The sequence below is a fragment of the Maniola jurtina genome, chromosome 25, assembly GCF_905333055.1.
Source record: "Maniola jurtina chromosome 25, ilManJurt1.1, whole genome shotgun sequence".
NCBI classification, from domain to species: domain Eukaryota; kingdom Metazoa; phylum Arthropoda; class Insecta; order Lepidoptera; family Nymphalidae; genus Maniola; species Maniola jurtina.
In genome coordinates, this window is record NC_060053.1 from 2,511,913 (window position 1) to 2,656,091 (window position 144,179).

The following is a 144,179-nucleotide window of genomic DNA, read 5'->3' on the forward strand; positions in this document are numbered from 1 at the left end:
AATTATACCCTGGATTAACACAGATTACTTTATCCCGAAAAATATATATTCCTACGGGATTAAAAAAAAACTATATGTATTTATAAACCTATACCGATAATAATATGATTGAGGACCTGGAGAGTGGTATAGGCCACTCTTTATCCCAGAAAATAAAAGAGTTCCCACGGGATTTTAAAAATCTGTATGAAAGATCGTATGAGTCTGTCATTTTTCAAGTTGTAAAATGAAGAAATAGGTAGGTAGAGCTACCGTGTTTCAGGATTTTTTCAAATTCCACATCAACGATTTTCAAAAATTCCAGCCGAGCGAAGCCGGGGTGAGTCATTAACCCCGCGACCCAAAAAGAGGGGTGTTATAAGTTTGACGTGTGTATCTGTGTATCTGTCTGTGGCATCGTAACTCCTAAACTAATGAGCCGATTTTAATTTTTTTTTTTTTGTTGAAAGGTGGGATCGAGAGTGTTCTAAGCTATAATCCAAGATAATCGGTTCAGCCGTTTGAAAGTTATCAGCTCTGTAACCTTCACTTGTCGGGGGTGTTAATTTTTTTAATTTACACTTGTTTAATTAACGTGATTGAAGGATAAACGAACAAACAAACTATCGCATAATATAATATTAGTAGCGGCGGGTAGTGAAGTTCAAACTCTTGTAAGCAAAAATATTTTGAAGACTTTTTACGAAGAAACCGGCTAACTTAGCTAAACTTATGAATAAATTTCTCGGTAATCCGTCAAAGTTAGCAGATGCGATAGTGCGGACAACCGCTTTAAAACTGCGCAACTTTGGAGATTTCCAACTTATAGTCTTTGCCTTCTTTGCGAAGTTTGGAATTGAGTTCAGATACCAGTTTTATTTCTTTTCTTTTTTATGTTTTTTACATCATATTACATACATTTAATGGTATATCAGATTGCTAATTTTTAGGATTCCGTACTCCAAAAGGAACAAGTGTAAATTAAAAATTTATAACACCCCCGACAAGTGAAGGTTACAGTAACTAGAAAAGACCGAAAAGACCTGATAACTTTCAAACGGCTGAACTGATTTTCTTGGACTATTCAGAGCCTACGATCTAAAGTATCGAGTTTTCCAAAACATCATTTTCAAATAAATATTATGTATTTAGGTAACGTCCATCGTGACAGCTTGACATTTGTCAATTGATATAATATTATGAACCTAACGGTTATCTAACCTTCTTTTCTACAAGAAAACTAGAAAAGAGCTGATAACTCTTAAACGGCTGAACCATTTTTTTTGGATTATAGCTAAGAACACTCTCGATCAAGCCACCTTTCAAACAAAAAAAAGTAAATTAAAATCGGTTCATTCGTTTAGGCGCTACGATGCCACAGACAGATACACAGATACACAGACACACCGATACACAGATAAACACGTCAAACTTATAACACCCCTCTTTTTGGGTCGGGGGTTAAAAAGGAACCCTCATAGGATCACTTCGTCGTATTTCTCTGTCTCCCTTTCCTGACTGTCAAGAAGAGGGAATCATAACCTATAAGGTATTTCGCGTCGACTTAAAATCCGGCAAATGGCAGATAGCAACGTAGCTATAAGTAGCTCAAAGGAAAAAAAATCGAAAACCGTCAATTTGTGGTTACATCCATTGGTTACATCACAGAAAAATGAACGTTTTATTTCTTGTACGAAGGTACGGAACCCTCCGTGTGCGAGTCCGACTCGTACTGACCGGATTTTTGTTCATTTCTGTCTTTCTGTCATTTAGATATAATTTCGATATAATTTATTACGATTACAAGTGTAAATTAAAAATTTTCAACACCCCCGACAAATCATTTTCAAATAAATAATTATGTATATCTAGGCAACGTCCATCTTGACAGCTTGACATTTGTCAATTGACACTTGAATATTATGAACCTAAGGGTTATCTAACCTTCTTTTCTACAAGAAAACTAGAAAATAGCTGATAACTTTTAAACGGCTGAACCAATTTTTTTGGATTATAGCTAAGAACACTCTCGATCAAGCCACCTTTCAAACAAAAAAAACTAAATTAAAATCGGTTCATTCGTTTAGGCGCTACGATGCCACAGACAGATACACAGATACACAGATACACAGATACACAGATACACACGTCAAACTTATAACACCCCTCTTTTTGGGTCGGGGGTTAAAAACAATTTTTTTCGGATTATACAACAATCTAATGTCTAAACTAATCGAACTAAGTCTAACAGAACAAAATAGTTGGAATATTTTGTGTTAGTAAAAGTTTTTACAGGCTCTTAATATATTCCGACGTATTCCCTAAAGTGGAAGACCCGAAAACTTATAATATTATTAAACAACAAAAACAAACAATAAATTATTTAACCCAAACGCAGTGGTATAATTAACATAACCTTTATGGGGCTTTTACGGCCATTGGTCGACCATTACATCTAATTAATTAATATTTTGCAGCATGGTAATGAGATAGGTATCATGCCATTTGTTTTAATAGAAACTATGTAGCAAAATTTAATTCTGAATATGAACTTTTGATAAACTTTGACCCCGATCGCCCTCCTAAGTACCTTATATAATACTAGCTGATGCCCGCGACTTCGTTCGCGTGGATGTAGTTTTTTGAAAATCCCGTGGGAACTCTTTGATTTTCCGGGATAAAAAGTAGCCTATGTGCTAATCCAGAGTATAATCTATCTCCATTCTAAATTTCAGCCCAATCTGTCCTGTAGTTCTTGCGTGAAATAGTAACAAACATACACACACACACACATACAAACTTTCCCCTTTATAATATTAGTGTGATTTGAATCCATCATAGATTGATCATAGTACGTAGATGATAGGTCACTAATAAACAGTCATGCACTATTGACTACACAGACCATTTTTATAAATAACTAAATGGGCTTGCGCTTGACTACAATCACTCCAAGCAGGAGATGATGCAGTCTAAGGCAGAGTGCGCCTACCCAGAAGATGCCTAATTCTTCTTATAAAGGTAGCAATATTATAGCTAGCGGGAAAAACGGAAGCCGTAAGGGCATTCCATATTGTAGCAGTGCGTATTAGAAACGAGGAAGCAAATCGCTTCGTACGGGTCCGTGGGATTTCGACTAAGTAGAGATGCAGACCTTGGCTATGCCTAGTGGAGGGATGAACTAGGTTGAATAGTTCCTTAGCACACTCTCCGTAATATCTTGTAAAACACCGACAGACAGGCAACTTTGCGCTGATGTTCCAAACTTTGAAGCTTAGTATACATCTATTACTAAATGTAGAAAAAAAATAGGTTTTAAATAATAATAATCGTATATGTATTTAATTAACAAAAACTTAAACATATTAGTATTATAAGTTGTATCAATAATCAAGAGCACAGAATAATGCAACGCCACGTTTGATCCAATGCGCCTGTGGCTTATGAGTGACCAGTTCTATGGTCATCACGTAGTTGGTGGAATGCCCAGTTGTGGACAATGTCCCAGCTCGAACTAAAGTCTTGTATGTCGGGCATTCGTAGAGGCCGGACGCCAGGCGATGGTTCTGTTCTGGCTTCATGTAGATTATCGCCATTTCTGTGAGAAAGAAGTGTAAATTAAAAATGTATAACACCCCCGACAAGTGAAGGTTACAGTAAGTAGAAAAGAGCTGATAACTTTCAAACGGCTGAACCGCTTTTCTTGGATTATAGCTAAAAACACTCTCGATCAAGCCACCTTTCAAACAAAAAAAAACTAAATTAAAATCGGTTCATTAGTTTAGGACCTACGATGCCACAGACAGATACACACGTCAAACTTATAACGGTCGGGGGTTAAGAATAGAAGTCATTAAATCACTACCCAAACATTATCACTACTCATCACTACCCATATTATAAATCCGAAAGTATGTTTGTTTGTTGGTTTATTGGTTTGCTGGTTTGTCCTTCAATCACGTCGCAACGGAGCAACGGATAGGCGAGATTTTTTTACATGGATATAATAATTATAGACCTGGACATTGACATAGGCTACTTATATCCCGGAAAATCAAAGAGTTGATACGGGATTTTTCCAAACCTAAATCCATGTGTATGAAGTTAGTATCATATAATTGTGGCAGTCTTACTGGCCCAGTGGTAAATGTGGTGTAAGATCTTGGGTTCAATCCATGGTAGTGGCAAGTTAAGAAATTAAAGTCGAAATTATTGCAGCATCTTGCTGAGGCAGAGCCCTTTTAGCTCACAGACACAACATAGTATAATAGTATTTTCTAGTTTTAAGATTAATTAATATTCAAGTTTAATTGTATTTTTATTTTTATTCTTGTTTTTTTGTTTTTGTGTGTGACTCTGTATATGAGCTAAATAAACCTTTATTTATTTATTTATTTATTTAAATTGTATCTGGTCTAATGATTTTAAGCTTATTTTGTCAAGAGCGAAACGCTAAAGAAGATGAAGAAGATGTTTGTAGATTTTGGATTTTCACAGGCTGTTAAAGTACTAGCCGATGCCCGCAACTTCGCCCGCGTGAATTTAGGTTTTTCGGTATCCCGAGGGGACTCTATGATTTTCCGGAATAAAAAGTAGCCTATGTGCTAATCCAGGATATTATCTATCTCCATTCCAAATTTCAGCCAAATCAGTCTTGTAGTTTTTGTGTGAAGGAGTAACAAACATACATTTAGACCCACACATACACATAAACTTTCGTCTTTATAATATTAGTGTTATGGGCACCGTTACGGTATTGTCACGACCACGTGGTATCGGCCGGAAGGCAACATGCGTTTCGCGTCGGATGCCAGGTTCGACTGAATTAGGTCAATGCAGTGGCCGCGCGCCGAGTTACATTATTTTCTATGCGCCTGCGCAGCCTATAGTGAGGGCGCATGGTCGACGCTTGCCGATATCGAAAAGATTGTCGATAAAATATATAAATTATGATTTAAAATGAAATATATGAGTGAATGTGATCTGAATGGAACGTGTGTGTAAAATAATATGTGTGATGTGGTGAAGGTCCCCATAGTGTGATGATGGTGATAATGATGATCATATTCATACCTGTGTGAAGCTCCTTAGGCCGACTCTCTTCAAGAGCCATTTCAGCGCTGTTCCATCGAGCGCCTTCCAAGAACAGGCCGCTCACACAGCACCCGTCATCTGGCTTCTTTTGCGGAGGAAGTTGGAGAGCCTATAAAAAATATATGAACTGACTAGCTGTGCCCGCGACTTCGTTCGCGTGGAATAGTGACCGCGCTTTATATAGCCATGGTCGCTTACTATAGGGCTTATAAGAAAGCTCAGAGTCACTCAGCTGGTGATGGAGAGAGCTATCCTACTTGGAGTTTCTCTGCGTGATCAAATCAATAATGAGGAGATCCGTAGGAGTACCAGAGTAATCGACATGGCTCAATGGGTTGCGAAACAGAAGTGGCAATGGACAGGGCATACAGTTTGAAAACCCATAGACGTTGGAGTCTGAAGGTGCTAGAATGGCCTTTGCACTGGAAAGCGCAGCGTTGGCAGTCTCCTTACTAGATGAACAAACAACATCAAACGAGTCACAGCGAGCCGCTGGATTCATCTGACACAAAATGTTTAGCCGTGGACTCAAGGTGTTGACGACGCTTTATTTAGGACAGTTAATAAAGTCCAATTAAGTCTAATCATTCGATAGGAGATGAGACTAGAAGAAGAAGAAGAAAAGGTAGATAAATGTACCTACCTCAAAAGCATACGACACAGTGTCGATGGCAATCACATGCTTCCTCGCATAGTTCTGCAGTGCGCCAGTCAGGAACGCTTGAGGGAAGTAGAAACCAGATATCCAGAACACCTTGGGAATGCCACCATCAGCCCAGCTCTGCATGAATTGGACTCGCATGCATAGGTCTTTGACCCATGCCGCTGTAAAACGTTATCAAATTAGGTGACTGACTGACTAATCTATCAACGCACAGTTCAAACTACTGGACGGATCAGGCTGAAAGGTATGCAGATAGCTATTATAGACGTAAACATCCATTAAGAAAGAATATTTGAAATTTCAACCCTTAAAAGGGTGAAAAAGTGGTTTGAAATTTGTGTAGTCTATAAATAACAGAATACTATCTTACTAAGAGGTTTGAGTGAATCTCTTACCAAGAGGTTTAAGCGAATATCTTACCAAGAGGTTTAAGCGAGGGGTATGCCCGTGCGCTCCACATAGTCGGCACAGCGTTGCGGGCCAGGCTGTTGGACATACTCTCCAATGCTTCTGACATTACCACCAGTCCTTTCAACGCTTTTTGAAGATCCCTAAACCAGAAATACAGAAGTTCTAAGAAACCATATTTTGCGAACTACATTAGTCATGAAATTTTTGGCAGATCTGAGAATTCCATAGCCTCTTTTTTCGTTAGAAAAGTTCGTCATGGATACCACCGACCACGGGGGAGCACAGTGGTTATATGGGACTAAAAACCTCACGAAGTTTCATCTCATCGCTGACGACGGAGCACAAGGGACCGACAACATCTCGTTACTCCGCCAGCGGATATCCGCCATAGCAGACCCACCACTGGGACACTATGTGCCCCCAAACACCACTAGAGGCATGCCGAAACCACAGCACACCAACCAACCCGAGGACCACACTATGAACGACGGACCGCCCCGTGTCCATCATCCGCAGGTCAGAAATCCACGGAATTAAAAGTGAGACTACTTATAGTCTAACACTAACAAGGAAGTTAGGTTTGCAGCAGGCTGATTGGTTTACGAAAATAATAAACGTACCTCAGAGAAGTGCTGATGACAGTCAGTAGTTTATTGTATCTGATCGCTTCCTGTATAAGCACGGTGTTCAGAGACTCCTTGTACGATACAGGATACCTGGTGAACCAACGTGAACAAGCGGGCATCATCTAGTCATCCTCGTCATCAGCCCAGTGGCGTAGCTAGCCGTGTGCGAAGTAGGCCCTCGCCCATGGTCTCGTACTTAAAAGGGCCTCGCGAAGCTCCTTTAAGTGCGATGCCCCCAGACTTTACCACAGATGAATCAATTCTATCCATTCTAATATTATAAATGCGAAAGTGTGTCTGTCTGTCTATCTATGTCTGTCTGTCGGTCTGTCTGATACATTTTCATGGCCCAACAGTGTAACCGATTCTAATGAAAGGTACAGGATTAGCTTATATCCCGGGGCGGACATAGGCTACTTTTATCCCGGAAAATCAAATAGTTCCCACGAGATCTACAAAAATATAAATACACGCGGAAGAAGTCGCGGGCATCAAGTCTCTAGTAATAATATATATGATTACTTTGGCTCAAAAAAGAACGTCAAACAAGCGTGTTTGTTTGGGGCCCCGCAAGAAGCCCCTCTTAAGTGACTGCGAGACCTTTGACATTCAAATTACATTATTTCTTTATTTTTCTTAATATAAAAAGTTTTAAGAAGACTAGAAGACTCCAGTAAAGCAAAAAACTAAAGAATATTACTTTTGTACAAAGTGACTAGAAGGGTTCCGGTTTTCATTTTGACGTAGGGAGCTCTAAAAATAAGTGGTGTAACAAGACTCACGTAGCGGCAATAAACTTTGTGTCCAACATTGGTGGTAGCACATTAAGAATATCCTTAGCAGCCAGTTCTGTCATCTCTTCAGCTGACAATCCTCCTTCACCGGTTACTTCCTTCGGTTGCAGGTTGCTTAGAATACCTGTTGTATAACATCGAGGTAATGGAATATAAACACGAACGGACAGACAGACGGACGGACAACAAAGTGATCCTATAAGGGTTCTATTTTTCCTTTTGAGGTATGGAATCCTAAAAAGATTCCGACAAATTGAGAACCTCCTCCTTTTTTTGAAGTCGGTTAAAAATGCGTCTGCGGTAAATTATTTTGACGATCCAAAAGTACTTGTAACAGTTTTCTTGAATAAAAATACATTTTATTCTATTCTGTGTTGACCATTTTATATTCTATTCTATTCTATTCTGGGTTGACCACGCATCACATTAAAAGCATCATAAAAGTATACAATGTATTACTAACTGATACATGTCCTTGTTTCCGACGTGGCGTAACTGATGTTAGCGTTGCCATGAAGTCCGAACAAAGATGGATCGTCATTGAGTGGCAGTGTGCGGATGTATTTTGTATAATCATCGATTGTTGACCAGGAAGGTTGCTACAATGTCAAACATTGTTATTATTTTGTTGGAACTTCTAATTTTATACTTAACTAGCTGATGCCCGCGACTTCGTTCGCGTGGATGTAGTTTTTTAAAAATCCCGTGGGAACTCTTTAATTTTCCGGGATAAAAAGTAGCCTATGTGCTAATCCAGAGTATAATCTATCTCCATTCTAAATTTCAGCCCAATCCGTCCAGTAGTTTTTGCGTGAAGGAGTAACAAACACACACACACACACACATACAAACTTTCGCCTTTATAATATTAGTGTGACTAGAATACGGTGAACGAAATGGCAGTTCCAAATGAGACATTTTGACGACCACCATGGCGCGCATTGGCAAGCGCTGTGGCCTGTGGTCTTATTAATGTGAAGTCCTGGGATTTTGATTTAGTTTTTATGTTTGAATTTTGAGACTCAAGAGTTATTTAATGAGTCTTAGTACCTTTTATTACTTACAAACAAACCTGTCTTTTTTTAATTCAGATGCAAGTTAGTCCTTGACTGCAATCTCACCTGTTGGTAAGTGATGATGCAGTCTGAGATTGAAGCGGGCTAACCTGGAAGGGGTATGGGCAGTTTTGACTAAACCCATACGGCATACCCCTTTGGTTTCTACACGGCATCATACCGGAACGCAAATGTTGAATTTCGGAGTTGTGTTGAATATTCACAAAAAAAAAATTGATAAATTCAAGAACTATGCAAAAAATATATTAATCTTTGCCTGGGATTTGAGGGGGGGGGGGGGGGGGGGTAGCCCCCATCACAAAAATGGTCTAAAACTGACAACCTTGACGGTAAGTCTTTTTTTAGATCAACATTTTAGGACTCAACATTTTGCAAATTCAACATTATGAGAATTCAACATTTTGAACCTGAATGAGATTGAAGCGGGCTAACCTGGAAGGGGTATGGCAGTTTTAACTAAACCCATACGGCATACCCCTTTGGTTGCTACACGGTATCATATCAGAACGCTAAATCGCTTGGCGGCATGGCTTTGCCGGTGGGGTGGTAACTAACGACAGAAGCATCCTACAAGACCAGACCAGTGAAATAAATGAGAAATCATAAATTCCAAACCCTGCCGGAAATCGAACCCGGGACCTCCTACGAATAAGACCACACCGCTTGCCACTGCGCCAGGTAGGTCGTCGAAATCAATGAATGCTGTCACAATAATATTATATTATTATAAAGGCCAGTGTGTATGTGTCTGTATGTTTGTTAATCCTTCACGCAAAAACCACTTGACGGATTTGGCTGAAATTTGGAATGAAGATAGATAATATCCTGGATTATCACATAGGCTACCTTTTATCCCGCAAAATCAAACAGTTCCCACGGAATCTTTAAAAACCTAAATCCACGTGGCCGAATTCGCGGGCATCAACTAGTAAATTAATAAATCCAATCACCTGCTTGTAAGCGCCGCTTTCGTCAAAGATGCAGCGATCATTGAGTACAGCAGTGGTGTAGTAGTCAGACAGTAGACACAGCAAGCAGCGTCGGTCCCAGTCGTCTGTCACACGACCACCGTAGTTGATGTGTCCCGCAGTATACGTCAGCATCTATACCGATATTGATAACATACATTAGGGACGAGGGAGGGACGTGTGGCCTAGTGACAACGCGTATCAATCAACGCTGACCCAAGTTGGTAACTGGATGGGCGACCGACTTTAGAGGTCCGAATTTGGTCTTTTTAGACTACAGGCCCATGTTCAAAAATGGATGGGTCATATGAGCCACCAGGTGACGTATACAGGACGATATAAGAGCATAAAATAATAAGATTCAGCACTATGCCGTCACTTGTAAGCTGTCCAACAGAGTGCTGGTGCGAATTCAAAAGTGCAGGTAGAGTGAGTACATTTTGGTCATATATTTTTGTACGGCATTTTTACCATCGATAGATCCATGAAAAATAATAAGAAAGCGCGCAGTGCCGTAAAAAAATGGTGCGCCACAAAGTCAGTAAATTTTTTGATTTTCTGATAATTTCCAGGATAAATTTGGTCATTTAATTCTGTACGGCATTAGTTACGGCATACGGTTACGGCATAGTGCTGAATCTTATTATTTTATGCTCTTATATCGTCCTGTATACGTCACCTGGTGGTTCATATGACCCATCCATTTTTGAACATGGGCCTGTAGTCTATTACGGACGACGGAGGGACGTGTGGCCTAGTGACAACGCGTATCAATCAACGCTGACCCAAGTTGGTAACTGGATGGGCGACCGACTTTAGAGGTCCGAATTTGGCCTTTTCGTTTCCTCTGTGCTTCGGAGAACACGCCGTCGGTCCCGGTTATTACCACTAACATCTGATAATAACTGTTGATTAACCTAAGAGTCGAAATCTCGTTGTCTTAGAGAGTTGTATTCGGAAGGATCTGGGAACCCACCGCATTACTATCCCAAGCGATCTCCCACAATTATAGGATAAATGGAAAAGGGTCATGAACCTCAGTAATGAGGAATAACGACTATAGAGTGAACATACATTAAAACTGCATTTATCGACAAAAATAAGTAGGTAAACACGTCATATCTTAGGCCACATCAGCACTTTCCATCAGGTGTGATTATGGGCAAGCGTTTGCCTATAGTGACGAAATAAAAAAAAGTGTTCATCGTGTCGAGAAGAATGAGAAGAACCTAATTAACCGACCTCAAAAAAAGGAGGAGGTTCTCAATTTGTCGGAATCTGTTTTTTTTAATGTATATTCCCTGATTAGTCAAAGACGCCTGGACCGATTTGAAAAAAAAATTTTTCGTTTGAAAGGGTATACTTTGCAAGTGGTCCCATATAAATTTGATGTAGATCTGATGAATATCTTCGGAGATGGAGAACAGAACTCCTCAATGGATAAGAGTAAATTGCTCGCCATCAGTGTCATAGCTTAGTAAACAGTAGGGTTTTAACTAGGCATAGCATATGGGGGCCACTAAAAATTGTGAAATAAAAAAGTTTCAAAAGAAAAATAAAACCGACTTCAAAAACCACAATCACTTAAATGTATGAATTCGAGCGAGCATAATAAAAGAAACTAGAAATCCAAGTGTTAAGCTCGTAATTTTTTTTTTTGTTAAATTTTTTTCGAAACATTATATTTGAATCAGAATCAATAATTAAAAGAAGCGTACGCCAAGGATCAACCGCTACGCCATTTTTTCCTTTGTTCTAATAAATAAATAATAAATAAAAATATAAATAAATAAAAATACAATGCTAATTTAAAAGGGTAATAATAAAGAAAATGGTGGATTCTAACCCTCAAAGGCACTTCAGTGTATTCGGTAAGGAACATGTGCAGCTGAGAGATACAAATACGGAGATCACCGTCAGTAAACTCGTAGGGTATGTTGAAGCCGAGTGGTCCAAACTTACGGCGTTCCAGAACCACGCCGTGGAATAGACAGAGAGAGAAAAGAAGCCACTGAAAAAATATTAGCATCATTTCAACCCATCGCTGGAGATGCTGTAGTTAAGAGGGGTCTCTCCGTCACTCACTCCATACAAACGTAGTTCCAATTTCATTTGAATATTAAGCAACCAAATTCCATGAAATTTTGCAGACATATTCTAGAAATTAATATCTGTGCCTGTGGTGCGTGGACTTTGGTTGCTTAATATTCAAATGAAATTGGAACTACGATTGTATGGAGTAGGTAAGTGACGGAGAGAGCCCTGTTAGTAAATCCACAACACAACAACTGACGTTACAACTGAGTCTGAACTCTCAACTGATCCCTTATGCCTCATACATACGTAACGATTTATCGTAGCGATTTCAGACTGTGCAGATAAATCGAACGTTCCTAGTGCCTCCACACGCCTCCGATATCGGCGTCGATCGGGCAGTTCTCCGTAGAAGCTCGCGCAAGATACATGTTAACAATGGAAGATTATGACGCACTTGCTATATTAGGCCTGGTTATGTGTTTAAAGAAAAAAAAGAAGCGGAGTCTATGGTGTAAAGACTGGCTCATGAAAAGGAAGCAATTTTCTAATACGAACTTGTTATGTGAGTTGAAATTCGCTCCGCAAGATTGGCATAACTATTTAAGGATGAATGAAGAGGCATATTTAAATCTGCTGGCTTTAGTTTCTCCACTAATAAAGAAACAAGACACTGTAATGAGAGAAGCTATAAGTCCTCATGAAAGATTAACTGCTACACTGCGATTTCTAGCTACAGGACGTTACTACCAATGTATGAAGTTTTCTACAATAATATCACCGCAAGCTCCACCACCGTCCACGCTCAAGCCGTCCACACGCAACGATAAAACTGTGCAAATGTAATCGACAACGATTTATCTGATAGAAATTGCAACTGCCACCGACGAACGATTATCGACAACGATTTTTCATACACACGATCGATAAAACTGCGCAAACTGGTCTGCATAGATTTATCGCTACGATAAATCGTTACGTATGTATGAGGCATTAGAGTGAAAAGGTTTTAGGCGACCACGCTGACCAAGTGCGAATTGGCAGACTTCACACAACACAACTTGTAGGTTTCTTACGATGTTTTCCTTCGCCGTCAAAGCAAGTGATATTTAATTGCTTAGAACGCATATAGCTCGAATGCCCGAAGCACCGGTCCCCGAATAAGAGGTCCCCGAATATAAGGGTAAAAGCATAATACTTGCATGTGTCCGGAAAAATATACTCATTTATGAAAAACTAGCTGATGCCCGCGACTTCGTTCGCGTGGATGTAGATTTTTTTAAATTCCCGTGGGAACACTTTGATTTTCCGGGATAAAAAGTAGCCTATGTGCTAATCCAGGGTATAATCTATCTCCATTCTAAATTTCAGCTCAATCCGTCCAGTAGTTTTTGCGTGAAGGAGTAACAAACATACACATACACACACACACACACACACACATACAAACTTTCTCTTTTATAATATTAGTGTGATATACACTTTTCACTAAGGCAAATTTTAGTTGGTGTATATCCGACGAGTTTTAAAACAGTCCAACAATCTTAATATTCAGGCATTCTAGATAGGTTGGAAATTATTCGAAAATACATCGACATGATTTGCGCAATCGAATAGGTAAAGAAATCATCGTGATAAAATTTCTGGAATTAGGGAACAAAAATAAAAAGTAAAGAAGGGTCCAACCAAAAAAAAATTCCGCACTTTATGCGGGTCCAACTGATATACTAGATATCTAGTTAAACAAATTGAAAAAGGTTGTTGTAAAACAGACCTTAAAGTTCGGAACTTTGCTGTCCGAAGAATTAAAGTAGTCCAAGAAATCTGGGACTTGATTCATGTATGCTTTTAGAAGATTTGCTTTGATACCTCTAGGAGGTTCCACTGTCATTTTGTAACCTGAAAAAATACTTACACGTACTAAAATTAAATAGCGTCAATAAAGAGTATCTAAACAAGTGTAAATTAAAAATTTATAACAGCCCCGACAAGTGGTTACAGTAACTAGAAAAGAGCTGATAACTTTCAAAGGGCTGAACCGATATCTTGGAATATAGCTAAGAGCTTCAAACAAAAAAAAACTAAATTAAAATCGGTTCATTAGTTTAGGAGCTACGATGCCACAGACAGATACACAGATACACACGTCAAACTTATAACACCCCTCTTGTTGGTTCGGGGGTTAAAAATCTAGCAAGATGGAGAAGCTATTTACAAAATTATGTCGTGTGATATTACCTAAGTATTACTTTGTTGTTAAACAAATCGTGATTCAATTTTGACTGCCCTGCCAAAAAACCGAAATAAAAAGTATTTCACATCTAAAAATGGTGCAATACTGCCACCATTTTGTTTTTTTTTTTTTTCAAAAAAATTGTAGCCAGTGTCACTCGGAATAGTCGGAATGATGAAAGGATTTTAACGATACTAACACCCTGTCTGTTCCGGCATTTAGAAGTTATAGTGGAATAAAGAAACACATAAACATACCTACCCACCTACCCCTTGAAATCATTACACTCCTGTTTTGGCCAGTCTTCTAATTTGAATAAAGTGAAATTATTTGTTATTTGTATACGAATACGAAAACGCTGTATGTTGAAGCTTGATTATGAAATTCTTAGGTATATTCAGTACTAGCTGATACCCGCGAATTCGTTCGCGTGGATGTAGGTTTTTTTAAAATTGCCGTGGGAACTCTTTGATTTTCCGGGATAAAAAGTAGCCTATGTGCTAATCCAGGGTATAATCTATCTCTATTCCGAATTTCAGCCAAATCCGTCCAGTAGTTTTTGCGTGAAGGAGTAACAAACATACACACACACATACAAACTTTCGCCTTTATAATATTAGTGTGATTGGAAAGGAACTGGCTGATGATAACAATGATGATGATGATGAAAATTATAATGGTAGCTTTGATTTTGAAGTGAAATATGTTATACCATTTTGCAATAAAGCAACTGGGAAAAATGGCGATGGTGTCGAGGTCAACCATAAACGGAAATCCTTGTGCACCGCTTCTGGTATAATTTGCTCTACATTTAACTCCAGCACGGGCATCCAGGATGGCGACAGATGACAATTCTGAGGAAAAATACGAAAACAGTCATTGAAGTGCCATCATCATCTCAAGCTATCCTAGCACACTATTGAGCATGGGTCTCCTCTCAGAATTCAATTCAATTCAATTCAAAATTAAACTTTAACAAGTACTTTTGAATCCTCAATAGCATCTACCACTGGTTTGGAACGCCTTTCCCACCGAGAAAAAACCAGCAAGAAACTCGGCGGTTGCTCTTTTCAAAGAATGAAAAGGCCATGATCCACCACGCTGGTCTAGTGCAGATTAAGAGACTTCACACACCTTTGAGAATATTATGAAGAACTCTCAGCCATGCATATTTCTGCGGTATTTTAATTTACTGTTAAAACAAGTGATATTGAATTTATTCTTTCTTTCTTTCTTTTCTCTGGGCTGGTTTCCGCACTTAAAATTTGAATTTCTTAAAACGAAGGTCCAGAAAGTTAGAGAATCTCGGGATCGTATTCTGGACCCCCTAAATGGGAGGCCAATGCTTTAACCACTAGGCTATCACCACTCATGCCTCTCATGGACGTAATTATTTAAAACAACTTTACATATTAGTACCTATGTAAATAAAATAATAAATGCGAAAAATATTCTAATAATGTTATCGTCACCTGGAAAAAGACCCAATTTCCAAAATCACAACCAACCCTCATCATAGCTTCAGCTATAGGCCCCTGACCTTGGCCTAGTGAAATACTTTCGAACCGTTTTCCCATTTTCATCTTATCGGCAAACTTTAATAGATCTAAAAGGATTGAATTAATATTGAGTCAATTTGCTAACTAATAATGATAAAAGAGAGAATTACTTATTAAAAAAAAAATTGGTAAATCAATAATAAATAAAATAAATAAATCAAAACACAAGTGAAGTTACAGTAAGTAGAAAAGACCGAAAAGACCTGATAACTTTCAAACGGCTGAACCGATTTTCTTGGACTATTCCGCGCCTACGATCCAAAGTATCAGAGTTTTCCAAAACATCATTTTCAAATAAATAAATATATTAATATATATATTGACATAATATTATGAACCTAATGGTTATGTAACCTTCTTTTCTACAAGAAAACTAGAAAAGAGCTGATAACTCTTAAACGGCTGCACCAATTTTTTTGGATTATAGCTAAGAACACTCTCGATCAAGCCACCTTTCAAACAAAAACAACTAAATTAAAATCGGTTCATTCGTTTAGGCGCTACGATGCCACAGACAGATACACAGATACACAGATACACAGATACACAGATACACAGACACACAGGTACACAGATACACAGATACACACGTCAAACTTATAACACCCCTCTTTTTGGGTCGGGGGTTAAAAATATATTGGTAAATCAATAACTAAGGTGATCACAAAGTAACCAATAAATCCAATTTAAGTACCTTCTAAATAATTATTAGAAAAGTAGAAGACAGAAAATACAACACCAAAATAAAATTTGTTATCAAATCGGTTAAGAATAAAATTAGCAGACAGCTGAAACACGAACGTTAAGACGGAAAATTAAAACATATTCTTATTTTTCATGTAAAAGTACAAGCAAATTGAACAGAATACAGAATAATACCTGCTGCAGGGTCAGTACCAGTGGAAAGTACAAATATGATAGGCGCTAAGGGGTCCGACTCGGCATATAGTGCAGCCAAGTCCGCCGGCTGTGGTTCCACGAACCTTGCTCCTAAACCTGTCACTACATAGTCCTGCAATCATAATACCATAGTTCACGACAGTTAGGGAACTCCTTACAAAATGTCGAAGCTTCAAGACGTCACTGGCAGGCGTCAAATGTTGCCTACAGACCTTCAGCTACATTTGACGCAAGGTAGGCTATGAAACGACTAGATTTCTTTGATTTCACGTCACCCATAGCCAATATGACAGATCGTCAATTCAGGATTAAACTGTGAGCTCCCTCAGTCAAGTTCACTCTGATAGTAATTTAACGATCGAAAATTCACAAGTTAAGATGTAACTTGCTCAAACAGAAGTTTCAAACACATTCTCCAGAGAATATTATTTTTAACTAGCTGATACCCGCGACTTTGTTCGCGTGGATGTAGGTTTTTAAAATTCCCGTGGGAACTCTTTGATTTTCCGGGATAAAAAGTAGCCTATGTGCTAATCCAGGGTATAATCTATCTCCATCCTAAATTTCAGCCCAATCCGTCCAGTAGTTTTTGCGTGAAGGAGTAACAAACATACACACACACACACACACACACACACACACACACACACACACACACACATACAAACTTTCTCCTTTATAATATTAAGTGTGATGACAAGTTAGCCTCTGTCTGCGATCTAATCTAGTGGTTAATGATGATGCAGTCAAAGATTGAAGCGAGCTAGCTAGGAAGTGGTAAAGCAGATTCGTGATCGGTTTCTAGTTTCTACATGGATGAGGACTGAGAACGGCCGAAGCTTTCCCTCAGGGAGCACCTGAATCAATTTAGACATTACATAAACTGCTGAAAATGCCCCAGCAAGGCAATACCTATATGACCATGACCCAATCATATTATAGGTTATAGGACCATAATACTTACCGTTGCACCAGAGAGGTTATTAAATATTTGAGTTACACACACACACATATTTGAGCACAAATACGTCTACAAATTAATCAGCTCAAATATTATTTACTTAATATCAAAAATTTTGATGCCATTTTTACCTGAAGTCCAGGAATAAGTTTATCTGGTCTCAGACACTTTAATACAAGTAGCTTCTGAAAAGCATCCAGTTGCGAATCCAATGGTTTCGGATATGGTAACCTGAAGTAATTGTTAATCTATACATAATACATATAATAAAATTGTAGAAAAGTGGTGTCTGTACAATGGAAATATATAAAGCAGGGGTTCTTATTATATCGATGCCGAACCCGAAATTGTAATTAATTTTTTTGTCTGTTTGTCTGTGTGTTTGTGCACGCTAATATCAGAAACGGCTTATTCGATTTAGATACGGTTTTCACTAATATATTGTAGTAAGCTTCACTTAATATTTAGTGTTTATTTCATGTCAATCGGTTCATAAATAAAAAAGTTGTGTCAATTTAAAGAATCACGGCGAACATTTTTAACGTACAGAGTACGTACTACACGCCTTGCGCCTGAGCGTCCGTGGCTATACATATAAAGCGCGCTGAGAGCTATTCCACGAGAACGAAGTCGCGGGCACAGCTAGTTTAATAATAAATATATCTACGAATTATTAGATAATAAGGACAATGAGGTTCGTGTAATCTAGTTCTAGCAAACTGTTGCAGATGCAAAATGCAAATTGATTGTGCTACGCAGCCAAATCGGTAACTGGGTGGGTGACCAAATCTAGTCTTTACTATCTCTCTGAGCCTCGGATAGCATGGTAAGCCGTAGGTTACGAGAATTATTACTATTCTATTCTACCTGTATTACTATTCTCTCTCATTAAACTCATTTGATATTCCACTCGATACAATAGCAAAAAAAATTTTTTGGAGACCCCCACTTTTTTGTACTATGGTGGAACCCACTTAAATACAAACCTACACACATACATAGATAGATAGACTCCTAAAATAATAAAGTAAAATCAATAAATCATAACCCTTCCTCTTGACTTTGCCGTAGTCGGGTAAAAAATACATACTTATGAGGGTTCCAAGCATCGTAGAACATCTTGAAGAACTTAGTCTGGTTCGGAAAGTCCATCACAAACTGGTGCATGGTTGGCAACGACGCGAGCTCCTGCATGTCTAACCACATTCGAGTGGAGATCCATTTGGGTTCAGGGTTCTCCAGTTCCTAGCAATAATGAAACTTGAAAAGTAGAGGCTAAATGAAGGCGGTAGAATCTTCTATAGAAGCAGGCGTTACTTTGCGGAAGTCCATGATAATACAAGGAACCAAAAGCTTAATTTGCTATAACCCGCTAAACCTCAATAGCTCAACGGTTGAGGAGCGGACTGAATTCCGAAAGGTCGGCGGTTCAAACCCCACCCGTTGCACTATTGCCGTACCTACTCCTGGTGCAAGCTTTACGCTTAATTGGAGGGGAAAGGATGTTTAGCATGGCTAATATTCTTTAAAAAAAAACCAGACAAATCTCTATAGTTTCAATATGCAGCATGCGATATGCACCGCCCGTCCCCCCCACCACCCAACAACTCTATTTGTGTGGTGCTGCGTGTTGGTGGCTGGCTTTTCCTGCATGTTCAGCAGTGGGAGGGCGGGCGGAAGCGTAATTTGCTAAAATACGCTGTCTGATTTAGCGGTTTACAGCAAACTAGAGAAAGCCCGCGACTTCGTCCGCGTGGATGTAGGTTTTTAAGGATCCCGTAGGAGCTGTTTAATTTTCCGCGATAAAAAGCTACCTATGTCAAAAACATGGACGCAAGCTACCTCAGTATTTTTCTTACAAATCGGTTAAGCGGATGGGTCTTTAGGAATCCCGTGGGAACTCTTTGATTTTCCGGAATAAAAAGTAGCCCATGTCCGTCTCCGGGATATAAGCTCTGTACCAAAAAACTCTGTACCCGTCAGAATCGGTTGAACTGTTGGTTAAGGTAGCAAACAGACAGACAGACACACTTTCGCATTTATAATATTAAGTATAGATGTTACATTAATATGCTCTATAAAAATGTATACCTCTTCAATCTTGCCTCCATTCAATAAGAAGTTAAACTCCTGAAACTTTATGACTCCTTTATCGAGTAAAATTCGAGCGCACAGCAGAAAAGCGAATAGAAGCTTGTGTCTTTCAAAGAGACTTCTGCACACGTTTTGGTACAGAAGAAACGTGAAATGGTCAATTATGGTTTCGACGCGCTCCAATATATCCTCTGCAATTAAGAACAAGAGAAAATTGAAAATGAAAATTGCGATGTTACTTTTGTGTCTTTCTTTTTGTGATGGTGTACAATAAAGATTAATAAACTAAATTAAAAACAAGTCTTCGGTACATTCTGCAAATGAAAATGGTTCTGCGTTTACGGAAATAGAAAATATATATACATAGTTTGAATGAAAAACCGGTCAAAGGTCAGTCGGACTTGCACTTGGAGGATTCCGTACCATTGTACAAGGACTTTTTTTTTGTGATGTAATGGTTTATTAAATTAACGGCTTCTGGAGTTTTTCCTTTAATGGTGCTATAAAAAATTGCTACTGCTTTCATGATTCTTGGTCTACGAGAGTGCCTTATAGGTTTTGATTCCCTTGATGGGTCTTGACAGACATGACAGACAGACAGACGGATAACGTAATGATCCTATAAGGGTTCCTTTATTTTCTAGATAAACGGAACACTAAAAAGTGATAAATTGTAGTCATTAAAATATTTCTCAAGCACTTTTATTTATTTATTAACTAGGTAAAGCCCGCGACTTCGTTCGCGTGGATTTAGGATTTTAAGAATCCCGTGGGAACTCTTAGATTTTCCGGGATGCAAGCTATCTCTGTACCAAACATCAAAATCGGTTAAATGGATGGGCCGTGAAAGGCTAGCAGACAGACAGACGGACAGACACAGTTTCGCATTTATAATATTGATTTGGACTAGCGCTTGGCTGCAATCAAATCTGCTGACAAGTGACAAGTGATGATGCAGCCAAAGAATATAATTACCATTTGGTTCAGTCTCCGACATGCTTCTCACGAACAACTTGACAAACCATTCCAACGAGTATTGATACATGGGGTCCACGGTGGCCATGCCGGACAGACAGAAGAATAATATCTGACCGCGATTAGCGACTGGCACGTAACCCTGACGCGCTTCGTCTATCTCCGCTGATGTACGCTCTATGTCTTCTACTTTTATCTGAAAGATTCTTGGGGTTTTAAATTATCTTTGATATATTATTAGGATTTCTTCATAATCTATATCTATACTAATATTATAAAGAGGAAACCTTTGTATTTTTGTATTTTTGTATGTTTGTATTGAATAGGCTCAAAAACTACTGGACCGATTTGAAAATTTCTTTTACCATTACTTAGAGGGATTCTTCCGAATCCGTATAGGCTATATTTTATCCAGGAAAATAGATAGGATTTTTCGTGGTAGTGAAAATTGTGGAGTAAGGCGTCGAAAAAACTGCCGTATGTTAACGATTCTCGCGATCGCTGCCTAAATGGTTAGAGATGTATGGTTGACTTCTATAGAAAAGTTGTAGAACTCAATAATGCCTACAAAAAAGTCCGCGATAGTATAAACCAAACATTTATATTTTAGCCATTATAACCACTTTTCCATTAGTTTTACGATAAATTATAACTTTGATTTGCACCCGTGCGAAGCCGGGGCGGGCCGCTAGTATTGAATAATTTGGTATACTGAATTGATTTTGTAGAGTTTATTACTATCAATGAGATTGCCTATTCTACCGATATCTCGTTAGGAAAGACATTCCAGATCAATAGTAAATTATTTTTATGATTAAAACTTATAAAAGTTTATTTGAATAAAAAACTTTTAATCAATTTATTATTTTGTTGTCTCATTCGTCACATTCTGCTTATTTGTGATCTCAGTAGATAATGAGGAAAGTTAGTGGGTGTATTGAAAGAAAAGATCCATAAGCATGGTGCTAGAATGCTTAAAATCATTTGTTGTTGCATTGTCGAAGTTACGTCATAGACGAAATCTGAGCTATTACAATAATTCAGTAAATGTTTTCCAAGCTAACCTAGCTGGGACCTAACCCGTAATCTCTACGTATTCATAACTAACGTACCTCCTGTACTTAGCTTCTTCTAGCTGCAGAAGTCTTCAAATCTATACTAATAAATAAAATTGGAGTGTCTGTCTGTAATTTCGAAATAACTACCTCATATTAAGCTCATATGGTTATTTGAACGATACCATAACTGAATCACACGTTTTTAAAATTTTTGTCTGTCTGTCTGTCTGTCTGTCTGTCTGTCTGTCTGTTTGAAAAGGCTAATCTTTGGAACGGCTGAACCGATTTTGACGGGACTTTCACAGGCAAGTAGAGGATTGACCAGGGCGTAAAATAGGCTACTTTTTTAACCGACTTTTAAAAAGGGAGTTGTGTTTTTCTACCTATGTACACCGAAATCTCCGAGATTTCTGAACCGATTTGCGTCATTTCTTTTTTAATCGATAGAGGAACTTTGCGACATTGTTTCATAAAAAATTTGGAGTCCAACTCTTCAATCCTGATGCTGCAGGGGATCTGATCAATCCACGCGGGCGAAGCTGCGGGCATCAGCAAGTCGTTAACTAAAATCTTACCAAAATTTCAGCACTCTTAATTTTGATAGCCTCAAGTGTAAGAATCAGTGGTAAGTCATCTACTGGAGATCCTTCACTATTGGACAGACCATACAGGATATCAGCTTGCATCTCAGCCAACTGTGTTGCTAGCTGAGCTCGGGAAACTATTAGTTGTCCTCGTAATTCTTCTAGATCTGGTCTTTCTTGTGCTACTACTATTGATAGCAGCTGTTCTGCTAGACCACTGTTGACAAAATTGTTTATGGTTACTTAGTTTTGATCATGGGTCTCTTAAGTTCTATAATTGTGACTCCAGAAGTATCTACCTATTAATGTTTAATTTTCTTTGAATATGACTGTAACTTCTTTTGCTAATTTATATATTGAATTGTTAAATTTTCTATTGATTAAAAATGATATTTTATGTACTTATTGAAAATGTATGTAAAGATAGTAAATTTTGCACGCCATGTCATGGCAGATTGTGATACGTACCTACTTAAAATTTATGTAACATCTTTTTTACTTACAATCTTGCAATAAATGAAATAAAGAAAGCTCAAAGAGGAACCTCTCTACGTGATCAAATCAGAAACGACATAAGTGTAAATTAAAAATTTATAACACCCCCCACAAGTGTAGGTTACAGTAACTTGAAAAGACCTGATAACTTTTAAACGACTGAACCAATTTTCTTGGACTATTCCGCGCCTACGATCTAAAGTATCTGAGTTTTCCAAAACATAATTTTCAAATAAATAATGATGTATTTAGGCAACGTCCATCTTGACAGCTTGACATTTGTCAATTGACATAATATTATGAACCTAACGGTTATCTAACCTTCTTTTCTACAAGAAAACTAGAAAAGAGCTGATAACTCTTAAACGGCTGCACCAATTTTTTTGGATTATAGCTAAGAACACTCTCGATCAAGCCACCTTTCAAACAAAAGTAAATTAAAATCGGTTCATTCGTTTAGGCGCTACGATGCCACAGACAGATACACAGATACACACGTCAAACTTATAACACCCCTCTTTTTGGGTCGGGGGTTAAAAATAGAATAGCCCAGTGGGTAGCCAAGTTGAAGTAGCTTGGATAGTAAATACTAGAGGAGGGAGCCGCTGGATTCAGTTTGCCAAGACCGTGGCGTGTGGAAGACTTCCATCGGTTAGCAATGGTAATGACTGTTAGCTTTGTCTCCTGCTCTTAAGTTATGAACTCAGGGCCTTTTCAGTGCGACGCGGATGGCCTGCGCGGACGTCCGCGGCGGACGTCCGCGGCGGACGGTGGAGTGTATGAAACCTGAACAGCGCGTTCAGAGCGACGCGGAGCTGTCCGCGTCGCGGAGTTGTTGAGGTTTCATACATTTTACCGTCCGTCGCGCACGTCCGTGTGGGTCGTCCGCGTCGCACTGAAAAGGCCCTGAGTTCATAACTTAAGAGCAGGAGACAAAGCTAACAGTCATTTACGTGCTATTATTAAAAATGTGAATCTTTTTATTAGTTAGCATTTGAAATCCAAAGTCAAACGAATGTCTCAAACTTTATTCCAGAATTTTTCGAATAATCAGAATTAGCCCTAATTCGCACGAGTGTAAAAAAAGCGTTGCGTTAAAACCCGGCGTTGCGCTGAAAGTACTAAGTGCACATTAAAAAAGCGTTGACGTGTGAACAGGTACTTGGCAATGCATTTGTTCTATTTGAACGCTTTTTTAACGGACGTTAAAAAAGCTCTCGTGCGAATGAGGCCTTAAAGATTCAGAATTTAAGAACTGGTACAAATCGTTTAGGAAATACTACATTTTACGTTTACATACCTTGGTACTAGAGCAAAGTTGACAATTTGCACTTTTACGGAGGTTTCTGGCGTATACTTGGGGTTGGGAAGCTTGGTTGTGATGTACAGACGAAAACCTTTTGTGAAGGGTATCAGTGAATCGCCGAGTTTCAGTACCAACTGTCCAGCTTGACGGAAGTATTGTCGCTTGAAATTTTGAAAAAATAATTAATGATTACGAGCATAAAAATTCCGCTATGTGGAAAATCTCAAGTTTTCAGGGGAAACTTTTAAACTTAATTTTTTTGAAAAAATATGCTTTACTTTTAGTTCAAAATCACATAGCTAAAAAGATTATCTCTTGAACTAGCACAGATGCTAAAGAACGGGTTACTACATGTACACATACCTTTTAGAAGAGTAAATTAAAAATTTATAACACCCCCGACGAGTGAAGGTTACAGTAACTAGAAAAGAGCTGATAACTTTCAAACGGCTGAACTGATTTTCTTGAATTATAGCTAAGAACACTCTCGATCAAGCCACCTTTCAAACAAAAAAAAAAAAAAAACAAAAAAAAATCGGTTCATTAGTTTAGGAACTACGATTCCTCAGACAGATACACAGATACACACGTCAAACTTATAACACCTCTCTTTTTAGGTCGGGGGTTAAAAACCAAACATAATGACGTCAAAAACGAAAATCCTTAAAAATACATATTAGATTTTGTATGTATAGCGACGATAATGTAAAAAAATCGCGACTACAAAATTTCCTTGTTCGACCAAGGAGGCATCAGTGTCTCCATTGTAGACAGTCCGATGTTTATTTGAAAATATATTCGTATAAAAAGCTGTGATAGCCTAGTGGTTAGAACGTCCGCCTCCTAATCGGAGATCGGGGGTTCGATCCCGGGCACGCACCACTAACTTTTCAGTTATGTGCGTTTTAAGCAATTAAATATCACTTGCTTTAACGGTGAAGGAAAATATCGTGAGGAAACCTGCATGCCTGAGAGTTCTCCATGTTCTCAAAGGTGTGTGAATGTCTGCCAGCATTGGGCCAGCGTGGCAGACTATGGCCTAAACCCTTCTCATTCTGAGAGGAGACCCGTACTCAGTCGTGGGGCGGAAATGGGTTGATCATCATGTATACTCGTACCTTCAAAACTGGGTCCAGTGCAGGATCAAGCTCTTGGCCAACATTTTCTAACAAAACTGGTTTTCCAAAACGTAGAGCGGATTCAAAATTCCTCAAGAGATCTCTGTCATTTGGTTTGCAAACGACTAAACCATTGATTTTGTCCTGAAAATATCCTTTAATGTCGAAAAATGATTAAGAACACATTTTAAGTTTATAATGATTGTCATCATTGTTAAGAGAATTTTTGGATAGCAGAGCAACCGCTGAGTTTCTTGCTGGTTCTCCTCCGTAGTGCAAGCATTCCGAACCAGTGCAGAGATAGATTCACATAACCATTTGAAAGTACCTATTTGTAAAAGTATATTTCAATAAAAACTGTTCTATGTAAATCAAATGTAAATGGACAAATCTAGTAACAATTTTGAGAATTTTTAACGGGATTAAAAAAAATCCTCTAGACGGAGAATCCGGGGTTCAATCCTGGACATGCAATTCTAATTTTTCGGAGCTATGTGTACGTTTTAAGCAATTAAGTATCACTTGGTTGGTGAAGAAAAACATCGTGAGGAAACCTGCATGCCTGAGTGTTCTCCATAATGTTGTCAAAGATGTGCGAAGTCTGCCAATCCACACTATATCCAAACCCTTCTCATTCTGAGAGACCTGTTCTCAGTAGTGAGCCGGCGACGGGATGATGATGCAGTATGATTACCATTGCTCGAATCCATTTGTTAGCCTGCGTCTGAGGATCAATGATGAGAGGCCAGCGTCTTGAGTTGGACATCAGTACGGCGGATTCAACTGACAGTGGGTCGCGTGGTAGACCGTACATTTGCCAGTTCCTTTCGAAAACATTTCAATACAATTATTAATAGAATTACATTCTGGGAGCATGCGATTGTGATACTAAATGTTATACTGGCATCGATTTTTAGGTTTTTCTCTAAACTAAATTAAGAGTATCTGCATCTTTTTCTTCTTAATATTACTAAAAAAGGACGAAACGTAAGTTTTATGGCACTTGACGAGGTTTGATAGTTCTAAATTAAATAAGTTTGTCTGTCCTTTTCTTTGTACAGTACTAAAAAAGATGCAAATAGGTAATTTAAAGGATATCACAGTCATTGTGTATTATGGATTTCTACAAAGTAATGCCTGCTTTTGACCTTTACCTTATAACAACTGCATCACCGAGAATCGTAAGTGGGGTTCCACCTTCAGTGTGAGGTACTTCCACTTCCTGGGGAAATTTTTCAGAATAAAGTATCAAACATATATCAAGATTTTAAGCTTGTAATACAATAAAGTAATGATAAACTAGTGCTCTAAATAATTATGTTTAGACCTATATATGGGCTCTTCTCAGACTTGGGCGCGTTTGGAACCCTCGTAGCTTTAGTTTTAAGTAACGTTATTAATTGTCACCACTATATCGTACAAGTTTAACAATTTCGACCATCAAAAGGAGTACAATTGTACCAACTTTGAATAAATGATTTTGACTTTGACTTTATAATGACTATAGTCTGTGACTTACCACAATGTGATTCATCCATTGATCCAGCAGTTCCCTCCGAAACTCATCGGTGAATGGTGTCACATATCCTACAGCACCTTGAATTAAGAATTATAAAGGAAGATAGAAACAAACAAAAGAAAGAAAGAGAGGAAGAAAAGAAAGAAAAGAAAGCAAGAAAGTGAAGATTGTGAACAGGTCTAAGATTATAATTATAATGAGACCTTAGTTATGTATTAGTAATAGTAATTATAATGTTAGAATCTATTATTTGCCCACAATTTGGATTTGTTTTGAAACAAAGAAAGGAAATAAGGACATCATAGGTGAACATGTCGATTATTATCAACGTAGGGGTTCTTTATTAACAAAACCCATTATTTATGTAACAAATTAAGTACGTTATAAAGTATTTTCTTACAAGCACTTAGCATGATGTCTCCAATAAGATTGACTTGGGCTATATCCAATTCTTTGATAGTCTTAATCCATCTCACACGTTCACTGGATAGTCCATTAAGCAACCTACATTAGAATAAACATTAATATCCTAAGCACCTACCCAAAGTAAATATATAAGGGAAAGTAGTCAGACAAAGAATAAAAATACGAAAAGTAAGAAATGATGACATCATACATAAAGACTAAAAAATTATACAAGCACCGGCAAAGCCAAAAGGAAGGGTTATGATTTTAGCAGTCTATGTATGTATGTATGTTTGTATCCAAATTCTGTGTGTTCCACCGTAGTGCCTGAAAAACTGGACCGATTTTGATGAATGAGGTGTCAATTGATTCGTCGTAAAGGTCTGGGTGACAGGCTATGTTTAATACGAAAAAAAAATTACCTTACTGATGTTACATAAAAAAGTGGAGGTCTCCAAAATTTTTTTTTTGCTATTGTATCGAGTGGGATGTGAAATGAAACAAGAGAAAATCCCAAACTCACGAATATGATGTACAACAACATTAAAATATACCAAGTGACAGAAAAACAATTTTACTCTAATATTTCAGTGTTTATTAAGACGATTGCAATCGGGTTTTAGTTTTAACTTTATCTTGTTTAGCTGCAGAAGCGGCGGTTCTGCAATATTTGATATGTATTTTTTTTTAATCTAAGTAAATAGCGAGCAAACGAGCAGGTGGATAACTTGATGTTAAGTGATAAAACATCCCTCATGAACATTTGCAGCACCAGAGGAACCGACAATGCTTTGCCGGCTTTTCAGAAATTTGTTGGTCCACCCCATGAAGAACTCCATGTTGTAATCTAGTAGGAATACCGTCGAAGGGAGTTGGTTCTACAATTTGCATGTGCGTGAAAAAAAGGATCTGGCACAACGGGTGGATGAAATGCACCAGGCACCAGGTGGTGAGTTTAAAATTACTTACGCTGGCGTGCGGTGCGGTTGAAACTTGTAGAGAAAGAAATTTGAAATTATTTATAAATTTCCTTGAAATGTAGGTAAAAACACATCCCAGATGGATCCCATTTTGGCCCAGATAATAATTTATCGATAGATGAATTCTACAATCTCACCTGTTAGCGCGATCCATTCTCGCTAAACACTGGTTGATATCTTCCTCCATTTTTCTTTTCTCCTCCTCTTTCTCTTGGAGATAAGCATTCAATTTCGCGATGCCTTCGAGGAGAGCTTGCATTTTTGCCTTGGCATTTGCCAACATTGCTAGAAAAAAACGATTCGTTTTTAACCCCCGACCCAAAAAGAGGGGTGTTATAAGTTTGACGTGTGTATCTGTGTAGCTGTTTGTGGCATTGTAGCTACTAAACTAATGAACCGATTTTAATTTAGTTTTTTTTGAAATCCAAGAAAATCGGTTAAGTCGTTTGAAATTTATCAGCTCATTTCTAGTTATTGTAACCTTCACTTGTCGGGGGTGTTATAAATTTTTAATTTACACTTGTATATTTTGCCTTTTAAGGATACAAGGAGGATTTGCTACATCACCAGAACCTTGCAATTTAAAAAGAAAGATAATATAGTAACCTTCGACTGCAGCCAGTTCCTTCATTGCTCGTTCGAGAGCCGCCTTTTTAGGCGCAACAGCCTTATTCACGTGATAGAATTTGTACATGGCATGCACCCACATGCATAAAGACATGCATGCTTTTGAGACCTGATTATCAAAATTAAAATATGAAAAGGTAAAATGGAAACGAAAGTTAAAATGCGCAGTAAAATACAGAATTATATTTCACAACTCCACTTGGACACTAAGCCAAAATGCCTCAAGCAGAAGAAGCGTGAATAAACAATGTCGTCACCTTTACAATTTTCATAGGATCATAGTTAGGGTCTTGGATAAACTTCTTGAGTTTCTTGATCATGTCCTCAGTGATGGATTCCTTGTCATACTTCATTAGGGAGTCCAAGAAAGCGGTAGGGTCTGACAGCATTTGTGAGCCAGGTTTCCAATAGTTCAAGATCTTCTGACCAATACCTGGTCCTGGTTCCTGTTAAAGCATCACAGATACTAAAATGAGAATGGGTTTAATTTAGTTTCACATATTATCCTAAACTTTTGCAAATTCTCTTTTTGTTTATATATATATATATATATATCTATATATATATATATATATTTATATTTATTTTTCATGTACCAAAATTGTAGTTACAAAGTTAAGATAAATTAAGCTATGTACATAGGAAACGCTTATCTCTAAACAGAGATTTCTTCCAGCTTCCCCGTGCAGGTTGTGAGTAAGGTGCATAAATACGTGGAATAGGTCCCATGGTACTAGATTTATAAAATGGTTAATACAAGTGCTACACAATAATATTTACACAAATATCTTCCAATAAATACCAAAATAAAATACTTACATACAATAATAATATATATGTATTGCAGTTATGTTTGTTATTTTTTTTTAAAAGAATATTAGCCACGCTAATCATGACTAATACACCCTTTTCCCCTCCAATTAAGCGCAAAGCTTGTGCCATGAGTGAGTACGATAATAGTGCAAAGGGTGGGGTTTGAACCGCCGACCTTTCGGAATTCAGTCCGCTTCTCAACCGTTGAGCTATCGAGGCTTAAATTGAAGATGCTATTGGGTGACTATTCTTGTATTCTGATTCCAACGCCAGCTGTTGGAGCCAAAAAGTTCTAGACCACGTACAAATAAGCGGGGTTGTCTTGCAGAAGATTGAAACAACGTTATATTTAGAGGGGGACAGAAAGTTGCTAGATGAGAAAGGCTGATGTATGGGTGAACATAAACGTAGCAATCCTCAATAACTACACTTTACGCACGTATCATTTGATACCAAGCATCTTGAGAAGGATGATGACTCCGTAGAAACTTATATAACTGCAAAACCTTTACCGGTTGTTCTTTTAGAGTGGTTACGCAATGCATCCAATCCGAATCCGTGAAAACACTGATATAAAAAACTCGGCCCGAATTCGGATATTGCTAACTTTATATCAACGGTCTTTGAGTCCATTTGCTTTGACGTTATTTTGTTTCGACTCTCGAATACTATCAAAGTTGGTAAGAAGTAAAATCTGATACTAAGGGTACAGATTTGTTATTATTTCTAACCTTGATCGGTATCTACTCGGCTTCTGAAGCGAGCTTGGATGGCTGGAGTGAAGACTTCGGCGGGGAGGGGCAACGCTCGCACAACGGACAGAAACCTTTAAGTGCGGAAACCAGCCCAGAGAGAAGAAAGAAAGAAAGAAAGAAGAACCTTGATCGGTTTGATATCGAAGACCACGCACAGTGATTCAATGACCAGCACGACGCCTGCAGGCGGCTTCTTCATGGCTTTCACTTCAACCACGTCATTACGGTTCAGTTCTTGTAACGCTTTCTCAGCAGCTCTCAGTGCTGGCATTGCTTCATCTATTATCAAAAGCAAGGAATTACAGTCTAAATATACAGGCTGTAACCAAACGCTAGCAAATACTTAGCGTTATCACACTAATATTATAAAGGCGAAAGTTTGTATGTGTGTGTGTGTATGTTTGTTACTCCTTCACGCAAAAACTACTGGACGGATTTGGCTGAAATTTGGAATGGAGATAGATAATATCCTAGATTAGCATATAGGCTACTTTTTATCCCGGAAAATCAAAGAGTTCCCACGGGATTTCAAAAACACTAAATCCACGCGGGCGAAGTCGCGGGCATCGGCTAGTACTACCTAAACGCAATCCAATGCCAATGACCTTAATAGGTAAATAGCCTTATTTTGTAGTTTTAATCCATACCATCCATATCCATATTAATATTATAAATGCGAAAGTGTGTCTGTCTGTCTGCTACCTTTTCACGACCCAACAGTTTAACCGATTCTGACGAAATTTGGCACAGGGTTAGCTTATATCCCGGGGACTAGGCTACTTTTATTCCGGAAAATCAAAGAGTTCCCACGGGATTTCCAAAAACCCATTCGTTTAACCGATTTGTATCAAAGGTACCGAGGTAGCTTGCGTCCCTGTAATTGACATAGGCAACTTTTTGTCCCGGAAAATCAAACAGTTCCCACGGGATCTTTAAAAATCTAAATCCACGCGGACGAAGTAGCGGGCATCCTCTAGTGATTTTATATTTTTTCAAACCCGCAATGTATTGTGTGCAAAATTCGAGTCAGTGCCCTACCTACGATGCGGCATTGACTCCGAGTGGCCTACTTACGCAACGTTCGTTGACCTCTAGCGCCTCTATAATACCTACCTACCTGCCAAAAATGATTCTAAGTCAACGGGAAGTACCCTATAGGTTTTTTTGACAGACAGACAGACAATAAAGTAATCCTATAGAGGTTCCGTTTTTCTTTTTGAGGTACGAAACCCTAAAAAGTGATCGAAAATCAACTACAACAATGTTAATTGTAAGCGTTCAAACGTTTAGCGCCTGATAAATTGGCAAGTAGGTACGAGTTAGTTGTACCTAAATCTCTCTGAGCATCCTCAGCCATTGCAGTTGTTTCTTTAGCCATCAATTCCGCTATAGCTTGTTCCTTTTCCACTTTGATTCTAGCGTCTTCCGCTATTTCCTGAAATGTTTTACGTATGTAGTTAATTGTTTCCTATTCTTAAACTCTTCTCAGCAAAAACAAAAACAATGTTTTCAGTTGTACAGGAGGTTTTAACTAATTGCATTTGAAAAGAGCAACCGCCGAGTTTCTTGCTGGTTCTTTTCGGTACGAAAAGTACCAGTGGTAAATTATTAAAAAAACCACTTCTAAAAGTTTCATCATCATCATCAGCCTGTTGACTTCCACTGTTGGACATAGGCCATCCCTATGGAGCGCCACCACACCCGGTCCTCAGCCTTCCTCGTCCAGCCACTTCCCGCCAGCTGCTTTATATCTAAAAGTTTACTTGAATAAAAATATATTCTATTCCATCCCATCCGATCCGATCCGATCCGATCCGATGCGATGCGATAACTGTAAATTAACCTAAGACTCGAAATCTCGTTCTCTTAGTCGAGTTGTACTTATGCGGAAGGATCTGGGAGCCCACCGCTTTATTATCCCAAAAGAACTGCTACCATTAAACGATTAATGGAAAGAGGTACGATCCTCAGCAATGAGGAATCTATACTAATATTATAAAGAGGAAACCTTTGTATTTTTGTATGTTTGTATTGAATAGTAAAAACTTAATTAATATATAATATAAAACACTACTGGACCGATTTCAAAATTTCTTTAACCATTACTTAGAGGGATTCTTCCGAATCCGTATAGGCTATATTTTATCCCGGAAAATAGATAGGATTTTTCGTGGTAGTGTCCACCCGTGCGAAGCCGGGGCGGGTCGCTAGTACGACTATAAAAAAGAAACCAACAAAGATGAAGTTGCGTGTATCAGCTAGTTTTAATATAACTGCCGCAATGTGCCTCGAGCCTTAGACCTTCTTTAGAAATAAAAGCCACTTACAGTATCAATAGCGATTTGCTCAATGACTTTTCTTGTTTCCTCCGCTGCCTTTTCCATTAACGGTTTCAGTTCAGCCAATTCGATCTGTAGTTGTTTCACTTCAACCTCTGTTTGATTGAGTTTGTTCAAACCTTTTTAAACCAAAAAATACAAATAAATCTAAGGCCTTGGCATACCTACTACTTAGGCGCCATCTCCACCAACGAGAGATTCGCGCGATAGTCTCGAGCGAAAATATTTTTTAAGGGGCGTGAGGCGTGCCTGCCCGCGAAATTCAAATTTAATTTGGTTTTTGACGTAACAACGTCTTATAATTCGATAGAGCCGGCTGCACGCACGAAAAAACATGACTCATGCGGCGTTACCTCGCTCTGAGGCGTTCCATGTAAGGCTTGAAGTGCAAGCGAGAGCGTGGAACGAGCGACAAAGAAGCACAATCGGCCTTTGTTGTCACGTTCAACTATCGTCAGTAAACCGACTTTACAGACAACCAATTTTTTTTCGCAATTTGTAAACTAATACGACAACGTAGGCTTATGACATTTAAATTGCGACAATGGCAGTATCAACCTCACAGGTTTATATAAAAATCTTTACTTGAAAGGGTCCAGTTTAAGAAACTATTTCTAGTATCGACTATTCTCACAAATTAGTCGATACTAGAGCTAATTTCTTAAACTGGACCTTTTCATGTAAAGATTTTTATATAAACCTGTGAGGATGATACTGCCATTGTCGCAATTAAAATACCATAAGCCTGCGTTGTCGTATTAATTTACAAATTGTGAAAAACCAAATGAAATTTGAATTTCGCGGGCAGGCCTTAAAAGGCCTCAACCTTTAATGAAATGATTTATTTTAAAAAATATTATTTTTCGAGGAAATTAATGTTTGTCAATTTTTTTCAATTGCCTGCTTTTATGTCTACGAATTGTAAACCTATGATTTTTTCTTTTCAGCAAAAATATTAGAAGGATTGCAAAATTATTATAATACATTTCCTTTAGATCATCAATGAAAGGCTAAATGCCAAAAGACCGCAGGATCAAATAACCAAAGGTCCATAGAACTACTTCCTGGAAGGAGGTTTTAAGGCAAGACCTATTTGACAAATCGCAAAAATGCTGTATTTTGAAGTAAATTGTTTATTTTTCTAAAGCATTAACAGCTATTAAATACATGCAATTAAAAACTTCAGTTTGTGAAGATTATAAGGGCCTCTTTTAATTTAGTATACATTATCCCAATAAAAAAAAAAAACAAGTTGAAAACATTGCTGTTCGCAACTTGTTCTGTAAAAATTTTCTTTAACATCTTGATACTTTGAAGCCAACCTCCAGAAAATGATATGTTTAGGTTTAGCAATCAATTCGAACTGTTAGTTTTATACTAAATGTTTTTCATTTCTTAAATAATCTAAAACTAACCAAAAAACTTCCTGTGCTATTTATTTTCTTGCAGGCGCTGTATGGAATTCAGTGTCCACTGGACTGTCATGGCGGAAGGACTGTGCGCGTCATTTCGTCGCAAAATATTATTTAAAATGAATTTAAGCTTATTATTTTTGAATGAAAGTTGTGTTTATAATCGTTGAAAAATAAAATAGGGATTTTTTCATTTCTAAATGAAGCCTGCTTATATACTAAAATTTATTCTAAAGTTACGGTTTTACCAGGTAAATACTCGGAGGTTGTCATAGATTCTGATGACAGATAGTAAGTGTTCTAAATAGGTATTATACCTATGTTTTTTAGGAGATAGCGCGCCTCGTTTCGGGCGCCGTGTTCCGAAATGGATTTCGTAGTAGTGCAAGTTTGGTGCAAGCCCCACATGACGGAGGGGTATGCGTCAGGCATTTCCTGTGTACAAAAAAAGACCTATATTTCGGATCCATTTTTCATCACTGACATCATGCACTATTCAAAGACGGGTCTTCAAGCATTGAGGAATTTTGGACGACAGACATCTCGAAGGTTCCCAAAGGCTGCCTAACTGAGTTAGATTTGTCGGCTAGCTAGCTTTTTTTGAAATTGGACCTACTTAGCTGGATTGTGTGTTAGAGATTTCTTATGAGACATAAGATTTATATGTACATAATATAACCATCATAAGAAAGCTCAGATTCATGCTGCGGGCAATGGGGAGAGCCTAAAAGTTGGAACGCCATTTCGGCGGCCGTGTTTCCTGCCATATATACCTTAGATACCTGCAAGCCAAGAGTGAATAGGCATCTTCTAGGTAAGCGTGCTCCAACTTGGACCTCATCATTGCTTTCTTTAAAGCATGATTGTCGTCAAGCGCAAGCGCAAAGATTCAGGCGGCGCAAACCCGTAGCATGTGGAAGACCCTATTAAAGACCTATGTTCACTGTGGACGTCTGTCGGTTGATGTTGATGATTATGTCTTTAGTGCAAGTAGTTCAGTAGTTTCAGAGTTTATCGATAACAAACAAACAAACCTTTCCTCTTCATAATATATGTACTTAGTAGCGCAAACTTGGAAAAAATCTCGTGGAAACTCTTTGATTTTCCGAGATAAATGTCATTTTACCTGGCAGCCCTACTCAATTTTATCACTGATAATAATAACTAATTAGATAGATAATAGAACCCACCGCATTATTATCCCAAGAAAACCTACCATTAGATGTAGGAATAATGAAAAGAGGTCACAACCCTCAGCAATAAAGAATACGATGCGGAGAGAGATGTCACTCTCAAGGTCTTTAAATGTATCCATGCAAAAAACCACGTCGACTGGTTGCTCCGTTGCAGCGTGATTGAATATTAAACCAACAAACACACTTTCGCATTTGAAATATGGCCAGTGATTATAAGAAACAGTTTAAATCTCTCTCTGCTCTCCGAGAGACGTTAGGCAAAGTGAACACGAATTATGACACTTCTGTGTTCTTATACAAGCTTAGGTCTCTCAATTTTGTCAATTAATGTCAAATTTCTTTCTCAGATCAAAACCTAGTAAGTGGTTTAAATTCAAGAGAAGTTTAGGAACATACCTTTGAGAACATGGAAAACTTGCAGGTACAGGTTTCCTCACGATGTTTTCCTTCGCCGTTAAAGCAAGTGATATTAAATTGCTTAAAACGCACATAACTGAAAAGTTAGTAGTGCGTGATTCCGGGATCGAACCCCCGACCTTCGATTAGAAAGAAAGAAAGAAAGAAAAACTGTTTATTTGGTACCAACAATAACTTAAAATAAATAAAATATAAAATGGGACGCGTGGTGTGTGGTGCCAAAATGGACTCCACTCAGCATTTGCTGCGCCTGTGTCGGGAACGCAGGCACAGCGCTGGTCTTCCGTGAAGCCAGAAGTTTCGGACGGTAACTATAGGATGCAATATACAAAATACAAATACAATACAAAATAAATAATGTGGTTAGTAGATATAGGGTTAGTACAATAATTTAATGATAAAGTAGGTATATAATAAAATAAAGTAGAATAAAGATGTGGGAGGACCTGAACTACGCGCCTTCCTCACCCTTTTGCTGACGCAATAACAAAATTCTTAAATTTGATTTGAACCATGTTTTTGATTTGCTTACATCGCGCAGGGGAGGAGGCAGGTTGTTCCAGCATTTCGTAGCGGCATATTTAAAGCTACCACGAAATGCTGCGGTTACGTGATGAGGAGTTTTTAGAGTCCAGACTCTGTTGGAGCGAGTGTTGGTCTTTTTGGCCCATTCGATCTTATTAAAGAGGTAGCGGGGCTTTTGAGACTGTATCACCCCAAACAGTAACGAGGCCAAGTGCAACTCCCTTCTGGTTTTCATATTGAGCAGGTTTCCTTTATTGATGTAGGGCGAGATGTGCGATCTTGGAGGAACATTATAGCAGAATCGTATACAGGCGTTTTGAATTCGCTGAACAAGCCGTTGAGTGCGACTTAACAACCTGGGACCATACAGGGCGTCGGCGTAGTTCAATCTGGAGAGAATTAATGCTTCGCAAACCTTGAGGCGAGTGTCAGTGGTAAGAAATTTACGTACGCGGTAAAGAATTTTAAGTTTATAGAAACAGGCTCGGGCTACTTGAAGTATGTGGTTCTCAAATCGAAGTTCGCTGTCAGTCAGAACTCCCAGATTTCTAGCTTCTGTGGTCCGTTCCAGCACTTCACCTCTGACGCACACTGGAGGAGCATTGAGAGGAATTTTTGCTATACTCTGACGAGTTCCGAGAAACATGTATTTCGTCTTACTACAGTTTAGAACGAGCTGGTTTGAATCCGACCAGTCTGCAATACTTTCCAAGTCTTCATTAATTAAAGTTACAGCTTGAGAGATATTACTTAATTTAAAGGATGTATATATTTGTGTATCATCAGCATACATATGGTAATTACAGTTATTTATACTCTTAATGATATCTGCTGTGTATATAATAAACAAAAGGGGTCCTAATATAGATCCTTGCGGAACGCCGTTAGTCACTGGTTTGAGTGTCGAATCTACAGTATGGCCATTAGAATGTCGCAACTGTACAAACTGAGAGCGGTCATTGAGATAACTTGCAAACCATTGCAAGGAATTAGAGTCCAAGCCATAGAACGACAGCTTAGCGAGCAATAAAGCTGTATTGATGGTGTCAAAGGCACGAGAGAAATCTAGTAGTACAAGCAAACTCACTTCACCGGAATCTTGTGATGCTAGTATATTATCGACAACATCAATCAGAGCGGTGGCAGTCCCACAATTTTTTCTGAAACCAGATTGTCGCTCAGGCAGAATATCATGCTTTTCTACGTACTTAGTCAGCTGCTCACAGATTACTTTTTCAAGAATCTTTGATAGGCAGGGAAGAATACTGATAGGACGTAATTCTTTGAGAGTAGTGACATTCGCTTTTTTTGGAATCGGTCTGACTATTGCAGTTTTCCAGGCTTTCGGAAAAACACCCGTTTCAATTGACCGATTTATAATTGCAGTTATAACGCTTAGGGTTGTGGGTAAGGTTAATAAAATCATATCTAATGATATCGCGTCGATCCCAGTAGCGTTCGATCTCAGAGAACTTATGATTTTTCTTACTTCACCTTCTGTAACACAGTGAAGCTTAAACTTAAAATTGCCAAAAGTATTCGTTTTATAATAAACAATATCAGTTTCTTTGACATTTTTATGCACTTGTATGTCTAGGAAATGATTATTTATAATGTTTGGATCTTTGAATGTATTTATTATATCCTCATCAGAAGTATTGCTTTTTGGAACAACGTATTTTCTGAGGTTTTTCCACAATAGTTTTGAATCATTAATGTATTTATTTATATAATGATTATGAAAGGCCTCCTTTTCCCTATAGAGAGCGGTATTAACTATATGCTTAAGATCTTTATAATACTTCTTGCTAACTTCACAGCTAGCGTCTAGACGTGACTTTGCATGTGCATCATTACGTAATTTCATCATTTGTACAATAGTAGGAGTGATCCATGGGTAAGATTCCTCTTTAATAGTAATAGTTCTCAGTGGTGCATGGACATTAAATAACAATAAAATGTATGAATTAAATGTCTCAAGCATGGTATTTACATCTTGCATGCCAATAATGAGATCCCATTCTATTTGGTTAAGATGTACATCAAATAAGTCCTTGTCTATATTTTTTAATGAACGAAAAGTGAGTTTCTTGGGTACTCGTTTGGTATTTACGACATCAACTTCACACTTCACAAATGCATGCCTGCTCAAGTCGGGGATAAAATCAATGTGGATATTTGAGATGCTAATGTCTGCACAAATGAGATCCAAAAGGGTTGAGCTATGGTCTGTAAAATGTGTCGGATCCGTGACATACTGCGTAAGATTCAAGTATCTTAAAAAGTCACTCAGCTTCTTGAAATTTGCAGTGTCGGGCTGTAACATGTCAATATTGAAATCACCCAGTAGAATAGTATGATCATAGTTCGAAAACGAACTTACCGAAGCAGTCAAAGCATCTATGAAAATAGTTGCATCGAGCCATGGCGGACGGTATGCCGTACCAATGATAAGCTTTAAACCTTTAAACTGACACGCCAGCCACATCTGTTCCACCGGAGGGCTTTCCGGGTGAGCACAAAGTTTAACATTCACACCTCGCCGAACATAAAAACCTACTCCGCCTCCGCGCATGCGCACGCTAGACGGCCGCGGGATATGACATAACTTGTAACCAGGTACCTTTGGCGCGCGACAGTCTTCGCCCTCCTTTAACCACGTCTCATTAATAGCCATTATGTCCACTCCGTGAGTCTGCATTGCAACGATAAACTCGTCATGAGATGTACCTAAAGATCCTGGATTTAGTAAACCCACTAATAACTTATTAGTTTTGTTATTACCTTTTAATAATATAAAAATAATAAAATAAAACATTTAAATAGTTTTCTTTTAATAATATTATTACCATAAGTCTGTATAAAATATAAAATAAATAATTATTAGCATATAATATTATATAGTATAATAATATTGTATAGTATATAAAAGTCATTATTGTATTAGTAATAAGTAGTAAACAGCTGCAAGGAAATATCATAATATTGTTTAATATTATTTGAATGTTCCATTTTGGTACCACAACACACAGGCTATAATGAGTCACAGTAATACATACACAAGTTAGTTTACAGCAATAAAGTAAGAAGTAAAAAAGTAATAGATTAAGTAAAGTAGAACAAATTATTATAGTGTAGTGAGCTATTATCAGAAGTAATATTTCTAAAATTATAATATTATAGTATTTTAAGTGGTAACACAATTTTGAACATATCAATAATAAAAAAGTGATTTTCGGTTTAATGAAGTGTAACAATATTACAGTACAGAAAAAGGTACAACCCTTCTGATTTATTTTATAGACTAAATACAGTTTAGAGAATTTTATAATTTTACATAGTAATCGCATGTGATATAAGGCCATAACGTTAATAATAATAAATTGGGAAAGTGTTAATATTTTGTCATAAATAAACCTAAAAACAACTATGCAAGACATAAAGTAGGATTGTTTTGGTACATTATTTATAAAAATATTCCAAACATAACATATTTTTAAGTTATTTATAATAATGGTTGTTAGATTACAATGCGGTTTTAAAAATTGCTTCCAAGTTAACAAATTTTCTAAGATAAAATAATAACTTCTTATATTAGACACTTTGGTATGCAAATGTAAGTAGTATAACATCAAAGTTAGCACATAAAAACATAGGCTACTGGCAAGATCATTATTTACCCACTTCATTTCGTAGAATGTATCTATTAATGTCTTCCTCTGATTTGATATGACACACCGACGATTCTTCATCGCGGCGAGCAAAAATTCGACCTCGTTTTGTCCAGACAAACCTCCAGCTATGACCGCGGCCAGCATCACGGGCTTGCCGAAATAAAGCACGATTTTGTTTTGTGAGACGCTCGTTGATGTAAAACCTCCGTGGTGCAGTAGACAGACCCAAGTCCGCGGTGGTCGCGCCGCGGCGGACGCGCGCGCTCTGCAGCAGCTCAGCCTTGAGAGCCGGGTTGGCCAGGCGAGCTGCGATGGGGCGCGGATTAGGATGCGGACGTTCTAACCACTAGGCTATGACAGTTTTTAAATTAAAGGGGTTTAAATATTTTAGTGTGAAGACTGGCCTACACATTTATTCATTACATGTGCATCATTTTCTTTTTTAGGGTTCCGTACCTCAAAATGAAAAACGGAGCTCTTAAAGGATCACTTTGTTGTCTGTCCATTTGTCCGTCCGTCCGTCAAGAAAACCTATACAGTACTTCCCGTTGATCTAGAATCACGAAATTTGTTCTCGGATTTATTCCTTTACTTGGGCTATGAGAGTTGAGACCTATCTACCTGCCCATAATTCTAGGTTAACGGGAAATACCCTATCGGTTTTCTTGACAGACACGACAGACGGACAGACGGACAGAAAGACAGACAACAAAGTGATCCTATAAGGGTCCCGTGTTTCCTTTTGAGATATGGAACCCTAAAAACATTATGTAAGTATGCAAAGTATTTCCCTTGCAAACCATATTTAACAGTTGACATGTAGAGGTCATTGACTTTTCCTATCTTACTTTTAAGTTTTAATGCATTATTAAGTATTTACTGTTTTGACATGGTATTTAGATAATGGGTGATATTTATTTTATTTAATCTAATTCCTTTGAAAAACTTAGTAAGGCGCATTAATCTATAAAAAACCTAGCCAGTTCATAGACTTACTATGTTTTAAAATGGTCAAAGCGACTTACTAGCTTTTAATTTTACTTTAATGTGGGTGTCCTTACAATACAACGGGACATACTATGAAAGTTAGGCTTATGACATAAAACGATTTTCGGAAAAATGACATTTACTTTGTTTTGATATGGGGCGGTCGATATAATTAGGTACTAGGGTAAAGGCTCGAGTAAATGAACAGATTGGACGTTTTTACATGTATTAAGAGCTGGAATAAAAAACCGGCTGATATACCTTTTTTAAATATTTTCTTACAAATTCTTACACTTTTTTCAATTTCAATTTCAAAACCGTGTTCCGTTCAAACCGTTCAAAAATGCGTGTGCGTCCATGTGTGTGTGTGTGAGTGTGTGTGAGTATATACTTGTCTGTATGTTTGTACGAGTGTTTGTGAGTGTGGTATTGCGTTGTATAACCACATGAGTAGCAAACAGAGTCAAAGCTTCATACAAGCGCGCTACGATAGGTACACTACTACAAGCTTGAGGCGCGTGTGTGCGTGAGCACAGGCGCTACGTCGCGTACGGAGAGAAATCGGTTTATACCGGCTCGGCCTGTGCTCAAGCTCAGGGGCTGCAGTACACGTCGCGCGTCGTGTTTTCATTTAATTTAATGTTAATGATAATAATTTAAATAGTGTTTAAAATCTATTTTCTTGAACTGTCATAGATTTTGTTCAAAATCAATATCTGAGGATCCCTAGGATCACAAAATAGGAAATTGTTATCAAAATTTAAAAAAGTCGACGCCATTTTGAAATTCTTTGTTAATTGACCGATTTCGTTCAAAATCGATATTTAGAGCTCCCTGGGATCACAAAAAAGGAAACTGTTACCAAAATTTAAAAAAGTCGACGCCATTTTGAAATTCTTTGTTAATTGACCGATTTCGTTCAAAATCGATATTTAGAGCTCCCTGGGATCACAAAAAAGGAAACTGTTACCAAAATTTAAAAAAGTCGACGCCATTTTGAAATTCTTTGTTAATTGACCGATTTCGTTCAAAATCGATATTTAGAGCTCCCTGGGATCACAAAATAAGAAACTTTTACCAAAATTTAAAAAAGTCGACGCCATTTTGAAATTCTTTGTTAATTGACCGATTTCGTTCAAAATCGATATTTAGAGCTCCCTGGGATCACAAAAAAGGAAACTGTTACCAAAATTTAAAAAAGTCGACGCCATTTTGAAATTCTTTGTCAATTGACCGATTTCGTTCAAAATCGATATTTAGAGCTCCCTGGGATCGCAAAATAAGAAACTGTTACCAAAATTTAAAAAAGTCGACGCCATTTTGAAATTCTTTGTTAATTGACCGATTTCGTTCAAAATCGATATTTAGAGCTCCCTGGGATCACAAAAAAAGAAACTGTTACCAAAATTAAAAAAAAGTCGACGCCATTTTGAAATTCTTTGTTCATTGACCGATTTCGTTCAAAATCGATATTTAGAGCTCCCTGGGATCACAAAAAAGGAAACTGTTACCAAAATTTAAAAAAGTCGACGCCATTTTGAAATTCTTTGTTAATTGACCGATTTCGTTCAAAATCGATATTTAGAGCTCCCTGGGATTACAAAAAAGGAAACTGTTACCAAAATTTAAAAAAGTCGACGCCATTTTGAAATTCTTTGTCAATTGACCGATTTCGTTCAAAATCGATATTTAGAGCTCCCTGGGATCGCAAAATAAGAAACTGTTACCAAAATTTAAAAAAGTCGACGCCATTTTGAAATTCTTTGTTAATTGACCGATTTCGTTCAAAATCGATATTTAGAGCTCCCTGGGATCACAAAATAAGAAACTGTTACCAAAATTTAAAAAAGTCGACGCCATTTTGAAATTCTTTGTCAATTGACCGATTTCGTTCAAAATCGATATTAAGAGCTCCCTGGGATCACAAAATAAGAAACTGTTACCAAAATTTAAAAAAGTCGACGCCATTTTGAAATTCTTTGTTAATTGACCGATTTCGTTCAAAATCGATATTTAGAGCTCCCTGGGATCACAAAATAAGAAACTGTTACCAAAATTTAAAAAAGTCGACGCCATTTTGAAATTCTTTGTAATGTGACTGATTTCGTTCAAAATCGATATTTAGATCTATCGATCTATATTTAAACTAAGCAATCACAACAAAAACAAACTTTGCCATCTTGTTGAACAAATACCTATTGTTTATTAAATTGTATCCTTCTGTGCCAACCCTACCAAAATAGTTATAAATTTTGCTCGCTTCTTAGAAGCTTTGCCTCTGTTCGCTACTCTGTGGTATAACACCATGTTAGTAAATCTTAGTATATTTTTAACCGACTTCAAAAAAAGGAAGAGGTTCTGAATTCCTCGGTATCTTTTTTTTTTAATGTATGTTCCCCGATTACTCAAAGACGCCTGGACCGATTTGGATTTTTTTTGTTTGATAGGGTATACTTCGCAGGTGGTCCCATATAAATTTGATGAAGATCTGATGAATATCTTCCGAGATGGAGAACGGAACTCCTCAATGGATAAGAGCAAATTGCTCGCGATCAGTGTAATATCTTAGTAAACAGTAGGGTTTTAACTGGGTATGGCATATTATAGTACAGTGGGGCCACTAAAAATTGTGAAATAAAAAATTTTCAAAAGAAAAATAAAACCGACTTCAAAAACCACAATCACTAAAATTATTTTTACTTTTTAGTGTTTGTGGTTTTTGAAGTCGGTTTAATTTTTCTTTAGATTTTTTTTAAATATTTATTCTGGTATTCTTCTTTCTTGGATAAGGATCCCTCTTGGGTATCCCCATTTCTCTCTGTCTTTGGTACTATCAAGCTAATTTTCTCTCGCGATTTGCACAATAGCATTAGACCAACGCGTCTTCGGTCTACCTATTTTTCTTTTACCTGCTGGACCTGGCCAAGGGGAGATTTTTCCTGTCCTTCTTTCATCCGTAAAAATCGATACAATATGACCATTTGCATTTCAGTTTTAGGGCATGTCTCAAGGTGTCTGTAGGCTTTGTCTTTTTTCTTATGTCTTCAATTCTCACTTTGAATATTTTTTCCTTAAGTTATGCTCCTTGCCATCGCCCTTTAGCAAGTCACTATTTCTTTTTATATTCTTTGTCTGGACCCATGTTTGGCTGGCATAGGTGAGGCATGGCAGGATGCATGTATCTGTAACGGATCTTTTAAGATGTACTGGGTAAGCTCCTTTCATTCTTTCCTTTTGTGCCCAGTACTTGTTCGAACTGATGTTAATCCGTCTGTCTACTCCCTCTTCTGCACTTGTAACGCTGAATGAGACTTGTTTTTTTAAGATACATTTAGGAGCATAGGTATTGTAGTTCCAATACTTAATTGTATTTATTTGCCTGTTACTATAAATATGGCGGCTGATTGAATGAGGCCGATTGTTGTACCTCTGCGAAACTGTTCAAAAATAGTAAACTGAAGTAAGTAGGTACTACTTACAAAATTATGTCGCTTTTCATTGATAAATATGGATTTCGAAAATTTGATCACATTTCCAAATTTCGCGATATATAAAGTGGCTTCCGATTCCGAATCATTTCACTGGCATACAAAATTCAACTTTTTTGTTTTATTAGGTTTTGAAACTGTTTCTTACTAATTTGACGTCGCTGATTTCAGATCTACTTTAATTTTTTACACAGCAGCTCTAGTTTTTGAGATACAGGTACCCCCATATTTTGCACTATACTCACACTTTGTATGTTCACACTTTATTAAGATCAGACATGTAATTTCCAAAATTTATCGAGGTGTTAACATCAAGAAGAACATCTGCAAGTTATTCCAATCATTTTTGTACCATTTGGTGGCGAGTACGTATTAAAGAATGTCGTGCAAGTGTGTCTAACTTTGTAAAACAAGCATACTCGGGCTACTTTGAGAACCCATTAGCAGCTAACAGCAAGGCCTGGACTCCAAATTTTTATATGTGGAAGCTGTATTTCCTCATTGCGTTTATGAGCAAATAAGAATAGACCCTACTTTTACTAAAAAAAGTATTATAATTTGGGTCGAACCATCTAAACACCATGATGATTATTATTTCTGCATTGTGAATATAACCAGAAGAAACAGCAAAAAAATTGTTCCAAGCGACTCTATTGTAACTTGCAGTCTACAATTAGAACGATTCTGACTTCTGGCGATAAATCTGTACCTCAGCTCCAACCCAGTACCTCCAATCTACTTCAAGAACTTTCAGAAGGTTGTGACGATGTAGTGACTTTTACATCTCAACTTAGACTATTCAATCAAAATGATTTGGACCACTTAATGAGAGATCTTAGATTGTCTAAAAAGCATCAGAACATGTGGCTTCTCGGCTCAAAGGAACAAATCTGATAACATGTGTTACGGTATATTGTTCTCACTACTCTCAAAACATTCAGCAGCTGATGTTGCACTTCCAGCGACTTGGGTGCAACATGGGCATTAAGTTTCATTTTCTCTGTAATCATTTAGACTGTTTTCCAGAAAATTTAGGTGACTTTCAACCTAAGATAACTATACTAAAGGGGATAATATCATATGAAAGGGCTCTATTATACATTCTAAAACAGGTTTTATTTATTATTATTATGTAAAATAGTTTTTGATTTATCGCGCAAAATGTAGAAAAAATATACAATAAGTCAAAAACTGTGAAAATCTGACAATTTTTTTTGAATTCCAAGCCGAAAATATATTTAAGAATTTATTTATTAATAGGAATCGAGAGTTTATGCACTAGATAGAGTTCGTTCATTCACTGAAATTCCCAGTTCATTTACTGGCAATTTATCCTTTTGTTAAACAAAATAATTTATAATAATTAATACCACGCATTTTATTTGATTTTTTGATATTTAAATAATTTAAGAGAGTATACCTACTGTGTATAGACACACAAAATATAAAAATTATATATAGAACGATTCTCATATACCTTAATTTTAGGTCAATGTCAAGGTAGTCCTTATTCGTTCATGTACTGGATCTTTTACCCTCCTACGTCAAAATACTAAAAGTCCGCGTAAATTTCGCAGATTGAAATGTCTGCTTGATTAATTGTCAATAGAGGGTCATGACATGTCAAAATTGCTAGTTTGAAGGTGAAATCGTCTATGTCATTCGCAATATCTTTCCTCTTAATACAGAATGTATTTCAGATTTCAATATCGCTCTGATTTCGATGGAACTACGCACTTTGATGGTTTCGACTGACCGTTATTAATTTCAGCAAGCGTATCAATAGATCAATAGCAAAGGTATAGAAAGGTTTACCATCAAGGGTGTATCTTACTTAATCTCAGTTGCATCCGATAGTGGTGTCGACATGAATCAACTTAGAAAGAAATCAGAACTTTTCGAATAATATTTAACTAGAGGATGCCCGCAGCTTCGCCCGCGTGAATTTCGGTTTGTTAATCCCGTAGGAACTCTTCAATTTTCCGGGATAAAAAGTAGCCTATGTCCTTCCCCGGGATGTATCCTAAGTTTGTACCAAATTTCATTAAAATCGGTTTAGTGGTTGAGCCGTGAAAACGTAGCAGACAGACAGAAAGACAGACAGAAAGACAGACAGACAGACAGACAGACAGAAAGACAGACAGAAAGACAGACAGAAAGACAGACAGACAGACACACTTTCGCATTTATAATATTAACTATGGATTAAGATTCCAATGCAACAGAATTCATACCAGTTTTAAGTGCATTGGACTCAGTGAGTATGGAGGTTTGCTTCTTTTTGAACATTTCCGCGTAAGCGCCCAGCGTCTCCATATACGACATCGGCGTGACGTAGTTGAGGCGGTTGAGTTGTGCGAGGAACTTGGCGCTTGCCTCCACCACGCTTTGATGAGCGAAACAGCAGACAGACTGAGGCAAAAATCGATGAAATCTATGTATTATCTATAATACAACGCGTGAACAGAACGCTAGCAAAAATGAGACAAAAATTAAACGCGAACTGTGTTTTTTATTTTGTACTAGCTGATGCCCGCAGCTTCGCCCGCGTGGATTGGTCAGATCCCCTGCAGCATCAGGATTGAGGAGTTGGACTCCAAATTTTTTATGAAACAATGTCGCAAAGTTCCTCTATCGATTAAAAAAGAAATGACGCAAATCGGTTCAGAAATCTCGGAGATTTCGGTGTACATAGGTAGAAAAACACAACTCCCTTTTTGAAAGTCGGTTAAAAAAGTAGCCTATTTTACGCCCTGGTCAATCCTCTACTTGCCTGTGAAAGTCCCATCAAAATCGGTTCAGCCGTTCCAAAGATTAGCCTTTTCAAACAGACAGACAGACAGACAGACAGACAGACAAAAATTTTAAAAACATGTGATTCAGTTATGGTATCGTTCAAATAACCATATGAGCTTAATATGAGGTAGTTATTTCGAAATTACAGACAGACACTCCAATTTTATTTATTAGTATAGATTTACATTTTTTAAAATTTCAGTATTACAAATAAAACATCCGACTAACTCTAGAGGTTAACGAACATTACGTAGGCCATTCAGAGTCAATGCCGCATCGTAGGTGGGGCATTAACCGAGATTTGTACGCTATACATTGCGGGTTTTGAAAAAAACTAAATCACTAAAACTACAAGATAAGGCAAATGGTTATAGGCATTGAATTGTGTTAAGATAGTATAATAGGAACGCTACGATTTTGCTAGCGTTCTAGTTACACCCTGAATATAAAACTAGTTAATGATCTGATTTTGACTTTGACTTTGCTTGGCAGCATTGCTTTGCAGTAGCTACTAGCCACGGCCCTAACCTTCCACCAGACAAACTCAACTTACAACCAAAGACTCAATAACTTCATCAGTGGTCCGCAACTCAGGCATGTTATAGAAGAAATGCCTGGCCACAGACTCGAGTGCGGATTTGGGCCACTCGCTGAACCAATCGATGGTGCAACAGTTGACCAGGGAAGGGAACTGGCGGAGACGAGCTCGGAAGATCTGGAATAAGTATTTAAAATATAATCTTTATGACTTCGAAGGTTCCTGTTATAACGTTGACTCCCACTAACTCTAACGGAATTAAACGGAATGAAAACCAAGACCAAAGGAATTTTTAGAACCTAAATCTATGCGGACAAAGGCACGGGAAATAGCTGATCCAGCTAGAAAAATCATAGCTTCTCGAAACATCAAATATAAAACAGATCTATGTATATATATGTATAATATCTTTTAAGTTTATTTTTAAGTAATTAAGTAATTAAAAGACTTTTTAAATAAACTCCGATTGCTGTTTGCATTGCATCTTTTTCAGCCTGTACTTCGCATAAAATCCGCCATTTTGATTTTTTGAGAACTTAACGTAGGTGTCCAGGGACACTCGCGCCATCAAGACAAATCTAATAATGTGCGTAGGTATCATGTATCAAAATCGGTTGAGCCGTTGAGTAGTTACGAGCGGACAAAGAAACTGATGTACATACATACACCACCGCAATTACAGGCAAATACATAAGCGTCCGTTTGTGTTTCACAAGCAGTCGGGTAAAAATGGTAGTGAGGACTGGGTTCATCTGTCGCGAAGAGTGACAGTAATAAGACCCCGTTTTATTCTTTGGGTTTGGAACCCTGAAAAGGGGAGCAAGAATATATGATGTGGTTACCAACCTCTCCCACAGGGCTCATAACAACAACCATATGCAGATTGCTTCGCACCCGTTTCTGGTAGCACGCAAACAGATTTGCCTTAGTAGCTGGTAGATTCATCTCCATAACAGCATGTCTAACCGACATGTAGATCCCGTCTAGGTCCTCCGCTTCGTATATGTTCGGGACGTCGCCAGAACTTAGTATGTTGTTCAGGTCTTCAAGGAAAGATTCCATTTTTATCTGGAAAGGAATGGCCATGAACACACACAACGTTAGAGGAATGCGACCAGAGGAATACGTAACAGCGTTTTTTTTTTGTTTTCTTTTAAATTTATTATTAACTAGCTGATGCCCGCAGCTTCGCCCGCGTGGATTGGTCAGATCACCTGCAGCATCAGGATTGAGGAGTTGGACTCCAAATTTTTTATGAAACAATGTCGCAAAGTTCCTCTATCGATTAAAAAAGAAATGACGCAAATCGGTTTAGAAATCTCGGAGATTTCGGTGTACATAGGTAGAAAAACACAACTCCCTTTTTGAAAGTCGGTTAAAAAAGTAGCCTATTTTACTTCCTGGTCAATTCTCTACTTGTCTGTGAAAATCCCGTCAAAATCGGTTCAGCCGTTCCCAAGATTAGCCTTTTCAAACAGACAGACAGACAGACAGACAGACAGACAGACAGACAGACAGACAGACAAAAATTTTAAAAACGTGTGATTCAGTTATAGTATCGTTCAAATAACCATATAACCTTAATATGCGGTAGTTATTTCGAAATTACAGACAGACACTCCAATTTTATTTATTAGTATAGATACAGAAACAATTCAATATCAGGTAGCACGCATTACAGAAACCACAACTGGTTAATTAAAATTGGTTAATTCGCCTTTCAAAATATAATCCCATATCAGATTTATTGGCAACAGCGCCGATAGTAGTTTCACTTCCATTTAAGTGGAATGAATAATCTGGCATGACGTATAAAAAGTATCAAACCATTTTTACCATTAACTATGGTCTCCACTGCAAATGGAACAAATATGTAACTCTTGATAAGACAGGCATACCTACTTGCTTAATCCATCAGGTCTCTTGCCATCATCCCTACTAACTCTTCCCGGCTCAATTAGAGTAGGAATATCTATGGTGGCAAGAGCCCTTTTAATTGTATCATTAATTTTTTCGACTTTCGAATTTCCGTTGCTGCTAAGCGATTCAGCGTTCTGGTACGATGCCGTGTAGACACCGATAAAGGATATGGGTGTAATGAAAACCGCAACACCCTTCTCAAGGTAACCCGCTACCATCTTAGCGTGCATCATCACTTACCATCAGGTGAGATCGCAAACAAGGGGAATTGAAATGAAATGATAAGTGATCGCTTCATATCAAATCTGACCTGAGCATCAGAAAACAAAAAGACGATGCCACGGTTCTCAGCGCCAGCCTTCAACATGGTCTTCTTGAGATCATCTCGCCACTCCGCCTGTCCGTATGCCTTGGTGATCTCAATTTGCATACATTGCAGTTCTGCTATATTTGCCGCAAGCCGGGATAATGATTGACGACCTGACAGAATAGAATAGATTTTTATTCAAATAAAATGATTAAATTACACTTTAAAGTAATAATTCTGTTAATGGTATCTGATTTCCATCCTTAAATTGTAAGGATGGAAATTGGCTACCACATATTATACTAGTAGAAGTTCCAGCGAAAAGAACAAGACATTTATAACTTAGGTATCTTTTCATATTCTTTAGGTTATGTATATTTACTGTACGACTTATGTTTATGTTAATGCACGCTGTAACTGCCCGTAAGTGGAGTTGCATAAGAGGCATAGAATGTAAGGAATAACATGTATAATTTAAATGTGGAACTCTGTGGGCGATTCAAAGGAAATAAAAATAAATAAAAGACAGATGGTAGTTCGATTCTGCAATTGACAGCCCGAATTTCATTTCTCGCAGGACTGCTTCGAGCAGTCCCGTTGTTACCACGAGCCATGCCACTGGGTCGAAATATAGATGTCTAGAAATCATCGTATAAATCGTGGTATGTACCAGTTATGTACAGTCAAAGGCCGTAAGTCGTTGAGCACCTTGATGATCATATTCGCGTGGCACGGTTATGCACATGCGTTGGATGTGTGTGGCGTGTTTATAGAAAAAGGTCATAAGTGCGACAGGTTTTTGATGCAACAGTCTCGCGGGATTGAAAGAAAGAAAGAAAGAAAACTTTTTTTTTATTTGATCACTGTAACATTACGCCGAGTTTCTTGCTGGTTCTTCTCGGTAGGAACGGCATTCCGAACCAGTGGTAAATTATTTGACGATTCAAAAGCACTTGTAAAAGTTTATTTGAATAAAAATCTATTCTATTCTACAAGTATCTTAAAACTAATTGAGTTATTCTACATAATATTATATTTATGAGCTAAAATGCACTAAAATTAATGTGTCACATGTGACCAAACATAGGAATGGGAATAGGAATTGCTACTCGAATTCTGAGGCCAACCGTACATTATAAAATGTAACATACCTGACCCTCCCATACCGAGCAGCAAAGCGTTGGCCATTGGTTGCCTCATGATTCGTGATAAACGACACAGATGCGCCACAGCGTCTTCGAACAAAACTAAGTCTAACGGAGCCGTTGTAGATAGGTTGTACTCGTTCAGATAGTGGGTCAGAACTTCGTCCAGCTGTTACAAAATATTTTCCAAACATTAGTAACTAGATGACGCCCGCTACTTCGTCTAAGTAATTTAGGTTTTTTAAAAATCCCGTGGGAACTCGTTCGTAAAAAGTTTCCGGGGTATAAGCTACCTCTGTACCAAATTTCATATAAAGCGGTTAAACGGACGGACCTTTTTTTTTATCATGCTGGAAATATTCTTCTAAAGAATAGAAATTTTTTCCTTGCAGCCATTTCTTCAACTTTTGCGTAAATTGTTCTATTGGAAGTGATTTTATGTCTGATGGTAACAAAAATAGAATCCTTTAAGAATCCCGTGGGAACTCTTGGTTTTTATTTCTTATTAACTCTTTATTTTCCTGTATAAAAAGTAGCCTATATCCTTGTAGACCCGGGATGTAGGTAAGCAAGCTAACTCTGTACCTTTCATTAAAATCGGTTCAACTGTTGGGCCGTGAAAATTTAGCAGACAGACTCACCTTTCGCATTCATAACTAGAGGATGCCCGCGACTTCGTCCGCGTGGATTTAGGTTTTTAAAGATCCTATAGGAACCGTTTGATTTTCCGGGATGTCTATGTCAATTACAGGGACGCAAGCTACCCCGGTACCAAATTTCATAGAAATCGGCTAAGCGGATGGGTCTTTTGGAATCCCGCGGGAACTCTTTGATTTTCCGGGATAAAAAGTAGCCTTTGTCCGTCCCCGGGATATAAGCTAACTATGTACCTATCGTCAGAATCGGTTAAACTGTTGGGCCGTAAAAAGGTAGCAGACAGACAGACAGACAGACACACTTTCGTATTTATAATATTCGTATGGATGGATTCGGGGTCTCAGTATTAAAATAGATTATTTTTTTAGTTTGAACAATCATAACCTCTGCCTGATCCGTAATCTCGACATACTTCCGATCGTCAGCGCCGATATCCATAAAATCACCGAACAGCATCAGTCTTCCACCAATCACGTCCGCAGATTTCTTCTTGAATTCAGTTTGAATCTTTTTATTTAGCAAACTGTAACACAAGAACAACATTAAAACTACTTCATACTCTAAAAGTATTAAATAAGTGTCTGGTTGCCAACTTCTGATTGGAGTAAAAGTAAAGTCGAGATTTAAGCCAAGCACTTTGAAAAGATTTATAAAATTTTAATAATACCTTCTGTCTAATTTTCGGCAACGGAGCCTAACTTCCAGATTAGCCGCGCCTGTGTACATGCGCAGAAGATATTATAGTGCACAAGTGAGTGCACGAACTTCAAAGTTTGGTACATCGTTGTAAATTTCCCTGTCTATCGGTGGACAGGACATATTGCAGAGAGTGTGCACAAGAGCTCTTTAACCTGGTTCCTCCTTCACCTTTCAACCTTCGTACTGCAAGGCATCGTCAAGGTCTGCATCCGTACGTAGTTGAAACGAACGAAGTGATTTGCTTCCTCGTTTCTAATCCGAACCGCTAGGATATGGAACGCCGTTCCGGCATCAGTTTTCCCTTCCACTTTTAATATGGGTCAAGTCAAGAGTGAATACGCAACTTCTAGGCAAGCGCGCTCCATCTTAGGCTGCATCATCACTTGCTAGCAGGTCTGATTGCAGCTAAGCGCTAGTCTATAAATTAAACAAGTGTAAATTAAAAATTTATAACACCCCCGACAAGTGAAGGTTACAGTAACTAGAAAAGAGCTGATAATTCTCAAACGGCTGAACCGATTTTCTTGGATTATAGCTAAGAACACTTTCGATCAAGCCACCTTTCAAACAAAAAAAAAACTAAATTAAAATCGGTTCATTAGTTTAGTAGCTACGATGCCACAGACAGATACACAGATACACAGAAACACAGATACATAGATACACATGTCAAACTTATAACCCCCCTCTTTTTGGGTCGGGGGTTAAAAAGGCACAGGCACATTCTATTCCCTTACCCTAATAGCCCGATGGGAAGGCATACCGAAACGACCAGAGAGAATCCGGTGAGATTTTAATAGGTACTACTACTTACGTTACAAACCACTTCCGGTCTTCATCATTAACTAATCTATCCTGATAAACCCGTTGATGCTCATGATACCACAGCCTTATAACATCTTCCTCATTCTAAAAGTATTAATATTTTTATAGATCTTTTCAAAATCGAACATTACGTAAATGTATCTAAACTGAAAATTATTGAGACTCCTGTGGGAAAGAGTGTCCACCTGGACCAATTGATACCTCATGTATCAAAATCGGCCCAGTATTTTAGGCGCTACGGTGGAACACACAGAATCTGGATACAATCATACATACATACACTGCTAAAATCATAATCCTTCCTTTTTGCTTTAGTCGGGTAAAAATATAATCATTTCCATACCGAGATATTATGTGTGGGATCCACCATCAAAATACCCTGGAACACTTTGCTCAAATCCCGCAGATTGAAGGTGTAGTGCGATTTGGTAGGCGTAGGCAGAAGTTCTTCTACCAGGGAATTGAATACTTCAATGGAACTCTTGAGGAACGCGTTTTCGCGGATGGTCACTCCGGTTTGGAAGTTACGCGTCCAAGATTTTAGTATTGTGTTGAAAATTGCATACTGTAAAATATAAGGTAACCATAAACAAATTAAATTAAATAATATATCAGCACTAAGACTTTTTTGACAATATAATGAAGTAGAGGATGCCCGCGACTTCGCCCGCGTGGATTTCGGTTTATTTTTAATCCCGTAGGAACTCTTCAATTTTCCGGGATAAAAAGTGGCCTATGTCCTTCCCCATGATGTACTTATCCCAAGTCTGTACCAAACATCAAAATCGGTTCAATTGTTGGGCTGTGAAAACGTAGCAGACAGACAGACAGGCAGACAGGCAGACAGGCAGACAGGCAGACAGGCAGACAGGCACACAAGCAGACAGACAGACAGACAGAAAGACAGACAGACACTTTCGCATTTATAATATTAGTATGGATAGTGTACGTCGAAAAGTTAAGTTAGTAAGTTAGTAGATATTTATTATTTTTCGAACTTGCATTGTATAACGTGCAAAACTCGGGTCAATGCCTCCACCTACGACGCGACATTAACTTCGAGTGACCTATTTACATTATAACGTTCGTTGACCTTTGGCGTCAGTCAGATGTTTTATTTGCAATATATGGTGAACTTTTAAAAAATACAGGATTTTTTCAACTTTTTTTCGTAGTTTTTTATGGTATGTTATCAGTAATCATCAATATTACCACCTGTCTTCGTTTGTTCTGGTTATATCCTGTATGTATAAGAGCTAAAAAAATTATATACCTTGCTATTATACTCCATTTCTGTGAAAGATATGTAATGGAAATGCCGCATAAGACGCATCGTCACCGGATTCCTTCCACCTCCAGGTGGTCCCATTGCTGCCACCATACCAACGTCGATTAGCGTCTTAAACTCGCCGATGTTGGTTCGGTCATACCAACCTAATATAAAATGTTGTATAGAAGCAGGCGTTACTTTGCGGAAGTCCATGATATACAAGGAACCAAAGCTTAATTTGCTATTATCTTTGCAATTGTACATTGATCTTCACCTCCTGAGGATGCTCCGGTGTCGGGACGAAACGTGCGTCGAGTTTTGGGATTTGTGGAATGCTGGTGGTGATGCGTATTGCTAGCTTGGTGGCTGATTTGAAATTTTATAATTCCTTAATCTCCGGTCTGGTCTGGTGGTAGGCTTCGGCCGTGGCTAGTTACCGCCCTACCGGGAAAGCCACACCGCCAAGCGATTGGCGTTCCGGTGTGATACCGTATAGAAACTTAAGGGGGGTTTAATAAAGCTGCCATACCCCTTCGAGGTTAACCCGCTTCCATCTTAGACTGCATCATCACTTACCACCAGGTGATATTGAATTTGTATCTGAATAAAAAAAGGACGCTATACTAACTTATTTCCGTGGATAAGTAAAGGAGCAATTAATTACCAGAGAAGTCCATAAACTGACGTAACAGTTCGATGGGTGGTTGGGCGCCGTATACCTCCAGTGCGGGCATGTTGAGGTCGTCGATGAAGAACACTTGTCGTTTGGTCGGCGGAGGCCCGAACACTCCTCTACGTCGTCTCTCCAACTTGCTGTCTATTACATCCTGTATTAGACCAATATTTTTGAAGTGGAAACTGTTTAGGCGCGTCAGCAACTTTGGGATAGGAGGATGGAAAACTTTAAGGTCGCGTCACCGCACCGATATGCTAATGTTAATATTGGTTTATGTGTCGATAGATGTAATAAAAACCGACTAAAAAAATTAGATTTCTCTTGATAGATAGATAAATTCTTGATTGTGACTCCACATTGGTACTTCATTGGCACCGACTTCAAAAAATGTTATTATAGAACTACATTAACTCCTGTGTGCATATAATTAATTATATTAAGTAATAAATTGAATTACTTTTTACTTTTTGTGTTTGTGGTTGTTGAAATCTGTTTTTATAATATTTTGTAATATAGTGTCTTCTGTATTAAAACATGCTTTGCCTACTTAAGAACCTATTGTTTACTAAGCTTTTACACCAATCGCGAGCAATTTACTCTTATCCATTGAGGAGTTCTGTTCTCTATCTCCGAAGATATTCATCAGATCTTCACTAAAATAAAATGGTACCACCTCGGAAGTATGACCTATGAAACAAAAAAAATTATCAAAATCGAAGCATATTTGACGGAGTAGTCGCGTAACAAACAAAAAAAAAAAATCATACGTCGAATAGAGAACTTCCTCCTTTTTTTGAAGTCGGTTCAAAAGAGCCAAGGAACTACGAATATAATAGCAAAATCTAATACTTGAGTCTGATTAGCAGAAGTCCGAGCAGAGAAGACCAGAAACTCGCATATAAACTTCTTGTGCAAGCCTCTTGAAAGCTTTGAGGTGATGGTGACCGTCTTCCCCGTGCCAGTGGGCCCGACGCATATGACGTGGTTATAGTTGACGATCTTGTACCCGAGGAGAGCAGCGCTCCGGACGTTGTCTAATGTTGGCACTTCGATATCTGTAGTAGTGAAAATATGATTGTACTAGCTGATGCTCGCGATTACGTCAACGTGGATTTAATTTTCCGGGATAAAAAGAAGCCTATGTCCTTCCCCGGGATGTATCCCAGGTCTGTACCCATTAAAATCGCTTCAGTGGTTGGGCCGTGAAAACGTAGCAGACAGACAGACAGACAGAAAGATAATGTTAATCCAGGGTATGATCTACCTGGGGTACCAGCCAGATAACCTGAGTGTTGCGGGTAACAGTAACGCTTGGGCCGGTGTACCCTGGTAACATGGTTACCAACTTAGAATAGAATAGAATAGAATAGAATAAAATTTATTCGTTGAAACCGACACATAAACATAGTATTACAAATAATGACGCTTATATACAAAACTAAAAATAAAAAATACAAATAAAAAATATAAAACCTAGAATATAAAATTTAAAATATAAAACTTAAAAACTAACTTAACTTAAAGAGTGTATTATGTATGTATTATGTGTCGTGCCAACGAAAGGCCAACGAACTTCTCTTCATAGGATATTGTTGGCTATGGCTAATTGACCTGGCAGGGAGGGGGTGTATTCCATGCGTCCCTTTGAGTGTCTCAAGCAGATGGCGTAGTAATCGCACCCATGGGGCGTAGCTCCAGGAGCGGAGGTGAGTGAGTGTTTCATCACCCATTTGACCTTGTCTCGCTTGTCCAGTTTAGTGACGGGCGAGGGAGATGTTGAGGATGGCGAACGTGGAAAGGGTTGCCCTCCTCACATTCCCTAGCCCTTGGGAGGACTTGCGGATGATGGACACGGGGGTTGTTCACATTGTGGTCCTGTCCACGAGTTTATTGGAGTGCTGTGGTTCCGGCATGCCTCTGACGGTATTTGGGGGCACGTAGCGTCCCAGTGGTGGGTCTGCCAGGGAATCCTAGTGGTGGATGTGAGGCAATCCTTTTCGGTCCATTACCTGCATATTGCCATTCAGGATCTACTTCGTACTCTTCGAGGTTGTTCATCCAGTTATACCAATATGGGTTCGCCGGTTCACCATCGTCTGTTGGATCAGTAAATCCTCCATCGTGTAGCCTGAGAAAATGCCATCATCAATATTATCATTAATCGCCTTCAGGTTCAAAATGTTGAATTCCTAAAATATTGAATTCTTATAATTTTGAATTTGCAAAATGTTGACCTAAAAAAGACTTGTCGTCAAGGTTGTCAGTTTTAGACGATTTTTGTGGGGATACTTCAAAAACTAAACGAGAGATGAATATCCGATGGCAAAGTTTATCCCTGAATCCAGTTTCTCTTTTCGTTATCTATACCCTCCCCTGAATCCAGTTTCTTTTTTCGTTATCTATACCCTTGATACGATATACCGCTGGCATAAATGTCTTTATTTGACTGGACTTGAGTCTAAGCAAACTCAAAGTGCGCTCTATAGATTTCAACCTTAGACTGCACCATCACTCACCACCAGGTGTGATCGCAGTCAAGGGTTAACTTGTATCAGAATAAAAAAAAGATTAGTATCACTTACGTGTAATCATAAACTCTTCCTTCTTTAGAAAAGAGTGGTTTAGTTTCATTCTCGTTCATGAGGTTCCGTATGAAATCGGAGAACTTGGCTCGACCGTTATGGTCGCAGGTTGCACCGACGGACCAGATCACCGACCAAATCACCCAGCAAGGTGCTAATCTTGCTGTAAAAATAAGAACCTAATTTGCCAATCACCGCTTTAAAACCGAATAGATATATTAAAATACTAGCTGATGCCCGCGACTTCGTTCGCGTGGATGTAGGTTTTTTAAAATTCCCGTGGGAACTCTTTGATTTTCCGGTATAAAAAGTAGCCTATGTGCTAATCCAGGGTATAATCTATCTCCATTCTAAATTTCAGCCCAATCCGTCCAGTAGTTTTTGCGTGAAGGCGTAACACATACACACACACACACACACATACAAACTTTCTACTTCATAATATTTGTGTGATGAAGATAGCAATGATAATTACTGATAAGATACCACAAAAAAAAACACGAAAAAATTAAATTAAAAAATCTTGTATTTGTACAATACATTATTGCAAACAAAACATCTGACTGACGGTAGAGGTCGAAGAACGTTCCGTAAATAGGTCACCCGAAGTCAATGCCACGTCGTAGGTGGGCACTGACCCGAGTTTTGCATGCTACGCAATGCTGGTTTGAAAAATACTAAATCACTAAAACTACAAGATAAGGCAAATTTTATTTTCATTGGATTGTGTTTATGTAGTTTTTGCTAGCGTTCTGCTTACAACTTGTATAGCTAGTTAAAAGTAGTTATAGTTTTAGTTGGTATACGTTACTGAGCGAATAGACCAAGATTACTTACGCATCATGGCCAAGAAAGGGGCACCTGGTGGTGGTCTATCATCTTTTCCAGTGAGAGGTCTCAGCCTATAGTCTAAGAGCTCAAGAAACTTTAGCACAAGAGACGAATCTATTGAGGTGACGATTTCAGTACAACTTGAACGCAGAAGCTGCAGCGCTGGGTACAAGTATGTTGTGATAAGACCGGGTAGGATCTTGCGTATGTTATCAGCAATCTGAAACGAATTCAATTTCTTAATCTGTCTACGCACTTTTACATTAATTTATTTATTACACTAATTTATTGTTTAAATTTACACTCTGCCTCTCTCAAGCTCTGCTCAAGTCGAACAAGTGTAAATTTAAAATTTATAACACCCCCGACAAGTGAAGGTTACAGTAACTAGATAAGAGCTGATAACTTTCAATCGGCTGAACCGATTTTCTTGGATTATAGCTAAGAACACTCTCGATCAAGCCACCTTTCAAACAAAAAAACTAAAATAAAATCGGTTCGCTCGTTTAGGAGCTACATGCCACAGACAGATACACAGATACACAGACACACAGATACACAGATACACACGTCAAACTTATAACACCCCTCTTTTTGGGTCGGGGGATAAAAAGAAGATGAAGAAGACCAATGCAACGATAATTGCCGATTTAACAGATTCGTCAAAACAGCTGTCAGAGAAATTGAGGGTTAAAAAACCGGCCAAGTGCGAGTCAGACTCGCGCACTGATGGTTCCGTACTCGGGTATTGTTTCCAATATTTTGCACGATAAATCAAAAACTATTATACATAAAAATAAATAAAAATCTGTTTTAGGATGTACAGGTATAAAGCCCTTTCATATGATACCCCACTTGGCATAGTTATCTTATTTTGAAAACTGAAACACATTTTAATTTTTTTTAATGATGTAACCACAAATTCAAGGTTTTCAGATTTATTTCTGTACTTGTGCTATAAGACCTACCTATACCTTTCATGATTTTAGGTCAACGGGAAGTACCCTATAGGTTTCTTGACAGACAGACACACTTTCGCATTTATAATATTAGTATGGAAGTATGAATTAGGCTACTGATATACCGGTGGAAGGTTACTCTTCATCCAAGCATTGACCAGCGGTGGTAAGCCAACCACCTGTGTGTCGAGGTACACCATACCACACCGTGACACCGTGGCAGGTGAAGCCACTGCTAAATCTGCCACTTCGAAGATCATCCGCTGTCTTTCTGTCAGCTTCATTATCTCACCGCTTGAGAGACATAGCTTCTTATTGTCATCTAACACCTGTTTAAGAAGGAAGGAAGAAAGGAAGAAGAAGAAATAATTAGAGAGAAGAAAGAAAAAAGAAGAGAGAAAATAATTATTAGTTTTAATTATTATAAATTGAACAATGTGTTTGTTAGTCAATTTGTTCTTCGATCACGCTGCAATGGATCAACGGATCGGACGGATCTCCTGATTTTTTGGATGAATTTGGTTAAAGACCTGGATAGTGAAATAGGAGTAGTAGAGTGAGTATTACTATAACAAGTGTAAATTAAAAATTTATAACACCCCCGACAAGTGAAGGTTACAGTAACTAGAAAAGACCGAAAAGACCTGATAACTTTTAAACGACTGAACCGATTTTCTTGGACTATTCCGCGCCTACGATCTAAAGTATCTGAGTTTTCCAAAACATAATTTTCAAATAAATAATTATGTATTTAGGCAACGTCCATCTTGACAGCTTGACATTTGTCAATTGACATAATATTATGAACCTAACGGTTATCTAACCTTCTTTTCTACAAGAAAACTAGAAAAGAGCTGATAACTCTTAAACGGCTGAACCAATTTTTTTGGATTATAGCTAAGAACACTCTCGATCAAGCCACCTTTCAAACAAAAAAAATTAAATTAAAATCGGTTCATTCGTTTAGGCGCTACGATGCCACAGACAGATACACAGATACACACATACACACGTCAAACTTATAACACCCCTCTTTTTGGGTCGGGGGTTAAAAAGTAGGTAATACCGGATAATTTAAGAGTTTCCTTCGGATTTTTAAAACTTTTCTGGCAAGGTTGTCTCACTCACAGTGTTCATGTTTTCAATCCATACAGCATCCACTGGACCATCGAAAACGTACCAACGCTTGTCCATATCCTCCACTGCTATGCCAGCACGGACTAAACTTGACAGTATGCCATCAGTCCTGACGAAAATAAAAAAGTTTTAAATAAATAAATAAATAAAGGTTTATTTAGCTCAATTACAGAATCACACACAAGAAAAAAAACAAGAATAAAAATAAAGATACAATTAAACTTAAATATTAATTAAACTTAAAACTAGAAAATACTATTATACTATTGTTGTGTCTGTGAGCTGAAAGGGCTCTCAAAAAGGGCTAAAAGGGTTTTCAAGTTAGTTACATCACACTATAATATAATATTATAAAGGCGAAAGTTTGTGTGTATGCCTGTGTCTATGTTTGTTACTCCTTCACGCAAAAACTACTGAACGGATTTGGCTGAAAGGGATCGAGATAGATAATATCCTGGATTAGCATGAATTAGGTTTCTTGAAATCCCGTGGGATCTCTTTGATTTTCCGGGATGAAAAGTAGCCTATGTCAATTTCCAAAACGTAAGCTACCTTTGTACTAATTTCGTGTAAATCGGTTAAACGGATGGATGGGCCTTCGAGTACCCCGCTTGAACTCTATAATTTTGCAGGATAAAAACTAGCCTATGTCCATCCCAAGGATGTCAGCTAACTCTGTACCAAATTTTAAACGCATGGATGGGCCTTAGAGTACCCCGCGGGAACTACATAATTTTCCGGGATAAAAACTAGCCAAGTCCGTCCCCAGGATGTAAGGTAACTCTGTACCTCTTAAAAATCGCTTAAAAGCTATCAGACAGACAGACAGACAGTCAGACAGAAACACTTTCGCATTTGTAATATTAAGTACTAGAGGATGCCCGCGACTTCGTCCGCGTGGATTTAGATTTTTATAGATCCCGTGGGAACTGTTTGATTTTCCGGGATAAAAAGTAGCCTATGTCCGTCCCCGGGATGTAAGCTAACTCTGTACCAAATTTCATTAAAATCGGTTCAGCGGTTGAGCCGTGAAAACGTAGCAGACAGACAGACAGACAGACAGACACACTTTCGCATTTATAATATTAGTATGGATGGATGAATTTAAGGATGGTTACAAGGTGCTAACATACCATTCATGAGTATTCACATCAAATTCCCCATAGAGCTGTCCCATGGTGATAGACTTGGGATTCACCACGAACGTGTGGACAGGAGTGAATGGAAATCCATCGGGTGCCAGTTTCCCTTTGATGGCTGTTAGAGCATCACGAAGGATTTCGTAACACTGTAAGCATAAAAAAACCGGACAAGTGCGATCGGACTTATATCCTAAGCGTTGTATACTATCAATGACATTATGTACTTTTATGTTATTTAAAATTGCATAGCTGCTATTTGGAAATTTTTATTATTACAAAAACTAAAGATTAAACAATAACAAGTGTAAATTAAAAATTTTCAACACCCGCGACAAATCATTTTCAAATAAATAATTATGTATATCTAGGCAACGTCCATCTTGACAGCTTGACATTTGTCAATTGACACTTGATTATTATGAACCTAAGGGTTATCTAACCTTCTTTTCTACAAGAAAACTAGAAAATAGCTGATAACTTTTAATCGGCTGAACCATTTTTTTTGGATTATAGCTAAGAACACTCTCGATCAAGCCACATTTCAAACAAAAAAAAGTAAATTAAAATCGGTTCATTCGTTAAGGCGCTACGATGCCACAGACAGATACACAGATACACAGATACACAGACACACAGATACACAGATACACACGTCAAACTTATAACACCCCTCTTTTTGGGTCGGGGGTTAAAAAAACTCTGCTTACTCTGCATCTCGGTTCATGAAGTTCAGTCCTCTGACAAACGGACGAACAGACGACAGAACAGACAAAACAGACGGATGATTTTTATTACTTTTGTATTGATAATGAATAGGTGGATTGATTTGACACATTTTATTCCAGCGCTTTTTCTGCTTGCGGTCTTTTGACTTTAATGCTCAAGTATTAGAGGAGTGAGATAACCAAACCCGTAGGTAAAACTGGCAATGTTTTTTTTTAAATAAAATAGCCAGCAAACGAGCAGGCGGGTCACCTGATGTGAAGTGACTACCGCTGCCCTTGAACATTTGCAGCACCAGAGGTACCACCGATGCGTTGCCGGCCTTTCAGGAATTTGTTTTAGAAAGAGGAGTGGTAGTCTAATAAATTGTTGACAACGATAAATAGAGAAGGTATTTTCCCGGTAAGGGGAGTACCTTTGTTTTACCGACCCCAGCTGGTCCTACCAACATCAAGCCGTGTCGCACCACCGTCGTCTCATACAGTTGGATGATCTTAAATATAAACGCTGAAAGAAAACATTTTTTTTTGAGATAGGTCCATGCATAGGTTAGCTTTGTAAAAGGCAACACAGAGGGAAATCGTGGTAGTAGACAAACCCAAAACTAAAAATAAAGTAAAATTATTAATCAAAGTATTCAATATACAAAGGATGTAATTAGAACCAGCAACAAGTTTAAATTAAAAATTTGTAACACCCCCGACAAGTGAAGGTTACAGTAACTAGAAAAGAGCTGATAACTTTCAAACGGCTGCACCGATTTTCTTGGATTATAGCTAAGAACACTCTCGATCAAGCCACCTTTCAAACAAAAAAAACCTAGATAATAATAGTGCTGTTTGATAGCGTTCTAATTATCTATTCAAGAAAAAATATACCTATTCAAGAACGATACATGGATATGTGTATCGTATTAGCAACAATTATCTTTTCTCTCTCTTCTGGCTTTACAAAGATTAGCCAATGTCAAGTTTGTAGTTATTTGTAACAAGTTAGTTAAACTATACAAGAGTATGGACCCCGTCTGTGCCGGCGCTCGCCGACATACGCACGGCACCCCCTAAGAGCACTTTCCAGTCAGTTTTAACAAAAAAAAACACTCCAAAGAGGCAGAGCACGCCCGCCAGCTAACACCAACACAGACGAAGTCCAACAATTATCTACAGCATTAAAAATTACTTGGATACAAAATTATATCTTAATACTTACTGTACAAATCATCGTATCCTCTTTTGACAAGAATATTTCTGATAGATTGTTCCATAATGCCATAATCAACTACCGGGATCTCCACACGTGGAAACAGATCTGATATTATACCTGAATATGGAAAAGGACTTAGGTATGCCTTTTTAAAGGAAAATATTATATACAAGAGGATGCCCGCGACTTCGTCCGTGTGGATTTAGGTTTTTAAAGATCCCGTGGGAACTGTTTGATTTTCCGGGATAAAAAGATTTCTGGGCCTATGTCCATTCCTGGGATATAAGCTAACTCTGTACCAAATTTCGTCAGAATCGGTTAAACTGTTGGACCGTGAAAAGGTAGCAGACAGACAGACAGACAGACACACTTTTGCATTTATAATATTAGTATGGAAGTATGGATTATGTTCGGTTTCTATTCAAGTTTTAATGATTTATTAACATAATTCATTATTTATTTATATAAGTACTAGCTGATGCCCGCGAATTCGTTCCCGTGGATAAGTATAGTTTTTTAAAAATCCCGTGGGAACTCATTGATTTTCCGAGTTAAAAAGTAGCCTGTGTGCTAATCCAGGGTATAATCTATCTCTAATCTTTTCAGCCAAATCCGTTCAGGAGTTTTTGCGTGAAAGAGTAACAAACATCCATACATCCAGCCAAACATACAAACTTTCGCGTTTCTAATATTAGTAGGACTTAAAGTCTACTGATAGGTTTTGAGCTAAAAATGGGCAACTCAGAATTCTATGCAGCTTCACTAGGCTAGGTTGATGTACACTTACCATTAAAAAGAACAAGGTCGTCCGCAAGGAACTTAGGTACGTTAACGTCGCGCAAAGCACGCAGCACTATCTGACGCTCGTCACCGTCTGGCATCTGACGAATCAGGTTACCAGCCACCAGGATTACTGTTTTGACCGCTCGCATTCCAAAATCGTAATGTTCCTGAGAAACACCAGATTTTGAATTATCCATATCTATACTAATTACTTACAGTACATATTATTTTATTTACATTATTATAAACTAGCTGATACCCACGACTTCGTCCGCGTGGATTTAGATTTTTATAGATCGCGTGGGAACTGTTTGATTTTCCGGGATAAAAAGTAGCCTATGCCCGTCCCCGGGATATAAGCTAAACCTGTACCAAATTTCGTCAGAATCGGTTACACTGTTGGGCCGTGAAAAGGTAGCAGACAGACAGACAGATAGACAGACAGACAGACAGACACACTTTCGCATTTATAATATTAAGTATGGATAAAAAAAAAACGAAAGTGGGTCAGTCTGTCTGCTAGCTTTTCACGGCCCAACAGTTTAGCCGATTTTAATGAACGGTACAGAGTTAGCTTACATTATAGGGACGGACATAGGCTATCTTTTATCCCAGAAAATCAAAGAGTTCCCACGAGATTATTAAAAGCCCATCCGTTGAACCGATTTATATGGAAATTGCTACAGAGGTACTCGTAGTTAGCCTGTTTGTCTCGCAAAATCAAAGTTTCATTTCAAAATACATCCAATTATCCAGTTCCACGATTTAAACAAGTGTAAATTAAAAATTTATAACACCCCCGACGATCCAAAGTATTTGAGTTTTCCAAAACATCATTTTCAAATAAATAATTATGTATTTAGGCAACGTCCATCTTGACAGCTTGACATTTGTCTATTGACATAATATTATGAACCTAACGGTTATCTAACCTTCTTTTCTACAAGAAAACTAGAAAAGAGCTGATAACTCTTAAACGGCTGAACCAATTTTTTTAGATTATAGCTAAGAACACTCTCGATCAAGCCACCTTTCAAACAAAAAAAACTAAATTAAAATCGGTTCATTCGTTTAGGCGCTACGATGCCACAGACAGATACACAGATACACAGATATACAGATACACAGACACACAGATACACAGATACACACGTCAAACTTATAACACCCCTCTTTTTGGGTAGGGGGTTAAAAATATTCAATAATCGCCCTAAATCTTGGAAGGAGGCTGTTTAAACAACCGTATTTATACAAATTCACTCCTAGCAACAGATCGTATGACATCGAATGAGTGAAATATCATCAGATAAATTTATAATTATAACTCATTTTTGACAATTCAAATCATTTAAAAAAAATAATCTTACAGTATTTTAATTCACAAAATGACTAGCTGAAGCCCGCGACTTTGTTCGCGTGGATGTAGGTTTTTTAAAATTCCCGTTGGAACTCTTTGATTTTCCGGGATAAAAAGTAGCCTATGTGCTAATCCAGGGTATAATCTATCTCCATTTTAAATTTCATTCAAATCCGTGTAGTAGTTTTTGCGTGAAGGAGTAACAAACATACACACACACATACACACAAACTTTCACCTTTATAATATTAGTGTGACATTCATTAGATAAATTTTTAATTTTATATCATTTTTGACAATTCAAGTCATTTAAAAAAAATTACCTTACAGTGTTTTAGTTCATAAAATGATTCAGTTCACCTGAGACGATAGCTGTTCAGAACTAAGCCTGAACGTAGTGGTAATCTTCCCAGCCAGGATCTTGGCTTCGAAGAAACCGTATGAGAACAGAGATATTTCAGCTATCAAAGCATAATCAGGGACCATCATGGCGATTGGACGGAAAAGCGCTTTCAGATTGTCCGGTAATTCCGTGCGACCTGCGAACCGTTTTTTATGAGAAACCACGATTTTTAGAGTTCCGTACGAAACGAAACAAGGAACCCTCAGTAACTTAGCACATTATAAGACACGAACGATGACGAGAAAGATGACGAGGTCATAAGTTCGGTTCCCAGGTTGGGTCGATAAAATAGTTAGCCTACCTATTGCATTATTCTGTCAAAAAATTCTCAGTACCGGAGTAAGGTAGTTGGTGATGTTCCACCCCCGTGCCTCAGGAGCACGTAAAGCCGTGGTTTCTGCGCCTGACCTCTCTCCGATCGTGTCGGATTTCCTACCCATCGAGCTATGAGAGTGAGGGAATAACCTGTGTACCTGTGTTTAGATTAGCCGCCGTGGCCGAAATTCTGTCAGGAGGACATTTTTTTTTTTGACAATAAAAAGAAAAAGAAAGAAAAAGTGAACAGGGAAGCGCTTATCTCTATAAAAGATCTCTACCAGTGACCCTCTGTGCGAGAGGTTGTAAAGGGAGTAGAATTTACATGGTGTTACAGATTTGCTGTGTGCCTAGTGGGAGATTTTTAACCTATTCGATCGCGTAAAAGTTAACTGCGTTTTGTATGGAATTGAAACAGCGCCATCTAGTGACAAGAAGATGGCGCTGTTTCCATTCCATACATCTAGTGACAAGACTCCATTGAGCGTCTTGTCGTGCAGGGCAAGGTGGAGGGTACCAGAGGGCGAGGAAGGTCGCCTACGCGATGGACCGACCAAATTAAGTCCGCTGTGGGCGGTGCCGTGCACGAATGTACCAGAATGTCAACCAGCAGGGAGAAGTGGCGAATGCTCGTGAGGCGTGTAACATCTGCCCCCCAAAACGTCACTTCATGATGACCACGACCGCTCTGCCAAGAGTGTAACGACAAAGAAAAAGTGACAAGAAGATGGTTTCAATTCCATACAAAACGCAGTTAACTTTTACGCGATCGAATAGGTTAAAAATCTCCCACTAGGCACCCTGGAACGAAAACACTTTACCTGCATAGCCAGGATTCATGGTGATGAAAACTGCACACGATGCTTTCAAAGGCAATTCCACGCCCTCAAACATGAACTTCTCCTGGCGAGCTATTTGAGCTTTTTGGATTGTGACCACCTGATGGATTTAAATCAATTCTTTAGTTAAAGTATTAATTTTTCATTTACAGTTACATAAGGAAGTATTTACGAATTTTTGACGTGACAACGTCTTATAATTCGATAGAGCCGGCTGCACGCACGAAAAAACATGACTCATGCGGCGTTACCTCGCTCTGAGGCGTTCCATGTAAGGCTTGAAGTGCAAGCGAGAGCGCGGAACGAGCGACAAAGAAGCACAATCGGCCTTTGTTGTCACGTTCAACTATCGTCAGTAAACCGACTTTACAGACAACCAATTTTAAGCATGTTTTTATTAAATCGCTTTTTATTTTGAGGCCGGGTGAATTAAAGAAAATAATATTTTTATCGATCGTTTTAAGGGCGCCTTCAAAGGCTTGCGCGCAAACTTCAAAGCAGCGCGCCCATAGAGCGCGCTACCTCCGCGCGGCACATTGCGGCTTTGAAGGCGCATCCGAATCCGAAGAGTGTCACTGGGACCCTATTACTAAGCCTCCTCTGTCCATACGTCCATCAGTCCATCCCTCCGTCCATCTGTCTGTCTGTCTGTTACCGGGGTATATCTCATAAACGGTAATATGTAGAGAGTTAAAAATTTCACAGATTGTGATATAAAATACAAAAATAGAAATATACCTACAATCTGTGAAATTTTAATAATGAAATTGATGAATGATGAATAATGAAAATTTTGAAATGGCCGCCAAGAAAATCTAAAATAAATAAAAAAAATTGGTTGTCTGTAAAGTCGGTTTACTGACGATAGTTGAACGTGACAACAAAGGCCGATTGTGCTTCTTTGTCGCTCGTTCCGCGCTCTCGCTTGCACTTCAAGCCTTACATGGAACGCCTCAGAGCGAGGTAACGCCGCATGAGTCATGTTTTTTCGTGCGTGCAGCCGGCTCTATCGAATTATAAGACGTTGTCACGTCAAAAGTACAGAATGTTATAATATCTTGTATGATGGTACGGAACCTTTCGTGTGCGAGGCGAGTACGACTAGCTTTTGAGTAGTTTTTTATTCTTGGGACCTAAAAGATCCAGTACTGGGAGGTGTTGGCTGTGGTTACTTATCCATAGGATAAGTAGGTCTTTGACGATTCATGAAATACTGACAAGGATTCAAGTAACTATAGGAATTCCAGAGTAGAGAGTATTTTAGAGAACAGAATTTACTGGAAGCTAAGAACTCTCGTTAAACTTTGGTTATTCGGATATCTTTACCTGTTGGGCAACTACCGACAGAACTTCAATATCAATTCGATTGAACTCGTCAAAACACGCCCACGCTCCGGATCTGAGAATTTAAATTTACTTTTAGTAAACTATCAAGGGCTAATTTTTAATTATCTGATTGTAATGTCTTCTTTACAGATTTTTAGTACGTAAGTATAACAAGATAAAGTTGAAAACTAAAACCCGACTGCGATCGTCTTAATAAACAAAAATTATAAATATTAAGTATAGTAAACTTGTTTTTCTGTCGCTTTAGGACATTTATATACTCAGCACTAGCTGCACATTTTAAAACAGGTTTTTATTTATTTTTATGCATAGCAATTTGTGATTAATCGAAAAATACCCGAGTAGGACCGAACCCTCGGTGCGCGAGTCTGACTCGCACCTGGTCGGTTTACTTGTCTTTAAAAATAAGGCTAAGGTAACTTACGCAGCAAGCCCTTTGAAAAATTTCCCCATAGCCATAAAATCGAGTTGATCTGAGCAGTTGAACACCACGCATTGTACCGTCAAAGCTTTCGCCAAGTCCTTCGTTGTCTCCGTCTTACCGGTACCAGCTGGCCCCGCAGGGGCTCCCCCGAACTTGAGGTGCATCGCACACATGAGGGTTAGGTAGCAACGGTCTGTCAATGGTGTGATGACTAGCCGACCACTAAAATTCAAATACATTAATGTGACTACAGCCTCAGTTCACGAGAGTTGTTACTTGAAGAGTTATTACTGAGAGAAACTTGTTACATATGTGTAAATTAAAAATTTATGACACCCCCGACAAGTGAAGGTTACAGTAACTAGAAAAGAGCTGATAACTTTCAAACGGCTGAACCGATTTTCTTGGATTATAGTATATAACATTTTCGATCAAGCCACCTTTCAAACAAAAAAAAACTAAATTAAAATCGGTTCATTAGTTTAATAGCTACGATGCTACAGACACATACACAGATACACACGTCAAACTTATAACACCCCTCTTTTTGGGTTGGGGTTAGTTAATATGACTACAGCCTCAGTTCATAGAGTTAGGGAACTTGTTAAAAAAACGTCGAGGCTTCACCTACATTGTAGCTTTTGCTACGGTCGTAGTTGGTGTAGCCGACGATATGTTGATTATAATGATGATGATGGTGATCATTACACATTTTTAGGGTTTCGTACCTCAAAAGGAAACATGGAACCCTTTTAGGATCACTTTGTTGTCTGTCTTTTTGTCAGGCAGGTAGATCTTATAGCACAAGTATCGGAAAAAATTCGAAAGCCGTGAATTTGTCACCAAAAAAAATTAAATTGTGTTTCAATTTTCAAAGTAAGATAACTGTGCCAAGTCGGGTATTATATGAAAGGGCTTTTACCTCTACATTCTAAAAGAGGTTTTTATTTATTTTTATGCATATTTTTTTTAATGTATCATGCAAAATGTCGAAAATATACCAGAGTACGGAACCCTCAGTGTGCGAGACTGACTCACACTTGGCCAGATGTTTTTAATTTTTTTATTCCGATACAAGTTAGTCCTTGACTGCGATCTCACCTGGTGTTAAGAGGATGATGCAGTTTAAGATGGTAGCGGGCTAACTTGGAAGAGGTATATGGCAGGTTCATTAAAACCCATACCCGGGGCCCTTATCTACATGGCATCTCACCGGAGTGCTAAATCGCTTGGCGGCACGGCTTTGCCGGTAGAGTTAGACTAGCCACAGCCGAAGCCTCACAGCAGACATATGTACCTGTTTCCCAAATATTCATTTTGGTACGTGAAAACAGAGTTGAGCGCCCGTACGTCGCAGTGGTTCTGACTGAACTGTCGGTAATACTTGGACGTGTCCAGTCGATTCTCATCCTGATATATCTCTGGGACCTCATCCGGTTCCAGTGGGATCAAATCCTTTACTATTTGGTAGTATCTAAAAATTGGATTATGATGTAAAGATAATGACCTTAAAAGATATGACCTTAAAAGATATGACCTTAAATTCCACGAAACCCTTCATATTTTATTCATCGTTTATCACTCTCTATTCTCTCACTCTCATAGCCCGATGGGACGAAAATTCGATACGACCGGAGAGATATCAGGCGTAGGACCGATGGCTTTACATGCTCTCCGAGGCACGGGGGTGACACACCGCCATCTTCCTAACTCCGGGCTTGTACTGGGAATTTCTTAATAGAAGAACCCAATACCAATTTTTGAACCCAAGTCTTCCTCATCTGCAGTAGAACATGCTAAACACTAGAGTTAGACCAAAGAACAGATGTGGTAACTGACCTTAATTGACAGATCCACTGGAAATCAGAAACGTTCTTAACATTTTCATCGACAAGGGTCCTTGTGACGTCACGAGCGTGGACTTCAATGACGATGAGAGCACATAGAATTTCTCGTTGAAAGTATGTGAGTTCTCCTTTTACTAAAGCTCGAAGACTGTCCAACTGATGATCATAAAACAGTTTTAGCGGACTACGGCAAAGCCGAAAGGAAGGATTACGATTTTAGCAGTCTATATATGTATGTACTTATGTTTGTATGCAGATTGCGTGTTCCAACGTAGCGCCTAAACTACTGGGTCGATTTTGATAAATGATGATGATTTTGTCCGAATGACATAGACTACATTTTATACGAAAAAATCGACCTGCCGAATGTTACATCCAAAAAAGATGGGGGGTCTCCGAAAAATTTTTTTTTGCTATTGTGTCAAATGAAAGAGAAAAAAAATCTGAGTTCATTACTAAAATGTTAAAATACATCAAGGGACAGAATTTTTTATACTATATCTATCGCTATCTATCGGAAGTTCGCGGGTAGTAGTTGGATTTTAGTGCTGTTTAACTTCATCTTATTCATAGTAAATCTTCTAACCTGCTGCAAGTTTTCTTCGAAGAACAAGTCCATTCGGTAATCGACGATGGCGGCTTCAACTCCAGCAGTCCAAGCAGTCTGCGAGCCCGCGATCACCACCTGTCCCGGCCACCGCAACACCCACTCGGCACGATGGAGCGTGTATATTTCTTCCATTGCCGCCACTAGTGTTAGACGAACTAGAGAAAAAATTCGTTAGATTTCAGAAAAAAATCAGTGACTCTCTATCAAAAACTGAGATCAATGCATGACTAAAGAAATTTTGTTTTATTTGCCTACGCTTGCGATTTAGGTTTTTCAAAATCCCGTAGGAACTCTTTGATTTTCCGGGATAAAAAGTAGCCTATGTGCTAATCCAGGATATTATCTATCTTCATTCCAAATCCGTCTAGTGGTTTTTGCGTGAAGGAGTAACAAACATACACACACACACACTTTCGCCTTTATAATATTAGTGTGAAGTGTGACTAGGTGATGCTCGCGACTTTTTTTAAAGCGCGTTTTTTAAAATCCTGTAGGAACTATTTAATTTTCTGGGATTAAAAGTAAGCCTAAAGTAAAAAAAGCCTATGTGCCTTCAGGGTATAATCTATACCCGTTCCGAATTTCAGCCAAATCTGTTGAGTAGTTTTTACGTGAAAGGGCAACAAACATACACACAAACTTTCGCCTTCATAATATTAGTGTGATAAGTGTGGTAATACAGACGAATGGTCAGAAGAAGATGAGTGAGAAGATTTGTGTACAAACTGGTATGTCTCATGGTATCTTCTAGAAGTAAAAGCCATTGTTCCACGTTCGATGTTGGATAGAATTTGTACTTCAGCTCCACTATTTCTCCTTCACTGGAGTGCATTTGTGATATCTTCAGATCAGGTTCGAAGGTGACCTGCCAATGAAATATTACGTATATATCCTAGTTAGCTTTATTAAACTTTTGAAATGTGTTCATGAACAGTATTTTCAATATTAAAAGTAAGATAATTATACCAAGTGGGGTATCATATGAAAGGACTTTACCTGTATATTCCGAAACAGATTTTAATTTATTTTTAGGCATAATAGTTTTTGATTTATCGTGCAAAATGCCGAAAAACTACCCGAGTGCGGAACCCTCGGGGCGAGAGTCTGACACGCATTTGGCTGGTTTTTTTACTCTACTTACTAAACAATGCCCGCGACTTCATCCGCGTATATTAAGCTTTTTAAAAATCCCGTGGGAATACTTTGATTTTCCGGGATAAAAAGTTGCCGAGTCAATTTCCGGGGCGTAAGCTATCTATGTCTTTACCAAATTTCATATAAATCGGTTAACGGATAGACCATTAAAAATCCCGTAGGAACTCTCATAATTTTCCGGGATGTAAGCTAACTCTGCACCTTTAGCGGTTGAGCCGTAGAACGCAGCAGACAGACAGACTGGCTTTATAATATTAGTATGGATATGGATGGGAAAAGGGATAGAGAGATAGATAACCTTAGCAATATTCTCAAAGCACTTCCTCAGATGAGGTTGCACAGCCTTCGGGTTGCGTGATTGTGACAATATCTCCAGCAACTCGTCGTCGCTGAGGAAGAAGAACCTCGGGAACCGGAGCCGCTTCAGCTCCATGTACTCGTTCAGACCACGGGACACCACAGCGAGGAGGTGGCGAGCTTCTATCAGACTGTCGTACAGTCTGCTGTCCGGGCAAATTATCATTATCTGCGGGAGAAGAACGTAGTTTATAAATAATAAATGGCTAAGGTTTGAAATACTCTTCCGCGATCTGTGTTTCCTACCAATTACAATCCGGGTATCTTTAAAACAAGAGTGAATAGGCACCTTCTAGGTAAACGCGTCCCATCTTAGACCACATCATCACTTTCCATCAGGTGTGATTGTGGTCAAGCGCTTACCTATAGTGAATAAAAAAAAAACATGTTCATCATCATGATTAATCTATGGTCGGCTCACTACTGAGCACGGATCTCCTCTCAGAAAGAGAAGGCTTTAAGTGAGCGGTGTGCAGGCTTGACCGTACCAAAGGGAGATATCCCACCGAGCGGGTTGCCTTGCTCGGTAGCGCCAGCTGGGCCGACGGGTCATAGCCTGCCACTGAGTTAGCAAGTCATTTATCAGGTAGCCAAAGACGCAAATGATTGGACAATAATATGGGGGTGGATAAGGCTAAGTTACGCGAAATTAAATGTGGCGGCTTTATATAGAGAAGCTTTTTGTTTTTTTTTTTTTTTTAATAGGGATCAAACGAGCAGGCTGATGCTAAGTGATTACCGCCGCCGTATTTGCAGCACCAGAGGAACCACCGATGCGTTGCCGGTCTTTCAAGGATTTGTTGGTCCGCTCCTTGAATAACCCCATGTTGTATTTTAAGTACGATCACCTAGTTGATTCCACTACCATCTTAGACTACTTCATCACTTACCACCAGGTGAGATCATAGTCAAGGGGTACCGAGTAATGGAGTAAAATAAATACTTAAATAAAATAATGTATCTCCATGTTTGAACATACTTTTGGGCAAGCTTGGGCCGCAGACATGATCCTCCTCCATATCCTTTCCATGGTGTTGTATTTCTTAGCTTCCATCGGAAGTTGGCGTGATATGTCTTCGGATGTGAAGATGGGCTCTAAATACATCCATTCCCTGAAAAAAACAACTTCTATGCGTTAACACCGTGTTAATTCCTACCTTAATTATTTTAATCCAAAGAGTAATGGAAAAGAGTGCATATTAAAAAAAAAGGAAAATACACAAAATAAGAAGCGTCAGTAGAATAGAAAAGAATATATTTTATTCAAGTAAATTTTTACAAGTGCTTTTGAATCGTCAAAATAATTTGCCACTGGTTCGGAATGCCGTTCCTACCGAGAAGAATCAGCAAGAAACTACCAGCAAAAAACGGATTATTAAACAAAACACTACAAGTGTAAATTAAAAATTTATAACACCCCCGACAAGTGAAGGTTACAGTAACTAGAAAAGACCGAAAAGACCTGATAACTTTCAAACGGCTGAACTGATTTTCTTGGACTATTCCGCGCCTACGATCTAAAGTATCTGAGTTTTCCAAAACATCATTTTCAAATAAGTAATTATGTATTTAGGCAACGTCCATCTTGACAGCTTGACATTTGTCAATTGACATAATATTATGAACCTAACGGTTATCTAACCTTCTTTTCTACAAGAAAACTAGAAAAGAGCTGATAACTCTTAAACGGCTGAACCGATTTTTTTGGATTATAGCTAAGAACACTCTCGATCAAGCCACCTTTCAAACAAAAAAAAGTAAATTAAAATCGGTTCATTCGTTTAGGCGCTACGATGCCACAGACAGATACACAGATACACAGACACACAGATACACACGTCAAACTTATAACACCCTTCTTTTTGGGTCGGGGGCTAAAAATAACCGATAGCAGGTGATGGATTGATGATGGTGATGATATTTACTTTTGGCATTCCATCCATTCTTCTACAACTTTTTGCGTGAGACGTAGTTTGTCATCCCACTCTTGTATGCGCAGCTCGAACGCCGCTTTGAAAGGACTGAAGCCAAGCTGTTGAGTGGCTAGAAGATGCTCGTCCAATAACTGAAGTGTGTCATCAGGTATCTTCATTATGAAGGTTCCTGCAATCGATTGATAGTGAAGGCAAGTTAATTTTTCAGAACTTCTCGGCATATGGTACCATGAGGCGTAGAAATAATCCTTAAATAGTTTTTAGATATAGTTTTAACTAGCTGTGCCCGCGACTTCGTTCGCGTGGAATGGCTCTCAGCGCGCTTTATATAACCACGGACGCTCAGGCGCGAGGCGTGTAGTACGTACTCTGTACGTTAAAAATGTTCGCCGTGATTCTTTAAATTGACACAACTTTTTTATTTATGAACCGATTGACATGAAATAAACACTAAATGTTAATTGAAGCTTACTACAATATATTAGTGAAAACCGTATCTAAATCGAATAAGCCGTTTCTGATATTAGCGTGCACAAACATACAGACAAACAGAAAAAAAAATTAATTACAATTTCGGGTTCGGCATCGATATAATAACAACCCCTGCTACTTTTTTTTTATATATTTCCATTGTACAGACACCACTTTTCTACAATTTTATTATATGTATAGAATATTGCATTAATATAGTCTAAACATACGAGAGCCACATGGTCAAATTAGTGACCTAGCCTCTCTAAATGAGAATTAAAAAAAAAAAACTTCTCGGCATGGTAACGAAGAGTAGACTTCCCTGTAACCTTCTATGGATTAAAAGTAAATACCAAATGACTACTCCTCCACTATATCGTACTCCCTTAGCCATACATCACACTAATATTATCACATCACACTATCACACTAATATTATAAAGGCGAAAGTTTGTATGTGTGTGTGTGTGTGTGTATGTGTGTGTGTGTGTGTGTGTGTGTATGTTTGTTACTCCTTCACGCGAAAACTACCAGACGGATTTGGCTGAAATTTGGAATGGAGGTAGATAATATCCTGGATTAGCACATAGGCTACTTTTTATCCCGGAAAACTAAAGAGTTCCCTCGGGATTTCGAAAAACCTAAATCCACGCGGACGAAGTTGCGGGCGTCAGCTAGTACTTTTATAGACATGAAATTTGCGTAACCCCCTTTGTCCGATTTTCCTAAAGAATTTTCGAGGTAAAATACAAACCAGTGTTCTTATAAGGAGTAACCTCCATAGTCCTAGCAGCCCAGTCGTTCAACATCTTGTCCAGCGACTGTTCGATGACGTACTCCTTACTCGCCAACTCTCCTATCTCAGCTATAAGCTCTGCATGCTGAGCCACTCCTTGCTTTAGACACATTGCGAATGTCTGTTTGTCATTCATTGTTACCGTTATACCTGTTGAATATTTTTTTTTTTGAGATTCCGTTGGGGAAACCCGTCACCTAACGGAAGCTAAGCTTTTTACGCATTGTGATATATGTATAACTAGCTGATGCCCGCAGCATCGCCCGCGTGGATTAGGTTTCTAAAAATCCCGTGGGAACTTTTGATTTCTCAGGACAATGTCGCAAAGTTTTTCTATCGATTAAAAAAAAATTACGCAAATCGGTTCAGAAATCTCGGAGATTTCGGTGTACGTAGGTAGAAAAACACAACTCCCTTTTTGAAAGTCGGTTAAAAAAGTAGTCTATGTTACGCCCTGGTCAATCCTCTATTTGTTTGTGAAAATCACGTCAAAATCGGTTCAGCCGTTCCGAAGATTAGCCTTTTCAAACAGACAGACAGACAGACAAAAATTTTAAAACCGGGTGATTCAGTTATGGTATCGTTCAAATAACCATATGAGCTTAATATGAGGTAGTTATTTCGAAATTACAGACAGACACTTCAATTTTATTCATTAGTATAGAGTATAGATATGATCATGTACTCTGACTCGCTCACTCATTTGACAGCAATAGCGCTGCCCAGACTTGTGACTTGTAATGCATTTCACAGCTACCTTCGTTTGTTTAATTTTTTGTATGTTTTTGATTTATCATGTCGGAAAAAATACCCCCGTGCGGAACCCTCGGTGCGCGAATCTGATTCGCACTTGACCGGTTTTTTAATCTCAAACTCACCAGCCTTCTCCATAAACTCGTTCCAATGGCGTTCTTTCATTCCTGGATTTCTCACAGCTTGTATCACAGGTATGAGTGGTCTGAACTCATCCATGTCATCCTAAAAGATCATTGTTACATTGTTTAAGTTCATTATAGTACGTACTAGCTGATGCCCGCGACTTCGTCCGCGTGGATTTAGGTTTTTCGAAATCCCGTGGGAACTCTTTGATTTTCCGGGATAAAAAGTAGCCTATGTGCTAATCCAGGATATTATCTATCTCCATTCTAAATTTCAGCCAAATCCGTTCAGTAGTTTTTGCGTGAAGGAGTAACAAACATACACACACACACACACACACACACACACATACAAACTTTCACCTTTATAATATTAGTGTAAAGTGTGATGTGAAGTGTGATAAACAAGATATTCTCACTTTTGGTTACTATAAACATAACGATTAAATAAAATACTAAAGGAAAAATAGCTTATTTTTCTTTAACTCCTCGATTCCTGGCAGGGCATATTTGTAATTTCTAATTTTCCTCTGTTCTGGTCTGGTGGTAGGGTACGGCCGTGGCTAGTTACCATCCTACCGGCGAAGGCGTTCTCGCTTCCATTTTAGACCAGGTAAGATTGCATGCAGTCAAGGGCTAACTTATATCTGAATAAAAAAAATGCAAAGTCTGTCAAGCCGCACTCGGCCAGCGTGGTAGACACCGGCCAAAACCCTTCCCACTCCGAGAGGAGATCCTTGCTTTGCTGTGAGCGAGCGATGGGTTTCATGGTGATTATGATGAAGGACTTTACCAACCCGAATCGTTAGTGCAACATGTTGTACTTTGGGCAAATCAGCAAAGGTGCGGATACACTTGACTATGGTTTTGTAATATTCGTTGATGGCGGGTTCTATGGCGTCAGCGTCCACATACATGAGGGGGTTGTCGAACCAGACTTCTTTGGATTTTAGGAAATCTGTGTAAAGGGCAAAAATAATAGTACTTATTATTTAAGTATGTTTAATCATGTCCTATGAATTAAAACTAAACTAAAATAGTGATCGGTTGCCTGGAAAACATTGCTATCGAAGAATATTAGCCATGCAAATCATGACTAATACTCCCCTTTCCCCTCCAATTAAGCGTAAAGCTTGTACCAGGAGTGGGTACGACAATAGTGCAACGGGTGGGGTTTGAACCGCCGACCTTTCGGAATTCAGGCCGCTCCTCAACCGTTGAGCTATCGATGGGTTGCCGGCAAGACATCGCTATAGTGATAAGGTCGCCCTTTATTCTTATTATTTGTCATAGTATTAAGCAATAAAGTTGTTTAAATAAAATAAATAAATAAAATAGTTTCTCCTTTCACCAAAGGTTGCCTGCCCGGCTAGCATGGGCAGTAGATAAAAATTATATCCCCCAATTATATCCACTGATGTCATACAAATCAGTGGATATAATCGGGGATATAATTTTTATCTACTGCCCATGCTAGCCGGGCTGGTGGAGATTGCTCTGAGCAATAAGGCCGCCTTTGCAAACAATAGTTTTTAGTTTTTGTCTCTTCGTTTTGTCTTGGTTATTTCATGTTATGTTTTTTGTCTATCTATATATTATCTAAAATGATTATTCCACACACCAGATGCTGTGACCCACAAGTTTCTGTAAGGTTCAAATTCTTTGACCAATTTGTTGAGGTCTGCAAAAGGCACCACTGGTTGTCCAAATAACTTCTGTCTTTGATTGAGGATACGTCCCCAATCTTGGGAGTCCTTCATACCCTTCCAGGCTTTCTTGATATCGTTGGCTATTTCGTGTACCTGAATAATTTTAACAAATTAGCGCCGATTTTTCAATGGTCGAATAACTTTTGTACGAGGAATAACTTTGACGTTTTGATAGATTTCCTATGTACAAAAACTGCCATGACCTCAAATTTATTCCTCAGATAAAAGTTATTTGACTATTGAAAAATCAAATTGATTCACACAGGATTACCTAGTGTGGTTACCATCGGACATAGAAAAATTGCATAAGTTGTATTTGGTTAGTAAATATTTTTTCATTTTTTTAGTCGAATAGAAAATATTAATTACCCTGCTGAAATCGGATTGCAAAGTGAGCGCCATACATTGGGCAGTGAACATGTCAATCTTATCGAACAGAGTCTGTTCATCTTGTTGGTGAAGTTTCCAGAACTTCTCCTGTTCCTCTTCCAGGAAATCTGTCGTTTCTACTACCTAAAACAGATCTCTAAATGAGCACTTCTTTCTTTTATAAGGAGTAGCAAATTCCCGCTGAAAATGTAGTACAACATAATCTTCTATACTAATATCTATACTAATAAATAAAATTGAAGTGTCGTGTCTGTTTGAACGGGCTAATCTTCGGAATGGCTTAACCTATTTTGACGGGACTTTCGCAGACAAGTAGAGGATTAACCAAGGAGTAACATAGGCTAATTTTTTAACCGACTTTGAAAAATGGAGTTGTGTTTTTCTACCTATGTACCTACACTGATATCTCCGAGATTTCTGAACCTATCTGCGTATTTTTTTTTAATCGTTAACTTTGCGACATTGTTCCATAAAAAATTTGGATTCCAACTCCTCATTCCTGATGCTCCAGGGGATCTGACCAATCCGCGCGGGCGAAGCTGCGGGCATCATCTAGTTATTAAATAAATAGCGGATGCCAGTGACTTTTTTCGCGTGAATTTAGGTTTTTGAAAAATCCCGTGGGAAATCTTTGATTTTCCGGCTAAAGTAGCCTATATCACTCTTCAGGTCTTTAACTATGACCATGCAAAAAAAACCGGGCCTCTAACTTTTTGGAGTCATGTGTGTTTAATCAATTAAATAAAAATATCAAATGAAGGAAAACATCGTGAGGTGACCCATGCCCGAGAGTTTACCATAATGTTTTCAAAGGTCTGCCAATCCACACTTGGCCAGTGTGGTAGACTAATATGGCCAAAACCCTTCTCCTTCTGAGAGGAGGCCCTCTGTAGTGATCCGGCGATGGTTTGATTATGATGATGATCAATGGTTAACTTCTTGATTGAGTAAAGTGCAGAAGAGTCGTGAATAAATAACTGACAAACCTGTTTGGTAATATTTAAAGGCCAGCCTATAGCTTCCCATAGCGCTCTGAAGTCTTCATTTTCAAGAGGAGTGAAGAAAACGTCTAGTACTTCATAATCCTTAAAAATAAGTTTGATATTAATCAGTTTTTAATTGTTACCCAATTTTATTATTCTTCTTGGTTATATTCTATCCGTACATTAAAAAAACATCTAAAAACTTGGGTCAAGCAACGTTGACCCAAGTTGGTAAATGGATGGGCGACAGACCTTAAAGGTCCGAGGTATCACTAAAGTCTGATAATAATAGTAAAATCTAAGAGTCTAAGTTTGAAATCTATAGATTGACTTTGACGAAGTATTTGGAAGCCCACCGCATTATTATCACAAGACGATTCTTACTATTATTGATTAATTGAAAGGGGTTATGACCATCAGAAGTAGAGAATAATTCTGTGAAACTTACTATAATTGACAACCATACTGAAATTATGTTGTATGTAAATATTGTGATTTAACTGTATGGAAGTTGTTGGCGAAATAAATAAATTAAAAAAAAAAAAACTTACGGTATGAACTTTTTTCATAATGTCATCTTGCGTCTTCAGGGCAAACGGAATGGACTCCATCCATTCTCTTAACTCGAAGACGTGTTCTATAGAATTCGGTTTCTCCCCCAATTTCCTCATGATGTTTTTATAGGCTTGGATAACGTCGTCCACTACAAGGCGTACCTCTTCCGCCCACATTGTTAATAACGCTTTCATTATGTCCGAGCGTTTAGTTACTAGTATTTGCTGAAATCGTAATTGAAAACTTATTTAAATACAGTTTTTAGAGTTTAAAAAAGAAGCCCTTATAGGATCACTATTCATTGTCTGACACATTGACAGACAAGAAAAAAAAATTACAGACTGTCAATGACTGTCAATGAGTTACATGACAGACTGTCAAGAAAAAAAAATTAAATGTGTTGAACAAATAATTAGTATTTTCAATTTTTAAAGTAAGATAAAGTTAGATTGACTGAAACTACTGTGATAAAAGATAGTGATTTGAAAAGATTATTGACAACAACCTTTAAAGTGTCCACGTTTAGCGCAAATGGTCCAATGTTAATGTATTGTGGTAGGCGCCAGATCAAATCTTGCTTGGCATCATAGTGCATTTGGATTTCTTCCCGCGTTTCCGATGCAGAATGCTTCTCTTCACGGAATGCCCTTTAAAATACGCAAGAATAATACATGTTCGGAAACTTCACAATCTTCTTCCTCCTTCGAGAAATCTCAAGCATTGGTAATTCAATTCAATTCAATTCAAAATATTTTTATTCAATTAGACTTTTACAAGTACTTTTGAATGGTAATGTGGTTGACGTCCAATATAAAAGCATGTAACATTGTTTAACATTTCGAAAGGTTAATCTGGTTTTCCTTCGGATCTCCTCATTTCTGATTTGATCACGTATAGAAATTTCAAGCATAGCTCTTTCCATTGCCCGATGAAAGACTATAAGTTTTTTTATGAGAAGCATGGAAGACCCACCAATAGGGTTTGTGAGAGAGATTGCAAGGGGCCGGTGGATTCAGGCGGCGCAAGACCTTGGCGTGGGGAAGGAAGTCCCTACAAGAGACCTATGTCTATCGGTTGATGATGATGATGATAATGTAATGAGGGAAGGTCGCCCATGCGAAAATTAAGTCTGCTGTGGGGGGTCCCTTACACGAGTGTGCTAGGTTGTCAGCCAGCAGGGAGAAGTGGCGAATGCTCGTTAGGCGTATAGCATCTGCCCTCAAAGACGTTGCTTCGTGATGACCACGACCGCTCTGCCAAGAGTGATACGACGAAGAAGAAGAAGAAGACGAAGATGTAACTTACTCAACGTATGCCTCGATGTCCAACACGAAAATATCTCTATAGCAATCGTACTCGTGCATGTACGCAATCAGAGGAATGATGGATTTTCTATACGCTTTCAGCAACCTTTCTCTGTAATCAACTACATTTGGCTCCATGAGACCTAAAAATTCATAATCCTTGTTAATAATACGAAGGTGTGTCTGTATGCCTGTGTGTTACCTTTTCACTGCCCATCCATTTAACTTATTATGACAAATTTTGGTACCGAAATGCCCCCGTCTTGGTCCGTCTACTACTTTTTATCCCGGAAAATTGAGTCCTCATGGGATTGAAAGAAATCTAAATTAAAACAATTTAAGAAACTTCTGAGGGAAATAACTAACCGATAGATGTTAGGTATAACTCCTTATCGAATACAAGACCAGTCATAATCTTCGGATGCACTTGTGGTATGAAGTGACAGCGGTATAGCATCTCCCGAAAGAGCCTCTGGATCACAATCTGTTTTGTAACAAATATACTTTCAATCGACTCAATGTTTGTTGTATGGCTAATCAATGTTCCAGAGTCCAAACATTTTTTTGAGTCGAATGAGATTCAATAAAAGCGTTTGATTAATTTTGCTCTTATACTTTTTACTCTGAGAAGATCCACGAAAATTTCACAGGATAGCTGACTGTTCTGTCAGGGTGATACAAAAATAATGTTAGACTTTATGGGCTGACATCTGATTTAAGATTCTAATGGAATCATGAAATATTTCTTGTAATACCACCAAAAATATTATAATATAACATCGTAATGCAGGAGTCATGAAATATTTCTTGTAATACCACCAAAAATATTATAATATAACATCGTAATGCAAGGAGAATGTCAGTCGATCCAAGTTGCGCTGGTGGAAGCTATCAGATTTAAACTGGAAGACACATAGGGCAGAGGTAGATGGAGAAATCTTTTACACTAGGTTCAGGCAAAGAGCTATAGTGCCAATTATAATGATGATAATTGTGATTTTAAGTACCTCAAACTGTTCCGGAGGCGTGGTGTAGTAGGGGCCATCAACGGACATCATCAGATGGAAGTAGAACAGAGTGATGGTGGGGGAACGGAAGGGAGAGTTGATCAGATCCGACGAGTCCCACTTGTAGTCATCTTCACACCAGTATGTACAGAGGCAGGGGGTCTCGGTTAAAGCGACGAACATTGCCATGGATTGTTCAATGGAGTACCGTAAAGCGTACTGAAAAACCGTAACTGTAATCAAAGTTTGTCCTCGTAGGGTATGACAACCTTTCTGAATGTGATGCTTTATAAGTGGGGAGGTTGGGTTCGATTCTTGGCAAGAGCAAATTGAAAATTTCGAAATTGGCTCTGGTAAGGTATTAGCAGTATCACTATTTGCAAAGCCGTGCCAAGCGATTGAGCGTTTTGGTAACTGCCATACTCTTTCTAGGTTAGTAAAGTTGGGCCGCGAATACACCTGTAACACGTAACTAGCTTACAGACGTAAGTAGCTTACATGATTAACTTACTAAGCCTTAGACTAGGTACATCATCACTTACCACCAGGTGATATAGCCGGTAAGGGTTGACATGTATTAAATTTAAAAAAAAACTCAAATCAAAATACAGTTTAAGAAATAACAGAAATTCCAGTACGATACCACATAGAGTTGTTTAGATCTTAGGGTTATTCCTATAGGCTTAATAAACTGGTGTACCTACGCTTTTCAAGTCAGCGGGCAAGTTTAAGCTGAATCGTCACTTACCATTGAATGTGATCGCAGTCATGAGGTAGCATGTTTAATGAATAAAAAAAAATACCTGCATACGGAATCTGACAAGTTGCATTGTCCTGCATAGCTTACTGATACCATAGAACTCCCATTTCTTTTCGTAGATGTCGAACCATCTGCATTGAATAATAATAAGAGTTTATATAAAACAGAAAATAAATAAAATAAATATTCTATTATTTGGGACCACAGTACACAAATTTAAATAAAAAATTTACAACTCCCGACAACTGAAGGTTACAGTAACTAGAAAAGAGCTGATAACTTTCAAACGGCTCAACCGATATTCTTGGATTATTATTATAGCTAAGAACACTCTCGATCAAGCCACCTATAAACAAAAAAAAACTAAATTAAAATCGGTTCATTCGTTTACGAGCTATGATGCCACAGACAGATACACAGATACACACGTCAAACTTATAACACCCCTCTTTTTGGGTCGGGGGTTAATAAATAAGACAGAATTACCCTTTGCCAACGTCTCTGTAAGACATTCGAATCGCATGCGCAGTGTTATTCAGCCATGTTATGTTTAGGTATTTCAGCATCTGTAAGAACGCAAACAAATTGAGTGGAAACTACTATAGAGACTATTAATTGTTTGAAAAAAAAAAAACGGCCAAGTGCGAGTCAGACTCGCGCACTCAGGGTTCCGTACTCGGGTATTTTTTCCAACATTTTGCACAATAAATCAAAAACTATTATACGTAAAAATAAATAAAATCTGTTTTAGGATGTAAAGGTAAAGCCCTTTCATATGATACCCCGCATTATTATCCCAAGAAAACTCCTACCATTATGTGATTAATGGAAAGGAGTCACGATCCTCAGCAATGAAGGAATACGACTATAAAGAAGGGATTCCTTACCATAGAGGTACAATGTTGCTGAGCAGCATCAAATTCTGCCAGGCTAACATTCCTGCCATAGTTAGCTGTAAAGAACAGCATTGACTCCACCTACAAAATGTACCTGATATTTTATTAACAAATATGGAAAACTAAATTATAAATTATAATATAAGCGTCACTCAGAAAAACCAGGTATTATTCATGGGGACGAAAACAATTCTTTTAATATTATTTTGCGATAGAGTTTTTTATTTTCGTTAGATTATCAACAAGATAAAATTGAAAACTAAATCCGACAGCGATCGTCTTAATAAACACTGAAATATTAGAGTAAAATTGTCTTTCTGTAGCTTGGTATATTTTAATGTTATTGTACATTTATACTCATGAACTCAAAATTTTCTCCTCTTTCATTTGACATCCCACTCGATACAATAGCAAAAAATTTTTGAACACGCCCACTTTTTTGATGTAACACCCGTTAGGTCAATTATTTCGTATAAAATAAAGCCTGTGTCACCCGGACCTTTACGACAAATCGATTGACACCTCATTCATCAAAATCGGCCCAGTAGTTTAGGCGCTACGGTGGAACACACAAAATCTGGATACAAACATACATAGGTACATACTTACATACATACATAGACTGCTAAAATCATAACCCTTCCTTTTGGCTTTGCCGCAGTAGGGTAAAAATAGACGTTACCTTTAGGCATTCATCCACAACCATGTGTATGCAAGAAACGGATTCCGTGAGTACATAGAGAGAAAACCACTGGTTATGTTTTAATCTTCCAGCAAAGTCCACCATATCGCATGGATAGCGACCTGTGGTAGAAATTATGGTTATGACGACTTCCCTGGCACAATGGTTTTTTTCCTCTCTCGTCTGGCTTTACAAAGATTAGCCATTGTCAAGTTTGTAGTTACTCGTACTTACAAGTTAGGGAAACTACATATATAAGTATGAACTTCGTCTGTGCCGGCGCTCGTCGACACGCGCGCGGCACCCCCTTAGAACGCTTCCCAGTCAGTTCCACCACCAAAAACACCAGTAAAACACAAAACCCGGCCACTTTTAACAAAAAAAAAACACTCCAAAAAGGCAGAGCACGCGCGCCAGCAAACGCCAACACAGACGAAGTCGGCACAATGGTAAGCTGTGGTCTTATTAGTGGGAGGTCCCAGTTCGATTCCCGGCAGGGTTTGGAATTTTATGATTTCTAAGTCACTGGTCTGTGGGAGGCTTTGGGCGTGGCTAGTTACAACCCTACTGACAAAGCCGTGCCGCCAAGCGATTTAGCGTTCTTGTACGATGCCGTGTAGAAACCAAAGGGGTATGGGTTTTATAAAAACTGCCATACCCTTCTAGGTAAGCCTTCTTCCACCTTAGACTGCATCATCACTTACTACCAGGTGAGATTGCAGTCAAAGGCTTTTCAGACCCGTACTCTGTAGTGAGCCGGCAATGGACTGGTTATGATGATGATTTTAGTATCAGGTATGCTTACCATAATCTGGTACAGGTGGTATATAGTCCTTACTTGGCGGGTTAATGAAGTTATACAGAGTTGGGTACTTTAGAATTGTGTTTATTATCTTCATTTTACCCTCCATTTTCCTGTAATTGGTTTCCGCCTGTTGAAATATCAATAAAATTTTTGTACAATCATTGAGGATTGTATTATGGTGTGGTTGTGACAGAGTATGTTAATCGATAATGTTGGTTAAGCAATGTTGGCGCAAGTCAGTAACTGAATAGGTGATCAACTATGGTCCTTTGGTCTCTACCTTTTCTTCGTGATTTGAAGTACCCGTTTGATTTCGGTTATTATTCAAAAGAAAATCTGTAATAGCCTAGTTTTTCAGTCTAAGAGCTCATTCACACGGGCTGCGTAAGCGTAGACGAAGCGCGTACCACTGCGTTGTAATGTAATGGAACTGAGACGTGACATACCGCTTGCGTGGCGTGAACGTTCACGTAGACGTAGTGCGTGCAGTTACGTATATGGGCTTACGCGCGTCACTACGCAAGTGTCACATGTACGTGCTGCATACGCAATTGGTGTGAATCGGCCTTTAGGCTCATTAGGGGGGTCTGGGTTTCTATTCCAAGCACGCAACTCTCACATTTCAGAGTTATGTGCGTTTTAAGCAATTAAATATAACGGTGAAGGAAACTGCTTACATGAGAATTCTCCATAGTGTTTGCAAAAGGCATGTGAATTCTACCAATCCGCACTTGCCCAATGTTGTGGACTATTCAAACCTCATCCTGAGAAGAGATTCGTGTTCCGTGCAAAATAAAGCATATGAATATGAATGAGTATGAGTATAAGTATGAGTATGAGTATGAATATGAGTATGAGTATGAATATGAATATGAATATTCAGTAGCGTCCTGACGATGGATTTATTATAGTTCTTTTTCACCAGGGTCTGTCTTCAAGAGACCCGAAATCATAGAATGTCAAGTCATTTAAAAATACGTACTTCTTGTTTAAGGCTATTAAGATGGTTTTGGTCCACTTCTTTGGCTTGATGGTGAATTAACACCATATTTAATATCAACGGCATAAAATGTAGCGGCATTCTTGGTAGCCCATCGAGGATCAGACAGTCCAAATATAAATAGAATCTGTGAGTAACACAAAATTATGTGCATAGAATAATACGTATTTCAAGAAGATCTCCATCTTTTTCTTTTTTAGCCCTTACCATCCTCACGTATATATGGCCATCTTCTCAGTGCTGGGTAAGCCTCTTTCTTCCAAGTTTCAAAAAAACAGTAAATGGTAATCCATACTCTGAATGCTATAAATGTGAAAGTGGGTCTGCCTGTCTGCTAGTTTCTCACAGCCCGTCAGTTAAACCAATTTTGACGTTTGGTACAGAAACAGTGTGCATCCCGGGATGGACATCCCAGGTTTCTTTTCATCCCAGAAAATCAAAGAGTTCCTACAGGATTCTAAAAGCTCATCCGTTTAACCAATTTATATGAAATTTGGAACAGAGTTAGCTTGCATCCCGTGGATGGAGATAGATAACTTATTATCCCCGAAAATCAAGGAGTTCTCACGGGATTTTCAATAACCTTCCGATCCTTCCTTCAATAACCTAAACCCATGCCGCTAAAACCTAAAGTCTACTAGCATCGGCTAGTAGACTATAAGAAGAGATTTAAGTATTACAGTATTGATTTTACCTGAAATTGTTTTCCACCTCGTTACGCAAGTTGACTGCAAACTTGATTCTTTCCGCGAAAGTTTCAGGATCATCGGCTTTAAACATTAACCGAATACGGGGAACACTGGAATTAGTAAAGTTTTGTAGCTCTGATTTAGTTAAGTACACCCTAAACACTTAACTGTCATTTGTCATCAGGAATAGTTCCTTTAACTGTTACTTGTCATCAGGGATGTACCCTTAACAGTCATTTGTCATCAGCGAAGGTTATCGCTACTAATAAGCATTAAAACTAAGGGCAGGAGTGGATTGGCAGACTTCACACACCTTTGAGAACACTATGGAGAACTCTCAGGTATGCAGATTTCCTCACAATGTTTTTCTAACCTAAGTTAGAGGTGCGTGCCCGGGATCGATCGCTTCTTTATGTAAAAGACGCTCTTACTTAAAACGGCGTTTTGATCCATCCAAGGCCATTATATCCCATTTATCCGTTTCTTTATCAAAACTAAACGCCGCTACGTTAGTCCACTGAAAAAATTAAAGTTTTAATTTCAAAATAATGTACGGAAAGCCAGGCGGATGAAGTCGCGGGCATCGGCTAGTAATTTATAATATAACCTGGTAAGAATTGTTGAGGTTTTGGAGCATGTCCGAATGAGGTTTCGTGGCTTTTCCCTCTAGTTTCGGTATAAAAGCTAATCCTGGACATGGGTACTGCTCGCCTTCGATAAGACCCAGGTTTAGCCATTCTTCTGGGACCCTAGGTAGAAAAGAATAATTTTAAGTATTTTTTTCTATAAGTATAATACCAAAATTTCAGGTCTGTAGCTCATTTCGTCTACGAGTTAGATACCTGTGACTTGCGGACAGACAGACAGACAGAAAGACAGACAGCAGAATGACATTAAGCTTTAATGGAGCTTCGTTTTCAACTTATGGGTATGGAAACCTAAAAAGACTTATTTCTACTATATTGCTACCAAATACAATAGTAGCTCGTTCACACAGGCTGCGTAAGCGTAGACGTAGCACGTATCATTGCGTTCTAATGTATGGAACTGTATGAAAAATGGCACGACGCTTGCGTAAAGCGTGGACGTATAAGTAACCCGGTGTGTTAGGGGTTTGCGTGTGTCACGCACGTGTCACGTGTACGCAATTGGTGTAAATCAGCCTTAAATACCTGCAGTCATAATCTGTATTATCAAATGGCTCTAGATCCATCTTTGGGAAGATGCTGTAAAGGCTGTAGTACTCTTCGTCAGACAGAGGATACTCAGCTGGTGGTATCAATAGATATGGCTGTATTCCTCGCTCCCGTAACATTTTCTACAAAAAAACATATCGAAACATAAAGAAGAATACCTAGAATTAGATCTATAAAGTAGAAGGTGGTTTTAAAAAGGATTTTCAGAAAATCCCGTATGAAAAACGTGACAGAAAATAAAATCAAATGAAAGTGTAGGTATAAGAGTTGAACTAACCTTAATATTTGCAGCCAGAAATTTCCGTCGCAGCCTTTCTATTTTGACGAGTCGTGGTATTTCTTTGGGTAAAACTACGCTCAAAAACTGGAGTTTCGGAACGAATGTTTCGAATGGGAATTGCTGAAAATATTTATAAATAGACGTTAGAGGGACGTGTGGCCTAGTTGTGATAACGCATATCAATCGATTAAGATTGTTAAGCATCGTTGACCCGAGTCGATAACTGGATGGGTGTCTCGCAGGGAGTGAGTGATTCGGGTGGCGTAAGACCGTGGTGTGTGGAAGTCCCTACAAGAGACCTATGTCCAGCTGTGGACGTCTATCGGTTGTTGATGATGATGATTACTGTAGAGTTTACATCTCTTGTCCTAAGTAAATAGGTATTTTGTGTGCATTCTTGAATATAATTGATATTAAAAGCATCGTGTCGGCTATCGTGCTGATTCTAAAAGATATCGTATAGTAGCAGGCGTCACTTTGCAGAAGTCCATGATATACAAAGAATCAAAAGCTTAATTTGCTATAATCTGCTAAAAAGATCCAATCTGTGTGGTACAACATCCACCATGCGACATGCACCACCCGCTCTCCCTCTGCTAAGCATGCAGGAAAAGCCAGCCACCAAGCGAGCCTCAAGTACCACCACGTAACACGACAAAATTTCACTAAAACACACTCGACGCACGTTTCGCTCCGACACCGGAGTATCCTCAGGAGATGTAGACGTAACAATGCACAATTGCAAAGACTTACAGGATTTTTTATTCGCCCATTCAAAACTACCATGTATGTAATGTAATTTGGATAACCCGTAGAAGAGAAGTTTGACAACTTACGATACTGTTATCTTCGCTGTAAGTAGTCCATCTTCCAGGTGGTAACAGGAGCTTAGGTTTCTGTGGCTTCGGCAGGGACATCAACATGGGTGCCAGTTTATCAGTCTTGGCCTTAAATTATAAAAGACCATAATTTAGAAGAAGGTGAGGTAGAGAAGCATAGTGTAGAAGGTTCTAAGATGCTAGAAAAACACTGGAAAGCCCAGTGTTGGCAGACCCCCCATTAGGCCAGGTCTACATAAAACGAGTCACAGGGAGTCGCTGAGTTTAGGCGGCGCGCGGCGCAAGATCATTTGGAAGTCTCTTAAAGGCCGATTCACACCAATTGCGTACACGTGACGCGTAGTGACGCGCGTAAACCCCTAACACACCGGGTTACGCAAGCGATGTGCCATGTTTCATATAGTTCCATACATTACATCGGAAAGGTACGTGCTACGTCTACGCTTACGCTATGCTTTCGCAGCCTGTGTGAACGAGCTATAAAGATCCCTATGTCTAGCAGTGGAGGTCTATCGGCTTACGGTGATGATGATGATTACTTGACATGTCAACGTTGATAGTATTTGAGAGTCGAAATAGTTTAACATTAAAGTAAAATGGCCCTTAACTGCAAGTAAAATTACCTGTAATAGAAGTTTCATCCGTCTTTTAGCGAAGACTTGTTTGGAACTCTCATCCTTTGCCAAGTTAGAGACCAGCTCGGAGTAATATCCTCTCTTAGGAATAGCATCACGATCGACGTTATCGTATACGATATCGTGTCGTTTGATTTTCTTCTTTCTACTATGCATTATTTATTTTATTTCTAAGAAAACTTTCCTTATTGAATTAAAATAGTTATTACTTTCAAGGAAATCGAAAAGTGACAAACACGAGGATTGACATCGTCAATTTTTTTTTATAAACTATTATCTATGGTTATTATGATAGCCAGTAGGTAAGAAGTAAGTACCTATAGTGAATTTTTTTTATCTGTGTGATTTAAAAAAAACTATGTTTACTAAGAATTTTCTTAGTTAATCATCATCATCTCAATCTTTGTCAGCTCACTACTGAGCACGGGTCTCCTTTCAGAATAAGAAGGGTTTGATCATGGTCCACCACGCTGGCCAAGTTCAGATCGGCAGACTTCATAATATAATCCTTAAGAAGATTATGGAGAACTCTCCGGCATGCATGTTTAACCACGATCTTTTCCTTCACCGTTAAAGCAAGTGACATTTAAATCCTTAAAACGCATAATAACATTCACATAATATCTTTGTAATAAACTTAGCTTCGTTAAACCAATAAGCTAAGCTATGCTATGAAAATCAAGCTATCGTATTTCTTCTTCGAAATCGATATAGCTTTAGGTATATGAATTTCCTATGAGAAGAACGCCGTCTATTTTCCAATTCAAAACTGGAATATTCCCTTATGCTGCAGCCCAAACTAGACCGCATGCAATTACTGGCAACATCGTAGGTTACAGCAAATCTTGTATATTCATAAACGTACGGTCAGCAAAAAAAGAAATAAATAATGTCTGTTTTTGTATTGAAAATAAAATAAAGAGTAATTCGGCTGTCTTAGCTCTTAAGTCATGTTGAAGACAAATATTCTGCATATTTTTATAAAGCCAAAGATATGTGAACCATAGATGTCAAAAATGTGTTGATATTTAAAAGAAAACTATTGAAAAATGATAATAGTTTCATTTCATTTCCTTCACTATAATCCATAGTTAGACTAGGCTCATTTGACGTTTATTTTTCTACCTGAGCTCATTTGACGTTTATTTTAAATCCATTGAAGGTTTTCTACGAAAAATTATTTTGGTATCACTAAGTGGAGCAGCAATGTAGAACCAAATGATAATTCCGTAGGTTATTATGGAACCACCCGTACCATGCGTAATGGTTTTTCTTAATGGCAAACTTAGTAAGAATAATTAACATCAAGCGCAAGCGTATGTCTGGCAATAAAAAAAACTATAGAATCATTTTTGCTGATGGTACTTATTATGCTGGTTTCTCCCACAATGCGCTTGCATGTGTGGCGTCCGCTGAAGATTCTAATCTGTGAAAACCACCAATTTGTACGCGACAGTCCGTTTATGTTACAATTATAATTAAACTAAATGATGGCCGCGACTTCGTCAGCGTGGAAATATGTTTAAAAATACCGCGGAAACCGTGGATTTTTACGGTATAAAAGTAGCCTATGTGTTTATTCAATAATTTTTCTCCACTCCAAGTTTCAGCCAAATCCGTCTAGTATTTTTTGCGTGAAAGAGTAGTAAACACACGCACACACACACACACACACACACACACACACACACACACACAAATCGCCTGTTAGAATTGTTATTTAGGTTAAGATCGGGCTGGCGTGTCCGGGTCGGACAAGTCTCAAAAAAATTAAGATAAAAAAATATTTTTCGCCATTATAATGTTAGTGCGATGTGATAATCACTTACTATTGTGAAGGCAAGCGGTAATAGCCTAGTGGTTAAAGAGACCATTCGGCGGTCAAAGATTCGATCCTGGGTAATCACCTCTAACTTTTCGGAGTTATGTGCGTTTTAAGCGAATAAAATATATTAGGAAACATCTTGAGGGAACCTGCAAGCCTGATGCTGAAATCTATAGAGCGTGCTTTGACTTTGCTCAGACTTAAGATTGAGTTAAAACGAGATAGATTTATGTGAGAGATATACATCTGTCTCGTTTTAACTCTGGCTTAAGTCTAAGCAAAGTCTGAGTGCGGTTTATAGATCTCACCCTGAGAGTTCTCCATAATGTTCTCAAAGGTGTGTGAAGTCTGATAAACAGAATAGGAGCCCGAAGTCTTAACCATTGAGTTATGATACTTTTCATATTCAATGAATAAAGAAAAATTCTTTGAAAAGAGCAACCGCCGAGTTTCTTGCTGGTTCTTCTCGGTAGGAAAGGCATTCCGAACCAGTGGTAGATGCTTTTGACGATTTAAAAGAACTTGTAAAAGTCTAATTGAATAAAAATAATTTGATTTTTTTTAATTTTGAGTATAGGTACGTCAATCTTTATTATTTAATAGTTACAATGGCAAAATGTATGTAAATGTATGTATGATAAGGCTCATCAGACATTAGTTCAACATATGTAATTACAAATTACTTACCTCCATTATTGAATGAATAAATCATTCATTTTTCATTTCATTCAATAGGATTTAAGTAGATACCTACCTACCCCTTTTATTTAACTAAAAACTTTTGGCTAAAGCTTTTATAGCACAATGGCTAGTTTTCGAACAAATTATGTTTAACCTCAGTAATAAAATGGTCCAATTTATTGCACCTCCGAGAAACCGACCAAAAGTGGTCACCAAATCGCTTCCAAGTTTTCACACCTGCTTAATGTTAAAGCAATCTAGCGGTTAGGTGGAATTGAGTTAGGTTTTAAAGTTCTTTAGAATATTAGAAAAAACATTTACTAATTCAATTACAACAGTAATTAATATTATAAATGCAAAAATGTGTCTGTCTGTTTGCAAGCTGATTATGGGCAAACTCATGGCAATCTTTGACTGTCTCTCTAGCGCAGCGATAAGCGCTGTATTACAAGTGGGAGGTCCCGGGTTCTATTCCCGGCAGGGGTTTAGAATTTATAATTGTCTGCTGGGAGGCTTCGGCCGTGTTACCACCCTACTGGCAAAGCCGTGCCGCTAAGCGATTTAGCGTTCCGGTACGATTCTGTGTAGAAACCCAAGGAGCATGGTTTTATTGAAAACTGCCATACCCCTTCGAGGTTAGCCCGCTTCCATCTTAGACTGTATCATCACTTACCACCAGGTGAGATTGCAGTCAAGGCCTAACTTGTATCTGAATAAAAAAACTCTTCTAAAAAAGAGGCCTTTAGTCCAGCTGAGGACTGTTAAAGGCTATTGAAGAGGCACTGTCTAACAAGAAACATAAAAATTCAATACACGAACTACTCATAGCTTTTTGTTAGTTTACACCAAACACCAAAGTACGTCAGTAAACTGAAAATGCACTTGCATTTTAGTATTCAGTGTTTCAGAAGCGTGTCATTGTTACATTAGACTCTGCCAACTCGCTACTTTGTACGAGATGTTTGTTCTTGGTCTTGTTCTTGGTTCTTAAGGAACATGAGCTGTTCATTTATTTACATGTGTTGCTCGCGGCACTATGAAGAGATGAACCTACTGTTTATATTTTAAAAGGAACAAGTGTAAATTAAAAATTTATAACATCCCCGACAAGTGAAGGTTACAGTAACTAGAAAAGAGCTGATAACTTTCAAACGGCTGAATCGATTTTCTTGGATTATAGCTAAGAACACTCTCGATCAAGCCACCTTTCTAACAAAAAAAAAAAACAAAATTAAAATCGGTTCATTCGTTTAGGCGCTACGATGCCACAGACAGATACACAGATACACAGAGACACAGATACACAGATACACACGTCAAACTTATAACACCCCTCTTTTTGGGTCGGGGGTTAAAAACTGACTGACTGATTGACTGACGATCTAGCACGTACAGTTCAAATCACTGGACAGATCGGGCTGAAATTTGGCATGCAGATAGCTATTATGACACAGACATCCGTCAAGAAAGGATTTTGAAAATTCAACCCCTAAGGGACACATAATATTATGGGTAATATATGGGTTTGAAAGTCTAGTCCACGCGGACAAAGTCACGGAAATAAGCTAGTGTTATATATATTTTTTGTCTGTCTGTCTGTCTGTCCGTCTGTTTGTAAGTATATTATGTAAGGTTTTAATGCTGCGTGGGCGAATTCCTCATGAAAGACGAAGATCAATGTAATTCCTCCGATAGGGCATGGAATAGGTAAGTAACTCGTATGACATTTAGAACCGTGGGACCCCCGGGTCATATACTACAGAACAAAGAAACATTATTTCAAAAACAAAGGACGACCTTATCACTAAAATAATATTTTGATATCTGCAATATCAAAATATTTTTATTTTCATCTGTCCCGGAAGGTCCAGGAAATGTTATTGAAAGTTACGAGAGCCCAAAAAGGACCCTTACAAGTAATAAAACCTTGTAAAACAATTCTTTTGATGGCTGGAATAAGGAAGGGCACCGGATATCGGGAGTACAATCTGTCTATGCTCAAAGTTAGTCGTGATACAACGTCCGCCTCCTAGTCCGGAGGTCGGGGGTTCGATACCGGGCACGCACTTCGAACGTTGGTGGGTTTTAAGCAATAAACTGTAAAGGAAATTATCAAGGAACTTATGTCGTCGACATTCCATCTACACGCACGAAACGTTTTGCATCATCATTCTTCATACGCATGGCTAAGGTTTAAAATTCTCTTCCGTGATCTATGTTTCTTACCAATTACAATCCTATCTTAGGGTATCTTTCCTGTCGCACTTATAGCCTTTTTTAACCCCCGACCCAAAAAGAGGGGTGTTATAAGTTTGACGTGTGTATCTGTGTATCTGTGTCTCTGTGTATCTGTGTATCTGTCTGTGGCATCGTAGCGCCTAAACGAATGAACCGATTTTAATTTAGTTTTTTTTGTTTGAAAGGTGGCTTAATCGAGAGTGTTCTTAGCTATAATCCAAGAAAATCGATTCAGCCGTTTGAAAGTTATCAGCTCTTTTCTAGTTACTGTAACCTTCACTTGTCGGGGTATTATAAATTTTTAATTTACACTTGTCTATGAACGCGCCATACACATCTAACGCATGTGCAAAACCGTGCCACGTGAATATGATCATTAAGGTGCTAAACGACTTACGGCCTCTGACTGTACATTACAAACAGACGGTACAAGTCAGTCTCCAGCTTTACAGCGAACATGTTTCATATTATTATAGCTTCGTATGAAGTTAAGAACTTCGTTGTGTTCGTTAGAGTAATTAGTTCTCATGCGGGCGTATTAAATTACTTGCAGGAAGGTCTCATTATAGGAGAGAATATTTACTATAAAGCCTCTAGGCTTTTTTACTTTTACTTTTTACTATACTATATTTTACTATATTTTTACTTTTTATTTTTTTACTTTACTCTAGTAAAGTAAAAAAATTAGAGAATTTTACTCTAGATTTTATTACTCTAATTTTTATAGAATTCAGATAAGCTATAGAAGTAAAACTTGGAAGGGGTATAGCAGTTTTGATTAAATCCTTAGTACCGAAACGCTTACCGAATAGCTTGGCGGGTCGGTCTTGCGGATAGGGTGGTAACTAGCCTCGGCCGAAGGCTTCCACCGGACCGGACCAGGAAATTATAAATTTCGAAATTTTGCCTGCCGGGAATCGAAACCAGGACTTCCCACTAGTACTAGTAAGACCACAGCGCTCTCTTATTAACAGGGCTCTCTCCGTCACTTGCTTCCACTCGCTTCATACAATCGTAGTTCCAATTTCATTTGAATATTAAGCAACCAAAGTCCATGAAATTTTGCAGACATATTCTAGAAACTAATATCTGTGTTTGTGGTGCTTTAGATTTTTCTAAAAATATGTTGTTTTAAAATTACAGGGGCTCAAAGATTTGTATGAAAATTTTTAAGACCGCGTAACTTTGAAACCGAATATTTTAACAGAAATCTGGAAAACCACAGACATAGACAATAGTTTCTAGAATATGTCTGCAAAATTTTATGGACTTTGGTTGCTTAATATTCAAATGAAATTGAAACTACGATTGTATGAAGCGAGTAGAAGCGCGTGACGGAGAGAGCCCTCTTAATGAAAATGAAAAATATTTACTAACCAAAATACAATATACTTATTCAATTTTTCACTGTCCGTAAGAAGAAAGGAGTAAGATTTAAATTAATGCCCTAGGATTCAAGATTTCCGAGTAAAGGCCAAACACACAAACCTAGACAGTGTCTAGAGCAAACAAGTGTAATTTATATAATCTGCAACGGGCGAGTAGCGTCCACAGCTGTGTGCTATTTATCTCACGCGTAAAACAACTGGGGTAACATGTGAAACTAGGGTTTCTTTTCAACGAGATATAGAAAATCTATACTAATAAATAAAATTGGAGTGTCTGTCTGTAATTTCGAAATAACTACCGCATATTAAGGTCATATGGTTATTTGAACGATACTATAACTGAATCACACGTTTTTAAAATTTTTGTCTGTCTGTCTGCCTGTCTGTCTGTCTGCCTGTCTGTCTGTCTGTCTGTCTGTCTGTCTGTTTGAAAAGGCTAATCTTGGGAACGGCTGAACCGACTTTGACAGGATTTTCACAGACAAGTAGAGAATTGACCAGGGAGTAACATAGGCTACTTTTTTAACCGACTTTCAAAAAGGGAGTTGTGTTTTTCTACCTATGTACACCGAAATCTCCGAGATTTCTGAACCGATTTGCGTCATTTCTTTTTAAATCGATAGAGGAATTTTGCAACATTGTTTCATAAAAAATTTGGAGTCCAACTCCTCAATCCTGATGCTGCAGGGGACCTGACCAATCCACGCGGGCGAAGCTGCGCGCATCAGCTAGTAATAAATATTCCTGTTCCAAACGTAAAGCTTTAGGTCCAGTAGGTAGGTTAGTAGCATGATAAGCGTCTAAAGTTACGTTAGGTTTAGCGTTAAACTATGATCACCGATAAAAAAAATCCGGCCAAGTGAGACTCGGACTCACGCACCGAGGGTTCCGAACCACTTTAAACACATTTTAGTTTTTTTTAATGATCTAACCACAAATTCACGGTTTTCAGATTTATTCCTGTACTTATGCTATAAGACCTAGGTACCTACCTGCCAAATTTCATGATTCTAGGTCAACGTACCCTATACCCTATAGGTTTAGGGTAGGAAGTACCCTATAGGTTTCTTAACAGACAGACAGCAAAGTGATCCTAAAAGTGTTTCATTTTTCCTTTTGAGTTACGGAACCCTAAAAATGTACTATCATTTGACGCCTGACAGTGACGTCGAAGCCTCGACGTTTATGAGAAGTTCTCGTAAACACTATAGTAGAATAGGCGGCTACTATGTTTGTGTACCTACATTATTATCAAAGCCTAAACCCTAACATAATCCCCGCATTCTCAACGCGTCCCAAATACACTTTGGCATTATCTCCGAGTGCCGATTTACTCAAGAGCCTGATATACTCGCACTCTTAAGCCTGACTAATTCGGCCCAATTTCTCTTAAAAGATAAGAGTGATTGTTCTAGGTTCATGATGCGAGCCTAAGTTGTTTTTCTGTGCTAAGTAAGGCTTTCACGTAACTTTTCCACGATATACCTATAATTATTGAAGTTAAGTTTATTTGGTGATTAGTAACCAGTAGGCTTTCACAGCTCAGTATTTATTTATTTATTCAGATACAAGTTACCTAGTCCTTGACTGCAATCTCACCTGGTGGTAAGTGGTGATGCAGTCTAAGATGGAAGCGGGCTAACCTAGAAGGCTAGACTCACGTATTTAGTCGACGTAAGCCCGACTAGTTTCGAACCCATCCGGGATCCTTTTTCATAGGGACTCAGTTCGCTGTGCGTCGCGGTTGAGACCCCGCTTTGAAAAACCGGCCAAGTGCGAGTCAGACTCGCGCACCGAGGGTTCCGTACTCGCGTATTTTTCCGACATTTTGCACGATAAATCAAAAACCGATATGCTTAAAAATAAATAAAATTCTGTTATAGAATGTACAAGTAAAGCCCTTTCATATGATACCCCACTTGGTATAGTTATCTTACTTTGAAAATTAATACATATTTAATTTTTTTTTTCTGTGATGTAACCACAAATTCACGGTTTTCAGATTTATTCCTTTACTTGTGCTATAAGATCTACCTACCTGCCAAATTTCATGATTCTAGGTCAACGGGAAGTACCCTATAGGTTTCTTGACAGACACGACGGACGGACGGACAGACAGACAGATAGACAAAAAAGTGATCTTATAAGGGTTCCGTTTCTCCGAACCCTAAAAAGGACCCCGGATGAGTTGGAAAAATCTGTGGTTGGAAACTAGTCGGTCTGACCTCGATTAAATACAGTATAGCAGTAACAATATTATATAGTTACAAGTGTAAATTAAAAATTTATAACACCCCCGACAAGTGAAGGTTACAGTAACTAGAAAAGAGCTGATAACTTTCAAACGGCAGAACCGATTTTCTTGGATTATAACTAAGAACACTCTCGATCAAGCCACCTTTCAATAAAAAAAAACTAAATTAAAATCGATTCATTAGTTTAGGAGCTACGATGCCACAGACAGATACACAGATCCACACGTCAAACTTATACAGCCCTCTTTTTGGGTCGGGGGTTAAAATATTATCATAGTTATCCTGTCTTAGATTTTTTTCTTTAACAAGTGCAATATTTCGACTGTGAAATTAAAAATATCTGAAATTCGCACCACAAGAACGCTGGCAGCAAAGAAAAATCTAAAAACTGTAATATTTTAAAGCAACAAGATTTTCATCACAGCAGATATTAAATCTCTTCAGAGCTTTAAAAAGTTTAAAAGGATTTTATCTGAGGTTTTTGTTCTGGTTAGTAGAGTCCTGTGACACTGAATTTGTCTTTCGTATCCAAAACGCCGCCGGATTTTTTTTTTTTACTTTTTTAGGGTTCCGTACCATATAGGATCACTTTGTTGTCTGTCTGACTATCCGTCCGTCCGTCCGTCCGTCGCGTCTGTCAAGAAAACCTATAGGGTACTTCCCGTTGACCTAGGATCATGAAATTCGGTAGGTAGGGAGGTAATATTATAGCACAAGTATCTGAAAACCGCGAATTTGTGGTTACATCATTAAAAAAAAATTAAAATGTGTTTCAATTTTCAAAATAAGATAACTATACCAAGTGGGATAACATATGAAAGGGGTTTTTTAATCCATTGAAGGTTTTCTACGAAAGTATAATTTTATATCACCCTGTGAAGCAGCAATGTAGAACCAACCAACCTCAGTGACTATCATTCAGTGTTAGACACTGAGTTAGAGAGAGACCTGTGCACAGTAGTGAGCCGGCAATGGATTGATGACGATGATGATGATCGAAAACGTTTATTTCTAAACGCTATTCGTTTCAGCTTTATCTTTAAAACTTTTTTTTTTAAATGAAAATCACACTAATATTATAAAGGAGAAAGTTTGTATGTATGTGTGTGTGTGTGTGTGTGTGTGTGTGTGTGTGTGTGTATGTTTGTTACTCCTTCACGCAAAAACTACTGGACGGATTGGGCTGAAATTTAGAATGGAGATAGATTATACCCTGGATTAGCACATAAGCTACTTTTTATCCCGGAAAATTAAAAAGTTCCCACGGGAATTTTAAAAACCTACATCCACGCGAACGAAGTCGCGGGTATCAGCTATTATTACAATAAAACTTAAAGCTAGCCTTATCTAATAACTATACAAATCATGCCCGCGTGGAATGGTGCCAAGAATACTGGCTGCATTTCCGCGTTGGACAGCCAGGCTGATCCGTTGCGCAACATCAGTAAAATCCGTTGTGCAATCTTTAAAACAGTAATTCATACAAATTATAATAATAGCTAAAATGTGCAGCGCATTTGAAAGCAAAGAAACAATTAAAACCTTTTAAGAGGGCTCTCTCCGTCACTCGTTTCATACAATCGTAGTTCCAATTTCATTTGAATATTAAGCAACCAAAGTCCATGAAATTTTGCAGACATATTCTAGAAACTAATATCTATGTCTGTGGTTTTCCAGATTTCTGTTAAAATATTCGGTTTCAAAGTTACGCAGTCTTAAAAAATTTCATACAAATTTTTGAGCCCCTGTAATTTTAAAACTACATATTTTTAGAAAAATCTAAAACACCACAGACACAGATATGAGTTTCTAAAATGTGTCTGCCAAATTTCATGGACTTTGGTTGCTTAATATTCAAATTAAATTGGAACTACGATTGTATGAAACGAGTGACGGAGAGAGCCCTGTTAATATTTTAACGTGACAAGATGTTTATGATAGCAGAAATTATCATCCTCTCTAGGGGTTTGAAATACGGCACTGCAGCTTTTATTTCTGTATTGTTGCAAGAAAATTGCTTGTTATTTGTTTTGTTAAGGGTACATAACAATTTTACCGTATATTTTTTATCAACTCCCGACCCAAAAAGAGGGGTGTTATAAGTTTGACGTGTTTATCTGTGTATCTGTCTGTGGCATCGTAGCGCCTAAACGAATGAACCGATTTTAATTTAGTTTTTTTTGGTTGAAAGGTGGCTTGATCGAGGGTGTTCTTAGCTATAATCGAAGAAAATCGGTTCAGCCGTTTGAAAGTTATCAGCTCTTTTCTAGTTTTCTTATAGAGGTTTTTGTGTCAGGGGTTTTTTTTAATTTTAAGTTTTAAAAAATAGCGAGCAAATGAGCAGGCGGGTCACCTGATGCTAAGTGATTAGCGCCGCCCATGAACATTGCAGCACCAGAGGGACCGCCGATAAGCGACCGAATAGGAGGCGGACGTCCTAACCACTAAGCTATCACGGCTTTTTGTAAGCACTTATCACACTATTTTAACACAATATTATAAAGGAGAAAGTTTGTATGTGTGTGTGTGTGTATGTTTGTTACTCCTTCACGCAAAAACTACTGGACGGATTTGGCTGAAATTTGGAATAGAGATAGATGATATCCTGGATTAGCACATAGGCTACTTTTTATCCCGGAAAACCAAAGAGTTCCCACGGGATTTCGAAAAACCTAAATCCACGCGGACGAAGTCGCGGGCGTCAGCTAGTATTTACAGAAATACAACATGGGGTTATTCAAGTGGCGGACCATCAAATTCCTGAAATGCCAGCAATGCATCGGCAGTTTCTCTGGTGCTACAAATGTTCATGGGCGGCGGTAATCACTTAACACTAGGTGCGTTTGCTCGCTATTTTTTTATAAAAAAAAAGCGTTCTAGGGCTAATTGCATATTATGCAATTTTACAATACGTATATAAGTGTGATAATATATTATATTGATTGAAGTCACTGAACGGTGAGCATAATTAAAACGTTTCAAGAGCAAAATGAGATACGTTAATTAAATTTTCATCATTAACTATGGGATTTCGTTTTCAATTAACCAGTAAGTAGGTACATTGCAGTAAATAAGTTTAGTGTATACACTAGTATAGAGTGATTTTAGAACCGATTTTAATTTAGTTTAATTTTGTTTGAAAGGTGGCTTGATCGAGAGTGTTCTTAGCTATAATCAAAGAAAATTGGTTCAGCCGTTTGAAAGTTATCAGCTCTTTTCTAGTCTTCTTATAGAGGTTTTTGTGTCGGGGGTTTTTTAAATTTTGAGTTATAGTAGATATGAAGAAAAACTTTTTTTTTAAAGAATATTAGCCATGTTAAATGACTAATATTCCCCTTTCCTCTGCAACTAAGCGTCAGGCTTGTGCTAGGAGTAGGTACGACAATAGTTCAACGGGCAGGGTTTGAACCGTCGACCTTTCGGTTTTCAGTCCACTTCTTTACCGGTTGAGCTATTGAGGCTCTACAATTCTCTGAGGTTATAGTAATTAGAGCTTAGTAAGGTTACAGTAGCTCCTAAACGAATGAACCGATTTTAATTTAGTTGTTTTTTGTTTGAAAGGTGGCTTGATCGAGAGTGTTCTTAGCTATAATCCAAGAAAATCGGTTCAGCCGTTTGAAAGTTATCAGCTCTTTTCTAGTTTTCTTATAGAGGTTTTTGTGTCGGGGGTTTTTTAAATATTGAGTTATAGTAGATATAGATAAAATTTGTTGTTCCTTGTCTATGGAACGAGACAAACATAATAATCTATCATATCATCTACTAGCCGATGCCCGCGACTTCGGCCGCGTGGATTTAGGTTTTTTGAAATCCCGTGGGAACTCTTTGATTTTCTGGGATAAAAAGTAGCCTATGTGCTAATCCAGGATATTATCTATCTCCATTCCAAATTTCAGCCAAATCCGTCCAGTAGTTATTGCGTGAAGGAGTAACAAACATACACACATACACCCAAACTTTAGCCTTTATAATATTAGTGTGAAGTGTGATTGTACAACGGACACCAGAGAGTCCAGAGAGAGCTTGCTAGCAAATACAATACATTTGAATTTAGGTTACCAGTCAGTGTATGAGGGAGATTTATGTTTGTTTAGGATCTGATTGGTATTTGCCACATATCTACAGACAGCTTACTGTTACACGTTATTTATCTACATTCAGTAGCGTGCAGGCATAGTTACACAAAAGCACTGCTAACCCTAGTTGAAATAGCACAATGCCGTTTTCCTTGCGCCCTGCCTGAAAATATATAGGTACCTAACTGATGCCTACCCGTATTCCGAACCCTATGCATGCCCAATCTACATCTACATAGTTCTACACTATAATATACAAGTGTAAATTAAAAATTTATAACACCCCCGACAAGTGAAGGTTACAGTAACTAGAAAAGAGCTGATAGCTTTCAAACGGCTGAACCGATTTTCTTGAATTACAGCTAAGAACACTTTCGATCAAGCCACCTTTCAAATAAAAAAAAACTAAATTAAAATCGGTTCATTAGTTTAGGAGCTTCGATGCCACACACAGATACACACGTCAAACTTATAACACCCCTCTTTTTGGGTCGGGGGTTAAAAAAGGTAAAGTTTGTTAAGTTTAATTGTAGGCGGTAAAACCACAGACAGATACACAGATACACACGTCATACTTATAACACCCCTCTTTTTGGGCCGGGGGTTAAAAAGGTAAAGTTTGTTAAGTTTTGTAGGCGGTAATCTCGGAACTACTGAACCGATTTTGAAAATTTCATTATTTTTTAAAGATTTAGAGATCTTTAAAAATCCCGAGGGTACTTTTTGTTTTTCCGGGACAGAAAGTAGCCTATGTATTAATCCCGGGTATACATTCTGCTTCTTACATTCCAAACAGCTAATTCCGCCCAGTGGTTTTTGTGTGAAAGAGTAACAAACACACACACACACACACACAAACTTTCGCCTTTATAATATTAGTGGGATAACAGGATAACTAGCACAATAATTTACAATGCAAAAAGTGTGAAAATAGTAGGAAACAGTGCAACCTGTCGCACCTGAAGCTTTAATTACTCCCCAAGCGTTGACTGCCAGACTCCGCGAGAGTTTTATTTGCGGACACCATGATTTTGTGAGGATAATTAATTATTTTCCATGAATAGCCTAGCTTAAAAGAATTAATACTAGTACTTATTAGCCCATAAACTAGATGCTAGTAACAAATAAGCTGCCATTATTATAATGGAGTTTTTATGGCAGGACAAAAAGTCGTTGACATTCCATCTACACGCACGAAACGTTTTGCGTCTTCATTCCTCATACGCATGGCTAAGGTTTGGAATACTCTTCCGCGATCTGTGTTTCCTACCAATTACAATCCGGGTATCTTTAAAACAAGAGTGAATAGGCACCTTCTAGGTAAACGCGTCCCATCTTAGACCACATCATCACTTTCCATCAGGTGGGATTGTGGTCAAGCGCTTACCTATAGTGAATAAAAAAAAAAAAAAAGCCTATAACAATCCACTACTAAACTAAAAGCCTCTCCCATGATGGTTTGCTCATAATCCCCATGCTTCGCAGACGGGTTGGTGATCACAGTAGATGGTAGTAATAGCACAGAAGACGCTACTGCCCGCTCTTCGTTATATCCGTTTGTTCTCCCTGGTCTAGAAATGAGTGGTGTGGTCTTATTAGTGGAAGGTCCCGGGGTTGTCCCGGCAGGGGAAATTTGGAATTTTATAATTTGTAGATTTCTTTTGGTCTAGTCTAGAGGGAGGCTTCGGTCTTGGCTTGTTACCACCTTACCGGCAAAGACGTGCCGCCAAGCGATTTAGAGTTCCGGTTCGATGCCGTGTAGAAACCGCAGGGCTGAGTCGGTTTAATAAAAACTGGCAATCCCCCTTCAGGTTAGCCCACTTCTATCTTAGACTGCATCATCTGGTACCACCAGGTGAGATTGCAGTCAAGGGCTAACACTTGTATCTGAATTAAAAAAAAAAAACGTTTCACTTCACAAGATAAACTAAAACCCTGCTATCGTCTTAATAAACGCTGAAATATTAGAGTAAAATAATGGTTTTTTGTCGCTTCGTATATTTTAATGTTGTTGTACATTTATATATTCATGCGCCCAGAATAAACTCCATCTCTCTCGATATAATAGCAAAAAAAACTGTTTAGAGACCTCCACTTTTTTCCGTTACGTCAATTTTTTCGTGTAAAATATAGCCTACTTTGTCTCCCGGACCTTTACAACGAATCGATTGACACCTCATTCTCAAAATCGGCCTAGTAGTTTAGGCGCTACGGTGAAACGCACAGAATCTGGATTCAAACATACATACATACATACGAGGTGTGTTCAAAAAGTACCCGGAATTTTCGTTTTTTCAAAAAAATATTTATTTATTCGTCTACATCAATATGGTCCCCTTCAAATTAGTCCCCCCCAGATATAATACACTTATGCCAGCGTTTTTTCCAATCTTCGAAGCACTCTTGATATTCACTTTTTGGTATGTCCTTGATCACTCTCAGCGATTCGGCCTTTATTTCTTCCATAGAGGAAAAACGCCGTTCTTTCATGGGTCTCTTCAACTTTGGGAACAGGAAAAATTCACACGGAGCCATATCTGGTGAATATGGAGGTTGTTTTTGGCCAAAAAATTACGAACAAGCAACGACGAGTGAGAACGACGAGTGAGTTTTGGAATGAATTTTGCTGCCACTCATTTCATGCCCAAAACATTTGAAATAAAAATTAAATTAAAAATTTAAAAAACCCCCGACACATAAACCTCTAAAAAGTAAAAAAATAATAGGTAAGTATGTATGGGCCCTTTAAGAATAGTATAAATAGTAAAGTTTTTATCCAAGCGTTCGTTGCGTCGAGGGACCGCTACCTATCGTAAACTATGAAAATCATCTGTTATAGAAAGAATAGTCTTTAGCGGTCCCCCGACGCAACGAACGCTTGGATAAAAACTTTACTATTTATACTATTCTTAAAGGGCCCATACATACTTACCTATTATTTTTTTACTTTTTAGAGGTTTATGTGTCGGGGGTTTTTTAAATTTTTAATTTAATTTTTATTTCACGCTTTTTAAACTTTTATTCATAAATTACCGTTTATTTGTGCCATTCTAAAACCCAATTTCTATAATAATATAAATCCAATAAGGCAGCTAATATCTCTTCAAAAGTAACATCAATGTTATGTTAATTATACGTTCCATGAAATATTTTTGACCGAACCTCACTAAATCAAGAATTATCTGAATGACTCACATAGTTTAACACGACCAAAACGAAATATCTGTTTCTAACATGTCGTTGCTTTAAAAATGTACCCATTTTACGTAGTCGTATAATAGTTCGCTTTTCAAGATATACCTACGATTAAATTGAAATCGACTTTCACCCGATGAAATAAGGAATAAAGTGGCTTGTATTTCATTTTGTTTGTTATTGCATGTCAAATTTTTATTTGACATAACTTTCAAAAACCGGTCAAGTGCGAGTCTGCCTCACACATGAAGAGTTCCGTACAAGTTTTTTTTTATGTAATGACAATTCAGTTGTCGGATTTTTCACTTTACTTGGGCCACAGGAGTATCTGAGTGCTTGGGCTATAAGATATTGCTACCTGCCTTTCATGATTCTACGTAAACGGGAAGTACCCAATTTATAAGTTTTGATTCTCTTGAAAGATGACACACAGACAGACAATGAAGTGGTGAAGGAAAACACCGTCAGGAAACCTGCATGCTTAAGAGTTGGCCATAATGCTCCCTCAAAGGTGCGTGAGGTGTGCTAATTACGTGCTTGGCCAGTGTGGTAGCTTCTCATTCTGAGAGGAGACTTGTGCTCAGTAGTGAGCCGGCGATGGGTTGATCCTGATGATGATGAATTTTAAACGTATTTTGTCAAAGTAAATAAGCTGAGTTCAAGCAGATAAAATAAAAAGAAGGTGCGCCTAATGCATCATCCAAACCTGCGCGACAAAGCGACTACGATGCGGGAACCTCAGCCGCGCGGAGGGTTATCGCCTCCTACGATATTTAATGGTGCCATGCACACCTACGCGACTACAACAGTCGAGGCTACATCTTTTTTTTCTACAGATACCTACTGAACCCTAAAAATTGTTTGACTATGGCTTGGGTTTGGGTTGATTGTTCGTGGCCTTTGGTTGACTGTTGGATATTATAATTGAATTGATGTTTTCTCGCTTTAACTGTGATTATAATATTTTATAAATTAGAAACTCCGCGCCTACGATCCAAAGTATCGGAGTTTTCCAAAACATTATTTTCAAATAAATAATTATGTATCTAGGCAACGTCCATCTTGACAGCTTGATATTTGCCAATTGACATAATATTATGAACCTCTGTTACAATAGTGAAAGATCCCAGGGCCACCAGCCGTCACGTATTTTCTGACGAACGAAATGTGGACGATTGAGTAGTGTTAGTATGTACTAAGAACGCATGCCTACGGACCTGCTAGCTTGCTTAGACGGCCAATTTTCAGGTATCAGGTAATCAAGGTACATAAAAACATTACTTACCTCACGTAAATTCTCCATTTTTTTTAATTTTTAGCTGATTTTTTTTTAATATTAATAATTAATTGACATAAGTAAACTATAAGAGAGTGAGAGAGAAGTCAATATATATCCTAATACATGTCTTACTCAGTCTCATGCGCGTAGATAATGATGCCCTCGCGCTCAAACCCACAGAGGCATTAAAATTGAATTTAGGGGATGATTGGCCCTCTGGATCGGTCTGTCTTCTTGTAAAAGGTTTTAAAATAGTTTTCTGGTGGACATATATAAAAATGGAGCATCAGAATTTACGTGCAGTTAAGTAATTACTTATGTTGGGAGCTTTAAAGCGTCTGCAAAGCAATACGGCCGACGCGGGAAGTGTCTGGGAGTATTGGCGACATATTTTTAAGGATGTTGCCTAAAATATACGTAAAAATCAGTTTGGAGAATTTACGTGAGGTAAGTAATGGTTTTATGTACCTTGATTATCAGATACCTGAAAATTGGCCGTCTAAGCAAGCTAGCACGTAGGCTAGGCATGCTTTCTTAGTACTTACTAACACTACTCAATCGTACATATTTCCTGTGTCAGAAAATACGTAACCTCTGGTGGTCCTGGGATAAAAGTAATAAGAAAACCAGAAAATAGCTGATAACTTCCAAACGGCTGAACCAATTTTTTTGGATTATAGCTAAGAACACTCTCGATCAAGCCACCTTTCAAACAAAAAAAACTAAATTAAAATCGGTTCATTCGTTTAGGCGCTACGAGGCCACAGACAGATACACAGATACACAGATACACAGATACACACGTCAAACTTATAACACCCCTCTTTTTGGGTCGGGGGTTAAAAATCGGTTCATTCGTTTAGGCGCTACGATGTCACAGACAGATATACAGATACACAGATACACAAATACACAGATACACACTTCAAACTTATAACACCCCTCATTTTGGGTCGGAGGTTAATAAAGTAGGGCCAATTTAATAGATCACATTTGACAGCAGGTAAGCTGTGAGGGGGACAGGTTGGGAGGGCAGTCCAAAACATCTCCCGACGTTTTCTGCAGACTTTCATTGCTAGCACCACCTGGCCTGGTGGATGATGAGATAAATGCGTTCTTGATTATTTTGCACTTCTAGATAATTGAAACACTGGGTTTAAATAAAAAGAGCAAATCAGTATAATCGCACTAATTTATTTTATCACTTCACTCAACACACTAATAATTACTTTCATATATTTGTTACTAATTATACAATTTACACTTATTTACACAAACCGGCAGTATTTCAGCTTATAATGCGTACGATACAATAATAACACTAAAAATGAGCTCGCATGGCTTTATATGGCGTTATCCCTACCGAAGGCATTCGGTAGTAGTGGCTGTCATGGCGGTATTTGGCTATGATTGGCTGTCATGGCGGTAATTGGCTATGATTGGCTGTCATGGCGGTAACTGGCTATGATTGGCTGTCATGGCAGTTAGCTCGGAGCGGCTGGTTTGAATGGCACGTTGCGACTGGCTGTGGCGGCGTGGCGTAACATTATATTGTAATTTTGGTATTATAAACTGCCACCTAACGCGTGTTTAGCAAAATTTGCAAAAAGTCTTTAAGTACTGAACTAGTTTCAACTGGGTCGAACCGGTTGAAAGCTGAATTGTGGAGCACAGCACTTGTTTGACTCCTCTTAATATTTATTCGTGAAGTTCGCGCGACTCTGTATTTCCTCTACTACCGTTTTAATAGATAAAACTATGGCAATAAATCCGTAACATCGCACTTGAACAATCCCGTATTCAATGAGCAGAATGTATTAATTAGGTATGTTGTACCTACTATACACTAGATGCAACCCATAGCTTCATTTTGTAGGGTTCCAGAAACGATGGGGGCCAACTGGGCCTTATTACTAAGCCTCTAAGGACGAGCTACGTGTCAGTCTCCTGCCATCGCAAGGTCTTCGTGCCTGGTTGAGCTCGCAGTCTGCCTGCGTTCTGCAGGCATCCATTCGTGCCTGGTCGAGCTGCTTACCTGCATTATGCAGGCATCCGTTCAAGCCGGGGCGATCTAAATGTGTGATTTAGTACAAAGTTCTGTTCGTAGCTAATCTGTATACATATCCTCTCACTAGGTCTCTTTATTTGATAACTAGCTGATGCCCGCAGCTTCGCCCGCGTGGATTGGTCAGATCCCCTGCAGCATCAGGATTGAGGAGTTGGACTCCAAATTTTTTATGAAACAATGTCGCAAAGTTCCTCTATAGATTAAAAAAGAAATGAAGCAAATCGGTTCAGAAATCTCGGAGTTTTCGGTGTACATAGGTAGAAAAACACAACTCCCTTTTTGAAAGTCGGTTAAAAAGTAGCCTATGTTACTCCCTGGTCAATTCTCTACTTGTCTGTGAAAATCCCGTCAAAATCGGTTCAGCCGTTCCCAAGATTAGCCTTTTCAAACAGACAGACAGACAGACAGACAGACAGACAGACAAAAATTTTAAAAACGTGTGATTCAGTGTTGGTATCGTTCAAATAACCATATGAGCTTAATATGAGGTAGTTATTTCGAAATTACAGACAGACACTCCAATTTTATTTATTAGTATAGATTTAAAGCTGTACCCAAACGTATAAACCCTTTTGTTCGTGGTTTACGAGGCGATAACACCTTATTCCTTACTTTCATATGTTTGTTGCTGAATAACTCAAAGTTTAAAAAATCCCCGACACAATAACCTCCATAAGAAAACTAGAAAAGAGCTGATAACTTTCAAACGGCTGAACCGATTTTCTTCAATTATTATAGCTAGGAACACTCTCGATCAAGCCACCTATCAAACAAAAAAAACTAAATTAAAATCGGTTCATTAGTTTAGGAGCTACGATGCCACATACAGATACACAAACACACTGATACACACGTCAAACTTATAACACCCCTCTTTTTGGGTCGGGGGTTAAAAATAAAGCTTGAGATGTTATAAATATAAATATCTGACGGTCGAACTTACGTGTCAGTTAGAGTATGCCCGACTAATTCCGAATCCATCCCGGGTCCTTTCCAGGGTACCCGTAGAGTACCAACGGAACCTAATACTAAGCCTCCACTGTCCATCTGTCCGTCCTTGCGTCTGTCTGTCAGCGGGCTATATCATATACTTATATGTAATTGGAAGAGAGTCGAAATTTTCACAGGCTCTGTATTTCTATTGCCGCTAAAACAACAAAATAATAGTAAAAAATTCAAAATGTTCCCCACGAAACTTGAAATAAAAAGTGTTGTTAACTAATTCGGATTTAATTACCATTATGATTTGGTAAATCCTAGGTTTTAGTGAATTTGCCGTAGTTCATGCGTTTACTACAGTCTGTTCACTCTGTAGGTAACATAACATTATTAGGTATCAATATTGATATAATAACATAGGTATACACTATACATAAGTCAATGGGTGTCAATAAAATTGCAGTAACACATATAAATGTTACCAAATTATAATTTCAAATTGCATTAAGTATTAAAATCATGATTTCAAATTTATAGCAAATTTAATTCTACCGATTACCGGCCAAAATGATAATAATTGTGTTCCAAGCCTTGATTCGTATCGTTAATGTTTTAATGCAATTATCAGAGTCCACGAGAATGATGAAAATGAACGAGGCTTAAAAGCCGTAATTAGAATGCAAAGCTGACATTTATCGTTGTTATTTTCCAAATGAAACAAAATATCACTTAATTATTATATGGAAATTCAGGGACACAAACCAAACGAGTAGGTACTGAAATGTATTATGAAAACATGACATGTGTAAGTTTTCAGTTTAAGCAGTACCTATCGTCATTTATGTAGGAGAAATAATTATTTTTTAGGGTTCTTTAAAAAACGGAACCCTTATAGCATCACTTTGTTGTCTGTCTGTCTGTGTGTCCGTCCGTCCGCCCGTCCGTCCATCCACCCGTCCGTCCGTCCGTCGGTCTGACTGTCTGTCTGCTATATTTTATTTTTAACATCCCTGCTAAAACTGTAATAAGCTACCCGTGTGAAGCCGGGGCGGGTCGATAGTATTATATAAAATGGAACAGCAGTTGTTCTTGTTCGTAATAAATGTACCAATCGGACGGCCAGCGGAGCGTACTTTTAATCCGGGATCGTTGAAATTGTTTTGTGACATTTCCCGGGTCGGTCCGAATTGGTCCAGGTAAAAATAGGATCAAATACTTAAAACTCTTTCCGTACGGGGCTTAAAATATTTGGATAGGTAGGCTTTTGGATACAGAATTGAATTTATTCAAATATGCGCGATAAAATAAATTCAATTTTCATTTGAAGGTAACCTGAGCATCAAGTTATTACTTATAATAAGCCTCGATAGCTCAACGGTTGAGGAGCGGACTGAATTCCAAAAGGTCGGCGGTTCAAACCCCACCAGTTGCACTATTGTCGTACCCACTCCTGGCACAAGCTTTACGCTTGATTGGAGGGGAAAGGGGAGTATTAATCATGATATGGCTAATATTCTTTTAAAAAAATATAAGCTTTTGCATTTAAAAACTTGATCTTTTACAATTAAGTATAGGCACCCAAGTCAATGAAGTCTATTGCTGGTTATCGGACGAAGTCGCAGGCAAAAGTAGGTCAATATTTTAATAATTCGGAATGGCTTGGACACAACTATACATACTCTTAAGGCCCGGTTTCCACCTAAGCGGAGCGGAGAACCTAAAAAAATGTACAAGAAGGTGTAGGTACAAGCACTAATGTCAAGAAGTCTAAATTAAAAAAATATTACAACCCCGACAGTGAAAGTTACAGTAACTTGAAAAGAGCTGATAACTTTCAAATTGCTGAACCGATATTCTTTGATTATAGCTAAGAACACTCTCGATCAAGCCACCTTTCAAAAAAAAAACTAAATTAAAATCGGTTCATTAGTTTAGGAACTAAGATGTCACAAACAGATACTTAGATACACAGGTCATACTTATAACACCCCTCTTTTTGGGTCGGGGGTTAAAAACTATGAGCAATAAGCTAGCCATTTAGAGATGGGTATTTCCATTAGGTGAGATTATCTTTTCTTCACAGAGATTTTTCACGGTATCTGATCTGACTCTTGTATCTGAATAAAAAATTAGTCAAGTGCGAGATAGACACCATCACGAAGGGTTCCGTATCACCGTACAAGAAATAACACTTTTTATTTAATTTTATTTTCAAGGCGGCCATTGAGTTTTTTATTATTTGTTCAAAATTCAAAATTCAAAATGTTTTTATTCAATTAGACTTTTACAAGTTCTTTCGAATCGTCAAAAGCATCTACCACTGGTTCGGAATGCCTTTCCTACCGAGAAGAACCAGCAAGAAACTCGGCGGTTGCTCTTTTCAAAGATTTGATATACAATATTATGCCATGTATAAAAGCAATTGAAGTCCTGCGCATTGCTGGAGCGAATCGAAGTTCAAATCCACGCTTTTTTATCATTTACATAATCTTCGATAGTATAATATGCTTTTCTCAAGAGCATATTTTTAATAGATTTTTTGAACCTGTGTAAAGGCAAGTCCAAAATTGACTGAGGAATTTTGTTATAGAAGATTATACCCATTCCCACAAATGACTTTTGGACCTTCCTGAGACGGAGCGTAGGAGTCGCAAGCCTGTTACGGTGTCTAGTCAGCCTGTTGTGTAGATCGCCAACCTTCTTGTAACTAAGAATATTTTGTCTTACAAAAATTATGTTGTTGTAAATATATTGAGAGGCTACGGTAAGGATACCTATTTTCTTAAATTTTTCTCGAAGTGAATCGCGTGGTTTTAAGTTATAAATTGCGCGTATTGCCCTTTTTTGTAATACAAAAATTCTCCCAATATCTGCCGCTCTACCCCATATTAAGATTCCATAAGACATAATACTATGAAAATAAGCAAAATATACTATCTTTGCGGTCTCCACGTCAGTTAATTGTCGAATCTTTCTAACCGCGTAAGCAGCAGAGCTTAGTTTGCCAGCAAGAGTTGATATATGGGTGCCCCATTGCAGCTTCGCATCTAAGGTTATCCCCAAAAATGTAGTAGTCTCTTCTATTTTCAAAATATCATTATTTATCATTAAATTAATGTTACTTGTGTTCTTGGTATTGGGCAGTGCGAATTCAATACACTTAGTTTTTTTTGCATTTAAAAGTAGATTATTTACAGTAAACCAGTGAGTTACCTGAGATATGGCACCATTTATATCGTCAAAATTGTCCTTATTTCTATCGACTTTGAAAATCAAAGACGTATCGTCAGCAAATAGTACGATATCGCAAATATTTTGGACTACATATGGTAAATCGTTTATGTATACTAAGAACATGAAAGGACCTAGAATAGAGCCTTGAGGAACACCCATTAGTGAGGCTGATCCGGATGACTTCACATCATTCACACATACTGTTTGAATACGATCACTAAGATAGGACGCAATGAGACCAAGCGCAGTGTCTTTGATTCCATAGTGGCTCAATTTAACTAAAAGAGTCTCGTGCTCAACGCAATCAAATGCCTTGGATAAATCACAGAAAATACCAATGGCATTCTGTGACCCCTCCCACGCATTGAATATATGCTTTAACAGCATTGCGGCCGCGTCGGTTGTTGATCGACCTTTAGTGAAGCCATACTGTTCAGAATGGAGTAGCTTATTTAAATTGAAATGCTGAAGCAGTTGGTTGAGCATGATTTTCTCAAATATCTTGCTCAGTGTTGGCAAAATTGTTGGTTTACTTAGTGGCAATAGAAATACACATTCTGTGAAAATTTCAACTCTCAGTTACGGTTCATGAGATACAGCCCGCTGACATACGGACGGACGGCCGGACAACGCAGGCTTAGTAATAGGGTCCCATTGGCACCTCTTGGGTACGGAACCCTAAACCGGAATTTACATTATGAAATTAGTGGCACGAAATTAGTTTCACGGCATTAATTTCATTATCAATGTTTACACGTGCAATTGATAAAATGCAATTAATATCGTGAAACTAATTTCATGTTACTGATTTTATAATGTAAATTCCGCTTAAAAACATACATATTTGCGGAAACCGAAACGATTTATTATAGAAATACAGAGAAACACAAAGTCTAGCCCCGAGTCGCGATAACGTCAATTATGTAAGAAATACGGCGTTTGTGCACAATACTGTGACATAATTATGCTCGTTTTTGCATTAATAACTTCATTCTTGATAGGTAAATTTGCTTGAACAGTTGCTCCTTAAATAAATAATAATTATTTTCACCTCACTAGCTCAAAAAATGCACCTTTGCTGTCTAAAACCAGTAAGCAAAAATCTTTTTTGCTCAGTCAGTTAGACAAAGTGTTGTCTCAAGAAAAGTTCGAAATCTTCTACGCCTATTTTCATACGCCAACATTTTAATTCATAAAACTTTTTAAATTACCTATTTTATTATTTAAACTATTGACTTTCAATAATTAAAATCAGTTTTTTTACATCTTATATTTTTTCGCTATTGAGGTGAAAAGTTGTATGTATCACACGATAGAGCAAAGTTTTTATTTCATCTGCCGTTGAATCCTTCACTACTCTTAGGATTCTAACTTAAAATTATAAAATCCTTCGCCCGTTCGGGGTTCAAACTAGGCACTCGCAACAAAAAAAAACTTTTCTATCTTGTTGAATAATATTGCTTTTGTTACAGTAAGCACTGGTTTTAGACAGCAAAGGCTCCCTTTTTGAGCTAGTGAGGTGAAAAATTATATTTTCAACTCGCTCGGAAAGGCTTTTTTTGTCGTTCAAAATTTGCGTAGAAAAGTCCATTTTAACCTTGAGCGAGGAAAGTTAATTTGAAATTCGAACGTGACGAAATGCGGTCTATAATCGCATAATATCTACCTTACTTTGTTTCTTTCTATTTAACAAGTGTAAATTAAAAATTTATAACACCCCCGACAAGTGAAGGTTACAGTAACTAGAAAAGACCGAAAAGACCTGATAACTTTCAAAAGGCTGAACTGATTTTCTTGGACTATTCCGTGCCTACTATCTAAAGTATCTGAGTTTTCCAAAACATCATTTTCAAATAAATAATTAGTATTTAGGCAACGTCCATCTTGACAGCTTGACATTTGTCAATTGACATAATATTATGAACCTAACGGTTATCTAACCTTCTTTTCTACAAGAAAACTAGAAAAGAGCTGATAACTATTAAACGGCTGAACCAATTTTTTTGGATTATAGCTAAGAACACTCTCGATTAAGCCACCTTTCAAACAAAAAAAAGTAAATTAAAATCGGTTCATTAGTTTAGGAGCTACGATGCCACAGACAGATACACAGATACACAGACACACAGATACACACGTCAAACTTATAACACCCCTCTTTTTGGGTCGGGGGTTAAAAATACAACATAATGCAGCATTAAAAAATGCGGTTCGTCCTTGCAATCTTTACTATTCAGGATTTAGTGACCCATAGGAACACTTTATTCTTATTTTTAATGCCATTGAATTAAAAATAATACCTACCAACTTCATTTCAGCTTTATTGAATGGACAATATTATAATTAAGTACGTTAAGTTATGTAAGTAAATTTTTAAATTTACGTTTTGTTTTAAAATTTAGCATTTGTAGTAATAGTGATTTAAATGGGTTAAGATCGAAAGGCATGGTAAATTGCGTGATAGAGATATTTACGCTACAGAAAATGGAATGATGCGTAAGTATCTACATGATTGACAAATTAATTGCTTCGTAAAACACAAAGCACAAACAGATCTTTATCACGCTTCGTTTACCCGCTTTATAATTTAATGAATGCGTCAATCAATCCGAAGCAAAATACCGAAGCACAATTCTGAAGCGACAGAATGAAGCGAAAATTCAATACACTGCGCACACATCGAGTGTAAATGAAATTCCGATCATCCGTTTAAAACCTGATTACGGGCTTCGTATATGTATATATCTTGCATTGAATAAGTACGTGAAAAATATAGGTTTTGAATAAAATTGGAGTGACAGAGTAGGTACAATATTTTCGCAGACGATTGTACTAAAAAATCTGAAGTAGTCAATAAACAAGTGTAAATTAATTTATAACACCCCCGACAAGTGAAGGTTACAGTAACTAGAAAAGAGCTGATAACTTTCAAACGGCTGAACCGATTTTCTTGGATTATAGCTAAGAACACTCTCGATCAAGCCACCTTTCAAACAAAAAATACTAAATTAAAATCGGTTTATTAGTTTAGGAGCTACGATGCCACACACAGATAGACACGTCAAACTTATAACACCCGTCTTTTTGGGTTAAAAATTGTTTTTCTGTCGTTTGTTGTTATTTAATATTGCACTAATACTTTTGTATTTATGAACTAAGAATTTTTCCTCTTTCATTTGATATCCCACCCGATACAATACAAAAAAAATTTTGGAGACCCCCACTATTTTGGATGTAATCAGGTCAATTTTTCACGTATAAAATGTAGCCTATGTCACCCGGACCATAATAACGAATCGATTGACAGTTGACACCTTCATCAAAATCGGTTCAGTAGTTTAGGCGCTACGGTGGAACACCCTTAAATACAAACCTACATACATGCATAGACTGGTAAAATCATAACCCTTCCTTTTGGCTTTGCCGTAGTCGGGTAGCAAAAGATGAGATTGTCGGGGTGTGCTATGATATCGAAACCTCACATTTCGATATTACAATGAGTCAGTATATTATACTGAATCACTACAAGTGTAAATTAAAAATTTATAACACCCCCGACGATCCAAAGTATCTGAGTTTTCTTCCAAAACGGTTATCTAACCTTCTTTTCTACAAGAAAACTAGAAAAGAGCTGATAACTCTTAAACGGCTGAACCAATTTTTTTTAGATTATAGCTAAGAACACTCTCGATCAAGCCACCTTTCAAACAAAAAAAAACTAAATTAAAATCGGTTCATTCGTTTAGGCGCTACGATGCCACAGACAGATACACAGATACACAGACACACAGATACACAGATACACACGTCAAACTTATAACACCCCTCTTTTTGGGTCGGGGGTTAAAAACAACTTTTGGTACGGTTGTTAACTTATAAGATGCAGTAAAGAGAATTGACGACTCATTGAAGCCGCGATTCCATCTCCAAGTTATATTGGACTATAATTCTCTAACGGATTTCCGTTAAATTTCATGAGCTCCTGGAATCTTCGGAAATTTCATGGTTTCCTTATTTTATATTGGAAAGTGTAAAAATGTGGTTCCGTCGATTTTTTTTTGGCAACAATATTCACAAACTACTACTTGGTAGTACCTACTGTTTTATCACGTAGGTCTGATTTTTCAATCGCTTAGTAAACTTTAACTGACGAATTTTCTTTTTTTTAGGGTTCCGTACCTCAAAAGGAAAAACGGAACCCATATAGGAGTCACAATACTATTTTACCATGAATGATGCTTGGACCTGACTCAGCGGACCACCGCGACCGCCGCGCCGTAGAGTTACATTTTTAGTAACCCCCGACCAAAAAAGAGGGGTGTTATAAGTTTGACGTGTGTATCTGTGTATCTGTGTATCTGTCTGTGGCATCGTAGCTCCTAAACTAATGAACCGATTTTAATTTAGTTTTTTTTATTTGAAAGGTGGCTTGATCGAGAGTGTTCTTAGCTATAATCCAAGAAAATCAGTTCAGCCGTTTGAAAGTTATCAGCTCTTTTCTAGTTATTACTGTAACCTTCACTTGTCGGGGTGTTATAAATTTTTAATTTACACTTGTTAAGATAATATTTTATTCCATATTCTATGAACAGTCTGTACTACGTTCCCGTATTGGTTACATGCATGTATATTATAATAAATGAGGTTATAAGGAAGGTGTAATATTCTTTATATCTCCCATCTTAGGAGAGGCCTCTAATATCTCCTATATACGAAAAAAAATGACCTAACGGATGTTACATCAAAAAAGTGGAGGTCTCTAAAAATTTTTTTGCTTTTGTATCGAGTGGGATGTCAAATGAAAGAGGAGAAAATTCTGAGCTCATAAATATAAATGTGCAACAACATTAAAATATATCGAGCTACAGAAAAACAATTTTGCTATAATATTTCAGCAGATGATGATTTGATGATGGCAGTCGGGTTTTAGTTTTCAACATTATCTTCTTATCAATTAGAATTCCCAACGAGTCACACTCTACTCTGGGTGTGACTTGGTGGTAAAAAAATATTTATTTAGCCCGTTATTAGAGACGATGTATCATGATACTGCCAACTCTAGCCTTTATAGAGCATGAAAAGAATTTTACATGGACAAAGGGAAACTCATCGGAATTTTTTCCCATCAAGTCACACTCCACTATTACTAGTTGCAACGTTTTTATCCATTAGAATTCCCAACGAGTCATACTCTATTCTGGGTGTGACTCGGCGGTAAAAAAATATTTATTTGAGACGATGTACCGTGATACTACCAACTCTAGCCTTTATTGAGCATGAAAGGAATTTCACATGGACAAAGGTATTTTAATATAACCAGAAAAGGATTTCTCCTTAAGATCTCGTGCTTTTATATGACCAAATTCCCACTTTCCACTACTAAGCTTAAAGTAGGTATAATATAACACCGTGTGCTGGCATTTTAAAATTCCGTTCGTACTTTGCTGCTATTGAGTAACGATCATAGAGCAGCAAACTTCATACAAAATGCGTCAAAAAAAGCGCCCTCACCAAATGAATACAAAGACGTAACTTTGAACTAATAAACATTAAACAGATTAGAAATAAAAACCAGTCAAGTGCAAGTTGTACTCCCGCACGAAGGGTTCCGTACCATCGCTTAAGAACATTTTTTTATGATGCTATTAAGCCTTGTTTATATACACTAGCAATCTGATGGAATTTTCAAAAATTCGATTTGTTTCTTGTCTACATTAAAAGGAAACAAAATTTTAGCTTTCTAGATTCAAAGGAAGGGCGAGCGTATAAGGCAATCAGTGAGTGAATCAGGACTTTTCTTTCTCTTGTATGAGATAATTGCAGTATTAAGGCTGCCATACCATATTTGCTTTTTTTTTCAAATTTTTCTGTTTTCTTATAGTGAGCAATAAATAAATAAATAATTAAATAAATATCCTTTATTCATCCAAAAGTTTACAGATAAAATAATATTATGATAATACCAAACAGATAGGGTGCCATAGTCCCCGGGGAACCAAAGAGCCGACCAATATTTATGCTCACTGGTTCCCCAAGACCTAGGCACCCACTTCTTAAAACTAGCTTAATCTATTTTGGCTGAACGGGGCGCTGCCTCAGCTTAAGGTGGAAGCGATGGACCTGCCCGCGAAATTCAAATTTAATTTGGTTTTTCGCAATTTTTAAACTAATACGACAACGTAGGCTTATGGTATTTTAATTGCGACAATGGCAGTATCATCCTCACAGGTTTATATAAAAATCTTTACTTGAAAGGGTCCAGTTTAAGAAATTAATTCTAGTATCGACTAATTTGTGAGAATAGTTTACAAATTGCGAAAAACCAAATTAAATTTGAATTTCGCGGGCAGGCCCGTCTCATGCCCCTTAATGTGGCAGTCAGTCGATTGCAGCGCTGTAAAGTTTTTTTTATTCTTCTTGATGCCGTTTTGTGGCTACTCTAGTAATATGACAACTTCCAGTTTGCGGCAAGGAAGGAATTTACATTTTTAGCTGGAATTTCGTTCCAGTCCAATACCGTAGTCATAGAGGAGATCTTTGAATACATTTTTTCGAGCTCGCTGCGGTGTATCGTATCGGAATTCTGTGAATCGTAACGAGCGACGATGCGACGTAGAGATGGCCAGTTTCGCTCCAAAACTGAAAAAATCTGTGAAAAAGAAAAAGTAGTATTTGTATTTTTTTTTGAGTAGGTCGAGCTTGCAATTTCAGTCTTAATCCGTACATTAAAATTAAAATTATAAATGGTAAAGTATGTCTGTCTGTCAGCTAGGTTTCAAGGTCCAACAGTTTAACCAATTTTGATGATTTGGTAGGTACAGAGTTAGCTTACATCCCGGGGACGGATATGCGCTACTTTTTATCCCGTTGAATCAAAGAGTTCCCACGGGATTCGTAAAGGCCCATCCGCTTCACCGATTTAAATGATACAGAAGTAGCCTAACTAATCCCGGGAATTGATTCCGGGATTCGTAAAGGCCCATCCGCTTCACCGATTTAAATGAAATTTGATACAGCCCGGCTAGGATGGGCAGTAGATAAAAATTATATCCCCGATTTTATCCACTGATTTCTATGACATCAGTGGATATAATCGGGGGATATAATTTTGCCTTTGGTATTTGGTACACGGCATCGAACCAGAACGCTGTATCGCTTGGCGGCACGGCTTTACCAGCAACTAGCCACAGCCGAAGCCTTCCATCAGCTTCCGAAGCTGCTGAATGCAAAGCCGATTGTTCCCATGAAACCTTGTCATTAAAAAATTCGTTAACTATGCTTTGATCTTAATGTTGTTTAACACAGTATTTAAAATGCAATGGTAAACAAATCCAAATTCAAAATTCAAAATATTTTTATTCAATTAGACTTTTACAAGTACTTTTGAATCGTCAAGAGCATCTACCACTGGTTCGGAATGCCTTTCCTACCGAGAAGAACCAGCAAGAAACTCCTGACCTGAAGAAACCTGAGAGAACTCTTTTATTCAATAATGCAAATCTGTCGTCAGACAAAGAAGTCATGAATCCCGCAATATATTCAAGGAATGTGATATTGGCTGGCCACAAAGGCTGATCGTAGGGCAACACTGATCGATCGAGACTGTTCAAGGAAGTTGTACAATACCTATTCTTCGAACTTTTTATTGCATTTATATTGTCTAACGCACAACAGACGGAAACGTTTAAGTGCGGAAACCAGCCCAGAGAGATTGTCTAAATAATTTTTAAATACATATCAAAAAATGCGGATCTCAAAAAATCGGACCAAAATGCGAATATTTTAACAGAAATCTGGAAAACCACAGGCATAGATATTAGTTTCTAGAATATGTCTGCAAAATTTCATGGACTTTGGTTGCTTAATATTCAAATGAAATTGGAACTACCTACGTTTGTATGGAGCGAGTGACGGAGAGACCGCTCAAACTTTATTCTTTTGCCTGTTACAATAAAAACTAAAAGCAAAAATAAAGTAAATAGCTTAATCACAATACAATTCCAGTTTGGAGGCGTGCCAAGTGAAATTTTCTCACGTTACAGTTGAAGCAGCTCGGGAAATAATTACAATTTTCCAGGTATGCCGTGATTTCGCTTGCTAAATAAGCCTTTTTTTATGTTATTTGCTAAATTAAAAGATGAGGAGTAAACACGAAATGGAAGTTTTTAAACTTCCAAGTATTTTTTAGAGTTCCGTACCGCAAAAGGAAAAACGGAACCCTTATAGGATCACTTTGTTGTCTGTCTGTGTATCTTTCTGTCTGTCTGTCTGTCTGTCAAGAAAACCTTTAGGGTAAACCTAACCTACTTCCCGTTGAATCCTAGAATCATAAAATTTGGCAGGTAGGTAGGCTTTATAGCCCAAGTAAAGGAAATAATCCGAAAACTGTGAATTTGTGAGTGATGTGAGTTCATGAAAAATGAAATGCAATAAAATGAAAAAATAATTAGTATTTTCAATTTTCAAAGTAAGATAACTATACCAAGTGGGGTATCATATGAAAGGGCTTTACCTGTACATTCTAAAACAAATATTTATTTTTACGCATAACAGTTTTTGATTTATCGTGCAAAATGTCGGAAAAAATACCCGAGTACTGTTTAAATAATGTTTTTCCGTCAAAACAGTTTTATAAGAGAGCCCTGAAGAGTAAATCAATATGGGGCTATGAGCGGCCATTATCAGTAGACAAAGGATCAAGGATGTGAGAGGAAATCTTATCTGGACCTTTCCGGCTTAGGCTGAGTGCGCATTAGGCGTTTTATCGCGCAAGCTTAGTCTTCTTAATTAAAGTTGATCTCCTGTTTCATACCCATTGTTGATTACAAGGGCGTTTGAACCTTTGCCAAAGATTTTTTTTTGCATAAAAAAATAGGGAGCAAACGAGCAAGCGGGTCACCTGATGTTAAGTGAATACCGCCGCCCATGAAAATTTGCAGCACTAGAAGTACAGCCGATGCGTTGCCAGCCTTTCAGGAATTTGTTGGTCCGCCCCTTGAATAACCCCATGTTGTAATCTATACTAATAAATAAAATTGGAGTGTCTGTCTGTAATTTCGAAATAACTACCTCATATTAAGCTCATATGGTTATTTGAACGATACCAACACTGAATCACACGTTTTTAAAATTTTTGTCTGTCTGTCTGTCTGTCTGTCTGTCTGTCTGTTTGAAAAGGCTAATCTTTGGAACGGCTGGACCGATTTTGACGGGGTTTTCACAAACAAGTAGAGGATTGATCAGGGAGTAACATAGGCTACTTTTTTAACCGACTTTCAAAAAGGGAGTTGTGTTTTTCTTCCTATGTACACCGATATCTCCGAGATTTCTGAACCGATTTGCGTAATTTTTTTTTAATCGATAGAGGAACTTTGTGACATTGTTTCGCAAAAAAATTGGAGTCCAACTCCTCAATCCTGATGCTGCAGGGGATCTGACCAATCCACGCGGGCGAAGCTGCAGGCATCAGCTAGTCTAATATAAACACCGCAGAAGAGAGTTGATTCCACAGATTGCATGTGCGTGGAAAAAAAGATCTGGCACAACGGGAACGGTCGATGTGTACCAGGCACCCAAGTGGTTATTGTGAAATTGTGGGTTGATTTTTGCAACCTCAAAAGGAAAAAGGAACTCTTGTGAGATTACTTCTCACTTACTTGTTCATCTATCACTTTGTTTATCTGTCAATCAATACCCCTTTTTAACCCCCGACCCAAAAAGAGGGGTGTTATAAGTTTGACGTGTGTATCTGTGTATCTGTGTGTCTGTGTATCTGTCTGTGGCATCGTAGCGCCTAAACGAATGAACCGATTTTAATTTACTTTTTTTTGTTTGAAAGGTGGCTTGATCGAGAGTGTTCTTAGCTATAATCCAAAAAAATTGGTTCAGCCGTTTAAAAGTTATCAGCTATTTTCTAGTTTTCTTGTAGAAAAGAAGGTTAGATAACCCTTGGGTTCATAATATTCAAGTGTCAATTGACAAATGTCAAGCTGTCAAGATGGACGTTGCCTAGATATACATAATTATTTATTTGAAAATGATTTGTCGGGGGTGTTGAAAATTTTTAATTTACACTTGTCAAAGGAACGCGTTAAGGTATCAAACTGAAATTAATATATGAAATTCCTAGGTTGTTCTGGATCTGGTTGGTCCCTTGTTGATCTGGAGCCACCTCCACTAGATGGGCATACTCTGATAGACACAGACACGTAAGATCAGCCGTCAGATGTTTATATTTATAGCACTTTATATACACACAAGCTTTATTTTTCAGCAACAAACATATAAAAGTAAGGAATAAGGCGTTATCGCGTCGTAAACCACGAACAAAAGGGTTTATACATTTGGGTACGGCTTTAAACTACCAAATATAGAGACCTAGTGAGAGGATATACAGATTAGCTATGAACAGAGCTTTGTACTAAATCGCAGATTCAAAACAAAACTGGCCAAATGTCTGAGTTGCGTCAAGAGCTTACATCCAACGTTAAACCCTTTATTATGAATGCGAAAGTGTGTTTGGTTGTTAGTTTTTCCTTCAATTACGCTGCAACCGAGCTACGGATTGACTTGATTTTCACATGAATGTAGTTGAGTACCTGGAGAGTGACATAGGCTACTTTTTTATTTATTTTTATTTATCAAGGAACGCTAACAATATACATATTTAACATTTTATATATACTTACTTACAAACTATTTCATGACCGATATGTATATCAATAACTAGCGTCCACAACATTTTTGTTAAGCGCCAGGTAAAGTTTATATTACAACAGACTTAACAGATACTTATTTATTTATTTTTATTTACTTTATTTTTTAACAGATTCTTACAATGCTAACAGCAAGCAAATGCCAAACCGCATTGCAAGTCATTGGTGCGTCACGGAGGTGCGGTGTTGGGGACCGAGCAGGTCCCCGGTGGAGGGTCTGCCTCGGCAGACGTCGCTGACTGGGTCGCGGTTGTTTGCTTCGGCCGTTCCCGTGACCCAGTCGCCAGGCGACGCGCAGTAGCGCCGCTGGGGTTTAGTGGGTATTCCGGTCGCCTCTCGGCCGGCGAGTCCCACATACCCTCCCTCAGCTGGCTTGCTGCCTCACGGCTGGCTGGCTAGCTTCCGGGGGGGATGCGTAAATGCATTCCCCAGCGTCAACAAAAAAAAAAAAAAGTCATGACTATATAATTAATTATTAACAAATATTTTCTATTAATACATATACGTCTATTCTATACATAAGATAAAACTATTGATATTAATATTGAACACATCTAGGTTCTGGTAGATATAATAGATACATACAAGTACTTATACTTGCATACTTTTTATCCCGGAAAATCAAATAGGTAGGTACCCACGGGATTTTCAAAAAGCTAAATCCACGCGGACAAAGTCGTAATAATGGTTTATGGCACTGTATATGTTCTTGTGTATCAAGGCATACAGTATAATTCTGAGCTGGAACCTTTTATAAATAAAAAAATAAAAATAAAATCGTTTTATTGCAGGTTAGGGACCCATATAGACATTAAAAAATACAAAATATAATATAAATTATAACCCTTTTGAGGGTTGTGCCACACATGACCCACTTTATTCCGGCGCTTCTTCTGCTTGAGGCTTGTTGGCTGGATCGCCGGGATAACCAAATCTTAGTTATAAGATGACTATGTAGCATAATTTAAAAAATAAACGTTAGTCTTTCTTTCTTTCTTTTACTAGAGTGAATTACTCTGCGATGAATCTACTCTGTCCGATAAGCATATGGAACCCCTGTACGGGTAATTTAACACATAGAATGTGGAGGGCATTTATTTTGATACCCTAAAGTATTTCGCTAATGAGGTCAGAGTTTTCATTAACATACATTTGAAGAAAGTAATTAATTCTACTTTTCCGGAATATATTGTATCTATAGAATACTAACTGAAACACTCCGACTTCGTTTGTGTGGAATTTTTAAAAACGGCCAGGAGGTGGAATTTCCAAAAATCCTGAACAGGATTCATTTATTTATATTTATAATTTTCATGGAAATAACCTTAAAAATGGTCCATCATTTTAGATAGAATTTTTAATAACAGTAAAACACGTTTTTTTTTTCATTTTTAACTGAAAGCCTAAATTTTAATTACCAAGCTTTGTGGACAAAAGTTGAAAAGCTGAAAAATTTGATTTTCATGCAAACTTTCATCCCCCTATTAGGGGTGGAATTTCAATTGTTTTTATCTTAGTGGATGTCTACGTCATTGTGTGTGTGTGTGTGTGTGTGTGTGTGTGTGTGTGTGTGTGTGTGCGTGCGTGCGTGCGTGCGTGCGTGCGTGCGTGCGTGCGTGCGTGCGTGCGTGCGTGCGTGCGTGCGTGCGTGCGTGCGTGCGTGCGTGCGTGCGTGCGTGCGTGCGTGCGTGCGTGCGTGCGTGCGTGCGTGCGTGCGTGCGTGCGTGCGTGCGTGCGTGCGTGCGTGCGTGCGTGCGTGCGTGCGTGCGTGCGTGCGTGCGTGCGTGCGTGCGTGCGTGCGTGCGTGCGTGCGTGCGTGCGTGCGTGCGTGCGTGCGTGCGTGCGTGCGTGCGTGCGTGCGTGCGTGCGTGCGTGCGTGCGTGCGTGCGTGCGTGCGTGCGTGTGTGTGTGTGTGTGCGATATTATTCGTGTGTGTGGTGTAAATTATAATGATTCATATTCACTTGAAAACTAGTAAGATTTACAGGCAAGCACGTAGTGGCTCAATAAATCTGGCGCAGGGGCTACCGCGACGTGCGATGAATGTGTTTGTTCAGCGCTAACAGATTGCTGTTCAGGCGCTGTGTGCGGGCGAGATTCTAATCTCAGTATCTCTAAACTCAATTTATAACGTACTCATTACTCCATACTTACTTATACATATACTTAGTAGAGGATGCCCGCGACTTCGGCCGCGTGGATTTAGGCTTTCAAAGATCCCGTGAGAACGATTTGATTTTCCGGGATAAAACGTTGCCTATATCAATTACAGAGACGCAAGCCACCTCGGTACTAAATTTCATACAAATCTGTTAAGCGGATGGGTCTTTAAGAATACCGTGGGAACTCTTTGATTTTCCGGGGTAAAAAGTAGCCTATGTCTGTCCCCGGGATATAAGCTAACCCTGTACCCGGTCAGAATCGGTGAAACTGTTGGACCGTGAAAAGGTAGCAGACAGACAGACAGACAGACGGACAGACAGACAGACAGACACATTTTCGCATTTATAATATTAATATATGTAGTATGGAATAGTATGGATAATATTATAAATGCAAATGTGTGTCTGTCTGTCTGTCTGCTACCTTTTCACGGCCCAACCATTTAACCGATTCTGACGTTTGGTACAGAGTCAGCTTATATCCCGAGGACGGACATACACTACTTTTTATCCTGGAAAATCAAAGAGCCTAAAGACTCATCCGTTTAACCGATTTGTATGGAATTGCTACCGAGGTAGCCTGCGTCCCTGTAATTGACATAGACAAATTTTATCCCGGAAACCCAACTGTTCTCACGGGATCTGTAAAAACCTATCTAAATCCACGCGGACGAAGTCGCGGGCATTCTCTAGTACTTTAATAATAATGCGATAGTGTGTCTGTCTGTCTGCTATCATAAGCTAGTTTTTTCACAATTTTCATTCAATTCGTACAAAAGTCGTTGCGATTTTAGTTCAGAATAGCAATCCTAAATATATCTACACTTTTTTTTTTAAAGAATATTAGTCATGTTAAATGACTAATATTCCCCTTTCCTCTCCAACTAAGCGTCAGGCTTGCGCTAGGAGTAGGTACGACAATAGTGCAACGGGCGGGGTTTGAACCGTCGACCTTTCGGTTTTCAGTCCACTCCTTTACCGTTGAGCTATTGAGGCTCTACCTTAATTCAATATTCGCAGTAAATACCAAAGCAGCTTTTCATTCAAATTCAGTGTATTTTATTGCCTATTCAATAGTTTATCAGAGTTAGTGCAGAGAGTCCATTTAGTACGGAGTGTATTTCTGAGCACAACATAATCGGATAACGCTTTGAGTGAAATATCTCTTCAGCACGCTTTAATTCCAATTTAGTTCGTTCAATTGAATTAATTGGTAATGGTAGAGCTTTATATGCCATACTAGATCTTACCCGCGACTTCGTCCGCGTGGATGTAGGTTTGTAAAATTTTACGTTCTTATACAGATTTTCTTATCAGCTCTACTTAGTAGAATCTGCTTTCCAAACCGGAGCTAGTCTTATCTGGACATACATGCGTGTTACGCAAGTTGGTCTAAAGGCTTGCATGGAAACGTTACGAAAATTAAATTTCACTGTATTTTACTTATAAAATATCGACAATTACTCTGTGCAAAATTAAATAGTTGTTCAATTAACCCGCAAAGCACTCTAGTGTACTAAAGGACCGTTGTCGCTTCGCAATACGAATGCATTGGTAATAAATAACTGAAAATAGCCTTCATGCAAAACAATTCAATTTATACAGCCTTAGAGATTTGCACTCATAGAGATTAAAACGCCTAACCTAACTTAACTTGATATTGAATAAAAAACCATTTATATTTTTGAACTAAACGTTGTTCAATTTACCAGCAAAGCACTCAAATGCCAAAAAAAGGCCAATGTTATCCGCAATACGAATGCATTGGTAATAAATAACTGAAAATAGCCTTCATGCAAAACAATTCAATTTATACAGCCTTAGCACTCATAGAAATTCACGCAGTATAAGCGTAAGTTAATATTGATTGTAAAAAAAACATTTATATTTTTGGTCTAAACGATGTTCAATTAACCAGCAAAGCACTCAAATGCCAAAAAAGAGCCATTGACATCCGCAATACGAATGCATTGGTAATAAATAACTGAAAATAGCCTTCATGCAAAACAATTCAATTTATACATCCTTAGAGCTTTGCACTCATAGAGATTAACGCAGTATACTTACCTAAGCCTAACTTTATATTGGTTGTAAAAAAAACCATCTATATTTTTGGTCTAAATGATGTTCAATTAACCAGCAAAGCATTCAAATGCCAAAAAAAAGCCCGAAAATAGCCTTCATGCAAAACAATTCAATTTATACAGCCTTTGGACTCATAAAAATTAACGCAGTATAAGCCTAACTTGATATTGACCCAAAAAGAGGGGTGTAATAAGTTTGACGTGTGTATCTGTGTATCTGTCTATGGCACCGTAGCGCCTAAACTAATGAACCGATTTCGATTTAGTTTTTTTATTTGAAAGGTGAATTGATCGAGAGTGTTCTTAGCTATAATCCAAGAAAATCGGTTCAGCCGTTTGAAAGTTATCAGCTCTTTTCTAGTTACTGTAACCTTCACTTGCCGAGGGTGTTGTAAATTTTTAATTCACACTTGTTTTTAATATATTTGGTCTAAACGATGTTCAATTAACCAGCAAAGCACTCAAATGCCCCAAAAGGGCCATTGTCATCCGCAATACGAATGCATTGGTAATAAATAACAAACGGAATTCATATGAGAGGCCATTTTGGTTTCCTTAATTGCTTTTCGCTATTTATAAAGCTCTTTATTGGGGAATAATTTTAAATGATAATTAAGTTAATTTGGGTTAATATAGTTTTACATTTACGCCAACGATATTATATTGCATGTATTATTTCTTACACTTGTTTTGTGGGTATGCTTACTTCAATTTTTAGCGTTCTACGGAACCCTCACTCAACAAGTGTAAATTAAAAATTTATAACACCCCCGACAAGTGATGGTTACAGTAATAACTAGAAAAGAGCTGATAACTTTCAAACGGCTGAACCGATTTTCTTGGATTATAGCTAAGAACACTCTCGATCAAGCCACCTTTCAAACAAAAAAAACTAAATTAAAATAGGTTCATTAGTTTAGGAGCTACGATGCCACAGACAGATACAGAGACATACCTAGATACAAACGTCAAACTTATAACACCCCTCTTTTTGGGTCGGTCGGTTGGTTTAAACAGGGGTGTTATAAGTTTAATGTGTGTATCTGTGTATCTGTCTGTGGCATCGTAGCTCCTAAACTGATGAACCGATTTTAATTAAGTTTTTTTTTGTTTGAAAGGTGGTTTGATCGAGAGTGTTCTTAGCTATAATCCAAGAAAATCGGTTCAACCGTTTGAAAGTTATCAGCTCTTTTCTAGTTACTGTAATCTTCACTTATGGGGGGTATTATAAATTTTTAATTTACACTTGTACATACTGATGACTCCATCAGTACAACTTTGATAGCTCTTATCTAGGAAACGTAACATTTTGGAAGTAAAGTAAAATGGCGGACTAATAGGTACGCCAAATAATTCAAAGCCCAATTTCGGCTACCAACAACGAGAATTATAAACACTATGTGCCATTTTAGAACAAATTAAACCAAATATCCTAGAATAGTATTGAATTATTTGATTACTCCACAACTTAGTGAAATGCCAGTTCCGCAATGTCGCCGCGTCGGCAATAAATAACAACTCCAATTTGTATGAAATTGTATGGAATTGTATGGGAATTGTATGAAAGGCCATTGTTATCACGTACTGGCATTGGTTTAGTCTTCGTACTATCTATAAATTGCTCTTTGCCCCTTGAATAGCTAATGGACTACGCTCACTATTTATCAGTGCCAACGTTCTACGACTAATATTATAAAGAGGAAACCTTTGTATTTTTGTATGTTTGTATTGAATAGGCTCAAAAACTACTGGACCGATTTCAAAATCAGGGGGCACGGCAGTGCCCCCGCCAAGACGAGCCAAACACGGCGGCCGGGGCGCTACGTACCTTTTTCTCGAAGTGTTTCGCCGTATTTTCGACCCGTCATAACTTCGGTCTGGATGACGCTAAAAAGCTGAAATTTTCAGTATAAGGTGTCCTCAGCAAATTTACCAAATATACTAAGTATCAAATATCTAGCTTTTATGGTTACAGATTTATTGATACCTAAAATACGCCGTTTTCGTCCCTCACTGATGATCATCAAAACCTCTAAGGTACTTCCCGAAGTCCTAGAAGGCTGAAATTTGGTATGTAGACTAGAATATGCATACAAACTACAGGAAAATTGAGAAATTGGAATTGCCCCCCCTCTACGCCTCTTATGAGAAAAGCGAATCTGTAAATTCTGTCGCTAGAATGCTGATATTTTCAGGATAAGATGTCCTTGGCAGATTGATTAAACGCATTGAGTATCAATTGTCTAGCTTTTATAGTTTCAGATTTATTGACAGTCAAAACTTCTAGTCTGTAATTCTAGGGTACTTCCCGAGGTCCTAGAAGACTGAAATTTGGTATGTAGACTAGAAGTTGCATACAAACCACAGGAAAATTGAGAAATTGGAATTGCCCCCCCTCTACGCCTCCTATGAGAAAAGCAAATCTGTAAATTCTGTCGCTAGAATGCTGATATTTTCAGGATAAGATATCCTTGGTAGATTGATTAAACGCATTGAGTATCGATTGTCTAGCTTTTATAGTTTCAGATTTATTGACAGTCAAAACTTCTAGTCTGTAATTCTAGGGTACTTCCCGAAGTCCTAGAAGACTGAAATTTGGTATGTAGACTAGAAATTGCATACAAACCACAGGAAAATTGAGAAATTGGAATTGCCCCCCCTCTACGCCTCCTATGAGAAAAGCAAATCTGTAAATTCTGTCGCTAGAATGCTGATATTTTCAGGATAAGATATCCTTGGTAGATTGATTAAACGCATTGAGTATCAATTGTCTAGCTTTTATAGTTTCAGATTTATTGACAGTCAAAACTTCTAGTCTGTAATTCTAGGGTACTTCCCGAAGTCCTAGAAGACTGAAAATTGGTATGTAGACTAGAAATTGCATACAAACCACAGGAAAATTGAGAAATTGGAATTGCCCCCCCCTCTACGCCTCTTATGAGAAAAGCAAATCTGTAAATTCTGTTGCTAGAATGCTGATATTTTCAGGATAAGATGTCCTTGGCAGATTTATTAAACGCATTGAGTATCGATTGTCTAGCTTTTATAGTTTCAGATTTATTGACAGTCAAAACTTCTAGTCTGTAATTCTAGGGTACTTCCCGAAGTCCTAGAAGACTGAAATTTGGTATGTAGACTAGAAATTGCATACAAACTACAGAAAAATTGAGAAATTGGAATTGCCCCCCCTCTACGCCTCTTATGAGAAAAGCAAATCTGTATATTCTGTCGCTAGAATGCTGATATTTTCAGGATAAGATGTCCTTGGCAGATTTATTAAACGCACTGAGTATCAATTGTCTAGCTTTTATAGTTTCAGATTTATCGACATTCAAAACCTCTAGTCACAAATTCTAGGGTACTTTCTGAAGTCCTAGAAGACTGAAATTTGGCATTCAGTAGGAATTTCAAGAATTATGAACAACAGATAAATTAAGAAATCGGGTCCCCCTTCATCCTCTCGTATATGAGATGCATATCTGTAAAATCTGTTGCTCGAATTCTAAAGTTTTCAGGATAAGATGTCCGTGGCAGATTTATCAAACGTACCAAGTATCTGTGTTTCCTGAAGTCCTAAAAGACTGAAATTTGGTATATCTGCTTCAAAATTGAGTTGCAAGATTCCACCCGAACAAACATATTTACATACGAGCACATTGCAAGTTTAATAAAAGCTTTTTAAAAAAGAGGTAACGATAGAGAGTGGGCCATGAAAATGATGTACCTACAAAAAATAGATCCAAAAAAATCGAGGGCACCTGCCAAAAAGAAATGAAATCCCACCAAAAACATTTCATGTAAAAAGGTAGGCCAAGACTCACAAGTTCATAATGTTTTCACTGTTAAAAAGTTATGAGATCTCTAATAGAGCCAAGCCCCTAGCTGAGCTTAGATTTGTGCTGGCCATGGGACCTATCCGAAGTCCAAAGTAATATAGCTCTTAAATGTTCTTGACTGTATCACATTTATAACAATAAATAACAAATCACTCTACTTACAAGCTCTGATTCTACAAACCCTATATCTTGGTAAAAAAGTACGGCTTGGCCGTTTACAGTTCGTGGATTTTTTATCTGAAATGACATTTAAGCCCGGAATAGCTTCTGCGACCATCACTAGGTACAATACAAATTAGTAATTGTCGAACAAACTATTCCTTAAGGCCTTAAAATATGTTATGTCATGTAATAGTTTTACGAACATTAAACGGCCAAGCCGTCCTTTTTTTACCAAGATGTAGGGTTTGTAGAATCAGAGCTTGTAAGTAGAGTGATTTGTTATTTATTGTTATAAATGTGATACAGTCAAGAACATTTAAGAGCTATATTACTTTGGACTTCGGATAGGTCCCATGGCCAGCACAAATCTAAGCTCAGCTAGGGGCTTGGCTCTATTAGAGATCTCATAACTTTTTAACAGTGAAAACATTATGAACTTGTGAGTCTTGGCCTACCTTTTTACATGAAATGTTTTTGGTGGGATTTCTTTTACCATTACTTAGAGGGATTCTTCCGAATCCGTATCTAAGGCTATATTTTATCCCGGAAAATAGAAAAAATAAATGTCCACCCGTGCGAAGCCGGGGCGGGTCGCTAGTATACAATAATATAGGTATACAAGTGTAAATTAAAAATTTTCAACACCCCCGACAAATCATTTTCAAATAAATAATTATATATCTAGGCAACGTCCATCTTGACAGCTTGACATTAATTGTCAATTGACATAATATTATGAACCTAACGGTTATGTAACCTTCTTTTCTACAAGAAAACTAGAAAAGAGCTGATAACTCTTAAACGGCTGAACCAATTTTTTTGGATTATAGCTAAGAACACTCTCGATCAAGCCACCTTTCAAACAAAAAAAACTAAATTAAAATCGGTTCATTCGTTTAGGCGCTACGATGCCACAGACAGATACACAGATACACAGATACACAGACATACAGATACACAGATACACACGTCAAACTTATAACACCCCTCTTTTTGGGTCGGGGGTTAAAAAGGAAAAGATAACTGACTGATTGACTGACTGCTTGGTCTATCAACGCTCAACCAAACTACTAGAAGAATTTGACTGAGATCTGGCATGCAGATAGCTATTTTGACGTAGACATCTGCTAAGAAAAGATTTTTGAAAATTGAATCCATAAGGCTTCATTTATACGAGAGCTTTTTACCGTCCGTTAAAAAAGCGTCCAAATAAATCAAATGTATGCCCAAGTAGTATAGGTTCACATGTCAACGCTTTTTAACCCCCGACCCAAAAAGAGGGGTGTTATAAGTTTTACGTGTGTACCTGTGTATCTGTATGTGGCATCGTAGCTCCTAAACTAATGAACCGATTTTAATTTAGTTTTATTTGTTTGAAAGGTGGCTTGATCGAGAGTGTTCTTAGCTATAATCCAAAAAAATCGGTTCAGCCGTTTGAAAGTTATCAGCTCTTTTCTAGTTATTACTGTAACCTTCACTTGTCGGGGGTGTTATAAATATTTAATTTACATTTGTTTACGTATGAACAGATACTTAGGAATACATTTATTCCATTTGGACGCTTTTTTAACGGATGTTAAAAAGCTTTCGTGTAAATGAGGCCTAAGGAGGTAAAATAGGGGTTTGAAATTTGTGTAGAATAGAATAGATTTTTATTCAAGTAGACTTTTACAAGTGTTTTTGAATCTTCAAAATAATTTACCACTGGTTCGGAATGACGTGATGTAGTCCACGTGAACGAAGACACGGGCATTAACTAGTACCAAATAATCTCAAGAGTAGGTAAAGATCTTCATAATCATCACAGAGCATACGTCAATATTTTACTCAAAGTTAACAAATTAAGGTGCAACGAAACGGCGAACCAAAAGAGCACCTCTCCCTTTGTAACGTCCAAAATTATGTCGAATTCAAAAAAGTTCTCATCAAAATTTTCATCATAGAACCTCGCTGTTTCCAGGGTCATTGTCATTAAAACATTAAAATGCTGTGACCTTATCTTTTGACCTACAACTGTAATCCCAAGAACTGGAAAATCTTTTCAGCTCAACTTAAAATCGTCGCCGTCGTCATTTTTAGCCAAAATTGTATTTAAACTACTATAGAGTGATACCCGCAATTTTGTCCGCATGTGGATATATATACGTTTATTAATTTCGTGGGAATTCTTTGATTTGCCGATGAAATTGTGTAAATTAAAAATTTATAACACCCCCGACAAGTGAAGGTTACAGTAACTAGAAAATAGCTGATAACTTTCAAACGGCTGAACCGATTTTCTTGGATTATAGCTAAGAACAGTCTCGATCAAGCCACCTTTCAAATAAAAAAAACTAAATTAAAATCAGTTCATTAGTTTAGGCGCTACGGCGCCACAGACAGATACACAGACACACAGATACACAGATACACACGTCAAACTTATAACGCCCCTCTTTTTGGGTCGGGGGTTAAAAAATAGCCTATGTCACTCTTCATGTTTGCAAAAAAAAAAACCGGCCGTGCGAGTCAGATTCGCGCACCGAGAGTTCCGCACTCGGGAATTTTTAGGACATTTTTCACGATAAATCAAAAACTATTATGCATAAAAATAAATAAAAATCTGTTTTAGAATGTGCAGATAAAGCCCTTTCATATGATACCCCACTTGGTGTAGTTATCTTACTTTGAAAATTGAATATAGTAATGTTCATGAACACATTTTAATTTTTTTGTGATGTAACGACAAATTCACGGATTTTGTATTTTTTCCTTTACTTCTGCTATAAGACCTACCTACTCGCCAAACTTCATGATTCTAGGTCAACGGGAAGTACTCTACAGGTTTTCTTGACAGACACGATGGACGGACAGACAGACAGACAACGAAGTGATCCTATAAGAGCTCCGTTTTTCCTTTTGAGATATGGAACCCTAAAATCATATCGATCCTTTGCTCCGTTGTGACGTGATTGAAGGACAAACCAACAAACTATCCAAATAATAATAATCCATTAAACAAACAAACACACATTCGCATTTATAATCCATACTAATATTATAAATGCGAAATGGTGTCTGTCTGTCTGTCTGCTACCTTTTCACGGTCCAACAGCTTAACCGATTCTGACGAAATTTGGTACAGAGTTAGCTTATATCCCGTAGACGGACATAGGCTACTTTTTATCCCGGACAATCAAACAGTTCCCACGGGATCTTTAAAAACCTAAATTCACGCGGACGAAGTCGCGGGCATCCTCTAATTTTCTAATAAATAAGTCCTGAAATCTATTTATTCATCGCTGGCTAGAGTATTATACAATGATCAGGATAACGTGAAGAGAAATCTTTTCACTAATGCGCAATATGTTTGACCCCAGAGATCGACAGTTGTTTACTTGTAATACATCACGTCAATACGGATATTGTTTTCATTAATCTCTGGCAGAGAGAACTAGAGAGAGAGAACTCTCGGTTTGATACTGAAGTGACGATATTATGTCTGAAATCTATACTAATATTATAAAGAGGAAACCTTTGTATTTTTGTATTTTTGTATGTTTGTATTGAATAGGCTCAAAAACTACTGGACCGATTTCAAAATTTCTTTTACCATTACTTAGAGGGATTCTTCCGAATCCGTATAGGTTATATTTTATCCCGGAAAATAGATTGGATTTTTCGTGGTAGTGAAAATTGTGGAGTAAGGCGTCGAAAAAACTGCCGTACGTTAACGATTCTCGCGAACGCTGCCTAAATGGTTAGAGATGTATGGTTGACTTCTATAGAAAAGTTGTAGAACTCAATAATGCCTACAAAAAAGTCCGCGATAGCATAAACCAAACATTTATATTTTAGCCATTATAACCACTTTTCCATAGAATAAAAGTAATTAAAATTACTAGCCTATGTTTATTGATCATACTATCGTCAAATACTAATCCTTATCCAAATAAACTATTTATTGAGATAGGCTACTTTTTATCCCGGAAAATCAAAGAGTTCCCACGGGATTTTGAAAAACCTAAATCCACGCGGGCGAAGCCGCGAGCATCGGCTAGTATTAGATAAGATAAGATAAGATAATTTATTTGCAAGAAAGTTGGTACAATAAGATTGAAATTTATGAATAGAGGCCTTAACTTAGGCTGTGGTGATGTGAAATCAAAGAGAAATAGAGCTATTTTTGGGCTACCTGCGTCAAATATACTAACATTTGATGCCTGCCTTATCCTATGAGACACCGAATATTATGAATTATTAGCTGATGCCCGCGACTTCGTTCGCGTGGATGTAGTTTTTTAAAAATCCCGTGGAAACTCTTTGATTTTCCGGGATAAAACGTAGCTTATGTGCTAATTCAGAGTATGATCTATGTTTATTTCAAGTTTCAACCAAATCCGTCCAGTAGTTTTTGCGTGAAGGAGTAACAAACATACACACACACACACATACAAACTTTCCCCTTTATAATATTAGTGTGATTATTAACAAAGAAGAAACAATGACATTATACTTATTGTATAATAAACGATTATCAGTCCTTATTTTAAAGGTGAACCGTACTTGTGACATTACAGTTGATTCATAGAGTTACAAGTGTAAATTAAAAATTTATAACACCCCCGACAAGTGAAGGTTACATTAAGTAGAAAAGAGCTGATAACTTTCAAACGGCTGAACCGATTTTCATAAAGCGTTGATGATTCAGTCAGTGAGTCAGGGATTTTCTTTTTAGGGTTCCAAAGGGTGCCAACGGTGCCAATAATATAGTACGGAACCCTTCCTGTGCAAGTCCGATTCGCACTTGACAGATTTTTTAAATGCATAGAATTAAATGTACCTTTTACTTAGCGTAAGTAACCCTAAACAGTTTAGTAGCACACCTTCTTACCAAAAGAAAAAGGATTTGGAATCTCATTATTCTGTTCCGGTAGATTTAACTTTAACATTTCTTTTATTCCGCGCGTTATCACCCGGAAAGGACTTTATCTGAATATATGGCACATTACCAGAGCCCCGCTTTCACCAACCAGAGGTGCGATTTTAATTAAGCAATCGGAATCAGTCTAAAGCAATCCGAAAGGATTAGCAAGCTGAAGTGGCAATGGGCAGGTCATGTCTGTCGTAGAACCGACGGCCGATGGGGCAGGCGTGTTCTGGAGGGGAGACCGCGTACCGGTAAGCGCAGTGTGGGACGTCCTCCAGCCCGCTGGACCGATGACCTGAGAAAGTCGGCGGGGAGCGGGTGGACGAGGAAGGCGGAGGACCGTGTTTGTTGGCGCGCTCTTGGAAAAGCATTTGTCTAGCTGTGGACGCAAACAGACTGATGACATGGAATCGGTCTAATTTTGACGACCTCGACGCTGAGGTCTTATAAGTAGTGGGGTATGTGGGGGGTTTGGATTCGATTCCTAGCAGGGGCAATTCGGGACTTTATATTAATTTCTAAGAAAATATCTATACATATAATAAAATTGTAGAAAAGTGGTGTCTGTACAATGGAAATATATAAAAAAAAGTAGCAGGGGTTGTTATATCGATGCCGAAACCGAAATCGTAATTAATTTTTTTTGTCTGTTTGTCTGTTTGTCTGTGTGTTTGTGCACGCTAATATCAGAAACGGCTTGTTCGATTTAGATACGGTTTTCATTAATATATTGTAGTAAGCTTCACTTAATATTTAGTGTTTATTTCATGTCAATCGGTTCATAAATAAAAAAGTTATGTCAATTTAAAAATCACGGCGAACATTTTTAACGTACAGAGTACTCGTACGTACTACACGCCTCGCGCCTGAGCGTCCGTGGCTTATAATAAAGCGCGCTGATTCCACGCGAACGAAGTCGCGGGCACAGCTAGTTGTAACTATTTCCCGAGCTGCTCCAACGGTAACATGAGAAAATTTCACTTGGCACTTCTCCAAACTGAAACTGTTTTGTGATTAAGCTATTTCTTACATCATTTTTGTTTTCAGTTTGTAATGTGACGGGCAAAAGAATTAAGTTTTTATGAGCTTTTTCGATGACCTTCCTGGCACAGTGGTGTGTGCTGTGGTCTGGGAGTTCCCGGGTTCTATTCCTGGCAGAGAGAATTTGGAACGTTATATTTTCTGAATTGTCTCTAGTCTAGTCAGGTGGGAGGCTTCGGCCGTAGCTAGTAACCATCTTACCAGCAAAGCCATTCCACCAAGCGTGCCAGCAAGAAACGATCATATGACAAGTCAAGATAAGCCTTCCAAGTTAGAGGCGCGATTTTCATTAAACAACCGGAATCGGTCCAATTTATGTTGGATGGTTCAAAAGGACCACAGATATCTAAATAGGTAAGTACTTAATTGAAATGGTATAAGATTTTGGATCCATAAATAACTCCATTACGACAGAAAGGTCCCTTTCTCTTCCTTTTCCTTCTTAGGGTTCCGTACCTCAAAAGGAAAAACGGAACCCTTATAGAATCACTTTGTTGTCTGTCTGTCTGTCTGTCTGTCGTTTCTGTCAAGAAAACCTATAGAGTATTTCTTGACCTAGAATCATGAAATCATGCAGTAGGTAGGTCTTATAGCACAAGTATAGGAATAAATTCGAAATACGTTAATTTGTTTGTTATATCCCAAAAAAAGTTAAAATGGGTTGATAAACAAATAAGAGTACTTTCAATTTTCAAAGTAAGATAACTGTAACAAGTCGGGTATCATATTATGAAAGGGCTTTACCTGTACAATCTAAAATAGATTTTAATTTATTTTTATGCAGAGTAGTTTTTGATTTATCTTGCAAAATGTCGGAAAAATACCCGAGTACGGAACCCTCGATGCGGGAGTTTGACTCGCACTCGGCCAGTTGTTTTCGTGAGGAATATCTACGGCTATATCTTAATAAATATAAGGGTTCCTTTTTTTGCTGGAGACACTAAGCCCTATAAAGATAAAAAGCTCATTGAACGATACCATAAAACTAATAAAATTAACTATAAGTAACTAGATAATTAATTTTCCATTCACCGACGTGAATAGAATGGCAAAGAGGGTCGCAAATTACCATTTTAATAACACTTTTGCACCCCGTTACACTGGAGATCACTTTAATTAATGGCGTGTATTTAATTATATCTGTTAGATAAAATATGATAGTAAATTGGCATTAATGCAACAAGTGCTGTGGTGGGTTGGAACCACAGAAACTATAATAAATTTAATATCATTATTTATCCTGTTTTAGAATAGTTTACATTTATTTATGTATTTATTCGTTTATACATATATAATCCTACTAATATTATAAATGTGAAAGTGTGGATGTTTGGATGTTTGTTACTCAATCACGCAAAAACGGCTGAACGGATTTGACTTTGGATTTGGAAATGGAGATAGACGATATCCTGGATATGGAGGCTCCTGCATATGGAGGTTACATAGGCTACTTTTTATCCCGGGAAAACAAAGAGTTTCCACGGGATTTCCTCGGTTGGAATGCATGGAAAACCGTATTTTAAATAAATATTTTTTTTCTCTTTATGTTGCCGTGTTTTATTCTGTGTATTGTGTTTGCGCTAAGGTCCCAAATAAGAGAACATTTTATTTATTTACTAGCCGATGCCCGCGACTTCGCCCGCGTGGATTTAGGTTTTTTGAAATCCCACGGGAACTCTTTGATTTTCCGGGATAAAAAGTAGCCTATGTGCTAATCCAGGATATTATCTATCTCCATTCTCAATTTCAGCCAAATCCGTCTAGTAGTTTTTGCGTGAAGGAGTAACAAACATACACACACACACACACACACACACACACATACAAACTTTCGCCTTTATAATATTATAGTGTGATCATCATCATGATCAACCCATCGCCGGCTCACTACAGAGCACAGATCTCATCTAAGAATGAGAAGAGTTTTGGCCATAGTCTACCACGCTGGCCAAGCGCGGATTGGCAGACTTCACACACCTTTGAGAACATTATGGAGAACTCTCTTATGCAAGCTTCACGATGTTTTCTCACCGTTAAAGTAATTGATATTTCATTGCCTAGAACACACATAACTTCGTAAAGATAGAGGTGAGTGCCCGGGATCGAACCCCCGACCTTCCGAAATAGGAAGCCAGGGGTCCGATCCACGTTAAAATAAGTATCTATTTAGAAAATTTCAATCGTAGGAAGCATTATTATAGCTAACACTCCAAGTAAAAGTATAGGATAGTTTTTTCCCGAAAGCAATAGAATTCATATAGGGATTGAGGGGTTGAAGCTTTGATTACATATTGAAGGTTTTTATCGTTACTTTGTTAGCCAAACTTCTTGTGGCGTGATTGAGAAACAAACCAATAAACAAACACACTTTCGCATTCATAATATTCGTAAAATATAGTACTTGAATTGCTTATTAGGTATATCTTTAAACGGACAAGCAATCTACTCACAGTAATAATAATTCCCTCTTTCAAAAAAAGGGGGTGTTCCTGTCCCAATTTAAGTCCATTACTAAAATTGCTACGCTTTACTAATTATAGTCTGAAATGCTCCAAAAGTCTCAAGCGTTGGTACTAGAGATGGACCATTTTCACAGGTAGCATGTGAAAAATCATGTGAAAAGCCTTTTTTTTTCTCGCCTGGCTTTACACTGATTAGCCAATGTCAAGTTTGTAGTTATTTACAAGTTAGGGAAACTATATGTATAAGTATGGACTTCGTCTGTGCCGGCGCCCGCCGACATACACGCGGCGCCCCTTTAGAGCGCTTCTCCGGAGTCAGTTCCACCACCAATAAACACCAGCAGAACACAAAAACCGGCCATTTTTAACAAAAAAACACTCCAAAAAGTCACAACACGCGCGCCAGCAAACGCCACCACAGACGAAGTCCAAAACCTTTTCATATTATGTAACTTTTTCAGCGTGCCGTACCCGAAGATTGCCAACGGGACCCTAATACTAAGCCTCCGCTGTCCGTCCGCCTGTCCGTCCGTCTCTCTGTCAGCGTGCTGTATCTCATCAACTGTAATATGTAGAGAGTTGTCTCAGAATGTGTATTTCAATTGCCGATATAACAATAGATAATAAAAAATTCAAAATGCCCACAATGAAAATTAAAAAAAATACGATGGTACGGAACGCCTCGTGCGTGAGTCAGACTCGCACTTGACCGATTTTTTGTCTTATCGAGTTTCAAAATCACAACGGTGTAGTAAAGAAGTTTTAAACACTTCAATAATAATTTTATCACCATTAGCCTGTGGACTTCCACTGTTGGGTTTAGGCCTTCCCTAAAGAGCGCCACCACACCCGGTAGTCAGCCTTCCTCATCCAGCGACTTCCCGTCAGCTGCTTTGTATCATCGGTCCATCGTGCTGGAGGGCGTCCCACACTACGCTTGCTTATTCGCGGTCTCCACTCAAGGACTTTCCAGCTTTAACGGCCATCGCCTCTACAACAGGCATGGCCTGCCCACCGCCACTTCAGCTTGTTAATCACACTAATAAATCACACACTAAAGGCGAAAGTTTGTATGTGTGTGTGTGTGTGTGTGTGTGTGTGTGTGTATGTTTGTTACTCCTTCACGCAAAAACTACTGGACGGATTTGGCTGAAATTTGAAATGGAGATAGATGAAACCAGAATGAAAATTATTTAAAAGTAGCAATAATTCCCATCTCTATTTTTGGGACTGAAATTTAAGGAGAAATTAGGTTAAATGTAACCTAGTAGATATTCGCTCAGGTACCCAAGTTGAGGTTTAATTATCACGATGTATTTTACCTTGGACTAACCTAACTCTAAATTGGGTCTCAACCTGTTTTTAACCCCCGACCCAGAACGAGGGGTGTTATAAGTTTGACGTGTGTATCTGTGTATCTGTCTGTGCATCGTAACTCCTAAACTAATGAACCGATTTTAATTTAATTTTTTTTTGTTTGAAAGGTGGCTTGATCGCGCGTTCTTAGCTATAATCCAAGAAAATCGGTTCAGCCGTTTGAAAGTTATCAGCTCTTGGAAGTCTGTCTGTCTTCGTTTGAATCTCTTTGGCACGTTTATTTTTGAAAAATTCTTATGTATTGCTTATATTATAATATTGTACCTACGTTAAACTAAGCATGTAGGCAATAATTATTCTGCCATAAAACGAGTTATAAAATTAACTTTATCAATACATGATATTTTTCTTTAAATATACTACGAAATAAATATGATATAAATCGAATTTTGCCTAAATCTCTTATTGCCTTGAGACCAAGAACGATAAAAGCCCATAAAGTGTAATATTGTCACACCATGAATTCTCATCGAGGTCGATAGTTCCAAGCGATAGTTTATAGTTCAAATTATGATATACTACACTATACTAGCTCTAAGGCCGTGGACACACTTGTAAGTTTTACTCACGTAAGTAGCTTACGTAATTAAATGACCACTAAGGTAAACGGGCACTTTAGTATGGAAACTATGGAATGGAATTTAAGTGTGTAATTCTGTGGGCGGTTTCGTAACAAATAAAACTCTAACTTGTTGGAGGACTTCGTCTGCGATGGCGTTTGCTGGCGCGCGTGCTGTGCTTGTTTGGAGTGTTTTTTTTGTTAAGAGTGGCTGGTTTTTGTGTTAGCTGGTGTTTTTTGGTGGTGGAACTGACTGGGAAGCGCTCTAAAGGGGCGCCGCGCGTATGTCGGCAGGCGCCGGCGCAGACGGAGTCCATACTTGTATAAATTCAATAACTTGAAAATATCACAAACTTGACATTGGCTAATCAGAGTAAAGCCAGATTTAAAGAAAAAAAAAAAACTTGTTGGATATTAGGTAACTTCTAACTAAGGAATGACAAGTAGGCTACGTCATTAGATCCGTCAAGATGACTCGAGCGTCATTGCGCAGGTACATAAAATTCTAGAAAACTAAAAATGGCGGTTTTATGCTCTTTAGTCTGCGGGTTGAAAAAGATACAGTGCAAACTTTAGTTGGGGTTTCTGAAAACTTTTTAAATCCATCCATCCATACTATCCATACTTTTAATATTATAAATGCGAAAGTGAGTCTGTCTGTCTGTCTGTCTGCTACGTTTCAAGGCTCAACCGCTGAATCGATTTTAAAGAAATTTTACATGCTGGGGACGGGCATAGGCTACTTTTTATCCCAGAAAATCAAAGAGTTCCTACGGGATTCTTGAGGGTCTATTTGTTTAACCGATTTATATATTATGAAAGGTACAGAGGTAACTTACGCCCTGGAAATTGACTTCGGCAACTGTTTATCCCGGAAAAGCAAAGAGTTTCCACGGGATTTTTGAAAACCTAGATATATCCGTGGGAACGAAGTCGCGGGCATCAGCTAGTACCAAAATAAATTATGCACAA

The 144,179-nt window shown here is 38.1% G+C and overlaps 1 protein-coding gene across 1 annotated transcript; it reads right to left on the reverse strand.

Moving 5' to 3' along the window:
* Positions 1-3,298: 3,298 nt before the first annotated feature.
* On the reverse strand, positions 3,299-90,921 carry LOC123878094 (dynein axonemal heavy chain 1-like). The gene is made up of 85 exons (XM_045925150.1): positions 90,711-90,921; positions 90,085-90,195; positions 89,246-89,368; positions 88,945-89,090; positions 88,380-88,521; positions 88,204-88,289; positions 87,778-87,882; positions 87,066-87,210; positions 86,084-86,210; positions 85,279-85,400; positions 84,588-84,677; positions 84,187-84,266; positions 83,744-83,831; positions 82,941-83,159; positions 82,300-82,417; positions 81,935-82,076; positions 81,135-81,276; positions 80,626-80,853; positions 80,078-80,176; positions 79,071-79,214; positions 78,614-78,794; positions 77,790-77,950; positions 76,993-77,092; positions 76,073-76,264; positions 74,839-75,016; positions 73,893-74,025; positions 72,855-73,082; positions 72,128-72,266; positions 71,378-71,556; positions 70,784-70,947; positions 70,242-70,418; positions 68,945-69,166; positions 68,500-68,572; positions 67,156-67,273; positions 65,977-66,155; positions 64,264-64,426; positions 63,483-63,593; positions 62,689-62,780; positions 61,542-61,696; positions 60,400-60,517; positions 59,397-59,600; positions 58,319-58,532; positions 57,482-57,644; positions 56,909-57,027; positions 55,749-55,954; positions 54,888-55,050; positions 54,227-54,387; positions 53,297-53,518; positions 52,943-53,037; positions 51,814-51,952; positions 50,779-50,941; positions 49,631-49,800; positions 48,247-48,468; positions 47,416-47,577; positions 46,301-46,478; positions 32,356-32,486; positions 31,358-31,463; positions 30,153-30,307; positions 28,718-28,906; positions 28,440-28,569; positions 27,971-28,118; positions 26,849-26,952; positions 26,449-26,525; positions 26,084-26,151; positions 25,624-25,753; positions 24,930-25,073; positions 23,806-23,972; positions 22,002-22,227; positions 20,369-20,564; positions 19,391-19,584; positions 18,390-18,544; positions 17,431-17,530; positions 16,318-16,450; positions 15,352-15,485; positions 14,592-14,733; positions 13,421-13,545; positions 11,459-11,623; positions 9,595-9,747; positions 8,032-8,167; positions 7,557-7,692; positions 6,769-6,864; positions 6,158-6,288; positions 5,717-5,898; positions 5,053-5,182; positions 3,299-3,577 (listed from the first exon to the last, which is right to left on the reverse strand). Exons 1-85 carry the CDS (start codon positions 90,876-90,878, stop codon positions 3,363-3,365), a joined length of 12,567 nt encoding a protein of 4,188 aa, XP_045781106.1. The 5' UTR covers positions 90,879-90,921; the 3' UTR covers positions 3,299-3,362.
* Positions 90,922-144,179: the final 53,258 nt, after the last annotated feature.

Coding starts and splice junctions, on each gene's coding strand:
- LOC123878094 (XM_045925150.1), bottom strand. CDS start 90,878: ATGCATAGTAGAAAGAAGAAAATCAAACGACACGATATCGTATACGAT. Junction 82,418..82,940: donor CGCCTCCGGAACAGTTTGAG/GTACTTAAAATC, acceptor GTTACAAAACAG/ATTGTGATCCAGAGGCTCTT. Junction 51,953..52,942: donor GACCGGAAGTGGTTTGTAAC/GTAAGTAGTAGT, acceptor CTTGTGTTACAG/TTTGCTAAATAAAAAGATTC.